This window comes from Anolis sagrei, chromosome 10, assembly GCF_037176765.1.
Source record: "Anolis sagrei isolate rAnoSag1 chromosome 10, rAnoSag1.mat, whole genome shotgun sequence".
Taxonomy (NCBI): domain Eukaryota; kingdom Metazoa; phylum Chordata; class Lepidosauria; order Squamata; family Dactyloidae; genus Anolis; species Anolis sagrei.
Window position 1 is genome coordinate 21,435,792 of NC_090030.1, and position 121,896 is coordinate 21,557,687.

Sequence of the window (121,896 nt, forward strand, 5' to 3'; positions counted from 1 at the left end):
ATCTCATGCAGGGACATGGGAAAAGCCTCCCACAAGATGGTAAAACATCTGGGCAGTACTGGCTTGTTCAGTAGACTCTCCTCTACAGTTCCATTTTGACGGGAAGCCTTAGCATTGAATAGTTGTGTTAAAGTGCGAAGTATGGAACCCTGAGCAGACGGTCGGTCAATGCGACTTAAGCAACGTGCAGTCATTGAATTCTTGACAGCAGGTGTCACCTCAACATCTTTAAACTTACTTGCCCAACAACACACAGTACTCACATCAACACAATCACCATAAACAGCTTGCATTCTCTGAGGAATCTCCTTTGGGGTGACATCTTCTGTTGTCAAGAATTCAATGACTGCACGTTGCTTAAGTCACATTGACCGATCGTCTGTGCAGGGTTCCATACTTCGCATTTTAACAACACAACCATTCAATGCTAAGGCTTCCCACCAAAATGGAACTGTAGAGGAGAGTCTACTGAACAAGCCAGTACCTGCTGCATACCAGTACTGTCATCTGTTGAGAAGTTATGAAGGTGGAGGCATTACTTTTCATGCAACCCTCGTAATTACTATGGAAGGATGTACCTGCTGTCTCCTTCACATCGGGAATGGAGAGCTCACCTTCTTGGAGGTACCTTTGATGCATCCAGGTGAGCTTTACCTGCATCCCATTCTCTCCTGGATGCTAAACAGAGAGGTAATTCTCCCTGCAGGGGAGCAGGGACAATTGAAGGAAATTTGCAACCAGACAATGCTGAATCTGAACCTTTGTGTGCCATTGTGTCCCCATCCCGTTCCTTATCAAACACTCTCTTATTTCTCATCAGAGCAATTCATAGCAGTCTGTATGATCTGCCGCTGGTGCCGATAGTCAAAGAGAGCCTTCCGGAGCCTCCTTTGTGGCCCCATCAGAAGAGAGATTGTATAATATGAGCGACATTTTATATATGCAATAAAAAGATCTTGAAAAGCTATTTCAGGTCAGAGCAGCAGAGGCCAAAAGATGCACAAAGAAGCCACCTTTTGAAAAGTAAGCAAAGGTCTAAGTGGGGATATTTCAAGGGGAAGTCGGGTTGGGTTCTAACACAGCTTTCTTTCATTTAGATCCCCAAATGTGGTGTGGTACAACTCCCATAATCCTGTTATCTGTCACCCCAAAGGAGACTCATCAGGGATTGCAAGCTGTTTATGGTGATTGTGTTGATGTGAGTACTGTGCGTCGTTGGGCAAGTGTTTAAAGATGCTGAGGTGACACTTGTGCTGTCAAGAATTCAATGACGGCACGTTGCTTAAGTCGCATTGACTGACCGTCTGCGCAAGGTTCCATACTTTGCACTTGTTCAACTGTTCAATGCTAAGGCTTCCTGCTAAAATGGAACTGTAGAGGAGAGTCTACTGAATAAGCCAGTACCTGCTGCATACCAGTACTGCCGTCTGTTGAGGATTTACGAAGGTGGAGGCATTACTTTTCATTCAACCCTCGTATTTTAAACGGTAAAGGTTGTCCTCTAACATTAAGTCCAGTCGTGTCTGACTCTGGGGGGTGGTGCTCATCTCCATTTCTAAGCCGAAGAGCTGGGGTTGTCTGTAGACACCTCCAAGGTCATGTGGCCAGCATGACTGCATGGAGCATCGTTACCTTCCCACCAGGTAACCTATTGATCTATTCACATTTGCATGTTTTCGAACTGCTAGGTTGGGAGAAGTCTGTAGACACCTCCAAGGTCATGTGGCCAGCATGACTGCATGGAGTGCCGTTGCCTTCCCACCAGGTAACCTATTGATCTATTATTTATTTATTTATTTATTTACATCACTTATATCCCGCCCATATCAGCCCGCAGGCGACTCAGGGCGGTCTACATATCGGCACAATTCGATGCCATCAATACAATACAAAAGTAAAAACAATTAAGTGCATTTAGACAAAAAAGACAGTGCAATAACAATTTAAAAAGAGCTATATCCTCTCAATCCAATCCTCATCCGTTTCATCGTCTTGGCCATTCCTGGGTCATTCTCCATCTCAAGCTTGACTATTCCGGGGTTCTGAATGCCTGCTCGAAGAGCCAGGTTTTCACTGTCTTACGAAAGGTCAGGAGGGAGGGGGCTGATCTAATATCCCTAGGCAGGGAATTCCACAGCCGAGGGGCCACCACAGAGAAGGCCCTGTCTCTCGTCCCTGCCAAGCGTGTTTGCGAAGCAGATGGGATCGAGAGCAGGGCCTCCTCAGATGATCGTAACTTCCTGGAGGGTTCATAGGAAGAGATGCGTTCGGATAGGTAGGCTGATCTATTCACATTTGCATGTTTTCGAACTGCTAGGTTGGCAGAAGCTGGGGCTGACAGCAGAAGCTTACGCTGCTCCCTGGTTTCAAACCTGCGACTTTTCAGTCAATAAGCTTAGCAGCTCAGTGGTTTAACCCACTGTGCCAGGCATCCTCAAAAATCCTGGAAAATCACACTAGGGCTTATTTTTGGGGTATGTATTATTTTCAGAGAAACATTTGCCTGGGTATCTTCTTCAAGGCCCTTTTGCCCTTCTGACAAACCATGTCCCATGTCCCATTTACCCACAGGAATGGCCTTGAGTTCATGAATCGATGGCCACAGACGTTCTTCCCAAAATAGTCTGTTGGAGCCCATGAGTCAAGATTTGGACAGGGATCAAACCATCTCCATGAGCCAGTTCAGCCCGGCAGAAATCCCCCGGAAATATCTGCCCAATCGCTGGAAAGCCAGAGAGGTTTCAAAAGGGATGGGATTGTGTTTGTGCAAAAGAGATGAAACTGCGAGATGAATGTTGAACATACAGTCAGGACTGAAATGCCAGGCATTACAAAGAAAAGACAGTATCCGAGATAAGGAGAGGTAACTTACCTGTAACTGTTTCTTCGAGTGGTCATCTGTGAATTCACACTACGGAGTATCTGCACCGGCGCAGAGTCTCTTTGGAACCTTCTAAAATGACCAGGCAGAAGCTTTTTGGACTCTCAAGGCTATAAAGAAGCCTGTTGCCGCCAAATCCCTCACTTCCACAGCTGCAACTGCAGCTCGCATGATCAAGGTTGGTATGATAGTGTGGGCAAGATGGGCAGGGTTGTGTGAATTCACAGATGACCCCTCAAAGAAACAAAGTTACACATAAGCAACCTGTCCTTCTTCTGATTTCTGGTCTCTGTGAATCATACAATTGGGTGGCTAGCAAGAATTCATGGCCAAGTGGAGCCGTTGACCTCTTGGAGGGTAGTGCCTAAGACTTTTTTTGACTTCAAAATGTTCCTCTGCCGGCTGTTCTGTTGCAATCTGTGCAGATGAAATCGATGGTGGGAGGTGGGGGGGGGGGGGGAGAGAGAGTTTTGGCTCCAAGTGGGAGCCTGGTATCAAGTCTGTACTTATTTACTTACTTAGGCGATCCCTTGTTGTCCGAATAGGATTGTCTTCCAAGATTGGTGTACTCAGAGGCGGCCCTAGGTAATTTTCAATGGTAAGCAAACAGTATTTTGGCACCCCCCCCCCCCAACCAATCACTGATATATATTTTCTGTTCGTCGTGGGAGTTCTGTGTGCCATATTTGGTTCAATTCCATCATTGGTGGAGTTCAGAATGCTCTTTAATTGTAGGTGAACTATACATCCCAGTAACTACAACTCACATATGTCAAGGTCTATTTCCCCCCAAGAGCGCCTCAAGAGCGCCCCTGGGCAAAATCAACTATAGTTCAAATGCTTACTTTGCGTAATGGGTTGAGCCGCCCCTGTATACAAATCCCAACTCAGGGACACTGACCTCCATGCAAAAGAGCCATTCCTGCTTGTTGACCCAATCTGTGCTGATCCCCATAAAAAACCAGAAGAAGCAGCATCTGGAGGCAGCTGTTAGTTGGCCTGGATTACTAGCATGGACTAGTTAGCCTAGATTAGCTCCAGCGGGTTGGTTAAATCCCGATTATTCCATCCACGTTGATCAAATCCAGGGATTAGAGCCAAGGGGTTAGTTAGCTTTTGATTAAAGTTTGTGTAAATGCTCCTCCGGCCCAGAGAGAAAGGGGCCAAAAGGGCGCAGGGAGGAAGAGGATTCTAGATTCTGGGTAGCATAAAAGATTGTATGGATGGAAGGATGGAGAGATAGATATAGAAAGATAGAGATGAGGTAGGCAGGTAGATAGACAGGTAGACACACAGATATAGATTAGATAGATATAGATTAGGGAGGGAGGGAGATCAAAATACAAATTAGGTAGGCAGATATATAAAGATAAAGATTAGATAGGTAGGTATATAGATTAGGTAGGTAGATAAGATTAGGTAGGTAGGCAGATAAAGATATAGATTAGGTGGGTAAAGAAAGATATAGATTAGGTAGGTAGATAAGATTAGGTAGGTAGGTAGGCAGATAAAAGATATAGATTAGGTAGGTAAAGAAAGATATAGATTAGGTAGGTAGATAAATATTAGGTAGGTAGATGCAGATATAAATTAGATATGTAGGCAGAGATATAGATTAGTTAGGTAGGTAGATTGGGTAGGTATGCAGATATATAGATGTAAGGTGGGTAGGTAGGTAGGTATAGATAAGATAGGTAGGTAGGTAGATAAAGATATGTATTAGGTAGGTAGATAAATATTATGTAGATAGGTAGATAAAATTTATAAATTAGGTAGTTAGATATATAGATTCGTTAGGTAGGCAAATAAATACATAGATTAGTAGGTAGATAAAGAAAGATATAGATTTGGTAGGTAGATAAAGATACAGATTAGGTAGGTAGGTAGAGATATAGTTTAGTTAGTTAGGTAGTTTAGTTAGGTAGCTTAGGTAGTATAGTTTAGTTAGGTAGGTAGGTAGATAAAGATATATATTAGAGATATATATAAAGGTAGGTAGGTAAGTAGAGATATAGTTCGGTTAGGTAGGTTGATATTTATTTATTTCCCGCATTTCTATCCCGTCATTTCTCAACCCCCGAAGGGGGACTCAGGACGGCTCACAAAGAGTCGGAAACGACTGAATGAATGAACAACAACAAAGGTGGGTTGGTAGGTAGGTATAGATTAGATAGGTAGGTAAGTAGGTAGGTAAAGATAGATAGATGAAGATATAGATTAGGTAGGTAGGTAAATAGACATACAGAAAGACAGATGATAGATATGTTTAGAGAGATTGTCCAAAAAGTAATCCACATCTTTGGAAACAACTCTGCTTTAGAGAAATCCCATTCATTTGCTTAGTCGTGTTGCAAAAGGTATCCCTGTCTCAAATACGTTTCCTCAAAGCCTGTTGGATTGGGGCTGCTTTGAGGTGGACACACAATGCGATGGCCTGCCAAAGAAGATCGGAGGGTGGTGCATCTCCCTAAGAAATCACTCCCTTTTCTGATGGGACTTCCTTTTTCCAGGAGCGGCTGAAAAGGGATTCCATGGCCAGCAGGAGAGGCACCGGTCTGGGCTCTTCCCTCCTTCCTTGGGCCTGGAAACTGATTCAACAGGACAGGTGAGAAGCCTACGCAGCCGAGCGCCCAAGCGCTGTCCCCTCTCATCAGCCGAGGAGCCTGTCTTCCTCACGTGCGAAAGGCAGAGAACAGCCCCGAAACCAGAAACAGTGGGATATTGTGTGGTTTGGAGGACGGGCGGAACCCTCCTGGAAATGTCTCAGTTGAGAGAAGCTCCCATTTCTGTCTCCGAGATGCACGCGAGGCATAGACGTACCCATGCGGCACCAAAAGAGTACTGTGCTCGGTTCCAGGGATCACAACTTCATGACAAACTGGATGAGATGTTTCTTGAGGAAACCCTTTTTAAAAGGCTTCGGAAACCCAGTGCAATGAAGCCGTTGATATGCGTAGCCCGAAGGTGAGATTTGAAAGGCGATAGGATACAGAACTGGGTCTCTATTCAAAAGCTCAGGCTAAAATAGAAACCAGTTAGTCTTAAATGGAAATGCCAGTTTGGCATAATAGTTTGAGTGTTGCGACTAGGATTCGAATCGTCACTTGGCCACGAAACCCACTCTTCGACTGTGGACAAGTTGCTCAGTCTCAGGCTCAAAGGACGGCAAGGACACACTTTGCAAAGTAAACCCTGTGATAGTCGGAAATAACTTGAAAGCACACAACAATAAAGTCCTCAAAGGGTTTCTTCTTTTTCTCCCTATCTTCCCTTTTAAGCCGCTTCTTAGATATATAAAGGGCTGTCAGGAGAAAGATGGACCCATATCCCAAGAGAGGAGATTTTGAGTGAACTTGCCAATCAGTAGTGGTTGTAGTTCAGCCTTTGATTGCGCCTGCACCTGATCTCTCTGGGGATTCTGGGCCTCTTAGTTGTTCTGATGACACTGGGGATTCTGGGTCTGCAAGTCAGCAGAGGAGCCAGCAAGAGATTTTAAGCCCTGAAAGTGAGCAGTCTGTGTCGGAAGGCCACATTCCTGAAAGGCAGTTCGATCAAAGTCAGCAGCAGATCTGAGCTCAGAAGAGGAAAACAAAAGTCCAGATGGACAGTCTAATGAGCAGTTAGATAGGAGGTTTACGTCCTGTTAGCATAGGACTTCTCAAGAGAGAGTACGAAGGTCAAGATGCTTATTAGACAAGTAATCTTTATCAGTTTCCGAGGGGAAATGGTATGATTTTCTTTTTATATTAGCTAGCCCAACAGATGGGCTCATTTGTACAGGCAACGTTGGGTTTAGTAAAGATCTATGGTCAATGTTTTCTTTTGTTCATGTTTCATGATTCTGCATCTGAAGGCCACATTCTTGAAAGGGAGTTCCCTACATAAACAAAGCCAGGAGCAGATCTGAGCTCAGAAGATGAAAAAAAAAGTCCAGATGGACAATCTAATGAGCAGTTAGATAGGAGACTTATGTTCTGTCAGCATAGGACTTCTCAAGAGAGAGAACAAAGCACTGGGATTGTGGCGCAGCTGGCTGAGTGTCAGCTGCATTAAGATCACTCTGACCAAAAAGTCATGAGTTTGAAGCCAGCCTGGGTTGGAGTGGGTTTCCAACCAATTGTGTAGCCTGTTGTCGACCTTTGCAACCTGAAAGACAGTTGAATCTGTCAAGTAGGAAAATTAGGTACCACCTTAAAGTGTGGGGAGGCTAAATTAACTAATTTATGAGGCCATAAAAAAGACTCCAGCAAGCACTCCAGCAAAAAGCATGCGGGAAATGCGGAAGTACTTCATCAGCGTCGCAGATGGACGATGAAAGCGACAGTTCCCCTGGCGGCCAGAGAAAGTTATATAGCCTCTGTGTATGTCTGTATATGTTGTGTGTCAAAATTGGCATTGAATGTTTGCCATATATGTGTACACTGTAATCCGCCCTGAGTCCCCTGCGGGGTGAGAAGGGCCGAATATAAAAGCTGTAAATAAACAAAGGTCAAGATGCTTATTAAACAAGAAAATTGTATCAGTTTCCCAGGGGAAACGGCATGATTTCCTCTTTATATTAGCTAGCCCAGCAGATGGGCTCATTAGTCCAGGCAACGTTAGGTTTAGTAAGGATCTATGGTCAAGTCAAGGGATTTCTAGTTCCATGTTTCCTTTTATGTTTCATGATTTCTAGTTTTGGAAGCCTGTTCCTAAATCTCATGTTTCGGATTTATTCTGCTTTCGTATTTCTGGTTTTTGATGCTCCTCCTGGACTTTGATATCAGGATTATTCTTGATATTTGGACTTTGGTTTTGCTTTGTTTTTTACTATTTTGCTGAATTGCTTTTCATATATATTCTTCAATAAACTGCTTTGTTATTTTACCTTGGACTGGTGTGTGTTAAGTTCAGAGGTGATTCCCAGCCTTGGTGTACAACAGTAGTCTTGGTTGGAGGTCTATAAGCAACCTCCAAGGGATGATTTAGCCTCAAATGGGAAGAAAGGGACTCTTGACTCTCAGGTCCTATCCCTTTCTACCTCTCCATGGTTTAAGGGGCAATTTGCCCACCACCAGTAACTGGTCTGAAATTGTCAGTGACATAGAACAATAGAGTTGGAAGAGATCTCATGAGCCATCCAGTCCAACCCCCTGCCAAGAAGCAGAAAAATTGCATTCAAAGCACCCCTGACAGATGGCCATCCAGCTTCTGTTTAAAAATTTCCAAAGAAAGAGCCTCCACCACACTCCGGGGCAGAGAGTTCCACTGCTGAACGGCTCTTGCAGTCAGGAAGTTCTTCCTAATGTTCAGATGGAATCTCCTTTCTTGTAGTTTGAAGCCATTGTTCCACTTGCTCCCTCCTCCCTATGACTTCTTCTCACATATTTATACATGGCTATCATGTGTCCTCTCAGCCTTCTCTTCTTCAGACTAAACATGCCCAGCTCTTTAAGCTGCTCTTCATAGGGCTTGTTCTCCAGACTCTCATAGCTGGCTACTTTTTCATGGGGAGACTTCAGGGAGAAGCTCCCTCCTTTGAATCCAAGTCGGGAGTCTCTGGGAGGCAGCATCAAGCAAACGAACCAATAAGTGAAAAATGAAAAGCTCTTTCACGCTTCGCATGGGTAACACACCCACTTGGTTGTTCATTCCCACGTCTCCTCTCGACACCCTCCAGCCCATTTGTGAGCCTGGAAGTGGGTCAGAGGAATCCAAACGGAAAGTGAATTAAGACCACCCCGCTGCCATTCTTCACTTCACTAGCTACTCATCCAGAGGAGCCATGTGAGATCCATGTGCCGTGCCGCTTCCTCTGAGCTTTGAGGTCGGCAGAACATGGTTGAAAGGATGGCAGCATACATACTGTTTGAAAGGAAAGAAGTGGCAAAACTTCTATACAGAGCAAATAGGGGCAAGGGGAACCCAGTAGGACAGGCCTGAAGCCTTGTTTTCACCTATTTCCTAGATCTATATTGCTCCCTGTCTTCTTACCAAAATAGTGCTTCATGACCCTGTTAGAGAAGGGAAAACCATGAGCCCTCTCCTATACAGACCTCAGAGTCAATATTAGGACTCTTCTACTAAAGTTAGGCAACTTTCCTTTTGTTTATGTACTCTTTTACCCGAGATGTATGAGCTGCGACACAAGAGCTTTTGTCTTTTCATAGAATCAGAGCTGGAAGAGACCTCATGGGCCATCCAGTCCAGCCCCCTACCAAAAAGCAGGAAAATCTTATGGCAGCGTAGAAATGGCACCACTTAACCAATTTTGTATTCTGCACAATCAACAAGGGGAAGCCCCATGCATCCCCTATTGCAGTAGTCTAGCTTCATAGAACCATAGAATCATTGAGCTCCTCATGCAGGGACTTGAGAGAAGCCTCCCACAAGGCTGATAAAAACATCAAATCATCTGGGCGTCCCCTGGGCAACATCCTTGCAGACGGCCAATTCTCTCACACCAGAAGCGACTTGCAGTTTCTCAAGTTGCTCCTGACACGACAATAATAATAATAATAATAATAATAATAATAATGAGTTGGAATTACAGAATCTTATAGTTGGAAGAGACCTCATGGACCATCCAGCCCAACCCCCTACCAAGAAGCGGGAAAATCTTATGGCAGCGTAGAAATGGCCCCACTTAACCAATTTTGTATTCTGCACAGTCAACAAGGGGAAGCCCCATGCATCCCCTATTGCAGTAGTCTAGTTTCATAGAATCATAGAGTTGAAAGAGACTTCATGGACCATCCAGTCCAACCCCCTGCTGAGAAAAAGGAAAACTGCATTCAAAGCACCCTGACAGATGGCCATCCAGCCTCTGTTTAAAAGCCTCCAAACCAGGAGTCTCCACTACAGTCTGGGGCAGAGAGTTCCACTGCTGAAAATCTATTTCTCAGTCAGGAAATTTTTCCTAATAATATTCAGGTGGAATCCCCTTTCCTGTAGTTTGAAGCCATTGTTCTGCATCCTAGTCTCCAGGGCAGCAGAAAACAAGCTTGATCCCTCCTTCCTGAACCTAAACCTTCCCAGAGCACCAACATAAGTATTTTCTCTCTTGTTTCCTTCCATAGAGTCAAGTATAGCCACGATTGCACTCTACTATAGATACCTAATATTCCAAAATGGGGAACCTTTGGGCTCCAGATATTTTTGACAGTTGAACTCTGAAGTCCCAGGCATCAGGGGATTATAGAGGCTGTAATCCAAGGCTCCGAAAGAGCCCCCCATTCCTAAAGAGTGAGCCATTAATAGGCATAAAAGCAGGGCAGATCCAGCACTGACCCATTCCAGGAAGTCTTTCATTGAATCATCTAGTCCACCCCTTCTGCCACAAATCAAATCCCTCCCGACAGATGGTCATCCAGACTCTGTTTAAAAGCTATAGAGGCTTAAAAGTCTCCAAGGGAGGAGATTCCATCAGATTCCGAGGCAGAGTGTACCACTACTGAGCAGCTCTTCTTATGATTAGGAGGTTCTTCCTAATAATGTTCAGGTGGAATCTCCTTTCCTGTCATTTGAGCCCATGGCTCCATTCAGTCCCAGTCTCCAGGGCAGTAGAAACAAAGCATGGTCCTTTTCCAATCTGGGGGTCGTGACCCTGGGGTTGCCAAAGACCATCAGAAAACACAGTATTTTCTGTTGGTCATGGGGTTCTGTGTGAAGTCTGGTCCAATTCTATCATTGGTGGGGTTCAGAATGCTCTTTGATTGTACGTGAACTATAAATCCCAGCAACTACAACTCCTAAATGTCAAGGTCTATTTTCCCCAAGCTCCACCAGTGTTCACAATTGGGCATATTGAGTATTCATGCCAAGTTTGGTTCACATCCATCACTGTTTGAGTCCGCAGTGCTCTCTGGATGTAGTTGAACTACAACTCCCAAACTCAAAGTCAATGCTCACCAAACCCTTCCAGTATTTTCTGTTGGTCATGGGAGAACTGTGTGCCAAGTTTGGTTCAATTCCATTGTTGGTGGAGTTCAGAATGGTCTTTGATTGTAGGTGAACTATAAACCCCAGCAACTACAACTCCCAAATGACAAAATCAGCCCTGAGTCTGAGTGAGAGAGGATCTACCCTAGCAAACCTTTTGTATCGTTAGCCCAGTACCCCCATGCATATGGAATATATTGAGCATAAACATATACCAAGTCTAAATTACATATTCTGCCTTTGGAGGCAGCATATTAGTAGCATAACTAACTTCATTTTAATATAGAACTGTTTAATAATAGTAATAATAATAATAATAATAATAATAATAATAAAAACAGGTCATTGAACCAAGCCAACACTGGATCTGGACCAATGTGCCCAACAGTGCATACAGGCAGGGATTGGGGAATGATTGCCCTTTTCAAATGGTAGTTGTTGTTTACCTGGATCCAGAAAGCACTGAAGGCAGCCAAGATCATATCTGGACCAAACATGGCCAACTGTGCATACAGGACAGGCAGGGGTTGGAGGTGATTGACTTTGGATCTAGGAGTTGCAATGCGCCCTTATCCAGAGGGAATTGAACCAAGCCAATGTTGGATCTGGACTAAACTTGGCACATAGAGCCAATGTGCCCAACTGTGCATAGAGGCAGGGATTGGAGAATGATTGCCCTTTTTCAAACACGAGTTGTTGTTTACCTGGATCCAGAGAATCCCAGAAGGGAGCTGACGGGCTCGACGCACTCCACTCCCAACCACGAGTGTGGCGAGACTTCTATGCACAGGCGCGAAGGCCTTCCGAGTGCGAAGGGCTATTGCGGCCTCCGAATGGTCTGTGCTGCAGTGGCACCTCTTTGGCGCCTGGGCTGTCAGCGCACTCCCCTTCATTTCCTGGTACCGAAGGCTGAAACCAGGGGCACCGAAAAGGAAAGAGTGCGCCAAGGGACCAGGCGACAAGGACGCCACCGTGCCACATACCAGTAAGGCCTTCTCACGGACCACCCTGAGAATTTGGGGGGGGGGGGGGGATGAAGCCTCTCAAGCCCCCCCCCCCCCCCCCCCAGCATATCAGATATTTACATGACGATTCATAACAGCAGTAAAATTCCAGTCTTCTATCCTTCCCTCCAATGAGCGGTCAGGCTTTATTTCCTGAAGTATGGACTAGTTGGATCTTCTTACAGTCTAAAACACTCTCAGAACTTGCCTTCAACACCACAATTCCATCGCTCAGTCTTCCCTATGGTCCAGCTCTCACATCCGTAGGTGACTATGGGGAATACCATTGCTTTTACTATGTGGATCTTCATTGCCAGTGTGATGTCTCTACTCTTCACTATTTTATTGAGATTGGACATTGCCTTGCTCCCAAGAAGTAAGCGTCTCCTGATTTCCTGGCTGCAGTAATCTTTGCACCTAGGAATACAAAGTCTGTCACGGCCTCCACGTTTTCTCCCTCTTTTTTCCCAGTTGTCAATCATTCTCGTTGCCATGATCTTTGTTTTTTATGTTTAGCTGCAACAAGCTTTTGCGCTTTCTTCTTTCACCTTGATTAGAAGGCTCCTCAGCTTCTCCTCGCTTTTGGCCATCAAAGTGGTATCATCTACATATCTAACATTGTTAATGTTTCTTCCAGCAATTTTCACCTCAGCCTTGCATTCGTCAAGCCCCACATATCGAATGATACAAGTTGAATAGGTTGGGTGAGAATATACAGCCCTGCCATACACCTTTCCCAATCTTGAACCAGTCTTTAGTTGCCCTCTTTCCAATCGCCCCCCTTTGCCCAGCTGCTGTTCATCCACAGAGATGGCAACAAGCGAACGCAAAGCATGTCTCCCTAAGAGTAACATCAGCACTCACCAGGACTCAGCTTCTGGAAAGTATGCTCTCTGTATTTTCTTTCAGGACATCTGTGATACAGGGTTTCTTCCGGTATAAATAAAGTATAAAATCTTACAATTTGTTTTCTTTTGTCATTATTCTTAACAAAAATACTAAAAACTCATTAAAACCTGAAATCAAAGCGGGAAAGGGTTGGGGGAGACTCTATTGATCACACAGGATTTTGGAAACACTGGTAGAAAGTGGAGATTAAAAACACTCGCTCGGCGGCGCGAGCAGACCCTCCCCGTCCCAAACGCGGCGGAGTGGGGTCCGAGGGGGGGACGGGGACAGGCTTTTGGAGGAGAGCACCCAAGGTCCGAGCCCCATTCTCCAGCCGTAGCCACAGGGAGAGGCCTCCTCAAGCCCACTGTCATGGCCGCCGGTCCTCCCTTGCTGGGCATCAATACCGTCCAAAAGGGTTGCTGTTCTGCTGGGGCTGCGTATCTGCAGGGAGAAAAAAGCAGTCAGAATCAGGCAAGAGGATTACACTCTGTATTGTCGAAGGCTTTCATGGCTGGAATCGCTGGGTTGTTTACCAGGCTGTATGGCTATGTTCCAGAAGCATTCTCTCCTGACATTTAGCCTGCATCTATGGGAGGCATCCTTCGAGATTGTGAGGTCTGTTGGCAACTTGGAAAATTGGGTTTATATATCTGTGGAATGTCCAGGATGGGAGAAAGAACTCTTGTCTGTTTGAGGTAGGTGTGAATGTTTCAACTGGCTACCTTGATTAGCATGTAAAGGCATAGCAGTTTCAAGGTTTAGCTTCTTACTGCCTGGGTACCAACATTAGGCTACTAGTATTTAAAAAAATCTAAAATCATAACATTAAATAAAGAACAACACTCAAAAACAGGGGAATTCCAGACATGAAAAACCTGGGCCAGCTAATCACCTCCCAACAATTCCTCCAGACCTTGAAACTGCTAGGTCATTAAATGCTAATTAAGATGGCCACTCTGGATATTCCTGGAAGGGTTTTGATGGCATCCTTCCTGACAGAAGCCGGTTGGACTGCATGGCCCTTTGGGTCTTGTTGGGTGAGTGGACTTATTAACAAAAGAGTAGACTTATTAACACGTGCACCAGCTGCGCCCATACCTTGGGAAGTCTGATCTGGCTATGGTGGTCCACACTCTGGTTACATCCTGAATAGATTACTGCAACGCACTCTACGTGGGGCTGCCTTTGAAGACGGTTCGGAAACTTCAGTTAGTTCAATGAGTGGCTGCCTGATTACTAACTGGGGTGGCATACAAGGAGCATACCACCCCCCTGTTATGCCAACTCCACTGGCTGCCGGTCCATCTCTGAGCCCAATTCAAAGTGTTGGTTTTGACCTATAAAGCTCTATACGGTTCGGGCCCAGCTTACTTGTCCGAACATATCTGCCCCTACATCCCACCTCGCAATTTAAGATCATCCGGGAAGGCCCTGCTCTCACTCTCGTCAACAGCGCAAATGCGACTGGTGGGGACGAGGAGCAGGGGCTTCTCAGCTGTGCCCCCCCCCCCCCCTTATGGAACACACTCCCAAAGGAGGTAAGATCTGCTCCCTCGCTCCTGACCTGTAGAAAAAAAATTAAAATCATGGTTCTTGGACCAGGCCTTCGGACAATATATGTATGCAGCTTTTAGTAGGACAAGGACTGGAATGGCGACTTGACTGATGAGATTGTTCTATGGTTTTAATCACTGTTTTGATATTTGATGATGTACTGCTTCTAATATGATTTATGTTTAAAGTGTGTTTTTTGCTATTGTAGTTGTAAGGCATTGAATTTTTGCCATTTTTGGTCGTGCGACCTGAGAAACTGCAAGTCACTTCTTGTGTGAGAGAATTGGCCGTCTGCAAGGACATTGCCCAGGGGACGCCCGGATGATTTGATGTTTTATCATCCTTGTGGGAGGCTTCTCTCATGTCCCCGCATGAGGAGCTGGAGCTGATAGAGGGAGCTCATCCGCCTCTCCCCGGATTCAAACCTTCAGTCCTGCCGGCACAGGGGTTTAACCCAGTGCGCCACCAGGGGCTCCATAATTTTTGCCATTATCTATGTGAAAACCGCTTTGAGTCCCCTCGGGGTGAGAAAAAGCGGTATATAAATACTGTAAATAAACAAACAAACAAACAAACAAATAAATAAACAAAAGACCCTCCTCATAAATATACAGTAGAGTAACTTATCAGCAGCAGCGTGACCCAGCACCAATAGTCCAAAGGGATAAAAAGAACAAAAACATATAGACCAATGCTATCTCTTCCATAGAAGGCTTTTCTTTGTAGTAAAATAGTAGTTACACTGTTTACAAGGTTTCCATAACGCAAATAAACAAATACATAGTAGCTTTACACACAGCAGCTTTCTCACACGAGGCTTCTCTCACACAGAGGTTTACCTCACACTCCTTTGGACGACGCTAGCTTTGGCCCACTAACTCACACGAGGCTTCTCTCACACAGAGGTTTACCTCACACCCCTTTGGACGACGCTAGCTTTGGCCCACTAACTCACACGAGGCTTCTCTCACACAGAGGTTTACCTCACACCCCTTTGGACGACGCTAGCTTTGGCCCTCTAACTCACACGAGGCTTCTCTCACATAGAGGTTTACCTCACACTCCTTTGGACGACGCTAGCTTTGGCCCACTAACTCACACGAGGCTTCTTTCACATAGAGGTTTACCTCACACTCCTTTGGACAATGCTAGCTTTGGCCCACTAACTCTCACGAGGCTTCTCTCACATAGAGGTTTACCTCACACTCCTTTGGACGACGCTAGCTTTGGCCCACTAACTCACACGAGGCTTCTCTCACATAGAGGTTTACCTCACACTCCTTTGGACGATGCTAGCTTTGGCCCACTAACTCTAACAGGCTTCGGACTACTCACGCTCCACCGAACAATACTAGCTTTGGTCCAGTGACTCTAACAAGCTTCGGCCTACTGACGCTTTCATTGCTTGACTCACATTTTCGTAATCAAAAATACCCAGTTAATTTTAAATTTCTGACAGGTTTTTCCCAACTCTAGGATGCCATGATCCTATGGGAGCCTTACTTGAAAGCTGCTGCTGGAGCTGCCGGACCAGGGCTGCCGTTTGCTGCTGCTGCTGCGTCTGCTGGAGGCCTTGCCGCTGGAACTGCAACACAAAGTGGGGGGGGGGGGGGAAACATTAAACCTGGGGGCGCAATCCAATACAGTCCTCCTTGCGCCAGCCCGCCGTTAGGTGCTTCCCGATCATTTATTCCGAATATTTCTGTATTTGCTTTTCTGCCTCCAAAGCAATAGACCAAAAACAGATTTTAAAAATCAACACAAGTAATTTATTCAACATTTCTGAGCCAAATATTATTGCAGTCTGAGCATGAGACTTCACACTTTTGAACAGAAGCCTAAGATGGGTAACAACACAGAAACAAACAATTTTAACTGCCATGACTCAACTGTAGTTTGACAAAGAGTATTGAGTCTTCAGTGGGAAAAAAAGTGCTGGGGTCTCACCAAACAACAACTCCCAGGATGGGGCCAGGGGGCAGTTAAAGGAGAAAGCCACACTGCAGCAATCCCGCAGTGCAAGTGCAGCCATGATCCTGTGGTTAGATGCTTTATGAGCTCATTATATTATTTCAAGGCAGTCCCCAAGTTACGAACAAGGTTTGTTCTTAAGATGAATTGGTATGTAAGTCAGAACAGGTACATTTTCTAAGTGTAACTCCAGCCACACACACACACACACAAACTGTCCCCTGCCACGCGTTGCTGTGGCCCAGTCTGTTGATCTGGAAAATAAAGGTATGAGAAAGTGTTTGTTTCTAATATATCTAATTTCTTTATGCTTGTATTGATGTAGAGACTGTCTGATTGGCCTACTATGGAGCATGCAACATAGAATTGTCCTTGTTTAGGGGTCCCTTTCAAATCTATGATACTATATCTGTGTGTGTGTGAGTCATATATCTCTCTCTATATCTATGGCTGGATGGCTCTTTGTCAGGAGGGCTTTGATTACATTTTCTTGCCCTGATGAAGGGAGTTGGACTGGATGGCCTTAAGTATTTTCTGTTGGTCATGGGGGTTCTGTGTAGAAGGTTTGTCCCAATTCTGTCGTTAGTGGGGTTCAGAACGCTCTTTGATTGTAGGTGAACTATAAATCCCAGTAACTACAACTCCCAAATGTCAAGGTCTATTTCCCCCAAACTCCATCTGTGTTAATATTTGGGAATATTGAGTATTCGTGCCAAGTTTGGTCCGGATCCATCATTGTTTGAGTCCACAGTGCTCTCTTGAATTCCAAAATTCAAGGTCAATGCCCACCAAACCCTTTCTGTATTTTCTAGTGGTCATGGGAGTCCTGTGTACCAAGTTTGGTTCAATTCCATCATTGGTGGAGTTCAGAATGCTTTTGATTATAGGTGAACTATAAATCCCAGCAACTACAACTCCCAAATGACAAAATCTTTTGAGTGATGGTCACTCCTTGTGTTGTGAGACGTTTTGTTGCCAAATTTGGTGTGATTTCGTTCATTGGTTCTTTTGTTTTTAAGGTACTCATTATGCACTGAGCATATATACACACACACACACACACACACCGTATATATTCAAGTATAAGCCGGCCCAAATATAAGCCGAGGCACCTAATTCTACCACACAAAAACTGGGAAACGTATTGACTCCAGTATAAGCCGAGAGTGGGAAATGCAGCAGCTACTGGTTAAATTCCAAAATAAAAATAGCTACCAATAACATTACATGAATTGCGGCATCAGGAGGTTAAATGTTTTTGAATATTTACATAAAATTGTAATTTAAGATAACACTGCCCAACTCTGATTAAACCATTATTCTGACCTTCTTCAATGTATATGTGCTTATGTATCCTTCCAATAATAATAAATAGAGTAAAATAATAATAATAACAACAACAGGAAATTAATAAATAACTTTGACTCGAGGATAAGCTGAGGGTGGCTTTTTCAGCCTAAAAAAACTTGAAAACCTCTGGAAGGGTGAACACCCTGTGGGGTTTTCATTGCTGTTTGTGCCCCTCTCAGAACATTTCACCTCTCTTCCCCTTGATAATAACTCTAGAGGTAGATTTTTCCTACTTCTGGTTGTCTCAGCCCTGTTCTTAACTATGAGCCGTTTGTAGGTCAGATATTTGTAACTCGAGGACTGCCTGTATTATTATTATTGTTGTTGTTATTAAAATTATTCTCATCATCACCTTTGGCCGGAGAGAGGGCACACTTACCATGGGCTGCTGGGGAGCCAGGGCTTGCATGCCGAGTCCCGGGGGCTGGCCCTGCGCTTGTGGTTGGGGGACGCTGGGGACCTGGGGCTGCGGCTGGGGTTGTTGTGGAGGGGGCTGCGGCTGCGGAGGGGGCTGCTGCTGCTGTTGCTGTTGCTAGAAAACCAGAACATAAAAGAGAAAGAGTCAATCATATTGAGGAAGGAGTAGGGACGCCAAAGTCTTTCCTAGGAGGGAAAGGAGGGGTTAAACAGGGCTGCGGGGAGGCAGTAGCCTTGCAGGAAGAAACATGTAGACACCTTCTTTTCCAACCAGCAATTTGGGACATTTCCTCCTAAGGAAAAAAATACCTTTGGAAACGATATGGTGTTCGGAAGCTATATGCAATCTGTTAGCCATTTCACATCACATATGCAAAGGAAATATTTTCTGGATAGAAATCGTTTTGGGCCCCAAAAGTTCAGTTCCAGCTATTTCCTCCCACTGCAATAAAATAAAATAAAATAAAATAATCCCTGAAAACTATGCAAATTATTTGAAATTTGGGAGTCATTTTGCACTTAGTTCTTCTCCAAAGAAAACAATTTTCCAGGCAGAAAATGTTTGCTGCACAGAAAGTAATAGTTCAGCACAGGATTATCATTTCTGTGCAAAATATCCAACTGAGAAATTGGGCAGAAACAAGTCTCATCAATCCAGATTCCTTCTTGCCAGGGTTTCTCAAGCTGGAAAAATGTGCTCTGTGTAAAAGGTAAAGGTAAAAATTTCCCCTGACATTAAGTCTAGTCGTGTCTAACTCTGGGGTCGTAGTGCTCATCTCCATTTCTAAGCCAAAGTGCGGGTGTTGTCCGTAGACACCTCCTAGGTCGTGTGGCAAGCATGCCTGCATGGAGCACCGTTACCTTGCAGCAGAAGCGGTATTTATTGATCTACTCACACTTGCATATTTTGGAACTGTTTGTTTGGCAGAAGCTGGGGCTAACAGTGGGAGCTCACCCCACTCCCTGAATTCAAACCGCCAACTTTTTGGTCACCAAGTTCAGCAGCTCAGCAGTTAAACCTGCTGCACCACCAGATTAATTTACTAGATGATGCCAATTGTGCCTGATATGAAGTGTTGGGGATAGATCAATTGGTGGGGACAAGGGAAAGGGCTTTCTCTATGATGGCCCCTCGACTCTGGAACTCACTCCCCAAGGATATCAGGCAAGCCTCCACATCGGCAGTCTTTAGGAGGAGCCTAAAACGTGGCTGTTCCAGTGTGCCTTCCCTGAATAAAGGAAACAATTCCCTGCAAAATATTCCGAGAAGCACTTTAATTACCCATTGGGTTGCTCTCTACTTTTTGTTTAAAGCCCTCCTTCCAGATACTTCCTACCTCTGTTCATGTCCAGCGTTTTGACTATTACATCTGGCCCAGCCATAGGTTTTTAAATCCTTGTGTGTTATTGTCTACTAGCCGTCCCCTGCCACGCATTGCTGCAGCCCACAATTTGGCCCAATTTTATCATTGGTGGGGTTCAGAATGCTCTTTGATTGTAGGTGAACTATAAATCCCTGCAACTACAACTCCCAAATGTCAAGATTCTATTTTCCCCAAACTCCACCAGTGTTCACATTTGGGCATTTTGAGGATTTGTGCCAAGTTTGGTCCAGATCCATCATTGTTTGAGTCCACAGTGATCTCTGGATGTAGGTGAACTACAACTCCAAAACCAAAGGACACTGCCCACCAAACCCTTCCAGTATTTTCTGTTGGTCATGGGAGAACCGTGTGCCAAGTTTGGTTCAATTCCATCGTTGGTGGGGTTCAGAATGCTCCTTAATTTTAGGTGAACTATAAATCCCAGCAACTACAACTCCCAAATGACAAAATCAATTTTTTGAGTGAAGGGCATACATTGGGTTGTTAGGTGTCTTGTGTCCAAATTTGGTGTCAATTCATCCAGTGGTTTTTGAGTTCTGTTAATCCCACAAACGAACATTACATTTTTATTTATATAGATGTGTGAGTTATATTAATTGTGTTGTTTATTTTGCTTATTGCTTGTTGTTTTTATTGATGTGTTGTTGGGCTTGGCCTCATGTAAGCCGCTCCGAGTCCCTTGGGGAGATTTTATTATTTATTCATTTACTGTATTTATACCCTGCTCTTCTCACCCCGAAGGGGACTCAGAGATGGTGGCGGGGTATAAATAAAGTTTTATTATTATTATTATTATTATTATTATTAATTTAATTTTCTGCCTGGAGCTTTGCTCCTCCCAAATCCACTGAATCCCCCTCTTCCTGCGCTGGAGGAATGCAACACAGCTCTCTCTCTGGGGCCGACTTCTCTATTCTTGACATATCTCTTTCCTTTTCTGTTTTGGAACGAGAAGGAGGCTGCGGAAGTCTCGACGAGCCTCTGAAGTCTGGCTTCAAAAAACGACTTAAGCGGGCTGAGAGGAGGAACGCTTTGGGGCAACAATGGAAGAGACCAGACGCGGGCGACCTGGCACTCGATGCTGATTGCGGAGAAGTTCCGCTGCGCCTCTCTAGCTCCGGGGGATGAAAAGCGAGCAAGAGAGAAAGCGAAGACCCGGCTTAGAGGCAAGCATTGCATTGTGGAGCTCTTGAGAGGCGCTCTTGGGAGGAGATGTGGGGAACATGAAGCCCATCAGCAGTAGAAGGAGCCCTTTTCTTCCATTGCTTCTCCTTTGATGGCCCTTAGGGAGCATGAGAGCACTTCTATTATGTTTTGGGCCCTCTCTCGGCCACTATAATCAAAGGGAAAGCCTTTTCCCCGCCTAACAAACCATAGTCTCAGGAGAAAACCAACTAAGACACAGGAGAAGGCCACCTTGGGGTTGGATCCAGGAGGCCTTTTAACCTGGAGGTGTTGTATTACAAACTACAAGAAAGGAGATTCCACCTGAACATGAGGAAGAACTTCCTGACTGTGAGAGCCGTTCAGCAGTAGAACTCTCTGCCCCGGAGTGTGGTGGAAGCTTTCCAACAGAGGCTGGATGGCCATCTGTCAGGGGTGCTTTGAATGCAATATTCCTGCTTCTTGGCAGGGGGTAGGACTGGATGGCCCATGAGGTCTCTTCCAACTCTATGATTCTATGACTCTATATAACACAATTTTTGTCCCTGGGTTATAATTGTCATTTCCTAATTGGTTCTTCCATAAAAACATGAGAAAGGTTAGGTTCTTGTGGGTTTTTTCGGGCTATATGGCCATGTTCTAGAGGCATTTTCTCCTGACGTTTCGCCTGCATCTATGGCAAGCATCCTCAGAGGTAGTGAGGTCTATTAAATTGCCAAAACTTTGTTCTTGCGGGAGGGACATCCTGCAGCACATTTCGTTCTAGTTTTTCAATGAGTATCTCATAGCATCTCAACCAATTCAACATGGTTTGTGGCAGCGACAAAAACAAAGTTTCTGGAGGAGAACAACTCCTTTAAAAGTAAAGAGAGGATGCTTGCCATAGATGCAGGCGAAACGTCAGGAGAAAATGCCTCTAGAACATGGCCATATAGCCCGAAAAAATCTACAACAACCCAGTGGTTCAATTCCATTACTGGTGGAGTTCAGAATGCTCTTTGATTGTAGGTGAACTATAAATCCCAGCAACTCTCAAATGACAAAATCAATACTCCCCCCAACCCCACCAGTACTCAAATTTGGGTATATTGGGTATTTGTGCCAAAATTGGTCCAGTGAATGAAAATGCATCCTGCATATCAGACATTTACATTACAATTCATAACAGTAGCAAAATTATAGTTATGAAGTAGCAACAAAAATAATTTTATGGTTGGGGGTCACCAGAACACAAGGAACTGTATTAAAGTGTCACAGCATTGGGAAGAGGGGAGAACCACTGTTTTAAGTCATATCGGGGGATACCATAGACATAAATTAATCAAGTAAGTCAGTCAATAAAAGAGAGGAGAGGCTTTTGCAAGAGAAATTAGGTCTTAAATGCTCCAGAGAGGGCCAAAAACATGGCAAATTGTTCCATGGGAGCATCATGGGGATGAAAAGTTCCTTGTTTACACTCCCAAGTTTAACAGTTTGAATCTGAACCTAATCTAACAGCTAAATAACTTTGCAGGAATTCAATTGGGAGCTCTGCTGATCTTCAGGGGGTTCCTTTTGCTATCAAGTCCCTCGCTGACTGTGCGCCAAGATTTCTGACTGTCTCTGAGCAGCCAAAGAAAAACCCACAAGTGAACATAAATGCCGAGAGGTAAAGCATATGCCGAGAGGTAAAGTTCTCTCGGCATATGCCTGCAAACAGGAAAGACAGAAGAGATGCACAAAAGGAAGAGATTCCACCTGAACATGAGGAAGAACTTCCTGACTGTAAGAAGAGCTGTTCAACAGTAGAACTCATTGCCTTGGAATCTGGTGCGAACTCCAGAGGCTGGATGGTCATCTGTCAGGGGGGATTACATTGTGCTTTTCCTGATAAAAGGAGGAACTGGATGACACTTGTGGTCAATTCCAATTCTATGATTCTGTGGAAAGGAAATCCATGTTATCCTGGATTTGATCCAAGACAAGAAGTGCCTCTGTGTTAGTTTGCCTCAGTGGGAGAAAGGCCTCAGTCTGTGAAAAGGCCTCACAGTGTGAGGTTGGTCTAGGTCTGTGAGAGAAACCTCTGTGTGAGGTAAGCAAAAGCTGCAGTTCTATATAAGCAGGTGTGTCTGGAGCTTAGCAGGCCTCTGTGTTAGTTTGCCTCTGTGGAAGAAAGGCCTCAGTCTGTGAAAAGGCCTCACAGTGTGAGGTTGGTCTAGGTGTGTGAGGTAAGCCTCTGTGTGAGGTAAGCCTCTGTGTGAGGTAAGCAAAAGCTGCAGTATATAAGTAGGTATGCCTGTAGCTTAGTAGGCCTCTGTGATAGTTTGCCTCAGTGGGAGAAAGGACTCGGTCTGTGAAAAGGCCTCACAGTGTGAGGTTGGTCTAGGTCTGTGAGAGAAACCTCTGTGTGAGGTAAGCAAAAGCTGCAGTTCTATATAAGTAGGTATGCCTGTAGCTTAGCAGGTCTCTGTGATAGTTTGCCTCAGTGGGAGAAAGCCCTCAGTCTGTGAAAAGGCCTCATAGTGTGAGGTTGGTCTAGGTCTGTGAGAGAAACCTCTGTGTGAGGTAAGCCTCCTTGTGAGGTAAGCAAAAGCTGCAGTTCTATATAAGTAAGTATGCCTGTAGCTTAGTAGGCCTCTGTGTTAGTTTGCCTCAGTGGGAGAAAGGCCTCAGTCTGTGAAAAGGCCTCACAGTGTGAGGTAGGTCTTGGTCTGTGAGAGAAACCTCCGCGTGAGGTAAGCCTCTGTGTGAGGTAAGCAAAAGCTGCAATTCTATATAAGTAGGTATGCCTGTAGCTTAGCAGGCCTCTTTGATAGTTTGCCTCAGTGGGAGAAAGGCCTCAGTCTGTGAAAAGGCCTTGCAGTGTGAGGTAGGTCTTGGTCTGTGAGAGAAATATCTGTGTGAGATAAGCCTCGGTATGAGAAGGCCTCATGTGTGAAGCTCCAGTGTGAAGGGTGAACTTTGTCATGGAAACCTTGCTCTTGCAAATAGTGCAACAATATTGTTTTGCTTATAAAGAAGAGATAAGTATGGTCTGCATGTTTTTGTTCATTTTATCACTTCGCACTACTGGTGCTGGGTCACGCTACTGCTGATAAGTTACTCTGCTGCGCATTTATGGAGAGGGCCTTTTGTTAGTAAGTCCACTAGTGCAACAAAGAGGATGTCCTTTGGGACTCCCGTTCCGGAAATGAGGCTTTGAAGAAGGGGAGAAGTTTGCTCACAGCCTTCCATGGGTCAGAAAGGCCCAAAGATCAGCAGTCTTGCTGCAACTTGAGAAAGATGCTCTAACTTTAGTCCCATTGCTGCTGCCAGCTTTTTCTTCTTCCCACACCTCAAATCCATGGAGAGAAAGGAAAGGAACATGATGCATTGTTCCAAAATAAAAAGAGCAAAAAAAAAAAAAACCCACCCCACGGGATGAAATTTCAAAAAGTTGGCTCAGAGTTGCCATTCAGTTCAGAGGTAGAACTTGGCTCATCCAGGCCACATCAACTCCCAGGGACTTTAGGAGGTAAGAAAAGGGCAGCGGAGAAGAAAAGGGAAGAGGACGGCGAGCGGGTTGCTTCCAAAATGTTGAAGAAAGCCTGGCTATGGTACAAAAGGGGTCAGCCGAGGGTCAGGGCCGCTTTGCCCCTCGAGGGACGCTCCTGACCCACTTCTAGCATTGGAGAGTTTTGTGTGTGCCGTGTTTCAAGCCAACCGACAGGCATTTTTTTTCAGGTACAGCAAAATGCAAAGGAAGTCAAGCGAGCGGAAAAGACATCAAGGTAAGCCAAAAAAAACAGAGAGAGAGAAAGGCAACGAGAGAGAGAGAGAGGCCCAAACGCATGTCTACGCACTGGACCCTGTTCAAAACCATCGCAATTTGATTCAGAAGGAGGGGTTCTACAGAGCAACAATAATTTTAGTCAAATTGTTATCATTGTAACAAGAATTGCATTTCTATAGAGGACACAAGCAAGCCTAGAAATTGATTGAGAGGAAAATACTTCTCATCTTTGCAGGGCCCTTTTCTACTGATAGGCTGAGAAAGGTGGTATACAAGTATAGTAAATAAATAAATAGTAAATAAATAATTGAAACACGCTATCTGTATTCCGCCTTTTTCTACCCTGAAGGCGACTCAAGGAGGCTTTACATATGGCAACTATTCAATGCATTTAAACAACAAACAGTTAAAATATATTAAGTCAGAGATTTAAAATTAAAATTAAATGCACATTATAAACATATAAAACATTAAAATCACTATTAAAAATCATGCCATCCACAATCATAATCCGGCGCCATTCCAAAAGTCATTGAACATAATTCCGGAGATATTATTGCACTATAGTTAATCTCCAAAGTCAGCTGGGTGTGGTTTCTGCCACCAAACAAACGGACACCTTTCTTAATTGCAAGCCCAGAAGCACACCTTTGCCCTTCCACCCTCTTTGGGGTTCCTGCCCCATTTTGTGGACTCCCAATATGCTTACCCTGAGCATCTGCTGCTGCTGTTGCTGCTGCCTCAGGTATTGCTGCTGCTGCTGGTCCGAGAGGAGCTGGCTGGGCCGGATGCCCGCCGGGACCCCCTGGGCGCCCATGTGGTTCACCCCACTCATCATGGGGGCCGGCTGCATCGACTGATGGGAAAACCTGTCAGAAATATTCAAAATTAAATAGGTATTTTTAGTTACAAAAATGTGAGTCATGCACAGAAAGGGTAAAATTATAGAACCATAGAGTTGGAAGAGACCTCATGGGTCATCCAGTCCAACCCCTGCCAAGAAGCAGGAATATTGCATTCAAAGCACCCCTGACAGATGGCCATCCAGCCTCTGTTTAAAATCTTCCAAAGAAGGAGCCTCCACCACATTCTGGGGCAGAGAGTTCCATTGCTGAATGGCTCCCACAGTCAGAAAGTTCTTCCTAATGTTCAGGTGGAATCTCCTTTCTTGTAGTTTGAAGACATTGTTCCGCGTCCTAGTGTCCAGGGAAGCAGAAAACAAGCTTGCTCCCTCCTCCCTATGACTTCCTCTCACATATTTACACACGGCTATCATGTCTCCTCTCAGCCTTCTTTTCTTCAGGCTAAACATGCCCAGCTATTTAAGCCGCTCCTCATAGGGCTTGCTCTCCAAACCTTTGATCCTTTTAGTCGCCCTCCTCTGGACACATTCCAGCTTGTCAATATCTCTCTCAGCAAAATGACTCAGCAAAAGCCAAAGTTCTCTATAAGTAGATGTGCCTGTAGCTTAGCAGGCCTCTGTGTTAGTTTGCCTCAGTGGGAGAAAGGTCTCAGTCTGTGAAAAAGCCTCACAGTGTGAGGTTGGTCTAGGTCTGTGAGAGAAACCTCTGTGTGAGGTAAGCCTTAGTCTGTGAGAAGCTTTGGTGAGAGGAAGCCCCAGTGTGAAGGCTGTTGTGTGTAAAGCTACTGTGTGAACCTCCTGTGTAACTGATGGGGAAACAGGAGATCATCCACTGCAGCAACCGAGTTGCAGGACAATGCCCCCCAATAGCTCCTGAGAACAGTTCTGCTCAAGAAATTTGTCAGATCGGCTCAACGGTCGGCAGGAGGGAAGGAGGCATTAGCACAACCACGCTGCCCACACCCCCGCTCCCAGGTACCTCTGTGCGGCGCTCAAGCTGTGGACGTAGCCCGGGGCTTGCTGATGGACGTAGCCGCTGGGCCGCTGCATGGGCCTGGTGGGGTCCACGAAGGTCGGGTTGGAGCCAGGGTGCGCGTTTTGGTAGGTCTGGCTGGAGTAGGAGGGGGGCACCATGGCGCCAGACTGGGAGGGGTGTTGCTGGAGACCGATGTGGGAGACGTAGGGGGTGTAGCCCTGAGGAGGGAACAGAATCATAGAATCATAGTCGGAAGAGACTGCGTGGGCCATCTAGTCCAACCCCCTGCCATGCAGGAAAAGCACGTTCAAAGTGTTAGGGAAAACTCCCCTAAAATATATAGCAGAGAATCCAAAAACAAACAGGGTACAAAAAGTTGAGCATCAGCTCACTAGCAAGCAAAGTGTGAAATGTCGTGTGACGTGACTCTAAAGAATTCAGAGCTTAATAAACCTTTATTTATATCCCACTTTTCTCTCTTATTTATGATATTTATATGCCGCTCTTCTCACCTTGAAGGGGACTCAGAGCGGCTTTCAAGGTATATATTACATACAATATATTATATTATTAGCATAGTACAATATCAGCATTAAATATTGCTATATTGTACCATACTGCTATATCGTGATATTATTAATAATATTACATGTAATTTATTTATTTATTTAGAGCTTTTTTATTCCGCCCTTCTCACCCCGCAGGGGACTTAGGGCGGATTACAGTGTACACATATATGGCAAACATTCAATGCCAATTTTAACATGCAACATATACAGACATACACAGAGGCTATTTAACTTTTTCTGGCCGCCAGGGGAGCTGTCGCTTTCATCGTCCATCTGCGACACTGATTAAGTACTTCCGCATTCCCCGCATGCTTTTCTGCTGGAGTGCTTTGCTGGAATGTTTTTTATGGCCTCATAAATTAGTTAATTTAGCCTCCCCACACTTTAAGGTGGTACCTAATTTTCCTACTTGACAGATGCAACTGTCTTTCGGGTTGCAAAGGTCGACAACAGGCTACACAATTGGTTGGAAACCCACTCCAACCCAGGCTGGCTTTGAACTCATGACCTTTTGGTCAGAGTGATCTTAATGCAGCTGACACTCAGCCAGCTGCGCCACAATCCCGGTGCTTATTATTATTATATTACATTACATTACAGTATTATAAATATTATATGTATGTACAATATATTATATTATATTATTAGAATAGCACAGGAGACAAGGTGGAACTGTCCCCTGGCCCCCTCCCTCTTCACTCTGGCCCAGAACGGCAGCTGATGCTGGGGGGAAGGGTCTCCCGCTGATGACTTATGGGACTCAAAGTGGCCTACAACATATTAAAATCATTTAAACAACAATCCATATATATTGATAAAAAGTATAAAACACAACAAAATAAGCAGTTTAAAACAACAATAATATATATTCTCATTCTTATGCAAATGGGATTGGTGGGGATGAGGGACAGGGCCTTCTCAGCAGTGGCCCCCCATCTATGGAATTCCCTCCCCAGGGGCATCGGACTGGCCACCTCCCTCCTGTCTTTTAGAAGAAAACTCAAGACTTGGCTATAGGACCAAGCATTCGACCACTGAATAGCAGCAATGTGGGAAGAAGATTTAAGCAACTTGTGATAATGAATTGACCCGGACCAGGATTTGGATTTTAATTGGCATGTATTAATCAATTGTTTAATTGACTGTTTTTAATTAATTGTTTAATGTTTTTAATTGTATTGTTGAATGTTTATAATTGTGACAGCACTGGATGGTACTTGCTGTGAGGCTGCCCTGAGTCCCCCCTCGGGGGTGAGAAGGGTGAGTTACAAATGCAGGAAACAAAATAAATAAATACATGTTTGCTTAGGAGGCAAACATGCAGAGGCCAATCTTAAAAATCACAAAAGGTTTATTTACAACTAGCTTGGGGACACGGCGGTGCCAGGGTTATTTGAGAAAGGCATTGTGTGTCAAAGTTGGTCTTTATCAGTTATTTATGTGGCTCGCTGTGGTCTCAGGAAGTTAGTGAAGGTACGGCGAGTCCCATCGTCCATGGTTCATCCTCCAAACAGTACCAGGATGTCGGGTGGCTAATGGGGGCTCTGTGTGCCACTTTTGGTCTTGATCAGTCATTGGATGAGGGTCACAATGGTCTCAGGAAGTGAGAGGAGGTACTTCAAGTCCCATCATTTCCAACTGGGAGGCAGCTGGGCAGAGTGAAGCCCTCCAACATGGTGCCCCTTCCCAGCTCACCTGTGATGGCTGCACAGCTGCATAAGACGGGGCGGGAGCCATCTGCCGCAAGGGTTGCGCCACCATCCCCTGGCCCTGCTGGGAAAGTGACAGAGAGACACAGCAAGTGATTACAGAGCCCAGAATCCCACAGGTAGCAGCCAAGTGGCGTAACAGCACTGTAACCTTGCTGTGTGACCACCTCACAAGAAGGAGAGAGGGACGGTGAGGCTCTTACCAGCTTGGCCTGGAGCTGCTGTCGCAGGAGCTGCCCTTGCGGCACGGGCGGCTGCTGCTGCCGGTAGATGGAAGACTTGTAGGCTGGGTCGATTCCCATCATGCTGCTCATGCTGGTGGGCAGAACCCCCGTGTAAGGAGGCCGGCTTGGCACCAGCTTGCCAATCTGTGGCATGCGCACCGGCCGGTAGGAGGTGTCCAGCCGAGGGCCGCCTGCAAGCAAAGGGGGAGGCAAGAGGGATCTGTTAGAATGAATACGGACACGGGGGGGGGGGGGGGACACTAAAAAGTTTTGGGGTGCTCCAGGCAGCGAGATGGGGATATATTTTTAAATGATTACATCTTTTTATTACCCTGTTCACTTGAATCTAATGCTCCGCAGCAGTGTTTCTCAACCTGGGGATTGGGGCCCCGGGAAGAGGTCGCAAGGGGGTGTCAGAGGGGTAGCCAAATACCATCAGAAAACACAGTATTTTCTGTTGGTCATGGGGATTCTGTGTGGAAAGTTTGCCCCAATTCTATCTTTGGTGGGGTTCAGAATGCTCTCTGATTGTAGGTGAACTATAAATCCCAGCAACCACAACTCCCTAATGTCAAGTTCTATTCTCCCCAAATTCTACCAGTTTTCACATTTGGGCATATTTAGTATTCGTGCCAAGTTTGGTCCGGATCTATCATTGTTTGAGTCCACAGTGCTCTACTTGGAGGTACATAAACTGCAACTCCAAAACTCAAGGTCAATGCCCAGTATTTTCTGTTGGTGGGAAGTTTGGCCCAATTCTATCGTTGGTGAGGTTCAGAATATTCTTTGATTGTAGGTGAACTATAAATCCTTGCAACTACAACTCCCAAATCCCAAACTCCACTAGTGTTCACATTTGGGCATATTGAGTATTTGTGCCAAGTTTGGTCCAGATCCATTATTGAGTCCACAGTGCTCTCTGGAGGTAGGTGAACTACAACTCCAAAACTCAAGGTCGTTGCCCAGTAAACTCTTCAAGTATTTTTTGTTAGTTGTGGGAGATCTGTGTGCCAAGTTTGGTTCAATTCCATCATTGGGGGAGTTCAGAATGCTTTTTGATTGTGGGTGAACTATACATCCCAGCAACTACAACTCCCAAATGACAAAATCAATCCCCCCAACCCCACCAGTATTCAAATTTGAGTGTATTGGGTATTTGTTTCAAATTTGGTCCAGTGAATGAAAATGGATCCTGTTGGACATGGGAGTTCTGTGTGCCAGGTTTGGCCCAATTCTATCATTGGTGGAGTTCAGAGTGCTCTTTGATTGCAGGTGAACTGTGAACCCCAGCAACTATAACTCCCAAAGGCCAAAATCAATTCTCCCCAACCCCACCAGTATTCAAATTTGGGCGTATTGGGTATTTGTGCCAAATTTGGTCCAGTGAACGAAAATGCATCTTGCATATGAGATATTTACATTACAATTCCCAACAGTAGCAAAATTAGAATTATGAAGTAGCAACGAAAATAAAGTTATGGTTGGGGGTCACCACAACATCAGGAACTGTATTAAAGGGTCATGGCATTAGGAAGGTTGAGAACCACTGCTCTACAGCACAGATGCACCCCAAGGTTTTGTTTTCCATTGCTCGAAGCTTTGCAATGAGTGCATTTTATACCACTGCGCATTACATTGGGCAGCAAAGACTTTTTTTTTTTTTAGTTTCAGCATTTTGGAAATCGAGGTGTGCATTACATTCAATGGCGCAAGAGATTCAAGTCAAAACTTAATTATGCAATAAACACCCCAAACACTATCCATATGAACTCATCAAACCCACTAAACAACTCTACGGCATAATTTTCAAACTCCTACAGCGTACTCTTTGCACTTCCCATCCTCTTCCTTGTCTATTCATAATTTTCTTAACTACAGTTACATAAATTGGTTATGACACAAACTAAGATGTTTACTCAAAGAGAACAACATATATTCTGTGGTATTTTCATCTTATACTCCACAAAATTCATTTAACTGCTTCCTGTCCCCGGTTAGAGCTTTTGGCTGTTTCTAGGAAAGCTTTTATTGCTGCTTCTGAAAGGTGCATTCCCACAATCCTATGTGGCGAACATGTCTGGCCAATAAGGATGGAGATCTGTGGGCACCAGGAAGACAGAGCCCCCTCTCCACCCTTAATAATAATAATAATAATAATAATAATAATAATAATAACAACATCATAATAATAATAGTCCTTGGGTTGTTGTAGGTTTTTTCAGGCTATATGGCCATGGTCTAGAGGCATTCTCTCCTGACGTTTCGCCTGCATCTATGGCAAGCATCCTCAGAGGTAGTGAGGTCTGTTGGAACCATATCTGTGGAATGACCAGGGTGAGACAAAGGACTATTGTCTGCTGGAGCTAGGTGTGAATGTTTCAACTGACCACCTTGATTAGCATACAATGGCCTGACTGTGCCTGGGGCAAACTTTTGTTGAGAGGCAATTAGATGTCCCTTCCTGCTTCCTTGTGTTGTTGTGCTGTTGCAATTTTACAGTTTTTTAGTTTTTTTATATATAGTTTAATTAATTAATTAATTAATTAATATAGTTTATATTTTGTTTTTTTATAAATAATAGTCTTTATTTATACCCTGCCACCATCTCCCCAATGGAGACTCAGAGCGGCATATATGAGGCCAAGCCCAAACACAAACTACAGCAGCATGAAAACGAAAACGCAACCCGAAAACGCAGACAGTAAACAATAGCATCATAATTACATAAAACATGTGAAAGCATAACGGTATAAAATTACAATAAACACAATCACAGTGACAATGGGAGGGCTACATGTAAAATTTAAAAGAAAAACTGATTAAAACTGATTAAAACTCGAGTGAGATAAAGAAGAAGCAGGACCCTTCCAACACATGGGTCTGCGGGCCCGACTCACCTGCTGGCAAGGGCTGGTTCTGAGTGTAGAGCCCCACCGGCGACTGCCCATAGGCCAACCGCGACATGGAGTTTGCCGTCTGATGGTGGAGGAGGTCCGCCGGCATGCCGCCCCCGTAAGGGACCCCACGTCCCGCAGCCATCATGTAGTCCTGTAGGGGAGGCCATTGGGGGAAAATGAACGGCACTGTTGTAATTCAGCCTTTGATTGTGCCTGCACCTGATCTCTCTGGGAATTCTGGGCTTGTTGTTCATTCTGACGACACTGGGGATTCTGGGTCTGCATGTTATCTTGTATTTTTAATTGTTTTTATTGAAAGTAAAGGAACCTCCCGGTGGCACAGTGGGTTAAACCCCTGTGCCGGCAGGACTGAAGACTGACAGATCGCAGGTTCGAATCCGGGGAGAGGTGGATGAGCTCCCTCTATCAGCTCCAGCTCCTCAAGCGGGGACATGAGAGAAGCCTCCCACAAGGATGATAAAAACATCAAATCATCCAGGCGTCCCCTGGGTGCAGGGGGATGGCCAATTGCAGACGGCCGATTCTCTCACACCAGAAGCGACTTGCAGTTTCTCAAGTCGCTCCTGACACGACAAAAAAAAAAAAAAAGTAAAATTAACTCCGATAGACTGGAGTGTGAGCAAAGTTTAAAAAGAGTTTACAATGAAAGTGTGGGAACAAATTATTTAAGGACAATAGGGTTGGAGGAAGGAGAAATAGGGGAAAAAACCCAAAAAAGAATAAAGAAAGTAAAAGAAAAAAGAAGGAAGATAAAATGGCTTCTAGGTTTTCCCCGGTTGTGTTATCTATTCTTTTCTTCCTTTTTCTATTTCTTTGCCTTCTAGTTTCTTTATATTTTTGGTCTTTGAGATTTCTTATGTCTTTTGAAAATAAATTTCTGGGTTGTCTTTTCTAATAAAATCCGTGAATTTTCCCCAGTTTGTTTTTTGGCTCACTGTACTATTATCGTTAGTCTTTGTGTAAGTAGATCCATTTTCATTATATCCCATACCTTCAATAGCCAGTTTTCAAGAGTTGGCATTGTATTTGTTTTCCATACAACAATCAATGGGGAGGTGGTTACACTATGTAACACAATTTTCGTTCCTGGGTTATCAATGTCATTTCCTAATTGATTCTACCAAAGAAACATGAGAAAAGTATATTAAGCTGCCAAAACGTTGTTTTTGTGGGAGGGGCATCCTGCAGCACATTTTGCTCTATAAGTATCTCATCGAGTCTCAACCAATTCAACCTAGTTTGTGGCAGACACAAAATTTTATTTGGGTTGTTGTAGGTTTTTTGGGCTGTATGGCCATGTTCTAGAAGCATTTTCTCCTGACGTTTTGCCTGCATTTGTGGCAAGCATCCTCAGAGGTTGTGAGGATCCTCACAACCTCTGAGGATGCTTGCCACAAATGCAGGCGAAACGTCAGGAGAGAATGCTTCTAGAACATGGCCATACAGCCTGTAAAACCTACAACAATCCGGTGATTCCGGCCATGAAAGCCTTCGACAATACATCAAAAACCAACTGCCACTCAGAGCCAGAATGAAGAGAGAGGGGGCCGGGACCAGTTCCATCTTGTCTCCTGAATATGTCATCAGTTGGGGACCCTTCACCCCAGCACCAACAGCTGCTCTGGGCCAAAGTGAGGAGAGAGGGGTGCAGAATACAGCTCCATTTTGTCTCCTGCGCCATTATAATAATAATATAATATAATATAATATAATATAATATAATATAATATATTGTATATACCTATAATATTTATAATATTATAATGTAATACAATATAATACCAATAATATGATATTATAATTATATATTTTATATTACATGTAATATTACTAATAATATTACAATATAATGTTATAGTGCAATATAGTAATATAAAATGCTGATATTATACTATGCTAATCATTGAATATATTGTATGTATATATATCTTGTAAGCTGCTCTGAGTCCCCTTCCAGGTGAGAAGGGTGGCATATAAATGTAAATAAATAAATTTGGGACCCGCCTACCTGCGTGACTGCATCTCCATATATGAACCCACACGCTCCCTTCGATCATTTGGAGAGGCCCTGCTCACGATCCCACCTGCGTCACAAGCGCGTTTGGTGGGGACGAGGGACAGGGCCTTCTCTGTGGTGGCTCCCCGACACTGGAACTCTCTCCCCAAGGACATCAGACAAGCCCCAACGTTGGCAATCTTTAGGAAGAGCCTGAAGACCTGGCTGTTCCAGTGTGCCTTTCCAGAATAGGAAACTCCTGGCATCATGTCCCAAATGCACCTTGTTAGTTTTAGGATTGTCTGCACATTGCACCTACCTCCAAAAAACCTCTACATATCACCTGTCAAGTCCAGCACTTTTTAAATTTTGTCCATTACATTTGGCCCAGCCTTTAGGTTTTAAATGCGTCATGGTGTCATTGTTTTTAGTGTTTTATTGTTTTGCTTGATGTTTTATTATTTGCTTATGTGTTTTATTGTTGTATTTGTATATTGTTGTTTGTTGGTGGCCTTGGCCTTTGTAAGCCGCATCGAGTCCTTTGGGAGATTTTGCGGGTATAAATAAAGTTAATAATAATAATAATTATTATTATTATTATTATTATTATTATTTACGGTATTTCTATTCCGCTTTTCTCAGCCCAAAGGCGACTCAAGGAGGCTTACAAATTGGCAGCAATCGGATGCCACAACAGTCATAAAATTAATTTTTTAATTAGTTAAAAAAAAATAAGAAAAATATGGAATGCTTCCTGAATTTGCGTGTCATCCTTGCGCACAGCCATGCAAGAAGCAAGTTTCTGAAGTAGAACAACTACTTTCAAAGTAAGGTTCGCACAATTAAATTGAAAGTTAACACTTTCAAACCAGGAATAATTTTTTTCAAATTTTGTTACATAGTGTTATTTGTCAAATGAGGTTTTTCTCTGAACATTAAAAGCCCAGGGCATCCGTTCTCCATTTGGGGAGCTGCCCTCTTGATAGGGCCCTCTGCACTCACCTCATTCTTGTTGGTGGGCTGAGCCCGCTTCTTGTTCTTGCTGGCCTTCTTCTTGGGCTCCGCGGCAGAGCTGGCGGTGTTGGCGCTGGCCTTCTCCACCTTGGCCGGCTCAGCTACCTTCTTCTCAGGCTCCATGGCCACCGGAGTGGGGGGCTCCTCCTCCTCGGGGGGCAGTGGCAACGGCTCCAGGTAGTAGCTGCGGGGCTTGGGCTTCAGGTGCGTGTGGTACAAGAGTAGCCGCTGCTGCTCCTCGAAGCGGGACACCTTCCGGTCCACTCGCACCGTCCCAAACCAGCCCCAGGAGAGTGGGGCAGAATGCTTCAGACCTTCAAAGAGGTCCCAGGGGGAGATCTTCTGCTTGGTGGACACCTGCAAGCCCTGGGAAGACATTTGGAGGAAAGAAGGATTGGAAGAGAGCTGGGACCAACCATGGATACCAGGCATATAGCAGAACTAAAAATAGGTAACCTCATCCCTGCAGTCGGCAATTACTTACCAAAAAAGCCCATAACTACCGCATATACTTGAGTATAAGCCAACCCGAATATAAGCCAAGGCACCTAATTTTACCACCAAAAACTGAAAAAACATAGTGACTCAAGTATAAGCAGAGGGTGGGAAATCCAGCAGCTACTGGTACATTTCAAAATAAAAATAGATACCAATAAAACGACATTAATTGAAGCACCCATAAGTTAAATGTTTTGAACATTTACATAAGACTGTGATTTAAGATAAGATTGTCCAACTCTGTTTAAACCATTATTCTAACCTTCTTCAATGTAAATGTGCTTATCTAGCCTTCCAATAATAATAGAGAGTAAAATAATAAATATAATAAAATAACAGAGTAAAATAATGGAAATGTAATAATAAAAGCAACAATAGAGTAAAATAATAAATGTAATAATAATAATAAAGTAAAAGCAATAATAGAGTAAAATAATAAATGTAATAATAATAATAATAATAAATGTGCTGTTTTCTGGCATTGTATATATCTGCCGCTTCCGTGAATGTTTATTTGTATTTTGATTCTGTAGCCTACTTGTTGATGGATGTCCAGAATCAGCAGCATCCACCGCGGTCCTTTTTATCCTGGGCGTCGACCGAGCCAGTATAGACATTGTTTTGGTTTGCTTCTCCATAGTACTAATGGGTTAGGTGCTCTTAGTTCCACTCCTCAGCTACCTCTCTGACTTGGTTGAACCTGCTGGTAGTTACACTACCACCATTACAGCTCTCAGCATCCTTGGAGCAGTTAAGCCCCCCACCACGACAAGGTGGCACCCATCACACAGTCCTAGACGCTTGGGAAGTGTTCGACTTGTGATTTTTTGATATGAAATCCTGCATATAGATCTCGTTTGCTGTGACATACTGTGCTTTTGTGTCAGTAAAGTAATAATAATAACAGAGTAAAATTATTATTATTATTATTATTAAACTTTATTTGTACCCCGCTAGCATCTCCCAAGGGACTCGATGCGGCTTACAAAGAGTAAAATAATAAATAACTTTGACTCGAGTATAAGCAGAGGGGGACTTTTTCAGCCTAAAAAAGGTCTGAAAACTCGGTTTATACTCGAGTATATACGGCAATTATATAATCTATTAAAAATGAACTATCAAACATTTAAACAGAAAGTTTATTCTTCGTTTCAAGTGAAGCATTTGCTGTATGTCTGCTTTACATAAGTCAGAAAAATTCATTCAATAAGCATGGAGGATCTAACCCAGACTGCAGTGGGTCTCCAGAATCAATACCATGGTTTACCGCATTGCTCTCGCTTTATGCATTTTGATACATGATTGTTCTTGGTTGGGATTTTGAGCACAACAAAACTGTAATTGCTGTGCCAACCCATATGACTTCACTAGTTACTGTTCTGGCAACGTGGATACAACCAAGTACAACATTTGAGATCTGCCAATATACGTTCATCCCGGTTGTGCATATTGACAATACTTGGAATTACTAAGTGGAACGTTATCATATGACAGTAACATGGATCTACTGGTCATAAATGTCAATAAATTGCCCTGTCAGAAGCATTATATGTACCTCCCTTTTGAAGATCTGTTTATATTTATTTGAGGCTTTATGATCCCCTACAATGCATTTTATTTGTTTGTTTATTTTCGAACACTTTTGCCCCGCCCTTCTCAACTCCTGGGGGGACTCAGGGCGGCTTCCAATTGGCAACAATAAAATGCAAAATACCAATAATTACAATAGTTAAAAGCATAAAAACATTAAAACAATATACTGACAGTCTGGTGGCCATTATCTAGCCGTATGCTATATTGATTACTCCATTAAACTTATCCATAATCCATTTCCAAGCCATTGTCAACACTGTCAATTGTAATTTCCGCCTAATTACCCAAAGCATTTCTAGACTGATAGGTTGCACAGGTCTGACCCAAGGGTTTTGGACCTCAGGAATTCCATGTTGGTTGGGGCTTCTGGGAATTGAAGTCCGAAACATGGGGGGAAACCAGTTTGAGAACCACCAGCTCACAATTTTGGGGGCAGCAAGGAAAGAGAAGAAAAAAGTCCTGAATCAACATCTTCTCACAGAATTTTAAGACATCACCTTGCCCTCGGCCTCAGATATGGGTCCACAGTAGGAGCCACATGCAAAGGCAGAGAGTCCACTGCTGCTGTGAGAAAAGGCAAAACACAGGACAAGGGAAAGAACTTGCCTCCTTTTTGAAGATGGAATCAAACCCGGCGATCTTGTTGCCTTTGGTGTCGATCAGGGAGCCCTGAGGCTCGCAGGTGATGACGTCCCGGGTCTGTTTGGGCAGTGGGAGCAGCTGCCGCACCTTCTCCAGGCTCTCCGACTGCCGGTCGCCCAGCTCCTTCTGCAGAGGATGGAGAAATGAGAACACCATCAGGAAGGAAGGCCTCAGCCTGAGCTGAACTCCGCCTGATCCACTCTCCACCGTTCCTTACTTACACATTTTATATTCCTAACTCACCCAGGGTTTTTTTTAATCATATTATCATTTTGTCTTGTCCGTCTGGCCTGCCCTTCCAGTTTGACTTTTATATTGTGTTAATTTGCTTTTTTTTTTTTTTTGCGTTGCTAGTTTAATTATTTTCTGATGTAAGTTTTGTTTTTGCATTCTGTATTGTATTGTATTGTGTTGTACTGTGCTGGGAGAAGTGATGGGCCGGGGCCTCAGTTCCTTTCTCACTTACCCGGAGCTTCTTGACCAGGTTCATGTAGGCCCTCTTGTTCTCCTCCATGCTGCCTTGGGAGATGCTGGACATGTCCGCCGCCAACGTCCCATTGATGAGGACACTCAGCATATCCAAGACGGTGGTGAAGAGCTCGCTGGAGGATCAGAGGGAAGGAAAAAGGCAAGGCGTCACAGCATCCCCGGGAAGGGAAGGGAGGAGAGAAGGGAGGGAGGGAGGGAGGAGAGAAGGAAGGAGAGAAGGAAGGAAGGAAGGAAGGAGAGAAGGAAGGAAGGAAGGAAGGAGAGAAGGAAGGAAGGAAGGAAGGAAGGAGGGAGGGAGGGAAGGAAGGAGAGAAGGAAGGAAGAAGAGAAGGAAAGAAGGGAGGAGAGAAGGAAGGAGAGAAGGAAGTGAAGGAAGGAACAAAGGAGAGAAGGAACAAAGGAAGGAAGGAGAGAACGAACGAAGGAAGGGAGGAGAGAAAGAAGGAAGGAAGGAAGGAAGGAAGGAAGGAAGGAAGGAAGGAGAGAAGGAAGTGAAGGAAGGAAGGAAGGAACAATGGAGAGAAGGAACGAAGGAAGGGAGGAGAGAAAGAAGGAAGGAAGGAAGGAAGGAAGGAAGGAAGGAAGGAAGGAAGGAAGAAGAGAAGGAAGGCAGGAGTGAAGGAAGACTCACTTGTTGGACTGCATGTCCACGGTGCCACTACTGATTATGTCCAGGAGGAGAACGGCCCACTCAGTGGTCTGCTGGGTGCTGCGCTGGACAGTGTCAAACATGCCGCCCACCTTTCAGGAGGAAGAAGAGGAGGCAGTTGGCCCCAAAGGAAATCCATTGGCTCCAGGATCACATGGTCCTGGCCAGAAACCCAAAAGGGAGGCTGGATTCCTCTAGGTGCAAAAGCCAAGTGGCTTGGCCCCATTGGGACAGTGCAACCCACATAAAAATAATAATAAACTTTATGTATATCCTGCCACCATCTCCCCAAGGGGACTCAGAGCAGCTTATAAAGGCACCCCAAGGTGCAGCATATAACATAAACGGTACATGAGTATAAAACAATATCACATAGAAATTATAAAAATGACCACTATCAACCCATATAATATAAAATAAAATAGTACAATTTAAAAAATTCAGACCATCTGTAGATAAAACTAGCTGCCATCAATTCACAACGAAAGTGCCAGAGTGTCAACCTCATATGGGACCATTTGAGGTCAAAAGCCTGCTTTAAAATCCATGTTTTTAGGCTGGATCGGAAAGATACAAGGATGGGGGCTAACCTAATCTCTTTTGGGAGGGTATTTGAGAACTGGGGCGCCACCACAGAGAAGGCCCTCTCTCTCGTTCCCACCAACCATGCTCTAGATGGTGGTGGGACTGAGAGAAGGACCTCCCCTGCCAATCCCAAAGCCCGTGCCAGTTCATAGAAAGGGAGAGGACTAGAACTGTCTGTCCTGTTTTATGCAAAGCTGAGGCTTGTGGCAAGTTGCTGCAGGGGGCCATATCCATACAGTGCCACACCACTTCCCCATGAAATGGTAGTTTCTCAGCTTCTGAACCAAATGTTTCTTCCTCCAGCTTACAGCAAAACAATTCTAAACCGGTGAAACTTGTCTACCCCAAAGTTTTCAGCCAAAACAGACTAGTACTTTTGATCTTCACCGTTTCTGCTTCCCTCCCTGCCCATGACAGGAATGTGCCCCCTTTTTCTGCAAGAGATTTTCCAAAGCTGATTAAGGTCCTTGGGCCAAAGAGGTCCCAGAAGAACAGGGAAGCCCCATGGACTCTCTTTTGCAAGTGGAAGAAATATCTCCCCTCAGCCATATAATAACAATAACAATAATAATAATAATAATAATAATAATAACTTTATTTATACCCCGCCACCATCTCCCCAAGGGACTCAGAGCGGCTTACATGAGGCCAAGCCCGACAACACATCAATAAAACAAAAAGCAATAAGCAAAAACAATACAATTAATAGAAATCACATATAAACAATAACACAAAAGGATTTTAAAAACTTATGGCCTGGCCAAATCTAATAATTTAAAATTTAAAAAATAAATAAACGCTGGGCATGAACAGAGGTAGGATGTATCTGGTAGGAGGGTTTTAAAAGAAATGTAGGGAGAGCAACCCAACAAGTAGTTAAAGTGCTTCTGAGGACATTTTGCTGGGACTTATTTCCTTATTCAGGGAAGGCACACTGGAACAGCTACGTTTTCAGGCTCCTCCTAAAGACTGCCAATGTGGGGGCTTGTCTGATATCATTGGGGAGTGAGTTACAGAGCCGGGGAGCCACCATAGAGAAGGCCCTCTCCCTCGTCCCCATCAATCGATCTACCCCCAACACTTCATATCAGGCACAATTGGCATCATCTAGTAAATTAATCTGGTGGTGCAGCAGGTTTAACTGCTCAGCTGCTGAACTTGCTGACCAAAAAATTGGCGGTTTGAATCCAGGGAGTGGGGTGTGCTCCCACTGTTAGCCCCAGCTTCTGCCAAACGAACAGTTCCAAAACATGCAAGTGTGAGTAGATCAATAAATACCGCTTCTGCTGGAAGGCAACGGTGCTCCATGCAGTCATGCTGGCCACATGACCTAAGAGGCGTCTACGGACAACACCGGCTCTTTGGCTTAGAAATGGAGATGAGCACCACCACCCCAGAGTTAGACATGACTAGATTTAATGTCAGGGGAAACCTTTACCTTTACCTTTTACACAGAGCACATTTTTCCAGCTTGAGAAACTCTGGCAAGAATCCCATGATCTCCCTGGCTGCTTACCAGATTGAGTCGCAGCTTGAGTGCCTCATGCATCAACTGCTTGGCTTTGCAGTCGTCCTGGTACTGGTCTTCTCGCCAGTTGGTCACAATCTAGATGGGAGAAAAAAGGGGATACTGAATCCATGGATAATGAGGAAATACATTCACAAAAGCCAGAGTCATATGAATGGGATTCTTCATAAGGGGATGCAAGACTGGCTTACCTGCTGGACCTGGCTGTAGAGGGAGGTGAGGAGGCCCTCGCGCTGCTCGTCTTGACCCTTCAGGCAGGTCAACACCAGAGACAGGAAAGGCTGCTGGCTCAGGAGGGACATACTGCAAGTGAATGGGAGAAATAGGGGCTTAGTTTGTTATAGGGGCTTTCAGACCTCCCCCCTCTCTTCATTCCCGTCATTCCGGGACCCTCCTCACCTCTTTTGCTTCTGGCGGTCCCGCTCTTTGCGGGATGAGGACCCCAAGTGCTGCCCTTTCTCCAGCTCATCCCCAGCCGCCTTCAGGACATAGCCCTGGACCGAGGTTGGAAGCTTGGCGATGAGTGGGGCGACCAGCCACACGCCTGACCTTTCCAGGGAACTGAGAGACAGAGACAAGAGAGTTGGGCCAGACTATTCTTTCAGATCCTGTTGATGCCCATCAGCAGCCCTTTCCCCTTGTTCGTCCAGGCCCTGACCTGAGGATGGGTTTGGCCTTGGTGTTGGCCGGGCCAAGGCTGGTGGAGCCGCCCAGGTTGACGATGCCGTTGCTGGCAGAGTTGGTCTCAGCAGACTGTTGGAAGACTTCGATAGTGGCCTTGGCAATGTTCTCCAGCAAGGAGTTCATTTCTTGCTGCAGAAGGAGGGAGAAGGAGTTTGAGGAGACCCCAAAAAGAGACCCCATTCCACCCTTTTCCTGCCGGAAATGCAGCCAGTACCCAAGGATAGCAAAGCGTGGCCTTTAACGTGACCCCAAGAGACACTTACATTGCTTGCTGTCTGCTTGATCATCAGCTGCAGCTCAAGCAGAGACTGCCGCATCGTCCATTGGTCCAGGTTCTGCAATGAGGGCAAACACTTGTCACCTCCTGGGTTGCTTTGGCGTAATATACCTGTCTGAACGTATTCTCCCCCATGAACCATGAAGGACATTAAGATCTTCCGGAGAGGCCCGGCTCTCGGTTTCACCACCAAGCGCGTTTAATATGGGCCTTCACTCAGGGCCTTCTCTGTGGTGGCCCCTCGGCTATGGAACTCTCTCCCGAGTAAGATTAGATCTGCCTCCTCCCTCTTGTCCTTCAGGAGGCTAGTGAAATCCTGGTTATGGAACAAAGCATTCCCAGAATAATGGCTGAGACTGGTTACAGACCAAAGGGAGTGACCACATATGCGGACTGAGTTGAACATGATTTTACCTTGGCGATTTGGTATATATGTATTTTAGCTATATGTATTTTAATCTTGTATTGTTGTATGGTGTTTTAACTTGTATTAGTAGCATTGAATCCTTGCTGTAAGCCGGCCTGAGTCCCTCTACGGAGGTGAGAAGATCGGGATATAAAAGTTTTAAATAGTAATAAATAATATCCACTCACAACTCAACCATTTTCCCTGCCCTCTTGGTGGCTCTGGCAATAATTTAGGGACCCCATTCCATCTCTTTTGTGTGCCCCACCACTCCCATAAGTCCCACCCTGCTGGACTGAGCCTGAGAGAGAGATAGGGAGAGGCGGTGCCCTTCACTAATAATAATAATAATAATAATAATAATAATAATCTATATATATAAAAATGCTCTGTGCTTAATGAGTACCTTAAGAACAAAAAAAACTACTGGGCCAAATGACCCCAAATTTGGCAACAAAACTCCTCACAATCCAAGGCATGACCATCACTGGAAAAAAAAACCCCCACAAAAATACGTTTAAATTCAAAATATTACTATATTAAATAGACTCATAAATTAGAGTTTGAAGCGACTCTACCCTAGTATTGCGGGAGAACAGACAGGAAGGAAGGAGAGAAGAAAGGGAGGGAGGGAAAAGGGAAAGAATGTAGGAGGGGAAGGGGGAAGGAAGGAAAGAGGGAAGGAAGGAAGGAAGGAAGGAAGGAAAGAAAGAAAGAGGTACCAAAGGAAGGAAGAAGAGAAAGTAGAAAGGAAAGAAAAAGGGGAGGAAAGGCAGGAAAGAGGTAAAGAAGGAAGGAAAGAAAAAAGGAAATAAAAAATGAAAGAAGGAAGGAAACAGGGAGGGAAGAAAGGAGACAAAGGAAGAAGTAGCGAAAGGGAGAGGGAAGGAAGGAAAGAGAGAGAGAAGGAAGGATGAAACCAAAGAGCAAACGAAGGAATGAAAAAAAGAGGTAGAGAAGGAAGAAAGGAGAGAAAGGGGAAGGGGAAGAAAAAGGGGGGAAGGAATAGGTAGGTACCGCTCTTTCATAATAGTTCAGATAGCTACCTCTACTTCAAAAATTCTTACTATAGACCACAGCAACGCGTGGCAGGGCACAGCTAGTAATAATAATACTTATTTATACACCGCCTCCATCTCCCCAAGGGACTCGGAGCGGCTTACATGAGGCCAAGTCCAACAACACATCAATAAACAAGAAAGCAATAAACAAAACAAAAAATAACAACAGTACAGTTAAATAAATCACATATAAACATTAACATGCAAGGATTTAAAAACCTATGGCCGGGATCTCAGGGGTTCCGACCTGTAGGATGCGCTTGATCCTTTGCCGTTGGGGGTTCTCGCCTTCCTCATTGTCCAGCAGCCGGTGCGGATAGCAGATGAGCTGCATCAGCCGCTGGGCCTGGGTGCTGCTCAAGACCGGGTCCTGCAGGTCGTTGCTGTCTTCGCACAGGGACTTCAGGCAGCGCTCGCCCACCCACTCCTGGCCAAGAAGAGGGAACAGACGGCGATGATTATTGTTGTTATACAAGTTCCAAAGTGGGTGTAAATAAATATATAACAACACTATGTAAAAGGAGTTTTGTTCCTTCGTTTTAAATGTCATTTCCTAATTAGTTCATGGAAAAAGTTTATTAAACTGTAAAAACTTTGGTTCTGTGGGAGGGATATCCTGCAGCACATTTTGCTCTGGTTTTTCAATGAATGTCTCATTGAGTCTCAACCAATTCAACCCAGTTTACAGCAGCCACAAAAATGAAGTTTCTGGAGTAGAACAACTCCTTTCAAAGTAAGTACTGCACAATTAAACAAGAAAAAACACTTTAAAAAATAAACAGATTTTTTTTTCAAATTTTGTTACATAGTGTAATATCATAGCATGAGCTCAAACCAGGATGTTCTGGCCATACAAACCCAAACTGGGGAAATCAGGAGACCTTGGCACTCATTACTCATTTATTTATTTATTTATTTATTTCGGGCATTTCTATCCCGCCCTTCTAACCCCCTAGGGGGGACTCAGGGCGGCTTACATCCGGAACAATTCGATGCTAACAATTACAATAAAATGCAATAACAATAACAATTAAAAACATACGATTAATACAAAATCAACTAAAACCGCTCTATAGCCCGCGTTCGTCGAGTTCTAAAATCCGTCAATCCACTTAGCATTACCATAGTCCTTTTCAACTCTAGTCATCATTACCTTTTTGATCTGCCAAATTACCCAAATGCCTGATCCCATATCCATGTCTTCAGCTTCCTTCTAAAGGAGAGGAGGGATGTTGACGACCTGATTTCCCTGGGGAGTGAATTCCACAGGCGAGGGGCCACCACTGAGAAGGCCCTGTCCCTCGTCCCCACCAGTCTCACTTGTGATAAAGGTGGGGCCGAGAGCAAGGCCTCCCCAGAAGATCTAAACTCCGTGGTGGGACATAGAAGGAGATACGTTTGGACAGGTACGCTTCATATCATTACTTTAGATATGAATTTGTGGAGGGTAGAATGCACTAACATTCCTCACAACAGGAGGAATCTGTCCGAATGCATTTGGGTAATCTGGCAGATAAATAAAGGACAACGACAACTGATAGGAACGGACAAGGTAGAACGAATTTATGGACTCTGAGTTGGTGAACGTTGAGCATGAGATTGATTTTTTTTATTGATTGTGAGTATAATTGATTGTTTTGAACTGTTATAATTGTTTTAATTGCTGTTTATATATGTGTATCTGTATTATTGTGTAGGCATCGAATTGTGCCTTTTGTAAGCCGCCCTGAGTCCCCCCTCGGGGGTTGAGAAGGGCGGGGTAGAAATATGTGAAATAAATAAATAAATAAATAAATAAATAATAAAGTTGAAAAAATCTTAGTGTTCTGGACTACAAATCCCAAAAACTTGGAATTGTAGTTCAAAACACCACATTTCTCCAGTGCTGGCTGAAGGATTCTAGGACAGTTGAGTCCAAGCCTTCAAAGTTTTTCCCATTCCTTCTCAAGCAATAGAAAGAAACCAAAGGGTCGACATGCAGGACAGAAGAAGGGGATAGCCATCTTGTGCATGATGTTGCAAGGATATCCCTAAGTTCTTGCAGGCATGTGAGTCTCCTCCTTCCCACAGTCAGAGTAATCCTAGATGAAACTCCTCCAGCACTGAGTAGGCAGACTATAGAGAACCGAGGGCCGAGGGCCTGCCCCGCTGACCTGCTGGCAGATGCTCCTCAGGACGTATTTGGCGTAAACCTCCAGGCTGGCTGTCTCAATAGAGACCATGCGGCCGGCTGGCTTCTTGTCGTCTTCCATGAGATCGTCAACCCCTCCCGGATGGGAAAATCCAGAGCCCTTCAGTTCAGCATCACCTACAATTGGGAAAAAGGATTCGATCAGAAGTTCCACCACTTGCTCCAAGTTCCTGGACTAAACAAGGCTGTGCCAGTTGTCCCTCCTGACCCAACACATCAGACCCTGTTCTGTGGTTCCCTGGCCTTTCCAAAATACACACCGAGAACGAAGACTGCCTTCAGGACAGCAAAGACGGCTCCGTCCACAATCCGATTCTGAGATGCGGCCAACAAGTGCCGGTCGCATGAGGAGCGGATGCCCACCAACGGCTTGCCTGTGGAGAAACCGGAAAGAAAGCCAGGATGATGCTCTTGGCCCCAAAAGGGCAGATAGCGTGGCCCAAGCAGTGATTCTCCAAGGGACACACATGGGTGGATGCCTAGTTTTGAATGGTACATAAGGACTAAAGGAGGAAAGATCGACTGCCAGCTCAGATTACAGCTTTTGGCAACTCGTTTTGGATAAACTGTAGATTCTGGGATTTGGCACCCACTTGTGCACTAAAAGAATTAGTGTAAGTTTGGGATCAACCTCCCTCCTCCCCATGGTGAATACTTTGTAGTACTAATATAATTTTTATTCTTCAATAAAAGGACAAAATAGAACACACTAATGATATATATAACTATCAGAACATGCTTAGTATCTACTACTATTACATTACAATTTTCTTCAGACCTTCAAATATTTTTTCCTCCATAGAATGTTATTTTCTAACAATGGTGATTGTAAACCTTATAATAATAATAATAATAATAATAATAATAATAATAAACTATAGATTATATTTTGGAGAAAAATCCCTGACTCTACCCCAATGTCAGATTCTGGAAGATAAAATCAAGCTCACAACAACAAAACGTTGGAGACATGTGGTTTATTCCTTCTTTCCACAATCCTAAAAAGACAGTTCTAAAGTTTTCCAGCTCAAACTTTCTGAATATATCAGCTCCAACTCCCATCTGCCCCCAGTGGCCAAACACGGTGCCCACAGTTGTTGAACTGCAGTTTCAATTTCCCTCCCAAAACAGATGTCTTATCTACACTACCTTTCCTAACTCTACCCAGACCTCCCCCCCCCCCCTCCGTGCCCCTGTACCTCCCTTCTTGATGCCCAGGCTGATACGGTGATCCTGACACCCAGTCTAGTAACATACATGTTATATTATCAACACTTTTAACCAACGGTGTATCATAAGAAAGCAGACAAAAAAATTACTTACGTTAAAAATATAATAATTTTCTTGTCTAACATTTTTGTCTAATATTGTTCTTCTTTCCATCAATGATTTTTAGTCACTAAGCAATGTGTCTAGTAACATACAACATGTTATATTATCAACACTCTTAACAAACGGTGTATCATAAGAAAGCAGACAAAAAAATTACTTATGTTAAAAAAATAATTTTCTTGTCTAACATTTTTTGTCTAATATTGATCTTCTTTCTATTAATGATTTTTAGTCACTAAACAATGTTATTGGCCAATCTTTAAATACCCTACTCATCTATTCCTCACACAGATCCCAATTTTTAAAAAGGCATTAACTTTAGGAGCACTAACAAGGTGCTGGGGGAAGGCTGGCAAAGAACAACCGCTTGATCGTCACTTGCGTATGAGGAACAGGGTCTAAACAGCCACCTCCAAGAGACAGAGAGAGCGACTAATGAGGAAGGGGCTGCTTACTGCTGTCTTGCTGGCAGGGGTTCAGCTGAGGGGTCTTGAAAAGGTGCAGCAAGATCCGGCAAGTCAGGCGGGCGCCGGGCTCAGAGTCCTGCTCACTGCAAGCTGCAGGAAAAAAAAAAGGAACTCCATTGAGATCACATTCCATCTTTTGGGTACATAAAGGTGTTGCAAATAGGCTTGGGCAATCCATGGTTCTAAATGGTTCTAAAGTACTTACAAAACTAAAGTTCTGGTGGCGAAAATTTCAGAACTCTAACAAAACTCTCAAAATTTCATAATAAATGGCAGTTCCTAATTGGTTCTGTCATTAAAATCACCAATAATGAAATAATAATTAAATTTTGAAAGTTTTGTTAGAACCATTTAGAACCATGGATTGCCCAAGCCTAGTTGCAAATAGTTGCAAAGCAGCTATGAAGATAAAGACTGGTCCCGACTCAAAGCAGCAATACTTTGGCTCCCGGCTTCCAGAACCCAGCTGGCCTTGCTGTGGTTTTGGGGTCCAATAAGCAACTACAGGCAGCCCTGACTTACAGACATCCGACTCATAGTTAAGAACAGGCTGAAACAACAGGAAGTGAGAGGAATCTACCCCTCGGAAGGAAAATCCACTCATGAAAGAGTTATTATCATGGGGGAAAAGGCTCTCCACTGAACCTTTTTCTCCAATCCTTTTTTCCACAACAAGTAATTTTTTTCTAAATCCAATTGTCACAGGGACAAAAAGAGAGATGAAATCTTCTGAACTGGGACACATACAGCAACGCAATCATTAGTTACTGGGTATTGACCCTTTCCTGCACTATCCAAAGCTATCTCTCTCTCTCGCTCTCTCTCTCGCTCTCTACACATATACACACACATAAATACATACATACATACATATAGGTTGTTGTAGGTTTTTTCGGGCTACATGGCCATGTTCTAGAGGCATTCTCTCCTGACATTTTGCCTGCATGTATGGCAAGCATCCTCAAAGGTAGAGCTTGCCATAGATGCAGGCGAAACATCAGGAGAGAATGCCTCTAGAACATGGCCATATAGCCTGAAAAAACCTACATCAAGCCAGTGATTCCGGCCATGAGAACCTTAAACAATACATTGTACATACATATATTTGAATGGAGTTACACTTTAAGAATGAGGCTATTCCAACTTACAAACACATTCAATTTGAGAACAAACCTACAGATCCTCTCTTGTCCATAACCCAGGGATTGCCTGTATTCCAAAGTTTGGTTTCTACTCTGCAATAATCCTAGTTAGCCTCCTGTCCCTTTTTATCCACACAAATAACCCTGTCAGGCATGAAGGGACTCACCGGCGTTGAGCAGGGAGGGGATGGCAGCACAGCGGATGAGGTCTTCGAGGAGGAGACACTGGCGGGCAATGAGGATGGCCACAAACGTGGCAAGGGAGTCATGGAAGGACAAGTCACTCACCTGAGGGAGAGGAGAAATTTGTTGGGCTCATTAACAAAAGACCCTCCTCATAAACGTATAGAAGAGTAACTTAATTACAGTGCCTCGAGGCCGTTACTGGATGGCTGCATGCCAGCAGGTTGAGGGTGAATCCAGCAAAGACAGAGATCCTATGGCTGGGTCAACCGGGCAGTGGGGATATCCAGCTGCCTACCCTGGATGGCGAGGCACTATGCCCGTCATCATTGGTAAAGAGTCTGTGAGTCCTTTTGGACCCTCTGCTGACAATGGAGGCCCAGGTCTCCGCTGTTAGCAGAACTGCCTTTTTTTATCTGCGGCAGGCTAGACTGCTGCCCCCCTACCTGTCCAGGTACGACCTAGCTACGGTGATCCAGGCTACGGTCATCTCAAGACTGGACTACTGTAACGCCCTCTACATTGGTCTTCCTCTGTCGGTGATCTGGAAGCTCAAGTTGGTACAAAATGCAGCTGCTCGGCTTCTTGCAGGAATTCCAATGAGATGCCACATGACACCAATCTTACTGCAGCTGCATTGGTTACCAATTGAGCACCGGATCACTTTCAAAGGGATGGTACTCACCTTTAAGGCCTTGCATGGTCTGGGGCCGATGTACCTGAGGGACTGCCTCACCCCCTACCAACCCAAGAGATCCCTCCGTTCTGAGGACCAAGATCTATTGGAAATTCCCAGTGTCAAGACCTTGCGTCTAACAGCAACCAGACGCAGAGCCTTTACAGCAGTGGCACCATCACTCTGGAATACTCTGCCACCTGAAGTCCGTGCCTTGCGGGACTTATCAGCTTTCCGCAGGGCTTGTAAGACATATCTGTTTCGACAGGCCTTTGATCTTTGATATTGTGAGCATAAGATTCGAGTAAAATATAGGTTGCTTACCTGTAACCGTAGTTTCCCGAGTGGTCACCTGTGAATTCGCACATATGGTAATTTCTGCGGCTGCGCACACAGCTTTGGAACCTTCTAGAGATCTTATCAAACATTTTTGGCGGATAGCCCCACCCACTCTCCCCTTATTAGTATATATAGCCAGTGGGAGGGGCTACTGCCTCCAGTTCTCTTAATCCACTGCTTTAGCAGCAGTTCTTGAACCTTCGTTCCTGACTAGCTTTTATTGGACTGCCTTCTTTTGTACCTGACTGCGGACTGCCTGAGTATCTAATGTATTGTCGAAGGCTTTCATGGCCGGAATCACTGGGTTGTTGTAGGTTTTTCGGGCTATATGGCCATGGTCTAGAGGCATTCTCTCCTGACGTTTTGCCTGCATCTATGGCAAGCATCCTCAGAGGTAGTGAGGTCTGTTGGAACTAGGAAAAGGGGTTTATATATCTGTGGAATGACCAGGGTGAGACAAAGGACTCTTGTCTGCTGGAGCTAGGTGTGAATGTTTCAACTGACCACCTTGAGTAGCATACAATGGCCTGGCAGTGCCTGGGGCAAACTTTTGTTGAGAGGTAATTAGATGTTCCTGCCTGCTTCCTCTCTGTTGTGCTGTTGCAATTTTAGAGTTTTTTTTAATACTGGTAGCCAGATTTTGTTCATTTTCATGGTTTCTTCCTTTCTGTTGAAATTGCCCACATGCCTGTGTATTTCAATGGCTTCTCTGTGTAGTGTGACACGGTGGTTGTGAGAGTGGTCCAGCATTTCTGCGTTATCAAATAAAATGTTGTGTCCAGGTTGGTTCATCAGGTGCTCTGCTATGGCTGATTTCTCTGGTTGAAGTAGTTCCTTGATTCTTATTATTTATTTTTTATGTCTTGGAGAGGGGCATCTAACGCAGTCTTGTTCTGTGTGTAAGGCGTTTACTCTTCTAAGGAGGCAGAATTGCGAGTCTAGGCTCGAAGCCATGCTCTACCAAAGAGCCCTTTTGCCGTCAGGCCCCTTGAAGCGCTAGCCGGCATCTTCTTTTCCCTATGGGGACAATAACTTAACTTTTGTGCCTTCCGAGAGTTAAGCGGCAGCGCCGCAAAAGGAAAACCCTAAAAGGCCAAGGTGAAAAACGGCCAGAATGGCTGTGAAAAGGCCAAGGCGAAAGGCCGCTAAAATGGCCACAAAAAGGCCAAGGCGCAGAAATTACCATATGTGCGATTCACAGGGACCACAATGAGAAATAGAGCATATTTTGTTTCTAAAGCCATCCTCACTGCACAGTGATTGAAATTCAGGGTGGGAAAACAAAGCCAAAGCAGAGATCCTTTTCCCAAGGTTCTTGTGGGTTTTTTCGGGCTATAGAGCCATGTTCTAGAGGCATTTCTCCTGACGTTTCGCCTGCATCTATGCTTGCCATAGATGCAGGCGAAACGTCAGGAGAAATGCCTCTAGAACATGGCTCTATAGCTCGAAAAAACCCACAAGAACCTAGTGATTCCAGCCATGAAAGCCTTCGACAATACATCCTTTTCCCAATTTGGCCAGCTGCAATCTTTATCAGCATCCGTCATGTGAGTCCTTCCAAACAGGCGCATCGATCACCCTAAAGCTGGGGCCTGCACTGCATGACTGACAGGGAAGAGAAGGACCTGTGGCCAGTGCAGGCGTTCTCTAAATCCAAACCCAGAGAGGCAAAGGCAGGAAATCAAGGCAAAAGGGTGCCAGGAAATCCTTGGACGAGGCTCAACCTTTCTCAGGGAAGAGAACATTCTTCATGCATAAAGAACTGAGTATGTTTAGCCTCCAGAACAGAAGGTCGAGAGGAGCCATGATTAAATATCTGAAAGGCTGTCATAAGAAGGAGGGAGCAGGCTTCCTTTCTGCTGCCTTGGAGACTAGGGCTCAATGGAGCCATGGGTACAAATGGCAGGAAAGGAGATCCCACCTGAAAATTAGGAAGAAGAACCTCCTAACCATAAAAAGAGCTGTTCAACAGGGGAACTGTCTGCCTCAAAGTTCAATGGAGGCTCCTTATTTATTTATTTACAGTATTTATATTCCGCTCTTCTCACCTCGCAGGGGACTCAGGGCGGATTACAATGCACACATATATGGCAAACATTCAATGCCCTAGACATACAACATATAGACAGGCACAGAGGCAATTTAAATTGAAGTCGTGGTTCTGGGACCAGGTTTTTGGACAACAGACATAGATAGCACTTTGGACATGGAATTGGATATGTAATTGACTGGAATGATGTTACAGCTATTAATACTGTTTTTACTGTTTTACTGATTGTTTTAATTGTTATTATATTGCTGTGTTATATGTAATTTATTTAATTTATTTATTATTCAAACTTATATGGCACCACTCCCCTGGGGCTCGGAGCGGCTTACAAGAACAGGCTAAAATCTAACACAATTTAAAACAATTTAAAAACAGCAATATCAAAAATCAAAGGCCTGTCGAAACAGATATGCCTTACATGCCCTGTACATTTGGCATCGAATTGCTGCCAAATGTAAGCCGTCCTTCGGGGGTTGAGAAGGAAATAAATAAACAAACATTCCAGCTTTTCCAGCTTCATGAGGGTATACCCAATTCCAGCCACAGGGGAGCTGTCACTTCACAGTCCACTTGTGACACCGAGTCCTTTGATGGAATACTTCCTCATTCTTACGTAAGCTTCCAGAAGGTTTTATGGTGTCGTAAATTAGTTAAATTAGCCTCTCTGCATAAAGCGGTACCTAAATTTCCTACTTGACAGATGCAACTGTCTTTCAGGCTGCATAGGTCAACAGCAAGCTAGACTGGGCTGGCTTCAAATTCATGACCTCTCAATCAGTAGTGATTTAATGCAGCTGGCTACTAACTAGCTGCACCACAGCCCGGTCCATGGACGGATCCCTGGGCAGACATGGGCCTTTAGAGGCTTTTAAGCAGAGGCTGGATAGCTATCTGTTAGAAGTGCTTTGACTGTGCTTTTCCTGCCTGGCAGAATGAATGGAGTTGGACTAGATGGTCCCTGGGGTCCCGTTCAGCTCTAAGATTCTGTGATTCTAAGCAAACGTATCACGCTGCAAATGTCTGTTATTAGAATTTTTATGAATTATTATAGGGGGCCCTGGTGGCGCAGTGGGTTGAAGCACTGAGCTGCTGAGCTTGTTGACCAAAAGGTCGCAGGTTCGATTCCAGGAAGCAGCGTGAGATTCCGCTGTCAGCCCTAGCTTCTGCCAACCTAGCAGTTCGAAAACATGCAAATGTGAGTAAATCAATAGGTACCACTCTGATGGAAAGGTAACGGCGCTCCATGCGGTCATGCTGGCCACATGACCTTGGAGGTGTCTATGGACAACGCTGGCTCTTCAGCTTAGAAATGGAGATGAGCACCACACCCCAGAGTCAGACATGACTGGACTTAATGTCAGGGGACAACCTTTACCTTTATGAATTATAATTATAATTATAATTATTACCCTGCTTTTCTCTCCACAAGGAGACTAATCTAGCCATGTGCCACCTGGCAAGTCTCCTTGTGTTGTAGTTCTGCCCATGGTGGTCTCTGATATTGCTGTTAATGGGGATTCTGGGATTTTAAGTCCTGAAACTGAGCAGTCTGTGTCCACAACTAGTCAAGGCCTCATTCCAGAGCATCTGCTAAACTGCAGCTGCTGTTTCTGGTTAACTTTTCAAACGCTTTCTCCTTTTTCGAAGTTTCCCAACACAACCCTGGTCTGCCCTTCTGATGACACTCTGCTTCCTTCTTTCTCTTTCTCTCAGACTACTTGACATGCGCATTTCTTTCCCTCTGAGTCCACACAAAATGCTGATCCCACCCTCCCTCCTTTGAGTCAGTGCCCTCGAATGTCCATCCCGGCCCTGTCCTTACGTCCACATTGCAGAGGAGGTCGTTGAAGCCGCATGTCCCATTGTTGGAGGAGCAGCATAGGGCTTTCAGGACGCCCAGCCACTCTGCGCTCAGCAACTTGCAGTAACCAGTGAGTTCAGCACAAAGGATCGCAATGTCGTTGACCCTGAGAAAGAAATAGCACATAGAGAGAGAAAGAAAGGTAAGTCATTGGTTGGAACACCTCAAAATATCGACTGTTACACAAGGACACTTCAAATAACCATCAGCTGCGACGCTTCTTTCCCTAAATAAGACCTCACCGGAAAATAAGCCCTAGCACGATTTTTTTCAGGAGGCTCATGTTGTATTCCAGGACAGGAAACACCTCTGAACTTAACCACCACACTCCAGTCCAAGTTACATCAACAAAGCAGTTTATTGAAGATATATAAGATATATATAAAAAGCGGTTCAGCAAAAATAGTACAGGGTGAAGCAGCATAACTTTTTTTAAAATGTGCGCAATTCAGTCAGTTGAAGACATAGCGGAGCGCTAGTGGTCTCGTTCAAGAGGCGGGAGTATAAAGTTTTCATAGAATCATAGAGTTGGAAGAGACCTCATGGGCCATCCAGTCCAACCCCCTGCCAAGAAGCAGGAACATTGCACTCAAATCACCCCTGACAGATGGCCATTCAGCCCCTGTTTAAAAGCTTCCAAAGAAGGAGCCTCCACCACACTCCAGGGCAGAGAGTTCCACTGCTGAACGGCTCTCAAAGTCAGGAAGTTCTTCCTCATGTTCAGATGGAATCTCCTCTCTTGTAGTTTTGTCCTGACACAGTTCAGTTGCCATCATGCGTTGGAAGAGTGAGGAGCGTGCTTTTGCCATTGAGGCCTACTTTTCGAGCGGATTTGGAGTGGCCGGCCTGCTCTCCAGATTTGGCCCCTTGTGATTTTTTTTTCTATGGGGTTTTTTGAAATCCCGTGTTTATGTGAACCGTCCAAGGACCCTAAGACTTTAAGTAATGGAATGTTATAACAGATTATAATAAAAAAAATTCTGATTCATACAATGGGTTTTATTAAGTTTTGAAAAAAGGAAGTTATGCTGCCTCACCCTGTAAAAATGTCAAATTCAAAAGGTATGAAATATTCCACAAGATTCAAGGTACAAGAGTAGCATCAAAAACCAGGAATACAAAGGAACCAGGATACACAAGGTAGCATAAATCCAATACACGAGATACAGGAACAATCCTTTAAACCTTGAAGCATGGAACAAGAGCAAAAGGAAACATGGAATTAGAAATCCCTTAGTAGGCTTGACTTGAGAGATGTATCCTCAATCACCAACGTTGACCAACGTTGATCCCTCTAGTTTGTCTAACAAAGTCATGAAAGCATTCTGTCTTCCATGACTATCTGATAACTTTTTTCTCTCTAACAAGCGCTGTGACCTTCGCCAAGTCAGTGAAGCAGCTCGGAGTTTGCGAAAACTAAGCCTCCTATCTCTCAGCTCATTAACCTCTCCACCTGGTATTTCATCTTCTGAACTAGCTTCCCTAGAGAAAGACTTCTCTGGGCCCCTCTCTGGAATATGGCCTTCGCTTTCACTAATGGCAGAGAAACAGAGCGCTCAATTTCAGGATTTAAAATCTCATGCAAGCTCAGTAGGCCCAGAAATCCCATGATCCACTTCCTCATTGACATTAGAAGCAGGCACAATCATGGGCTGAAATACAACAGCACACAGTACAAGTCCTACCCCAAAAAATGAGTCCTCGTTATAATCGTCAGTCAGACGGATGCATTTAGGATGTCCATTGCAAGACACAATGGACCCATTGAATGATAAAATATCAATATATAATCAAATATAAATAACTATATTGTTGACATCAATACTTTAAAAATTATCTGTATTTACTTGAGTCTAATGCACCATTGAATGTAATGCACACCACAATTTTCAAAAGCCTGAAACCAAAAAAAAAAAAAGGATTTGCTGCCAAATGTAATTTGGTCACAAAAGGTGTGCCTTATTGTTGCTACCTGTCCAGATACATTATATTGCTCTCTCACCCAGTGTTTTTAAACTTTTAATCCTTACAACCGGCCCTGCCCATTATGATCAATTCTCTGTGTGCAAATATTGTGATTTTATATTTATAATGTTTCTTGTATTTTATTTTATTTTATTGTATTCTTATGTTGTACATCTGCATTGTTGTATTGCTGGGCTTGGCCTCATGTAAGCCTCCCCGAGTCCCCTTGGGGAGATGGTGGCAAGGTATAAATAAAGTATTATTATTATTATTATTATTATTATTATTATTAGACTTGTTTTTAAAGAAGGAATGCTAAGCAGGCAGCAACTGTAATGCGGACCTTTTGGGGCTAAATTATGAAGAGTGCTCTTTTTGCCGCTGCGCATGACACTTGGCAGCAAATCCTTTTTTTGGTTTCAGGGTTTTGCAAACCGAGGTGTGAATTAGATTAGAGTCAATGCAGTAAATCTTGTTTAATCTGCTCTTTATGGTTACAGCTGGGCATCCCCACAGGCACAGCCCCTGCCCATATCCATCCTGTGCTCACCGGTCTGGGTCGTGGTGCCCCACGCAGACGTGCATCAGGGCATTACACACGAAGCTGTAGCGGTTGGCTGGGTTGTCGGTGAGGCTCTTGCCCAGGTTGGTGTAGGTGAAGTTGTGGGCTGAGGGGTTCTCAATGGTGTCGATCATGAAGAGGGGCTCCCAGAGCATGTTGGAGTCGGAGGGCTCCACGTTGCAGTAGATGGTATTCTTCACCTTGGAGCAGAAGTCGCTGGTGGGGCAGGAAGGCATTGGCCAACGGGGCAGGAGGCCTCCTAAAACACTCTTCCTGGACCGGGGCCCCTTCCACCCAACAACAGGGAGACCCCAAGACAGTGTCTAGTGTGGATATCCCTTACAGACCCTGCTGCTCTCACTGGGGCCTCTTCCTTGGAAGCAAAGCGTCATCTACATCATCATCACAGATGAGGAACCTCAAGCCACAGTCTGGCTCCTTCAGCTCCTCCCCAGCTGCCACTACCCTTTTCTTATGTTTGAGTCCTACGTATAGTAGGAATATTAAGATGAATTATTTATAAGCCATTCTGGGAGTCCTTTTAGCCAAAAGGCTGTCGCATTAATTCTTAAATAAATAGAAACCGTCACATTTGCTGCGGTTAAGGTGACCTCCACGTCCTCCAATAGAACTCTATGGACAACTGACCACACGATCATGATGGAGGACCTACAAATGCCTAGAAAAGCATTTGTGTAGGTCCTACAGCACAACTATATGTGGGAAGTTGACCATAAAGTCATGTCAAAGGTCCTACAGATTCCTAAAGAGGACATATTATCCATATTAAACCCGACTATACTGCTCATGGTGGTGCAGTGGATTAAACCGCTGAGGTTCTGAATTTGCTGACCAAAAGGTAAGTGGTTTGAATTCGGAGAGCGGGGAGAGGTCCCGTTCTTAGCCCCAGCTTCTGCCAATCTAGCAGTTCAAAAACATGCATATAGGTACCGCTCTGGCTGGAAGGTAATGGTGCTCCATGCAGTCATGCTGGCCACATGACCTTGGAGGTGTCTACGAACAATGCTGGTTCTTTGTCTTAGAAATAGAGGTGAGCACCACCCCCAGAGTCGAATACGACTAGACTTAATGTCAAGGGGAGATGGTGGCAGGGTATAAATGAAGTTTTTTTTAATTATTATTATTGGGTTGTTGTAGGTTTTCTGGGCTATATGGCCATGTTCTAGAGGCATTTTCTCCTGACGTTTTGCCTGCATCTACGGCAAGCATCCTCAGAGGTAGTGAGGTGATGGCTTGTCTGAGCTGGCCTGGCTTGACCATAAGCACATCTGAGTCTTTTGCTATACTATAGAAGGCAGAAGAGCTTCTGATGATGTTTGCCTCTGAGGATGCTTGCCATAGATGCAGGCAAAACGTCAGGAGAAAATGCCTCTAGAACATGGCCATATAGCTCGGAAAACCTACAACAACCCAGTGATTCCAGCCATGAAAGCCTTCGACAATACATCATCATCATTATTATTATTATTATTATTATTATTATTATTTACCTTTTTTACACTGGCTTTAAAAGCTAAGGTAGCTCAGTATTTCTGACCCAACCCTTTTATGTTTGACCTGATGCACCCCTAGAAGGCAGCCCTCAAGCAATTATTTTGAAACTGAATTCAGCCTTTGAGCCAAAAGAGGTTTACTGCTCTGCACTCGCATGCCAGAAGAGGCCCGCAAGGCCCCCACCCAGAAGGCACCTTACCTGAAGAGCTCTCCGAATTTGCTCTTGAGGTGGCTGCAGGATGTGTACAGGTCGTAGAGGTAGGCCAGGATGCAGCGTTCAGCGGAAGAGCCATCGGAGCGATTCATGCCATGCTTCACCACCCCACACAACCTGGAAGGAAAGGCAGGGGAGGAGAAGGGGCAATGGGGAGGGGAGCATGACCAAAGTATCTGGTGGGCAGGTCTGACCACAGAAGCTTCGATGGTAAAATCCCCAGAGCGCTGTGTCTCCAAGGGACACAGAAAATGAATGCTGTCCCCTCAGGTTCAGGGAGCTTCTAGATCAAGGGTCTTCAAACTTTTTAAAGAGAGGGCCACGTCACAGTCCCTCAAACTGTTGGAGGACCAGATTATAATTTGAAAAAAAATGAATGAATTCCTATTCACATTGCTCATATCTTATTTGTTTAAAATAACACAATAATTAAAATGAGGAATAATTTCAACAAATATAAACTTATCAGTATTTTAATGGGAAGTGTGGGCCTGCTTTTGGCTGATGAGATACGATTATTGTTGTTGTTGTTGTGTGCTTTCAAATAGTTTCAGACAGGTTGACCCTGAGCGAGCGCTGGGTAAATGACCTTGGAGGGCCGTATCCGTCCCTCGGGTCTTAGTTTGAGGACCCCTGTTCTAGATACAGGTTATTTGGTGGATTAGGGACCTAACAAGGATTCTGTCTGAGTAGCTGCAAAGATCCAACTCCCGACCATCCCAATGAGAGATATTAAGAGAAATATTGACTCTAAGCTGGAAGGTATCCAAAGGAGGGAGACTAAAATCATCAAAGGCTTGGAGACCATTAATTCCTCTGAGGAGCAGCTTAAAGAGCTTGGTCTGTTCAGCTGCCAGAAGAGAAGAACAAGCAGAGATAAGAGAGCCATGTATACATATGTGAAAGGATGCTATAAGAAAGAGGGAGCAGGTGTTTATTTTCTGCTGCCCTGGAGACTAGGACTCAATGGAGACAGGTTCAAGTGACAGGGAAGGAGATTTCACCTGAAAACGAGGAACTTCCTGACCATTAAGATGATCTGTTCAACAGTGGAACTCTCTACCTCGGAATCTGGTGGAAGCCCCTTCTTTGGAGGCTTTTCAACAGAGGCTGTATATGTCAGAGATATTAAAAATTAACTAGGTATTTTTAATTACAAAAATGTGAGTCAAGCAATGACTCAGCAAAAGCTGCAGTTCGATATAAGCAGGTGTGTCTGTAGCTTAGTAGCTCTCAGTCTGAGAGAGGTCTCTGTGGGAGAAGAGCCTCAGTGTGTTAGTAGGCCTCAGCGTTAGTTCGCCTCAGCGTATGAGAGTTGTCAGTCTGAGAGAGGCCTCAGTTGGGGAAAGGCCTCACTGTTATTATTATTATTATTATTATTATTATTATTATCTTTATTTGTACCCCGCTAGCATCTCTTGAAGGACTCGATGCGGCTTACAAAGGCCAAGGCCTCGATAAAACAACAATACAACAATACACATAAACCATAAAGCAAATCAAAACATTAAGCAATAACAATAAACAGTAAAAACAATACACCGTAGCACAATAAAACTAAGTTCAACTCAGTGTATGAAAGGCCTCAGTCTGAGAGAGGCCTCAGTGGGGAAAGGTCTCAGTGTTAGTTAGCCTCAGTGTATGAAAGGCCTCAGTGTGAGATGGCCTCAGTGTAAGATAGACATCAGTGTGAGGTAGGCGGTGTGTGAGAAGCTTCAGTGAGAGAAACCCCAGGTTGAAGGCCATCGTGTGTAAAGGCTGCTGTGTGTAAAAAGCTACTGTGTGAAGCTCCTGTATAAGTTCGCCTAAGTGTGAGAGAGCCCTCAGTGTGAGAATCCTTGGTCTGAGGTAGGTGTGAGTCTGAGAGAGCCCTCAGCGTGAGAAGGCCTCAGTGTTAGTAGACCTCAGTATGAGAAGGTCTCGGTACGAGTAGACCTGGTGTCAGAAGCTTTGGTGAGAGAAGCCCCAGGTGAAAGGCCATCATGTGTGAAGGATGCTGTGTATATAAAGCCCCTGTGTGAAGCTCCTGTGTAAGTTTAGTGTGAGAAGAGGCTCTGTGAGAGCGAAGCTGTTTATCCGCATGAGAAAGAAGCCCAGCGTGGAAGCAAAGAAGGAAGTATAAAGAACTTTATTTGTGTTGTGGAAACCTTGTTTTTGTAAATAGTGCACCCATATTATTTTGCTATAAAGAAAAGCCTCCAATGGAAAATATAACATTGGTCTGTGTGTTTTTGTTGTTTTTATCACTTTGGGCTACTGGTGCTGGGTCACACTGCTGCTAATAAGTTACTCTGCTGTACATTTATCAGGAGAGTCTTTTGTTAATAAGCCCACTCACCCAACAGGATGGCAATCTGTTGAGGGTGCTTTAATTGTGCTTTTCCTGCATGGCAGAGGTTTATACTAAATGGCCCATGTGGTCTCTCATAGAGTCTATAACTCTTTGATTCTACGGTGGGAAATACCAATGGTGCTATCTTCCCTTAGTCCAAGCCAAAGAGGGCCTAGGCCTTACCCTTCGAAGACTTGGGCCATCTGGTCCTGGTTGAGGATAAGGCAGGAATGATAGTGCCGCAGGACGGCCACGATGCAGAGGCACAGGCTGGTGGTGTAGCTGCCCACCAGATCGGAGGACTTCAGCAGCAGCTCGGCTTCTACCACGCTCAGCTCATTCAGCAACTGATTCCAGCATCAGATAAAATAAATGTGAGTTGAGAGGGAGTCGTGACACATAGATAACATCACACATATAGACACACCAAGCTCAGAGTTCTTGGGGATGCTGCTGCAATAGTTTTACAAGACAAAATTAATGAAAGGCAATCGGGACTGTGGCTCAGCTGTATTAAGATCACTACTGACCGAAAGGTCATGAGTTCGAAGCCAGCCCAGGTCAGAGTGAGCTTCCGACCAAATTGTGTAGTTTGTTGTCGACCTTAGCAGCCCAAAGAAAGTTGCATCTGTCAAGTACGAAATTTAGGTACCACTTATGTGGGGAGGCTAATTTAACTAATTTACGCAGTCATAGAATTCTCCAGCAAGCATGCAAAGAATGAGGAAGTACTTCATCAGTGTCACAAATGAACGGTGAAGTGACAGCTCCCCTGGTGGCCGGAATATCGTCAGAAAATTCGTCATATCGTCAGGTTATGCCTGGAAGCCCTTTATGGGCACCCAACCCCAAACCAGACATAGATTAGGCCTGGAAACTCTTTATGGCCACCCAATCCCAAAGCAAGCAGAGATTAGGCCTGGAAGCCCTTTATGGTTACCCAACCCCAAAGCAAGTACAGATTTGGCCTGGAAGCCCTTTATGGTTACCCAACCCCAAACCAGGGACAAATTAGGCCTGGAAGCCCTTTAAGACCACCGAATAACCAAACCAGGCACAGATTAGGCCTGGAAACCCTTTATGGCCACCCAACCTCAAACCAGGCACAGATTATGCCTGTTCCTGGAAATCCTTTATGGCCACCCAACCCCAAACCAGACACAAGTTAGGCCTGGATACCATTTATGGCCACCCAACCCCAAACCATGCACCGATTATGCCTGGAAGCCCTTTGTGGCCACCCACCCACAAACCAAGCACAGATTAGGCCTGTGCCTGGAAATCCTTTATGGCCACCCAACCCCAAACCAGACACAAGTTAGGCCTGGATACCATTTATGGCCACCCAACCCCAAACCATGCACCGATTATGCCTGGAAGCCCTTTGTGGCCACCCACCCACAAACCAAGCACAGATTAGGCCTGTGCCTGGAAACCCTTTATGGCCACCCAACCCCAAACCAAACACAAGTGAGGCCTGGAAACCCTTTATGGCCATCCAACCCCAAACCAGGCATAGATTATGCCTAGAAAACCTTTTATGGCCACCCAACCCAAAACCAAGCACAGTCCGGAGACCCTCAGGGGATCACCTGGATGGCGAAGTCGATGAGCCCGCTGATGTTGAGCGAATATTCCATCAGGTCAAAGATGAACTGGACGTGCTGCACCAGAGGCAGGTGGTAGGACATCCCTAAGGCAAAGCTGGTGATCTGCTCCAAAACGTTGCGCGATACCTGGGAAGAACAGAGCCATAAATAAGAAGCTTTCCTTGCGCAATCACCCCAGTTTGGCCCACACTGATGGAAGTCACACTCTCTCGGCAAACTGCCAAGGGGTCCACTCATAAAGAAGGCCTCCAAGTTGCCTCCACCTTCGAAGTGCTCACCTGAGAGGTAACAAGGTGCTGGTCGAAATGAGAAAGGTGCTGGAACTTGGCAAAGATGTCCTCGGCTGTCGGGAAGGCCTCCGGCTTGTTCCTTTTCCTCTTCTGCCCTTCCTCCCCTCCTGAAAAAGAAGGCCAGGCACAGCACAGCCTGTGACTCAATAGGCCTCGTTTGAAAAGCCCTCCAGGTGCGCTCTTCCCAGATCTCTGCTCCCTCCCTGGAAGCACTGTGCGGGGCAGGGAATGGGTGCCTCTGACCATTTTCAGCTCTGGCCTCCTCTAGAACTCCCCCACGGCCCTCCCAGTCAGCCCAGTAGGCACTCCTTTGGGGTCAGGACTCCCACAGACCTGTTTCGGCTGTGCTCTTCCTGTTCAACACCTTCAGGATGTCTTTGGTGATCCTCTTGATGGCATGCCGGGCATCGTCCCGCTGCTTCCCAACTCCAAAGAGGACTACCAGCCTCTGGTTGCATTCGTGGCTACTGGACTCCTCCTGAAAATCCAGGAATTGGAAAAGGGAGAGCTGAGAGGCTTCTCCGTGTACAAATGGCTGTCTTGCTTTTCGGATTAAATATGTGCCCCTAGACTTTCCCCAGTTGTCCAGCATAAAGCATTCAGTAAAATGTGTTGTCGAAGGCTTTCATGGCCTGAATCACTGGATTGCTGTGAGTTTTCTGGGCTGTGTGGCAATGTTCCAGAAGCATTCTCTCCTGACGTTTCACCCACATCTATGGCAGGCATCCTCAGTGGTTGTGAAGTCTGTTGGAAACTAGGCAAGTGGGATTTACCATATATACTCGAATATAAGCTGACTCAAAGCACCTAATTTTACCACAAAAAAACTGGGGAAATGGATTGACTCAAATATAAGCCGAGGGTGGGAAATGCAGCAGCTCCTGGTAAATTTCAAAATAAAAATAGATACCAATAAAATTATATTAATTGAGGCATCAGTAGATTAAACGCTTTTGAATATTTATATAAAACTGCAATTCAAGATAACACTGTCCAACTCTGTTTAAACCATTATTCTCACCTTCTTCAATGTAAATATGTTTACATGTCCTCCAATAATAATAAATAGAGTAACGTAATAATAACAGTAATAACAACAATACAGTAAAATAATAAATGTAACAATAACAATAATAGAGTAAAATAATAAATGTAATAATAATAATAATAATAATAATAACAACAACAAAGTAAAATAATATATAACATTGACTCAAGTATAAGCCTGGGGAGACTTTTTCAGCCTAAAAAAAGGACTGAAAAACTAGGCTTATACTTGAGTATATACAGTATATATCTGTAGAATGTCCAGAGTGGGAGAAAGAACTCTTGTCTGTTTGAGGCAGGTGTGAACATTTCAACTAGCCACTTTGATTAGTACTGAACAGCCTTTCAGCTTCAATGTCTGGCTTCTTACTGCCTATTTTACTATTCAGTAAAATAATTTGTGGTGCAACATGTACCTCAACAAGAATGCAAGAAAACAAGAGGCATGGATTGGATCCCTCCAGAAATCGAATTTTAAAAAGGATATATGCAGCCACTTCTGAGTGTAACTTTGGACTTATCGTTGGGAACATGAATTCCCAAAGAAGGAGCATTGCCCGAGGCATGTGATTCCACTCTCAAACAAGGCTGTGTCTTCTCCTACCTGAGGGATGGGCAAGTGCGTCGAGTATTGGATGTGCCGAGGCTGGTCGTAGAGCGAGGCCAACAAGCCATCCGCGGCCCTGTCCTTCAGCAACAGCAGCTTGCTCTCCTTCTCCGGGTCCAGCTTCTCAGGGGAAGGGCTGGCCTTGGATTCACAGTGCATGGGAGGGGAGAACATCTGCGGGGAAAGAAGGGACACAGAGACAAAATAAGACCCCATGAGGTGGCTGCATGCCTCAGGGAGGAGAAGGAAGAGCAGCCCAGGAAGGAGACAAAAGCGGGGTTGGCCTGGAGTCTCCTGGCTGAGACACCAAAGAGCGGCAGGCCTTTCACGCACAGCACACCTTTCGCTGAGCACCAGGGAGCAAGGGGAAGCCTGGGGGAAGCAAGCCAACTATGTCAAGGGGCACCAGCTTCTGTCTCTCCCGCTGTCCATGCTGCCAGGGGTGTTCCCACTTTGGAGAGTGACCATTTGCCTGAGTTCTGTTTGTTCCATCTACAGTGTTATCCCTATGATACACTTTACCCCGTTCTAAACTGAAAGTCTAACCCCACTGTTCATCCTTTTTGGGGTCCTCTTAATTACACTTTTTCTATTCCTATCTCCATCAGGGTTTTATCATTTTACCTCATCCATTTGGCCTGCACATTGTGTTTGAATTTATATATGTCAATCTCCTTTGTTTATTTTATTTTGCTACTTTATGTATTTTATTCTGATGAATTTTGTTGCCGGCATTTTGTGTTTTATTTTGCTGTATTGTATGTTTTGGGCTTGGCCTCATGTAAGCTGTCCCGAGTTCCCTTCGGGGAGATGGTGGTGGGGTATAAATAATAATAATAATAATAATAATAATAATAATAATAATAATAATAATAATTAGGCTACTGGAAGGGAGAATCTGACAAGTCAAGGTTCATCCCGATTTGAGAAATGCAGTCCTTATGGCTTAACGATTTGGTCTTATATAATTATATGACAGTACTTTAATGTGTTTATATTAGTGTATTATTGGATGTGGTGTTTTTAAACTATTGTGTATGAAATCCTTTGTTGTAAAACGGCCTGAGTCCCTTGCTGGAGGTGAGAAGACCGGTATATAAAAGTTCTAAACAAGCAAACAAATAAATAAATAGGATGGGAAAATCATTTTACTGTGTCAGGTTCAATTCTGGAAACCACGTTTTGGAGGCGCTTTCAGGCAAAAAAAAAAACCCAGCATGCTTTACAGCTGAAAGCCTGAAATGTAGTCCCCTTCCACACAGCTAAATAAAATCACATAGTATCTGCTTTGAACTTGAATAATAATAATAATAATAATAATAATCAACAAACAACTTTATTTATACCCGCCACCATCTTCCCAATGGGGACTTGGAGCGGCTTACATGAGGCCAAGCCCAAACAACAAATTACAATAAAATAAAACTGAAAACGCAAACAATAAACAACAGCATAATTACATAAAACATGTGAAATATATTCCCTATATATATATATATATATATAGGGAATATATGGCAGTGTGGACTCAGATAACTCACTACAAAGCCGATATTGTGGGTTATTCTGCCTTGATATTCTGGGTTATATGTCTGTTAGGAAGGGCCTCCAGCCTTAGAATGAAGGCATTTTTCAGGCCTTTTAGAATGGGGGAGAAACAGTACTGAAAAGTGGAGAAACCACATAATGATGGCCTCATGCAGAAAGGGGAACGTCCACCTATGAAAACCTATCTCAGGGGATTTCTTCCACTGCCATTTAGAGCATAGTTGGTAAAAGGAACCAAAGGCAGAGTCTTGATGAGATGCCTCCATAGCTGATGCGTGAACAGAAAAATTTGGTAAAACCAGATAGAATTCATATGGCCGTCCAGATATCTACTGAACTACATCTCCCATCAATCCTAGCCAATACTGAGGTATGTTAGGAGCTACAGTCCCAAAATGCTGAGATGGCATCAGGATATGGGGTTTCAGAAGACCCTGGCCAGATTTTTCCTACCGAGAAATCTGTCTTCTCCATGTCGTCAAAAATGGCGCTGGAGTTGTGGTCAATGTCCATCTGGCACTCTGATAGGCCCGTGTCCTGGGAGAGACAGGAGACAAGGTGCGGCCATTCAGGATGCTAGAAGCCCCACCAGCAAGCCCCTAAAAGCACACGCAGGCACGCACACACACGGACCCTCCCCTTGGCCCAGCTTCCCGGCGCGAGCGGTCACGCAGACCTCCAGCTTGATGCCACTGTTGCCCTCCCCTTCCTTCCGGTCGTGGTCCTCGGCGGCATCATCGAAGGGCGAAGGGGGCCGGGGGCCGTGGTCGATGGCCAGGTCACCGCGGGAGATGAGCGTGCACATGTACATATTATGCGAGAAGACGTCGTGGCGGACCAGTTCGCAGAAGAGCAGCACCAAGTTGAAAAACTCCACCTTCTCATTCTCGTTGGTTTGGTCGGCTGCCAAGGGAAGAACAGGGAGGTCAGGAAGCGGCCTTCTTCCCCTACCATCTGGCCCATTCTGGGCATGCTCCACAGAAGACACGAAGCCGGGACAAAAAGCCATACTTAGCATGGGCGCCTGGGTATCCAGAAACTGCATCAGGACGTCCTGGAAGACGGGAGCGTTGACCGCCGAGAGAGAACCCGAGGAAATGGAGCCCTTTTCATCCACCACTTCCGAATCTCCGCAGCGCTGGGCAGAAAAAATGAAGGCAAGGACAGAGTGAGGGCTACCTCTTCTACTCTGTTTCCCTACCTTCTCTCAAGGAAGATGCATTTGGGAGACAACATTCTCAGGTGAATTTGAGCAGGAACAAAGTCCCACACCAAATAGTTCCTTCCATTTTCAGCTCATGTACAGGTTACACCAAAACACATACATTTAGGCCCATAAATATCTACTCTCGGGCTCTGTATAGACTTATACACAAGCTACAACCCGTGGCCATAAAATTCAATGTTGAGAATTTTAAAAAGAGTATTTTTATGAATTGGGGGGGGGGATGAATTTTTTAATAAATGCAATTGTTTCATTTGCTTCTATTTGCTCCGTGTTCAGGGACCCTTGTGGCCTGGAAGGCAATATATAACCTTAAACACTACTTGTGGAAGCATCAATACATTCAGCACAGTGGCACTGATCCCCAGATGCACAGCAGACTACATAACACTATGTAACAAAATTTGAAAAAAATCTGCTCCTGGTTTGAAAGGGCTATTTTCTGTTTAATAGTGCAGCACTTACTCTGAAAGTAGTTGTTCTACTCCAGAAACAATGTTGAACTGTTTGAAAATCTATGAAATATTCACTGAAAAAGTATAGCAAAATGTGCTGCAGGATGTCCTTCCCACAAAGATTACGTTTTTGTGGTTCAATAAACTTTTTCCATATTTTTATGATAGAACCAATTAGGAAATGACATTTATAACCCAGGAACAAAAATCGTGTTAAATAGTGTTATGAGTCCAATGAGAGGTATTTGAGATTGTGGAATGACTGGACCCACTAGAGAGCGCACTCTGAGAAATAACACTTCATCATTTTTTGTGCCAACATAACATAACATAATATTGATATTATAATGTAACACAATATAATAATATGGTATTATAATGATATACTGTATTTCATATTACATGTAAAATTACTAATAACATTACAGTATAACGGTATAGTACAATATAGTAATACATAATACTAATATTGTGCTATGGTAGTAATATAATATATTGTATTTACATATTACTTGTAAGCCGCTCTGAGTCCCCTTCAGGGTGAGAAGGGCAGCATATAAATGTCGCAAATAAATAATAAACATTGTGTGCTCAGAGACTTCCAACTTTAGCCTTATGGCTTGCCTCAGGCTTTGCACTGGATTCTAAACCTCAACCCAAGGGCTGGTAACTGATGGAGTTGCTGTAGTTCTACCTGGTTTCTGCTCCTTTTTACTATTGGTTCATCCCCGTCAACTTCTTCCATGGAGCTCACCTCTGCCTCGATCTCCGAGTGCCGCTTCTCCAGCAGCTTGGCCACGACCATTGCCCGGTGGCGGCCGGAGCGCTTGTGGCTGACAGCCCACTCGCACAAAAGAGCCACGACAGCATCATCGTCAGGGGAGATCTGTCAGGAAACAAGGCTGGCGTCATACTACAAGGCTGGCAAGGGAAGCAGAGGGTGGGCTGAGAATCCGGTCAGCTTATGTGAATGTTTTTCTCTGTCTTAAGAGCTGGGCATGTTTAGCCCGCAGAAAAGAAGGTTGAAAAGAGGCAATGATAGCTATGTTTACATATTGGAAAGGGTGTCATAAAGAAGAGGGAACAGGCTTCCTTTCTGCCTCCCTGAAGATTAGGAGTCAATGGAGCCATGGGTTCAAATAACAGGACAGAAAGGAGATTCCACCTGAACATTGGGAAGAACTGTGGGCATGTGGGCTTATTAACAAAAAAACCTCCTCATAAATGTACAGCAGAGTAAATTATTAGCAGCATTGTGACTCAGCACCAGTAGATAAAAGTGATAAAAAGAACAGAAACACACAGACCAATGTTATATCTTCCATAGGAGACTTTTTATAGCAAAATAATATGGTTGCACTGTTTACAAGAACAAGGTTTCTATAACACAAACAAAGTCCTTTATACATTCTTTGCTTCCACTCTGGGCTTCTTTCTCATGCAGATAAACAGCTTCGCTATCACTGAGCTTCCTCTCACACCGAATTTGCACAGGAGCTTCACACAATAACTTTTCACTCACAGCAGCCTTCACATTGGAGCTTCAACCTCGGGCTTCTCTGACTGAAGCTTCTCACACCAGGCCTTTCACACACTGAGACCTACCTCACACTGAGGCCTACTAAAACTGAGGTTTATTTATTATTATTTATTTACAGTATATATATTCCGCCCTTCTCGCCCCACAGGGGACTCAGGGCGGATTACAATGTACACATATATGGCAAACATCCGATGCCAAAGACACACAACAGATATAGACAGACAGTCAGAGGCTATTTAACTTTTCTGGCCACCAGAGGAGCTGTTGCTTTCATTGTCCATCTGCAACACTGATGAAATACTTCCGCATTCCCCGCATGCTTTGCTGGAGTCTTTTTTATGGCCTCGTAAATTAGTTAAATTAGCCTCCTCACACATAGGTGGTACCTAATTTTCCTACTTGACAGATGCAACTGTCTTTCGGGTTGCAAAGGTCAACAACAAGTTACACAATTGGTCGGAAGCTCACTATGACCAGGGCTGGCTTCGAACTCATGACCTTTTGGTCAGAAGTGATCTTAATGCAACTGACACTCAGCTAGCTGAGCCACAATCCTGGCGCTTTACCTCACACTGAGGCCTCTCTCACACAGAAGCCTTTTCATACTGAGGGCAACTAACACTAAGGCGTGCTAAGCTACAGGCACACCTGCTTATATTGAACTGCAGCTTTTGCTGAGACATTGCATCCTTTCAGTGCTTGACCCATATTTTCGTAAATTAAAATATCTAATTTTTAATATTTCTAATTAGAACGTTATCACTGTAAGAAGAGCTGTTCAACAGTGGAACGGAGGCTGCTTCTTTGGATGCTTTACAAGAACAAGGCTTTAAACAGAGGCAGGGTGGCCATCTGTCAGGGGTGATTTAGTTGAGTCGCCTGAGGGCTGAGAAGGGTGGTATACAAATACAGTAAATAAATAAATAATAAATTTTCCTGCGTCGTATCGCTGGACTACATGGCCCATGCGGTCTCATCCAACTCCATGATTCTATCCCAGGGCTATGTTGTTGGACAAAATCCTCTGATACCTATTTCCCATTAACCAATTTTCCCAAAGAGCTAAGCCCAAAGCAACTTTTACCTCGTGGCTATCTTTGCTTGGTCCTGCCCCAAATATCCGGTTGTACAGGGAGTCCAAAGAGTTGCTGAAGTCCGACCTTTCGAAACTATGGCTGTCCAGGACCTCCAACGTGTGCAGCACCCGGCCAATCGTGAACCCTGGGACAGAGGAGGGAAGGAAAAGGAAGTCAGGCATCACGAGGCTGAGAGAAGAACACAGGCAGGATAATTCAGCCACTAAGCAGAGAGAGGAAAGTAAAAGGCCAGGAGAGCAAACCTGAGAGGGAACAAAACTATGCAGAAAACTGTAGCAGAGTTCAGGTGCAAACTCACCTGCAGTGGCTTCCTGGCATTTGTCGAAAGACCAGCGCACCTCCACCGCCTGGCCCCTCTCCTTGATCTGCTGCTCAATCTCCCGGAGCTTCGCTCGGACCTGGCAGGGAAGGGCCGTTAGAGGGAAGGGTATGTGAATGGGGGTGCCCTGAAGCCTCACTGGCTTTCGCAAAGATGCTCAAGAGGTTGGCCAGGCCAGAAGTGCAGAGGGGCCAGCTTCTCACCTGCTGCATGAAGCCTGTGTTGACCCCAGGCATGGGCAAGTTAGAGGGAGCGATGGGCAAGTGGTCCAGCGGGGAGCCGGTCTTTATCCTGCTGTCAGTGAGGGAATAGTGCCAGACAAGCGCACTGGGGCAACACAGAACAATGCTCTGCAGGCGGAAGAGAGAGAAGGGCTGATCTCCTGAGAAACACAGAACTCTCACTTTGTAACCAAACACAGTTCTGCCCTGCCCCTTATTTATTTTCTGTTAAAGTACAACAAGTCACCATCTATATAAATAAAAATGTTCGTTTGTGGGATTAACATAACTCAAGAACCACTGGACGAATTGACACCAAATTTGGACACGATTCACCTATCAGGGCAACAAGTGACCATCACTCATAAAAACACTGAAAAACACTGCAGAAGAAACTTAAAAAGCCCAAAAATAAAAAATACATTACAATGTATATGCAAACACACATCTATATATATAAATTTGTTAGGGGCATCCAACGAGGAAAGAAAACTCAAAAACCCCCCAACGAAACTTAACCAAAATTCCCATGCCCATAACACAACCCACAAGGTACAAACATATCTACTCAAAATGAAAAACAACACAACAACATACTCACAAAACGGCAAAACAACAAAACTCAAAAATCCCCCAACGAAACGTAACCAAAATTCCCATGCTCATAACACAACCCACAAGGTACAAACATATCTACTCAAAATGAAAAACAACTCACTCCAAGCCCCGTCGCGCCGCTTCCCGCACACACACACCCCCTGCCGCACACACACACAACCCCACACTCCATCACTCCCCCCGCCGCCGCACGCACACACGCAACCCCACTCCCCCCGCCGCCGCACACACACACGCAACCCCACGTTCCATCACTCCCCCCGCCGCCGCACGCACACACGCAACCCCACTCCCCCCGCCGCCGCACACACACACGCAACCCCACGCTCCATCACTCCCCCACCCCAATCTTACCTCCTTTTACTTCACGCCCCCTCCAAACCCCACCCCGCCCCTTCCCGCCCTGTCAAAATCTAGGAAAGACAGGAAGGAAGGAAAGAAGGAAGAAAGAGAAAGGGAGGCAAAGAAAAGGGGGGAAGGAAGGAAAGTTAGAGAAAGAAGGAAGAAGAAAAGGAAAGAAAAGGAAAGATGGAAGGAAAGAAAAGAGAGACAGCAGAAAAGAAAGAAAAAGGGGGAAGGAAGGAAAGAGATAGAGAAAGAAGAGGAGAAGGAAAGATGGGAGGGAAGGAAGGAAGGAAGGAAGGAAGGAAGGAAGGAAGGAAGGAGGGAAAGAAGGAGAGAAAGAGGGAAGATTGGCCACAGCAGCACGTGGCGGGTAAAGGTTGTTATTTCTATTATTATGATGATGATGCTATTGTTCCTATGAGACCCTTTTAGGGGGAATGGGAGAGGTGTCAGGTCCCAGAGGCAATGCATTGCATTATTGTTATTGTTATGATGGTGGTAAAATAAAAGGAAATAAAAAGTGAAAGAAGGAAGCAAACAGGGAGGGAAGAAAGGCAAAGGAAGAAAGGGGGAGGGAAGGAAGGAAAGAGAGAAGGATGAAACCAAGTAGTGAAAGAAAGAAAGAGGTAGAGAAGGAAGAAAGGAGAGAAAGGGGGAGGAAAAGGGGGAAGGAATAGGTAGGGACCTTTCCTTCGTAATAGTCCAGATATCTACCTCAACTTTGATAAGTTTTACTATAGGCCACAGCAACGCGTGGCAGGGCACAGCTAGTACTGTATATACCTGAGCATAAGCCTAGTTTTTCAGCCCCTTTTTTAGGCTGAAAAATCTCCCCTCGGCTTATACTAGAGTCAATGTTATTTACTATGTTACTCTGTTATTAGTATTATTTTTATTGCATTTATTATTTTACTTTATTTATTATTATTATAACATTTATTATTTTACTCTTTATTGTTATTATAATTTATTATTTTACTCTATTATTGTTATTATTACATTTATTATTTTACTCTCTTATTACTGTTATTACATTTCTATTACTCTATTATTATTTTTATTACATTTATTATTTTACTCCCTTTACTATTATTGGAAGGATATGTAAGCACATTTACATTGAAGCAGGTTAGAATAATGGTTTAATCAGAGTTGGACAGCTTTATCTTAAATTACAATTTTATGTAAATATTTTTGAATATTTACTCTACTGATGCCTCAATTAATGTAATTTTATTGGCATCTATTTCTATTTTGGAACTTACCAGCACCTGCTGCATTTCTCGCTCTCGGCTTATACTCGAGTCAATACATTTTCCCAAATTTTTGTTGTAAAATTAGGTGCCTTATATTCGGGTCAGTTTATACTTGCGTATATACACATATACACAAATATATACACACATATACACACACAAAGCACATATACACAGACTGGGCCACAGCAACGCATGGCAGGGGATGGCTATTTTAACTATGTAAGTAATGCTTATTTACTCCTAAACACTGGGAATACAGGACTTGTTAACAGAGATTGGAACTAGAACCTCACCAGTGTTGGAAATAGCAGCCTTCCAAGCCTTTACTATTTGTTTGTTAATGTATATATTTGCTAACCTGTATTGTATCGTATTGTGTGTGTGTGTGTGTGTGTGTATATATATATAGAGAGAGAGAGAGAGAGAGAGCTTTGTCAGCTTGACTGACATCTTTGGTGTGGGAGGGGCTGCAAACATGTGATTGCACTGAGCATGTTCAGACTCAAGACTCCATTTTGTTATCGGTATGTTTTGGACTTCAATGTGCATAAAGTATGCTTTTGGACTTCAATGGAAGCAGATTGCATTTGGACATATGCAGGAACAGTTTACTATACGTTTGCTTTGAGAAGCAGTGAGTACATTGTTTTTATTGTATTGAAATTGTATTTTATGGTCTTGGCACCAACTGTAAACCGCACCAAGCCGCCTGCGGGCTGAGAGGGACAGTATGTAAATATAGTAAATAAATAAATAAATAAATACAGTTATACAGTTTGGACTTTCATATGATGTATACTTAAAGACTTTGTACTATGGACTATTGATTAAGAATGATGCCTTATGTCCTCAACAGAGAGAAACTACATCCTATCTATAAATGTGCCTGTATGCTGAATTAATACAAGATATTTGTGAGTAAACAAGAAGAATTTTTAAAGAAGACTTTGTTTTTGTCTCAGAGTGCATATTTTAAACTAAGAGGTTTCAAGGGAGAGTATATGTTTTGGGCAACTGCAATTTCAACTTCAACTAAACATTTTCAAAATTATTATTATTATTATTAACTTTATTTATACCCCGCTAACATCTCCCAAAGGACTGGGTGCGGCTTACAAAAGGCCAAGGCCCTCAATAAAACAACAGCATAACAAATACAACAATAAAACTCAAAAAGCAAAACAATAAACATTAAAGCAATAACAATAAACATTAGAACAATAACACCTGCTAGCAAAGTATATGTTTTTTGTGGAGTGGCATGTCTTTATCCCTGTAAGTTCAAAGACATGGTTTATCAGTTTAACAGCTGAGTGACCTGTGTGCCATTACATGAAGGCTTATGAACATCACTTTTTCAAAGGCTTGCCTTCTAACAAGGCAATGTCTTTCTTTGACTAGTGGCTTTCAAAAGGTGGTCCCCAGAAGTTCATAGAGATTCACATTTGCCATCATTTTTCTTTTTCATGGTATCGAATTGAGATGATGGGGAAAATGGGATTTGTAGGGCTACAGGCCTTTTTGTGGTAGGTGTTATTGATAATATTTCATCACTCTACAGAAGACAGACCCCCCTACCCCTAAAGTCTTACAGGTATAAGGGTGCAGTATAAGTCCACAAGCTTATACCTCCATCAGAGCAAGGCCTTGGTATCAGTTGGCGTTTGGTTCCAGGACCCTCTGTGGATAGTCAAGTTTACTTTCCCACCTTTTAAGGAGGAGATCATTTGGCCCAAGGGCTCCAAGTGACCTGCAAGGCTGTATCATCCCCAAGGCAAAAACCATTCTCCTCTTTCCCTAAACCCAGTGACCATTCCATTATTTCTTTTTAAATGTGTGGGAAACAGTCCCTGAATCTCCAGAATTTGCTCCTCTCTCCTTAGGCACTCTCTACTAGACTTCTGATCCTGGTAGCTTTGGTCCTACTGCTCTGACTTGCCTGAAGGATGCAGCTGAGGCCAAAGACCACTGGCCGGTGCTGAGGACACAGCAGCAGGTCGCTGAAGGGACTGGGGGGCGGGTTGCCTGCCGCAGGTTGGGGGGTCGGCGTGGAGGGGAGTGGGGGGGGCGCTTGTGCTGCCAGGTGGTGTGCCTGGTGCCCGCCGGTGCTGTCCAGCAGCATGGCAAGCCTGCGGGTGCAAAAGTAGGCCAGGCGCCTGGACAAGTAGGCTGACTGCACGAATTCCCCGGAATACTGTTGCAGGAAAAGAGAAAGAGAGAGAAAAGGTGGTCAGTTGAAACATTCACACCTAGCTCCAACAGACAAGAGTTCTTTGTCCCACCCTGGTAATTCCACAAATATATAAACCCATTTTCCTAATTGCAACAGACCCCACTACTTCTGAGGATGCTTGCCATAGATGCAGATGAAACGTCAGGAGAAAATGCCTCTAGAACATGGCCATATAGCCCGAAAAAACCTGCAACAACCCAGTGATTCTGGCCATGAAAATCTTCGACAATACAAAGCCAGTTTAGTTCTAGGGAATAATAATTCACACAATAATATTTTCCCCTTGTCAGGAGCGACTTGAGAAACTGCAAGTCGCTTCTGGTGTGAGAAGCAAATAATAATAATAATAATAATAATAATAATAATCCTGAAAAAGTTAAAATGAATACGTCAAATTACTCTGGGACTTCTGAATTCAGACTGACAAGAGTTTTGGAGCACAATACTTCTGACCTCACAATTGTGGGGGAAAAACAAAGGATGGATCATCAATGTTGCAATCCCAGGTGACAGCAGAATTGACAAGAAGCAACTGGAAAAGCTTACACGATATAAGACAGAACTGCAAAGACTCTGGCACAAGCCAGTCAAGGTGGTCCCAGTGGTGATCAGCACACTGAGTGCAGTGCCTAAAGACCTTGGTCTGCACTTAAAAACAATCAGCGCTGACAAAATTACTATCTGTCAGCTGCAAAAGGCCATCCTACTCAGATCTCCATGCATTATTCGCCGATACATCACACAGTTCTAGACACTTGGGAAGTGTCCAACGTGTGATCCAATACAGCAGCCAGCAGAGTGATCTTGTTTGCTGTGTACTTATCTTGTGTGTCAAATAATAATACTTTATTTAAATTCCACCCTTCTCCTTGAGGGGACTCAGAGCAGATTACAGCATATAAACAGACACAGGCAAACATTCAATGCCTTGTTACAATGAAATTCAACGACACACAAGAATTTAGCCTTCAGCTACAGGAACACTGCTCTCACTTTCTGGACTTAAAATCTCGCAAGTTCATCATCTCCATTGACATCAGGTACAACATTAGGTCCATCACCCCCACTGACATTAGGTATAACATGAGAGAGGGGGCCAGGGGACAGTTCCATCTTGTCTCCTGCATATGTCATCAGTTGGGGACCCTTCCCCCCAGCATCAACTGCTGCTCTGGGCCAGAGTGAAGAGAGAGGGGGCCAGGGAACAGTTCCACCTTGTCTCCTGTGCTTTGCTAATAATATAATATAATGTAATGTAATATAATATATTGTATATACATATAATATTTATAATATTATAATGTAATGCAATATAATACTACTACTACTAATAATAATATGTTATAATTATATATTTATATTACATGTAATATTACTAATATTACAATATAATGGTATAATACAATATGGTAATATTTAATACTGATATTGTATTATACTAATAATATAATATATTGTATGTATATGTATCTTGTAAGCAGCTCTGAGTCTCCTTCAGGATGAGAAGGGCAGCATATAAATATCATAAATAAATAAATAAACATCAGATACCAGTGGCTGACTAGGTACAACATTAGGTATTACTGGCTGCAACATAACACTAGGTTGGCAGGAGCTATGGCTAACAGCGGGAGCTCACATTGTCTTGTGGATGTGAATTATTGACCTTCAGGTGCTCAACTCCGGCCCTGGGGGAGATTGCTCAGTCGTATTTCCAATACCACTGCAGTGTCAGTCAATGGGGAAACATACCTGCATGGTAACGTATCCCAAGGACCAAAAAAGTCTATTGGTCCTTTTTATAAACAGCCATGCAAAGTCTGAGTGAGAAAATGGTATCTACAATAGGTCAGCCCAGGCATGGGCAAATTTCGGTCCCCCAGGAACTCTAGATCTGCTCTTGCAAAGGGCTTTTCCCCAAAGGAGGCAATGAAAAGTAACTGCAAAGTACATAACAAGCAACAAGAGTGAACGTGCAAAGTGGTGTGAGCACTGGACCAAGAGATCAGAGTTAAAATTCCTATACAGCCCTGGAAACGCACTGGTCGGCAAGTCACACTCTTCAGTCGCAAAACAAGGCAAAGGCAAACCACCTCTAGATATATCTTGCTAAGAAAATATTTTTGATAGCACCTTTAAAAGGGAGCAGGGAGCAAATGGTGGCCCTTTGGATGTTTTGGCTTGTGAGCCCTGTCTTCCCTCAATGAACACTAACTGAAAGGTTCCCAACAACATCTACACAGCAACTAGAAAGGAAGAGACAACCTGCAGAAGCAGAGGCAAGAGAAGCTTCAGGAGCTCGTCTTCGCCCGGCCGAATCTTCTCAAAGCACTCCAGCACCCAGGTCAAGAACTCGTGGCGGTCCAACATCCCATCCTAGAAGCAAAGGGGGAGAGCTGAGTTGGCAGCAGACCACCAAGGCAACGAGGCCTTTTGCTGATGGGCCACCATCATTCAGAAGTGGGCCTCAGCATCCACCTCCCTCCTCTCACCTGGAACATGAACATGGCCAGCTTCTCATTGTAGTCCCATTGCTTCAGCGAATGCTCCACTTCCTGGGGCATGAGGTTGGAGGGAGAGCCGCAGCTGCTTTGCGCCATCAGCTGCCGGTGGTAGTCAGCGATCTTCTGCAGCTGCTCCCAGAGGAACTTGGTGATGATCTGCGTCCATTCTGGAAAGGAGAAGAGATGTTGCCAGAGGAGGAAGGAATGGGTCTGGGAGCCTTGCTCACATGTGAGCTGTCAGAAGAACTTCTCAAGACATTCCTGACCAAATCAGGAGTTTTCTGAACTGTGAGAAAAGTCATCCTTACCACTGAAGGGGTCGACGACATGTCGCTTCTTCACCTTGGTCTCTGTAATGGCTGCATAATAGGCGCAGGTCATCTTGATCAGCCAGGCCGCTCTCATTACAGGCACAGTATACTTTGCGAGGTAGCCAAAGACCTCTTCCTTCTTGCTGAAAATGGGCACCTGCCAAGGGACAGAATCAAAGAAGTGGGAACCAAAAAGAGCAAAGCTCTAGGTCCATTTATTTATTTACTATATTTGTATCCTGCCTTTCTCAACCCAGAGGGACTCAGGGCAGTCTTACAACAGGCAGCAATTCAATGCCAACATACATGTATCAAGATTAAAATTACAGTTAAAACCAAACAGTTAAAACATAAGGTATTAAAAACGTCAATTAAAATCACATCATCCAAAATGTAATCCAGAGCCATTCCATTTATCAACACATTAATTTGTAGTCACTAAACTGTACGGCTCCACTTATTTGTCAAAAGTTTGGTCCCAAATCCATGACTTAAGTTTTTTCCTGAAGGTCAGGAGAGAAGGGGCTGATCGAATTTCATTGGGGAGGGAGTTCCACAGATGAGGGGCTGCCACTGAGATGGCCCTGTCTCTCATCCCCACCAGTCGCAACTGCAAAGGATGTTGGACTGAGAGCAGGGCCTCTCCAGATGATCTTAACCTCCAAGATAGTTCATAGAGGGAGATACGTTAGGACAGGTAAGCTGGGCCGGAACCATTTAGGGCTTTATAGGATAAAGCCAGCACTTTGAATTTTGCTCAGGAGCAGACTGGCAGCCAGTGGAACTGGCATAACAGGGGGGTTGTGAGTGGTGCAGCCATTTTGAAAGGTCTACGGTAGAGGTCCTCAAAAGTTTTTAAACAGAGGGCCAGGTCACAGTCTCTCAAACTGTTGGAGGGCCAAATTATAATTTGAAAAAAACATGAATGAATCCTATGCACACTGCACATATCTTATTTGTAGTGCAAAAACACTTAAAAACAATACAATAATTAAAATGAAGAACAATTTTAACAAATATAAACTTATTAGTATTTCAATGGGAAGTGTGGACCTGCTTTTGGCTGATGACATAGGATTGCTGTTGTTCTTGTGTGCTTTCAAGTCATTTCAGACTTAGGTTGACCCTGAGCGAGGGCCGGGTAAATGACCCTGGAGGGTCACATCCGGCCCTCAGGCCTTAGATTGAGGAACCCTGGTCTACAGTGAGTGGTCTGCCCATTTTGAAAATGCAATCTCGTGGTCACAAGATTTTCACTAGCCCCGTCTCTTATCTATTATTGATTCCACTTCCCATAGTGGCCAAGTTGCTGCTTTTGTGTCATTCTGACTTCTTCACGTTAAGCCTGCTTCACAGCTCTTGAATGTACTTTCCCTTCCCTTCTCAGTTTCCTTTAAGGATGGCTTGGAAATATCAGATCCCAGGACCTGGAATCCTTCACGGACGTCCTCAGGTAGAGAACCACACTTTGGTGGTTTCCTAGCTTTTGTACAGAGCTCTCAAAAAGGCTGAAATAGCTGACTGAGTTAGTTACTGGCAGCAAATGCAGGGACTTTGGCCTATACCTTCTTAGCCAGGTGAGTGAGGGGCTTGGTCCCAGCGAGATCGTTGAACCAGTTGTTGATGGCGCTCTGGGAGCGGGCCGTCACCAGCCAGAAGTTATCCTTCTGATTCACCTGCGGTTTTCGGCGGCCAGTGTCCGGCAGGGTGTTGCAACGCAGCTTCTCTGCAATGATGCTACTGAAGTTGGAACTTATCTGGAACAGAGATCAAGGGACTTAAGAGATCTAGAGTTCTCCAGTATACATTTCTCCATGACAAATAGAAACACAAGTGCCCCTGCATTATGCATCAACTGAAGGCCATCTCCTATTGAATTTTTAAAGCAAAAAAGTGCAGCCAGGAAAAAACTCTGCTAACTTTTTTTTTTTGGGGGGGGGGGGGGTAATGTTTCACATGAAAACTGTCCCAAATGATCCCAAACCAGCCACAAACGTGCATTTGTTCATCCCTCCAGAGATTTTATTTATGTTCTCCAAACTGGCAAGTCAAATTTCCCCAATTCTGTTTCAGATTCTTACAGAGAGGATATAAAGTACAAAAAGGACAACGGAGTGCAATGTTTGTATTTACAGATGCATATTTTTTAGTACACTGTACAATTAGAAGACCAAGATACCAAGGGCAAAACTATTTTCCATGCTCTCTGGAAGCCCAGATTTAGGACTATCTCCAGGACAACCTAGATTATCCCACCTTGGCTGGGTTGAAGTTGACATTTTTGGCACTTCCATGTTCATCTCCGGAGACGGCTGGCTGGTTGTTGAAACCCTGCTTCACGTTGAGAGCTGTGAGTTCGTCCTGATCGAGAAAGGAGAAGGCACACAGCGGGACAAACGTTACGCCAAGACAAACAGGGAAAGGGCCACCCTGAGAGTAATCTGACTAAGCCATATGTGAGGCCCGTTATTTGCCAAGGCGCGAGAGATGTATTATTTTGTCAGCAGCAAAACCAGAGTTGCAAATACAGCAATGCTAAGTGTGGTGAACCTACATAGGAAACTGGAGTACACACAATATTTTTCACCCAAAATACACTTCCAGGTGATCAGTTAGACTGCTTTGGAGACAACTGGTCCAACATTTCCAGGATAAATCCTCCGTTCATGTCCCAGCATATTTCCAATTTTAACTTTACATTTGGCCTCCCCTCTGTTTTTAATTGTGTGTTGTTTTTATTGATAATGTTGTTTATCTTATTGTTTATGTTTTTAATTGCTTGTATTGTGGTTTTATTGCTTGTATTGTTGTGTTCGGGCTTGGCCTCATGTAAGCCGCACCGAGTCCCTTGGGGAGATGGTAGCGGGGTACAAATAAAGTTAATAATAATAATAATAATAATAATAATAATAATGAATGGAAAGATCATGCAGCTCCATGAAGACAAAGAAAGTGTCCAATAACATGGCCTCTGCCAGTGTGTAGGGAAAAAGCTACTCCTTGGGACTACAGCATCCAGAATCCCCAACTAACTAAGGTAAAAAAAGTAATACTACCAATGTCTGCCTCTGATCTATGAGTGTCCCTCAGAAATGCCAAGCTGATATCCATAGAACTTCTATGGTTTAGAAGAGCATATTTCCAAACTAACAGATTGAGAGGAAGGTAACAGCTGTCATTTCCGGGGGAGAAGATGCAGCGGCAAGAATCAGAACCAAGAAATCAATTCTGGTCTCCATATCCATATGGACACTCAACAGGAACAAAGTCTCCAGATCAAGGGAAATCATAATCCTCCAAGTCTTCCAATTTGGCAGGATCTGTCCAAATGAATCCTCTCTTGCACCATTTTTTCAGCTGCTTTTAAAACACCACCCACTTTCACCTTTTGACCACAATGGACTCCAAAAGATGTTAACTTTCCATGAACCCAACAAAGTGGAGCCTTGCCCTTCCCTGGAGCACAAGTGTCCTGTTGCAGCTTCTCCTATTAACAACAACAACAATAATAATGACACTGGCACAAGCCAGTAAAGACAGTCCCAGTGGTGATCGGCACACTGAGTGCAGTGCCTAATGACCTTGGCTTGCACTTAAAAACAATAGGTGCTGACAAAATTACTATCTTTTAGTTGCAAAAGGCCACCCTACTCAGATCTGTACACATTATTCACCAATACATCACACAGTCCCAGACACTTGTGAAGTTTCTGACATGTAATCAGATACAAAAGTGATCTTGTTTGCTATGTGCTAATCTTATAATGTATATAATAATAATAATAATAATAATAATAATAATAATAATAGCCTTTGAAGACTGCTCGGAAGCTTCAAATAGTCCGACGAGAGGCAGCCAGGTTAATAACTGGGGCGGCATATGGGGAGCACACAACTTCTGTTACGTCAGCTCCACTGGCTACATGTTTGCTACCGGGCACAATTCAAAGTGCTGGCTCTGGCCATTAAAGCCCTAAACAGCCCCGGCCCAAATTACCTGTCCGAATGCATCTCCCCCTATGAACCATCGCGGAGATTAAGATCCTACGGGGAGGCCCTGCTTTCCGCCCCGCCATTGTCACAGGCTCGATTGGTGGGGACGAGAGACAGGGCCTTCTCGGTGATTGCTCCCCAGCTATGGAACTCCCTTCCTGGTGAGATCAGGCTGACCCCCTCTCTCCTGTCCTTTAGAAGGATAGTAAAAACTTGGCTGTGGGACCAAGCTTTCGGGACAGGGCAATAAAGCAGCAATAGGAAAGATGACCAGGCCAATTAGATTTGACGTGGATGACTAGGACAGTTTTAAATAGTGTATTTTAATATTTTGATAAATGTTTTTAATGTTTACGTATGTATATAAGAATTTGTGTCCCGGCATTGAACGCTTGCCGTATATATGCTGTGCTCCGGAATATAAATGTTTTAAATAATAAATAAATAATGCTATTTCCTGCCTCTCCCTGTGGCTCAAAGATGGATACAACATCACTAAAACAGGAGTTAAAATACTGTTTAAACACAATCAACATTTCTAGCTGAAATGTTCTTCCTCATTCATAACTATGGGCCTGGCTCAACAGATCCAGCTCCTCAGAGGGATTCATAGTCTCCAGGCCTTGGACCATTGCAGTTGCCTTTCTCTGGACACATTCCCTCTTGTCCGTCTCCTTGAATGGCTTTGCCCAGAACTGGACACAGGGTTATTACTCCAGGGAAAATCCTTCCAAGTCCTTTGGGTTCACCAGATTTAATGCAAAAATACAAAATCATAGAACCCTAGATTCGGAAGAGACCCCTCCAAGGGTCATCCAGTCTAACCCAGGCAGGAAGGCACCATCCGATTCCTCCATACAGATGGCCATCCAGCTTCTGATTCAAAGCCTCCAGAGAAGGAGACTCTACCAGATTCCCAGGCAGCGAATTCCATTGCTGAACAACTTTTATCACCAGGTAGTTCTTCCTAATGTTTAGGTGTAGACTCCTTTCCTTGAGTCCTGGTATCTGGAGCAGGACACAATGTGACCTCCTTTCCAATATTTCAACAGGCCTCTCTTGGTCCTTCTCAGCCTTCTCTTCTTCATGCTAAACAGCCACAGCTCTTTAAGCTGCTCATCCCCCTCCTTAGAGGGATTCATAGTTTCCAGAGCTTTGACCATTTTGGTCATCATCCTTCTCTGGACACCGTCCACCTTACCCATATCCTTCTTGAATAGCTTTGACTAGAACTGGACACAGGGTTATGATTCCAGGTGAAGAGTTCTAACTATGGCTTCTCTTGATCTCAATACTATTGTCTTAGATCAGTCTGGTGTTTGATGAAACTCCAGACCGTCTCCATGACATGACTGTGGCCAGAGAAAAGAATGTAAACATCCAGGAAATCCCTATTGGATGCCCCCCGCCTCATGAACAAACCAAGGGTGGGCAACTTGGAAGTTCCTGAACAGACTCAGAAGCAGAGTGAGCAGATCAAAAGACAACCTGGCAAAATGGCCTTATCTAGAAGAATCCTCCACCTTGTGCAACTGTGGAACAGAACAAACAACTCAGCACCTGTAAGCTTGCCCACCGTGCCCTGCTAAATGGACAGAAGAACAGTTTAAAGCTACAGACAATGCAGTCGCTGTTGCCCTTTTTTGGTCTAACATTATTTAGTTGCTTATGCTCCCCTTATTTTATCAGTTGTATACTTGTTTATGCAATGCTTTTGACACAAAATAAAATCTGGCAGTGCGAACTCATGTAATCCATTTCAAAGCAGAAAACCTGGATCAAATCCTGAGATACAGGACCTATCTGGAAGGGCCCCAAGGCCCCTTCCAAACAGCTGTATAAAATCCACATTGAACTGGATTATTTGGCAGTGTGGACTCAGATAATCCAGTTCAGAGCAGCTATTGTGGATTATCTGCCTTGATATTCTGGGTTACATGGCTTGTGGAAGAGCCCTGTTTTTTTGTTTTTTTTGTTTTTTTTTGTCGTGTCAGAAGCAACTTGAGAAACTCCAAGTCGCTTCTGGTGTGAGAGAATTGACCGTCTGCAAGGACGTTGCCCAGGGGACGCCCGGATGTTTTGATGTTTATACCATCCTTGTGAGAGGCTTCTCTCATGTCCCCGCATGAGGAGCTGGAGCTGATAGAGGGAGCTCATCAACGTTCTCCCTGGATTCGAACCTGCGACCTGTAAGTCCAGTCCTGCCGGCACAAGGGTTTAACCCACTGTGCCACCGGGGGCTCCTTAGAGCCCTGATATTGTGAACCTGTTCAAATTGACTTAGGGCCCTTCCAGGTAGGACCTATATCCCAGCATCCGATCCCAGGTTTTCTGCTTATCCCAGATTATCTGGCAGTGTGGACTCATATAATCCGCTTTAAAGCAGAAAACCTGGGATCAAATCCTGAGATGCAGGGCCTATTTGGAAGGGCCCCGAGGCCCCTTCCAAACAGCTGTATAAAATCCACATTGAACTGGATTATTTGGCAGTGGGGACTCAGATAATACAGTTCAGAGCAGCTATTGTGGATTATCTGCTTGATATTTTGGGTTACATGGCTATGTGAAAGAGCCCTGATATAGTGAACCTGTTCAAATTGACTTAGGGCCCTTCCAGGCAGGACCTGTATCCCAGCATCCGATCCCAGGTTTTCTGTTTATCCCAGATTATGTGGCAGTGCGAACTCACTGCCAGATAATCTCACTCCGTAAGATTATAAACGGAGTGAGTTCAGAGTGATAATCTCACTTTGAACTCACTCTATTCAGACGACCAGAATTTACTTGAAGTTCTCAATTTTAGGCGTAGAGCATTTACGGTGGTGGCTCCTTACCTGTGGAATGCCTTTTATTTATTTCGCGCATTTCTACCCCGCACTTCTCAAACCCCGAGGGGGACTCAGGGCGGCTTACAAAAGGCACAATTCGATGCCAACATAAACATAACAATGGATAAAACATGTAAACAGCAATTATAACAATTAAGACAGTCAGTCCATACATTAAAATCAATAAAACAATCTAATGCTCAGCGTTCGCCATCTCATAGTCTGTAAATTCATTCCACATTGTCAAGTACTCTCGATTCTGGTCATCATTGTCCTTATCTAACCACCAGATTGCCCGAAAGCCTAGTCCCATAACCATGTTTTTAATTTCCTTCTGAAAGAGAGGAGGGATGTCGATTACCTAATTTCCCCGAGGAGTGAATTCCACAGGTGAGGGGCCACCACCGAGAAGGCCCTGCTCCTTGTCCCCACCAATCTCACTTGTGATAGAGGTGGGATCGAGAGCAGGGCCTCCTCAGAAGATCTCAAACTCCGAGGTGTGACGTAGAGGGAGATGCGTTCGGACAGGTATGTTGGGCCAGACCGAATAGGGTTTTGTAGGTCAAAACCAGCACTTTGAATTGTGCTTGGAACTGGATCGGCAGCCAGTGGAGCTGACATAACAGAGGGGTGGTATGCTCCCTGTATGACGCTCCAATGACTAATCTGGCTGCTGCCCGCTGGACTAATTGAAGTTTCCGAACAGTCTTCAAAGGCAACCCCACGTAGAGTGCATTGCAGTAATCTATGCGGGATATAACAAGAGCGTGGACCATTGTGGCCAGATCTGACTTCCCAAGGAATGGGCGCAACTGGTACACAAGTTTTAACTATGCAAAAGCTCTCCCGGCCACCGCTGAGACCTGGGGTTCCAAGCTCAGCGATGAATCCAGGATCTCTCCCAAGCTGCGAACCTGTGTCTTCAGGGGGAGTGTAACCCCGTCTAACACAGGCTGTAACCCTATGCCCTGTTCGGCCTTACGACTGACCAGTAGGACCTCTGTCTTGTCTGGATTCAGTTTCAATTTGTTAGCTCTCATCCAGTCTGACACAGCAGCCAAGCACCGGTTCAAGGTCTGGACAGTCTCCTTGGTGACAGGTGGGAAGGAGTGACAGATATGGACATCATCTGCATAGAGATAACACCTCATTCCGAAACTCCAAATGATCTCCCCCAGCAGCTTCATGTAGATGTTAAACAACATCGGGGACAGAATTGAACCCTTGCCAGTGGGGACACGAGCTCTCTGAGATTTACTATCCTTTCATAGAACTTGTAAAACTTATTTATTTAGGCTGGCATTTGAACCTTACTGATCGAATTTTTCTTTCATTTTAATGTTATGTATTGCATGTGTATATTGTGAACCGCTCCGAGCCTTCGGGGAGTGGCGGTATATAAAACGGATAAATGAATAAATAAATATAATCCGCTTTAAAGAAGAAAACCTGGGATCAGATGCTGGGATAGAGGGCTTATCTGAAAGGGCCCTGAGGCTCCTTCTACACTGCCACATAATCCAGATTATCAAAGCAGATATTGCACATTGTCTGCTTTGAAGTGGATTATACGAGTCTACACTGCTACATGATCCAGTTCAAAGCAGAAAATCTGAGCTTTATGTGACAGTGCAGAAGGGGCCAAAGTGGCCAGGGATTAAAAGTGAATTCCAAGGCATCCTTCTGAGGTTCTGCAACCCATCACAGCGATACTCCTCTGTGTGCAACCGAGGATGGGCTTGGCCTGTGCGGGGAGAGGCCCTCTCCTTCCTTCCGCCCGCTGCCCCGCGCCCTCCTCCGCCTCACCTCCTTCTGCTTGGGGTCCTGCGGGTACACATCCGGCGGTCCCAGCCGCGGCCGCTTGAGAGGCCGGTGTTCGTAGCTGAGGACCCCGAAGGCCGCCATGGCGAGGACGGAGCAGCCCTGGCCGCCGCCGCCGCCCAGCCACAACAAGGGCCGGCGGGACCAGCCGAGCCACTTCCGGCGGCGGCCGGAAAAAGCCCGGCCCGGAGGGGTTTGGAGGTTGCTCCGCGGGGCGCCCAAAGCGGACGGAGGAACTACGTGAAGCCGGAACCAAACTCTCGGGGCGGAGGAGCGGGCGGAAAAGGAAAAAGGGAGCACCGTTGTGACGTTCGCGGCGGAAAGTGCCGAACGAGAACGAAGTTCCGAAGACTGTTGTCGTCCTCTTCGCTCTCATTGGACAGGCGGAAGAAGCCACGCCTTCTCCACTCGGAGATGGCCGGATGGGGACGGAAAAGGCCGAGACCTGTCGCCCCCTGGCGTTCGGCCTCGGTAGCTGCAGCAGAAAGGCGCAAGCTCTGCAAACACGAAGGTTTTCATGGCTGGCGGAAAAGGCCGAAATTGTCGCCCCCTGGCGTTCGGCCTCGGTAGCTGCAGCAGAAAGGCGCAAGCTCTGCAAACACGAAGGCTTTCATGGCTGGCGGAAAAGGCCGAAATTGTCGCCCTCTGGCGTTCGGCCTCGGTAGCTGCAGCCAAAAAGGCGCAAGCTCTGCAAACACGAAGGCTTTCATGGCTGGAATCACTGTGTTGTTAGGAGCCCCCGGTGGCGCAGTGGGTTAAACCCCTGTGCCGGCAGGACTGAAGACCAACAGGTCGCAGGTTCGAATCCGGGGAAAGGCAGATGAGCTCCCTCTATCAGCTCCAGCTCCTCATGTGGGGGCGTGAGAGAAGCCTCCCACAAGGATGATAAAACACATCAAATCATCCGGGCGTCCCCTGGGCAACGTTGGCCAATTCTCTCACACCAGAAGCGACTTGCAGTTTCTCAAGTCGCTCTTGACACGACAAAAAAAAAACCTGTGTTGTAAGTTTTTCGGGCTGTCTGGCCATGTTCCCAGAAGCACTCTCTCCTGACATTTCTCCTCCATCTATGGCAGGCATCCTTCTCTCATGTCTCCTCTCAGCCTAGAGCTTCAGAGAGCTTCTGTTCAACCATCTCAAAGCTCCCTTCTTGAGCTGTGATGGCACGATCATCAGCATAGATGAAACTCTCTGTCCCTTCTGGCAGTGGCTGGTCATTTGTGTAGATGTTGAACATGGGTGGAGCAAGCACGCTCCCCTGAGGCAGGCCGTTCTTCTGTTTCCGCCATCTGCTTCTCTGGCCCTGGAACTCAACAAAGAAGCTCCTGTTGATATCGAGCTGCTTTTAGTAGGGTCTCCTCAGCGGAGGGGATCCCCAAGGACCGCGTAAAAAAGGGCCCCGAAACCATGGTGAGGCCAGTGAAGCCAATTTCAGCAATTTAAAATATTAAAAATAATAATGCCCACCAAAGTGGAAGAAGTTTCTTTTAAGCGACCGAGGTGTTTATTTAGCGATTCAGCTGATATCGGATGCATTGCAGGAATCATTCCACTGCAAGCATGCCAGTACAAAGAATACAGACATATTTATAGTAAAAATACAAAGGAAAACTTTCAAAATTCCCGCACGCCCCTTGCCGGCCGGCTTCACGCTGATTGGCTGAGGCTGGAACAGCTGGGAGGAGGCTGGGTGGCCCGCCCCTGCTCTGGACCAATCAGCGCGTTTCTTCGCCTCTAGAGGGCCAATGAGCGCCCTCCGCTCGCCTCGCAAGATGGACAAATCAGGTGAGAGGAGGCGGTACGGCCATGAACAATGGAGGGGGGAAATGATGGGATTAGGAGTTGCCAGCAAGCCTTTGTCTCAGGCCGGCAAGGTGTGATCTTTGTAAACAAAAGTCTTCCTGTTTGAAATGGCTTTGGGGAAAAGACAATATTGGGTCAGACAGTGGACCTCAAAAGGGATCAACGCTGCCTTTGTAATTTCAATCATTTTTCCTTGTTCTCATGAATTCCTTTATCTCATCAGACAGGCTCAGAAAATGAGATAAGGAAGACATGGCTACTGTCTCATGCAGATGAGTGGATCAATGGATGAGACAGGGATTTCCCCCCAAGCATTGCAACAGTTCCTGGTCACTTTTTGTAAGGGAAAGGTCAAGAGGGAAAAAAAGGGGAAGGGGGAAAACAAGTTACATTTCATACAGTAATACCTTTATACAGAGTTCATAAGGGAAGCCCCATCCCCAGCCCATACCCCAATAAGTTTTATTTCAATATTTGATCTTTATTATAACACAAACTAGAAATCCCATGCTCTTGGGAAAGGCGCGCGGAAACTGAGGTTGCTAGCAGTTCAAATCAAGCATTGATAGAAAGTTCGTGGCCAGGGTTGTGGCAAACAGTCCAAATCACGCAGCAGAGAGTCATTCTTCAGGCAGAAGCCAGCAGATGGGCGCTGAGTTGATCAATAACAGAATCCATCGCTCAGCCCTTGGGGAACTACAACTCTCACAAAAGGGCAGAAGCCCCAAGATCCAGCCATTTCCCAAAAAGCCTCGTGGGGTCCTTGTTGTTGTCAGTGCCTTGGCAATGTGGCCAAGACTTAACCCTTGTTGTGTAGTCTGGTGCCCTTGCCCTTTGCAGAACTATAAGTCCTTATCCCTTAATTATGGGGGGGGGGGTGCCTGACATCACTGTTTTGTAGCAGGTTTCCTATGAGGCGGGTGAGGTGGTCGTCCTTTGTGGTTCACAGTATCATAGGCTGCTGACAGGTCTATGAAGACAGCTCCTGTGATCTGCTGCCTTTCAAAGCCATCTTCTATGTGCTGAGTCAGGTTCAGCACTTGCGATGTGCAGCTTTTGCCTTTCCTGAAGCCAGCTTGCTGTGGGATCAGACATGAGTTGTTGTAGGTTTTATGGGCCACAAAGGCCAAAAAACCTACAACAACCCAACCTAAGAATTATTCATTGTTGGTTTCTGGATTTTAAGAACAGACCTATTAGAAAACGCATTAAGAATGTGGGTCAACTACAACTCCCAACATTATCATATTTCATTGTTCCAAAACCACACCAGAACTGAAAGTTGGCCATGGTGGGACTTTATGCCCCATTTGTTGTTGTTGTTGTTTAAAACTCACTGTCCCCTCCCAACTCCCTCCAGATCCATCTTCGATGGGTCAGAGTGCTGTCTGAATGTGGATGAACTATAACTCCCAAAATCCAAGGCCAATTCCCTCCAGTACTCAAAGTTGGGTACTCCCCCCACCCCCAATAAAAATAAGCTTATCTTAAAGGCATTTTAGAGAGTTTCCACAGGAAGCCACAGCCAGCGGAAACAGCGCAGTATCGAAGCATCAGCTCCGAAACGCACAACCCTTCTGCTTTTGGGTCTTGCAGCAACGAAAGGACTTTCATTTGCTTTGCCCAGGAAAAGGCAAGGAGGAGGATGAATGGCTTCAGGGAGCCAGGGCTGTGGCTGCTGGCCCTTCTCCTGCTGCTCCTGGTCCACTGCAAGCAAACCTCCGGCAGCTCCGAACCCCAAGGTGAGCGCTTTATGGGGGATGGACATCACTCTGCCCCTCCAGATTGGCAGAAATGCCCCTCGAACCCTTTCCCCATACGGGCAAATGTGTACACTTTGCATCATTTATATGATGTCGACAGCCCGGAAACCACACAGCACCCTAACTTCATTTATATCCCACCTTTCTCCCCATTGAATCATGTAATTTATTTATTTATTTATTTATTTATTTATTTACTGCATTTGTTGACCGCCGTTCTCAGCCCTAGGGCAACTCACGGCGGTGTACAACATATAAAAAGACAATTTACAATGAAAGCAATATCATAAACAACAATAACAACATCACTATTAATAATACCATTACACTAAATCATTCGCGACGTCTCATCATAGAATCACAATCCAATCTCGTTATCCATATTCCGTTCCACTCATCATTGCCAATTTGTTGTAGCACTTAGTCAAACGCCTTCTCAAACAACCACGTCTTTAGGCTCTTGCGGAATGTCATAAGGGAGGGCGCCTGTCTGATGTCTACAGGGAGGGTGTTCCACAGCCGGGGGGCCACCACCGAGAAGGCCCTATCCCTCGTCCCCACCAGGCGTGCCTGTGAGGCAGGCGGGATCGAGAGAAGGGCCTCCCCAGACGATCTCAAGGTCCTCGTGGGCTCATAGGCCGAGATGCGGTCAGATAGGTATTTTGGGCCGGAACCGTTTAGGGCTTTGTAGGCCAACACCAGCACCTTGAATTGGGCCTGGTAGCAGATCAGCAGCCAGTGGAGCTGGGACAACAAGGGCGTTGTGTGCTCCCTGCGTCCCGCTCCTGTTAGTAACATGGCTGCCGCGCGCTGGACTAGCTGGAGCTTCCGGGCCGTCTTCAAGGGCAGCCCCACGTAGAGAGCGTTGCAGTAGTCAAGGCGGGATGTGACCAGAGCATGTACTACCGTGGCCAAGTCAGACTTCATAATTTATTCAATTATTTTATTTTATTTTCAATTGTTTTATTTCATCAATGTAATTGTAATTCTTTAATTAATTAATTTAATCATTTGATTTAATTTGAATTATTTTATTAGAATTATTTGATTTAATTTCAATTATTTTATTGCTTTCTCATTTCTGTATTTGTTTTGTTTGGCTCACAAGCGCACATGGTTTGAAAACTCATTTCAAGCAAAACGAAAAATACAGAAACGAGCAGACAATTGAATGAAATTAAATAATTGAAATAAAATAAAATAATTGAAATGGCTTCAAACTACAAGAAAAGAGATTCCATCTGAACATGAGGAAGAACTTCCTGACTGTGAGAGCCGTTCAGCAGTGGAACTCTCTGCCCTGGAGTGTGGTGGAGGCTCCTTCTTTGGAAGCTTTTAAACAGAGGCTGGATGGCCATCTGTCAGGGGTGATTTGAATTCAATATTCCTGCTTCTTGGCAGGGGGTTGGTCTGGATGGCCCATGAGGTCTCTTCCAACTCTATGATTCTATGAAATTAAAATTAATGAGAAAATAAAGAATTAAAAAATTGGATGATTAAAATATAATCAAATAATTGGAATAAAATAATAAACATTTAATCATACAAATTAAATTATATAATACAAATAAAATAAAATAAACAATTGAAATTAAATAATTCAAATTAAATTAAATGAATTACAATAAATAAATTAAATTAAATTCTTTAAATTCAATTTAAAGAATTGAAATAAAATTAAATAGATCAAATGAAATTAAATAATTTAAAATAAATTAAATAATTGAAATAAAATTAAATCAATTAAATTAAAGAATTTAAATTGAATTAAAGAACTGAAATAAAATTTAAAAATTTAAAATAAATTAAAGAAATTAAATTAAAGATATTAAATTAAATAGTTCAAATGAAATTAAATAATTTAAAATAAATTAAATAATTCAAATAAAATAAATAATTAAATTAAATTAAATAATTCAAATTAAATACTCAAAATTAAATTAAACAATTATATAATTAAATTACGTTACATAGATAAAATAGCTTCCATTCATGACTAGGACATTCACGACTCTGGAAGCTTCCATTCACGACTAGGACATGTATAGTGGGAGGGAGCCAAAATGAAGACACGAGAAGGAATACGAATTAAATTCAGTTGCCTAACAACACAAGCAAACACTTTCCAATTGAATGGGGTCCCAAATAATGCAAAACTGCCCTTCCTTTGCAATAATTTCAGAGTTTAGCCTGTTGGGACACAGTCAAAAAGGCAAAGGGTGCATCTGCTCTGCAGAATTTATGGGGTTTGACACCACTTTAACATGCCAATGGGAGCCTCCAAATCTACCCATTGAGTGCTTTTCTCTTCCTTGGCTTTGCTTGGTAGCAAAGCAAACAAATGGTAATTGTCTATTCAAGGGATTAAAAATATATTTTTGTGGTTTTTTTCTTCTCAACACAGCCAGTTTCCCCGGTACTTTCCAACAGCAATGACGTATCGACAATAAGGCAAGGAAAGAAAGACTTAATCATTCTCATTAATCTCTTCTGAGCCCTGAACTGAACGCAGAAGAGAGCTTTGCATCTCTTCCAGGAAATCGGATGCCTATCTACTTCTTCTTACTCCACCAGGATCTATACTGCCATGTAATCAAGATCAGGCATTTGCAAACTTGGGCCCTCCAGGTGTTTTGGACTGCAACTCCCACCATTCCTAACAGCTTCAGGCCCCTTCCTTTCCCCCCTCAGCCGCTTAAGCGGCTGAGGGGGGAAAGGAAGGGGCCTGAAGCTGTTAGGAATGGTGGGAGTTGCAGTCCAAAACACCTGGAGGGCCCAAGTTTGCAAATGCCTGGTCTACACTATCATATAACCCAGGTCAAAGAAGGTAATCTGAATTTTGTATGGCAGTGTATGAGGGGTCCCACGCAACTAATTTTGTATTCTGCACAGTCAACAAGGGAAGCCCCATGCACACCCGAAGGCAGCGGTCTAGCTTCATCATTTTGAAAGCGAGTGCCCCAATGGGCATTGTTAGGCGGTTGTAATCAAGTAGGAAAAGTGTCCTTATTGAAACACGTATGATCCAATCTCCAAATATTTGTTGCCAGTGCATATGCTGTGGGTCCAGGGAATAGATCTACAACTGTGGGTCGGGACCTGTGGAGGGTGGTGAAGGGGGGTCAGAGGGGGTCACCAAAGACCATCAGAATACACAGTATTTTCTGTTAGTCATGGGAATTCTGTGTGGGAAGTTTGGCCCAATTCTCTCGTTGGTGGGGTTCAGAATGTTCTTTGATTGTAGGTGAACTATAAATCCTAGCAACTACAACTCCCAAATGTCAAGGTCTATTTCCCCCAAACTCCACCAGTGTTCACATTTAGGCATATTGAGTATTTCTGCCAAGTTTAGTACAGATCCATCATTTTTTGAGTCCACAGTGCTCTCTGGATGTAGGTGAACTACAACTCCAAAATTCAAGGTCAGTTCCCACCAAGCCCTTCCAGTATTTTCTGTTAGTCATAGGGGTTCTGTGTGGGAAGTTTGGCCCAATTATGTCATTGGTAGGGTTCAGAATGCTCTTTGTTTGTAGGTGTACTATAAATCCCAGCAACTACAATTCCCAAATGTCAAGCTCTATATTCCCCAAACTACACCAGTGTTCACATTTGGGCATATTGAGTATTCATGCCAAATTTGGTCCAGATCCATCATTGTTTGAGTCCACAGTGCTCTCTGTATATAGATGAACTACAACTCCAAAACTCAAGGTCAATTCCCACCAAGCTCTTCCAGTATTTTCTGTTGGCCATGGGGGTTTATATGCCAAGATTGGTTCAATTTCATTTCTGGTAGAGTTCAGAATGCTCTTTGATTGTAGGTGAACTATACATCCCAGCAACTAAAACTCCCAAACAATAAAATCAACCCTCCTCCAACCCCACCAGTATTCAAATTTGGACGTATCGGAAATTCGTGCCAAATTTGGTCCAGTGAATGAAAATACATCCTGCATATCAAATATTGACATTACGATTCATAACAGTAGCAAAATTACCGTTACGAAGTAGCAACGAAAATAATGTTATGTTTAGGGGTCAACACAACATGAAGAACTGTATTAAGGGGTCGCAGCATTAGGAAGGTTGAGAAACACTGCTGTAAAGGATTTCATGCTTTTAAAACTAGTGATCTTTTTAGGACAATAGCATCTTTAATTGTGTTTCACCCAAGTTTTTAGGTCTTATCTAGTAGTCTTGGCCTTGTTATCAGCCATCTGGTGCTCCACGCAAGAGAAATATGGTACACTAGATGTCCCCTGCCATGTGTTGCTGTGGCCCAGTCTGTGTTTATGTGTTTTGTGTGTGTATATATTTGTGTTTGCATATATATGTGTGTGTGTGTGTGTGTGTGTATTGTGTACATATTTGTGTATTTGTATGTTTATATGTGTACATGCATTTTGTGTATGTGTGTGTGCTTGTCTATATGCATATTTGTGTGTATATATATTGTGTACATATCTGTGTATTTGTATGTTTATATGTGTACATGCATTTTGTGTATATGTGTGTGCTTGTCTATATGCATAATTGTGTGTATGTATGTGGATATGTATATGTGTGTGCATGTGTATATGTATATATGTATGTGCATGTATACGTATGTGTGTATATGTGTATATTTGTGTGTGTGCACATATATACGTGTGTATGAATGTGTGCATGAGCATATGTGTATGAGTGTATGTGTATATGTATATATGGTGTATTTTGGCATATTTAAATCTGTTCCACTGGGGTTGTGTGTGTGTGTGTGTGTGTTTATGGGTGATGGACACTCATTGGACTGTTAGGTGTCTTGTGTCCAAATTTTGTGTCAATTCATCCAGTGGTTTTTGTGTTATGTTAATTCCACAAACGATCATTACATTTTTATTTATATAGACTAGCCGTACCCTGCCACGCGTTGCTGTGGCCCACATGGGGGTTCTGTGTGGAAGGTTTGGCCCAGTTCCATGGTTGGTGGGGTTCAGAATGCTCTGTGATTGTAGGTGTACTATAAATCCCAGCAACTACAACTCCCAAATGTCAAGCTCTATATTCCCCAAACTACACCAGTGTTCACTTTGGGCATATTGAGTATCCATGTCAAGTTTGGTCCAGATCCATCATTGTTTGAGTCCACAGTGCTCTCTGGATGTGGGTGAACTACAACTCCCAAACCCAAGGTCAATTCCCACCAAGCCCTTCCAGTATTTTCTGTTGGTCATGGGAGAACTGTGTGCCAAGTTTGGTTCAATTCCATCATTGGTGGGGTTCAGAATGCTCTTTGATTGTAGGTGTACTATAAATCCCAGCAACTACAACTCCCAACTGTCTTCACTTTTTTGAGTGAAGGACATACATTGGCCTGATAGGTGTCTTGTGTCCAAATTTGGTGTCAATTCGTCCAGTGGTTTTTGAGTTCTGTTAATCCCACAAACGAACATGACATTTTTATTTATATAGATGAGTCACGTATAAACAGAGTCCCCTATGGTGCCCAATTTGTTTCAGCCTCTGACCTTACCGTGGACTGCATTGTCTTCAATGAGGAAAGTCTGACCTGCAACTGGACCAGCAAGGAAAAACTGACTGCCAACTACACGCTGTATTACTGGTATGTATCCCCTTCTCTGCATTATTTTCTGCCCTCCTTTGCTGCAATTTGCCCTTTTATTCCAGTTTCAGAGAGTCTCCAAGGAGAACTCAGGAAGTCAGTGGTTTTGCTCCCTAGTTGAGAACAAAACTTGTCTGGGAGTCCGATGGAGTCTCTTTCTCTGGAGTTTTTTAAGCAGAGGCTAAATGGCCATCTGTCTGGAGGGATCAGATTGTGTCTTTCTGCCTAGTAAACGGGGATTGGATTGGATGGCCTTTTGGGGTCCTTAAATAATATATGCGTTTATTATAACCATAGATTATAGTGTGTGTATATCTATCACATCTATAGCTGGATGGCCATCTGTCAGGATGTTTCTCCAGCGTTGCTCAACTGAAATTGCTCCTTTTCCCTTAGGATCCAAAAGGGTAGCCTCTCTGGAGAGTGTCCGCATTACTTCCGAAGGGACGATGGCCTCAACACGGGGTGCCAATTCAACCTCTCCATGAAGGATCTCCTCTTTTCTAAATTCCATGTTTATATCAACGCGAGTCACGGTGGAGCCGTTTCCAAGGATTACAGGACCCTGACGGAGCGAGGTGGGGATTCGGGGCATGCCGTTCGCATGGGGCTCAGAACCACCCCTGCATTTGGGGAGCCTGGCCATTACATAAGAGGGCATTTGCAACTTGACAACACTTGAACTTTCCTGGTCCCATGCTGTGGAGCTACCATTTGTGCTCTCAAGACCTTGGAAAACTACGCCTCCCGATTTCACTCCCATTTCTCTCTTTTCTAGTGAAACCCGGAGCCCCTTTCAACCTCTCCATCCAAACCCAGGACAACAACCAGTTACTACTGAGCTGGGATTCGCCCTACAGCCATCCAAAGTACTTGGAACACAAGGTCAAGTACAAGAGCAACAAGGACACAAGCTGGACGGTAGGAGCAGGAGCCCAAACGCTGGGCAGTGACTCTTTCTAGTGATGGTTGGAAATGCAAGGGAAAGGTGGGCACCTTCTATCCCAGGCAAGGGCAAACTCTCTAACTTGGGGGCTGCATGGTAGGCCAGAGTGGGGTTAGGGGCTTCTCCCCCACTTCCCCTCCCTGCCCTTCCTTTTCTCTTTCGGAGGCAGAAAGTGAAGGAAAGACAGGAAACATTTGGATCCCAGAAAAAGTGCATCCATGAGACCCCGTATTGCCTACTCCTGATATAGAATCCTAAAGTTGGAAGAGACCCCCAAGGGCCATCTAGTCCAACCCCCTGCCATGTAAGAAGGCACAATCAAAGCACTCTCAATAGACAACTTCTGAGGAAATGTCTGTCAATGGCATCGGCAGCACAGCAAGGCAGGAACAGATCAATCACAGCCACTTTAGGCTATAAACTACTTTATTTTACAACTATATGCATTAGAGCAGTGTTTCTCAATCTTTCTAATGCTGCGACCCCTTAGTACAGTTCCTCATGTTGTGGTGACCCCCAACCATAACATTATTTTCATTGGTACTTCATAACTGTAATTTTGCTAATGTTATGAATCATCGTGTAAATATCTGATATGCAGGATTTATTTTCAAATCCCAAATACCCAATATGCCCAAATTTGAATACTGGTGGGGTTGGGAGGGGATTGGTTTTGTAATTTGGGAGCTGTAGTGACTGGGATTTATAGTTCACCTACAATCAAAGAGCATTCCGATCTCCACCAATGAGGGAATTGAACCAAACTTGGCACACAGAACTCCCATGACCAACAGAAAATACTGGAAGGGCTTGGTGGGCATTGACCTTGGGTTTGGGAGTTGTAGTTCACCTACATCCAGAGAGCACTGTGCACTCAAGCAATGATGGATCTGGACCAAACTTGGCACAGATACTCAATGTGCCCAAATGTGAACACTGGTGGAGTTTGGGGGGAAACAGATCTTGACATTTGGGAGTTGTAGTTGCTGGGATTTATAGTTCACCTACAATCAAAGAGCACTCTGAACCCCACCAACGATAGAATTGGGTCAAACTTCCCACATGGAACCCTCATGACCAACAGAAAATACTGTGTCTTCTGATGGTCTTTGGTGACCCCAAGGACATCTCCTCGTGACCCCACCCCAAGGGTTCTGACCCCCAGGTTGAGAAATGCTGGGTTAGGGGCTTCTCCCCCAGTTTTCCTTCCTAGCCTTCCTTTTCTCTTTTGGAGGCAGAAAGTGAAGGAAAGACAGGAAACATTTGGATCCCAAAAAGAGTTGGCCTTGCTAAGGATGAGAGAAAAAGTGCATCCCCAATTGCAGAGACTCCCTATTTCTCAACCTGGGGGTCGGGATGGGGTCGCCAAAGTCCATCAGAAAACATGGTATTTTCTGTTGGTCATGGGGATTCTGTGTGGGAAGTCTGGCCCAATTCTATTGTTGTTGGCTTTCAGAATGCTCTTTGATTGTAGGTGAACTATAAATCCCAGCAACTACAACTCCCAAATGTCAATGTCTGTTTTCCCCAAACTCCACCAGTGTTCACATTTTGGCACATTGAGGATTCGTGCCAAGTTTGGTCCAGATCCATCATTGTTTGAGTCCACAGTGATCTCAGGATGTAGGTGAACTACAACTCCCTTCCAATATTTTCTGTTGGTCATGGGAGATCTGTGTGCCAAGTATGGTTCAATTCCATCGTTAGTGGAGTTCAGAATACTCCTTTATTGTAGATAAACTCTAAAGAGAGAAGGAAGAAAAGAATAGGGAGGGAAGGAGGGAGGAAATAAAGAGGGAAGGACAAAAGGGTGGAAGGGAATGGGGAGAAGGAGAAGGGGGAGGATATGGAGGGAAGAAAGAGAGAAGGAAGAAAAGAAAAGGGAAGGAAGGAGAAAGAGAGAGGGGGGAAGGAGGGAGGAAAGGGCGAAGGAAGGAAAGACAAAAGGATGGAAGGGAAGGAAGGAGAAAGGAAGAGAAGGAAAAGAGCGGGAAAGATAGAAGGAAGGAAGGAAAGAATAAGGAAGGAAGGAGTAAGAGGGAGAGAGGGAAGGAGGGAGGAAAGAGGGAAGGATGAAAGGACAAAAGGGTGGAAGGAAATGGGGAGAGGGAGAAGGGGGGAAGAAATGGAGGGAGGGAGGAAAGAGAGAAGGAAGCAAAGAAAAGGGAAGGCATGAGAAAGAGGGAGAAAAGGAAGAAGGGAGGAAAGGTGAAAGGAATGAAGGATAAAAGGGTGGAAGGGAAGGAAGGATGGAAGGAGAAAGGAAGGGAAAGAAAAGAGGGGGAAAGAGAGAAGGAAGGAAGGAAAGAATAGGGAAGGAAGGAGAAAGAGGGAGAGAGGGAAGGAGGGAGGAAAGGGAAGGACAAAACGGTGGAAGGGAATGGGGAGAAGGAGGGAGGATATGGAGGGAGGGAGGAAAGAGAGAAGGAAGAAAAGAAAAGGGAAGGAAGGAGAAAGAGAGAGAGAGTGAAGGAGGGAGGTAAGGCAAAGGAAAAAAGGACAAAAGGGTGGAAGGGAAGGAAGGATGGATGGATGGATGGAAGGAAGGAAGGAAGGAAGGAAGGAAGGAAGGATGGATGGATGGAAGGAAGGAGAAAGGAAGGGAAGGGAGAGGGGGAAGAGAGAAGGAAAGAAAGAAAGAATAGGGAAGGAAGGAGAGAGAGGGGAGGAAGGAAGAAGGAAAGAGGAAAGGACAAAAGGGTGGAAGCGATTGGGGAGGGGGAGAAGGAGGGAGGAAATGGAGGGAGGGAGGAAAAAGAGAAGGAAGGAAAGAAAAGGGAAGGAAGGAGAAAGCGAGAGAAAGGGAAGGAGGGAGGAAAGGGGAATGAAGAAAGGAAGGGAAGGAAGGATGGAAGGAGAAAGAGGGAGGGAAGGAAGGGAGGGAGGAAAGAGAGAAGGAAGGAAAGAATAGGGAGGGAAGGAGAAAGAGGGAGAGAGGGAAGGAGAGAGGAAAGAGGAAACGATTGAAGGAAATGCAGAGAGGAGAAAGAGGGAATGAGGAAAGAGAAAAGGAAGGATGAAAGGGTGGAAGGGAAGGAAGGATGGAAGAGAAAGGTTTGGAAGGGAGGGAGAGAAGGGGGAAGGGACGCAAGAAGGAAGGAAGGATAGGATGGTGAGAGAGAGGAGAGCCTAAGAAAAGAGCGCAAGGGGCCACATCCGGCCCCTGGGCCTGGGTTTGCGCATTTCCTGTTCTATCCTGTGTGATAGCCATGTAAAAGGGCCCAGAAACACACATGACGTTAGAAGAAATTGCACAAGTTACATTTGAAATGAGACCTGAACTCTTATCTGCTTGAGATGTTAGATTATTAGATTATCAACTCGATAGGAAATGCATAGAATTATTATTCATGACAACGGCAACAAGAATGATCTCTGCTCAAAAATAGAAAGATGATTTCGACACAGGACAATTTGCTTCTCAGCATACTTACGAAAATGGATTAACTTCCTATGTGGCTTAAGGAGAGATCTCTAACTCACTTTAAGAAAGATTGGGGCCCATCTCCCTAACCCTGCTTTCCCCTATGGCAGTGTTTCTCAACCTGGGGGTCGGGACCCCTGTGGGGGTCGCGAGGGGGTGTCAGAGGGGTCACCAAAGACCATCAGAAAACATAGTATTTTCTGTTGGTAATGGGGGTTCTGTGTGGAAAATTTGGTCCAATTCTATCGTTGGTGGGGTTCAGAACGCTATTTCATTGTGGGTGAACTATAAATCCCAACAACTACAACTCCCAAATGGCAAGGTCTATTTTCTCCAAACTCTACCAGTGTTATTTGGGCATATTTAATATTTGTGCCAAGTTTGATCCAGATCCATCATTGCTTGAGTCCATGGTACTCTCTGGATGTAGGTGAACTACAACTCCAAAAACTCAAGGTCAATGTTCACCAGACCTTCCCAGTATTTTCTCTTGGTCATGGGAATTCTGTATGCCAAGTTTGATTCAATTCCATCATTGGTGGAGTTCAGAAGGCTCTTTGATTTTAGGTGAACTATAAATCCCAGCAACTCCAGCATTATGAAATGAAAAAATCAATCACCCCCAACCCCACCAATATTCAAATTTGGGGGTATTGGGTATTTGTGCCAAATTTGGTCCAGTGACTGAAAATACATCCTGCATATCAGATATTTAGATTATGATTCATAACAGGAGCAAAATTACAGTTATGAAGTAGCAACAAAAAATAACGCTATGGTTGGGGGTCACCACAACATGAGGACCTGTACTAAGGGGTCGCGTCATTAGGAAGGTTGAGAACCACTGTCCTATGGCTTCCCAGGAGCAAACTGTCGACGGGATGCGGTTCAGCCTGCCCAGCGTGGATCCGGAGAAGTTCTACACCTTCTACGTCTCTAGTAAGGTCAAGGACACCTATGGGCAGACGGACTTGTGGAGTGACGTGGCCGGCCCCATCCACTGGGGGAAAGGTCAGTGAGGTCCACTGCCAGGGTACCACAGTTGAAGGGGATTGCCATGTGTAAATACCAGAAAGGAGGCCATAAGGAAGAGGGAGCAGGGCTAGGATTCAATGGACTCAATGCACTTTATCTCTTCTTTCAGTGAAGAAACCCCATTGTTTATCCTACCTGAGTCTCCCACTAGATACACCATTCTATTTCTCTATCTCACCCAGGGGTTTGATAATTTTATAATTTCACCCTTTGCATTTGGCCAGCTCACCTTGTTTAATTATCATAGATTATCTCTGGATCCTCCCTATGCGTTCCAGGCACATTCAGGGTCACAACTTCACAGTTCATTAGATGCTTGACTGATTAACCCTTTCAGAGTCAATACACTCTCTGCTAAGGCAATCAGGTTACATTTACAGGCATTACACAAAATTACATTTAAACATTCACATTAGTGTAATGTGAATGTTTAAATGTAATTTTGTGTAATGCCTGTAAATGTAACCTGATTGCCTTAGCAGAGAGTGTATTGACTCTGAAAGGGTTAATCTGATTGATCTGTCAATCTTACATTGACAGATCCAGCCTAGGTTCCTAAGAAGGTGGGGAAGCTTGCGTTTGGCTTGCTGAGCTTCTGCAAAAGGCCTGGGGCCCACTAAGGGCCAACCCTAGGCCAATCCTTGCCCGTTTGGTATATTCTCAGCTGCCTCTCTCTCCTATAGAAGCAGATGAGCCCTCCATAGAGCCGTGGGTCCAGATTGCCATTGGAGTTGGCTCCGTCTGCCTCCTGCTTCTGATGGTGGTGAGCCTCATGTCCATGGAGAGGTGAGATGGGGTTTTTGGGGAGGCTTTGGGTGGGGTTCTCCTTTAAGGCTTTGCAGGGATACGCAGTTGGGGATTAGGTAGGGTAAAGGTAGTCCCCTGACATTAAGTCCAGTCATGTCTGACTCTGGGGTGTGGTGCTCATCTCCATTTCTAAGCCGAAGAGCCAGCGTTGTCTGTAGACACCTCCAAGGTCATGTGGCTGGCATGACTGCATGGAGCGCTGTTACCTTCCCGCCGGAGCGGTACCTATTGATCTACTCACATTTGCATGTTTTCGAACTGCTAGGTTGGCAGAAGCTAGGGCTGACAGCGGAAGCTCACGCCGCTCCCCGGAATCAAACCTGCGACCTTTCGATCAACAAGCTCAGCAGCTCAGTGCTTTAACCCACTGCACCACCGGGGGCCCTTAGCAACCCCCTAAAAGCCAGGCATATTGGTAGCAGACAAGGAAAGCACAGGTGGGGTCAAGAGAACCAAACAGACCAATGTAGAACCCACTACCATAAAAATCTAGGAATCAAAGTATTTTTTCTTCTATTTTAGTGTCTCGCTTATCCGACCTTTGCTTATCGGACCTTCGCTTATCCGGCATTCTGTCTTATCCAATGGCCCGCTTTTCCTCCAGCATTTCCCCTTCAACATCTTTATTAATGACTTAGATGAAGGGTTAGAAGTCACAATCATCAAGTTTGCAAATGACACCAAATTGGGAGGGATAGCCAATAGGCCAGAGGACAGGAGCAGGATTCAAAACGATCTTGACAGATTAGAGAGATGATGGGCCAAAACTAACAAGATGAAGTTCAACAGGGACAAATGCAAGATACTCCACTTAGGCAGAAAAAATGAAATGCAAAGATACAGAATGGGGGACAAGGCCTGGCTCGAGAGCAGTATGTGTGAAAAAGATCTTGGAGTCCTCGTGGACAACAAGTTAAACATGAGCCAGAAATGTGATGTGGTGGCAAAAAAGGCCAATGGGATTTTGGCCTGCATCCATAGGAGCATAGTGCCTAGATCTAGGGAAGTCATGCTCCCTGTGCTCTATTCCGCCTTGGTTAGACCACACCTGGAATATTGTGTCCACTTCTGGGCACCACAATTCAAGAGAGATATTGACAAGCTGGAATGTGTCCAGAGGAGGGCGACTCAAATGATCAAGGGTCTGGAGAACAAGCCCTATGAGGAGCGGCTTAAAGAGCTGGGCATGTTTAGCCTGAAGAAGAGAAGGCTGAGACGAGATATGATAGCCATGTATAAATACGTGAGAGGGACGTGATAGGGAGGAGGGAGCAAGCTTGTTTTCTGCTGCCCTGGAGACTAGGATGTGGGACAATGGCTTCAAACAACAAGAAAGGAGATTCCATCTGAACATGAGGAAGAACTTCCTGACTGTAAAAGCCGTTCAGCAGCAAAACGAGGAGGAGGGAGGAAAGGAGGAAAAGAGGCAGGACTGGAGGCGGAAGTGTCCTCCCTCCTTCCCACTGTGACTTACATGCTCCTCTTCTGCATTTGAACACTTCCTGCTGGGCTGCTCTAACCCCGAAGCATTGCCTTGCCTAAACCTTGTTAGTATTCTAGGTGTCAAGCGCCGCGTCGGATGGGTAACAGTAGGAGACTCCGTATTATCCGACATTTTCGTTTATCCGACATTCTGCCAGCCTGTTTATGTCAGATACGGAGATTCTCCTGTATATAAAGCTAAACTATGACAGTGAACACACCCCTATCTACAGCATATAACCTATAAATTGCTGGGGCTCAGCAAGAGGCTGGAGATTTCTCAGAGGACAAGGTGGATGATGGGTTTCCAACTGAGAAGTCTGTGTGTGATCAGGGTGAATTGCAGACCTTGGATCAGAGAGAAATGCAGGAAGTTGAAGATGAGACAGAAGGTGTTTTGGATTTATTTATTTATTTACTATATTTGTATACCGCCCCTCTCAACCTGGCGGCGACTCGAGGTGGTTTACAGTCGGCAGTCAATGCACCCAGCAACATAAAATACAGTTTAAAACATTACATATAATATAAACCATATAAAAACAATAAAACAATACAAACCATAAAGCACAAGTCCTCAGTGTCTCATTAATAAAATCATTTTTCGTCCCATCGTGCAATCTTTCCGTGGATCTCAATTAGTCTGTTACACTGCATCTGCAAATGCCTGCTCAAACAACCAGGTTTTAACTCTCTTTCGAAATGCAAGGAGGGAGGGGCCTCATTTGATATCCCTAGGGAGGGTATGCCATAGCCGAGGGGTCACCGCTTAGAAGGCCCTGTCTCTCATTCCCTCCAATCACATCTGCGAAGGGGACAGGACCGAGAGCAGGACCTCTCCAGATGATCTTAAGCCCCTAGATGGTTCATACGGAGAGATGCGTTCAGACAGGTAAAATGGCCGGAACCGTTTAGGGCCTTAAAAGCTAAAGCCAGCACTTTGAATTGTGCCCACTAGCAAACTGGCAACCAGTGGAGCTGGCACAACAGTGGAGTTGTGTGCTCCCTGAGCGCTGCACCTGTTAACATCCTGGCTGCTGCCCATTTGAAGCTTCCGAACAGTCTCCAAAGGCAGCCCTACGTACAGCGTGTTGCAGTATTCTATACGGGATGTAACCAGAGCATGGACTACCGTGGCCAAGTCAGAATTCCCAAGACACAGATTCCCATGTTCATTCCTTAGTAACAGCAGAAAAGACAATTTCTCTTGGGAATCGACCTTCATCTGATGGGGAGTTTCCCTATGTTATCAGATTAGATCTCCTCTGCATGGAGGGAGTGAAGGACAGTTTAATTAGGCATTCAGAAAGACTCGGTGAGAAGTCCTCAAAACCCAGGTGTGTGAGGCATGATCTCATGGCTTCTTGGATGGGCTTGGGCTTAAATTAAGAGACATTTACCTGGTGTCTCTCAGAGCAGACAACGTTGCCAAGAGATTCAGGTCCCTGTTTCAGTTCGCAAGTTCACGATTCAAGTTTCCTGTGTTTGCCTATGTTCCTGGAAGAGTTTTGCCTTGGGAAAAGTTCCTGCTTTCATGCTTATGGATTTTTGCCTGTGATCGTGATTTTCTTGATTTCATGTACCTTGCTAATTTTGGACTAGTGTTCTTTTATATATGGACTGTTGCTGTTTTAAAGCTCTTTTCTACTGCTTTTTTGGAATATGCCCCTTTTCCTTTTTGTATATGCTGATTGTATGCTGATGACAATGTCGTCTGTGCGCATTCAGAAGAAGATCTACAAGCCACTCTAAACACCTTTGCAGAAGCATACGAGAAGCTCGGCCTGTCACTGAACATTGAGAAAACCAAAGTGCTGTTCCAGCAGTCACCAGCCAGTCCCTCCCCAATGCCAGTAATACAGCTTAATGGTGTAACATTAGAAAATGTGGACCATTTCTGCTACCTTGGCAGCCACCTCTCCACCAAAGTCAACATCGATGCTGAAATACAACACCGCCTGAGCTCTGCAAGTGCAGCATTTTCCACTTGTCTTTCCTTGAGTCTCCTCTCCAATATCTTTCTTGAGTCTTCGTTCCATCAGCATCTTTACTTGTCCTTCCTTGAGTCTCCTCTCCAAGATCTTTCTTAAGTCTCTGTTCCAACAGCATCTCTACTTGTCTTTCCTTGAGTCTCCTCTCCAATATCTTTCTTGAGTCTTCGTTCCATCAGCATCTCTACTTGTCCTTCCTTGAGTGTTTGAGTACCGGGACATCCGTAGGGAGACCAAGGTGCTTGTCTATAAAGCTATTGTCCTCCCAACCCTGCTCTATGCCTGTGAGACGTGGACTGTCTACAGATGTCACATGCAACTCCTGGAATGATTCTATCAGTGCTGCCTCTGTAAAATCCTGCAAATCTCCTGGGAAGACAAGTGGACAAACGTCAGCGTGCTGGAAGAAGCAAAGACCACCAGCATTGAAGCGATGGTCCTCCGCCACCAACTCCGCTGGACCGGCCATGTTGTCCGGATGCCCGACCACCGTCTCCCAAAGCAGTTGCTCTACTCCGAACTTAAGAACGGAAAGTGGAATGTTGGAGGACAGGAAAAGAGATTTAAAGATGGGCTCAAAGCCAACCTTAAAAACTCTGGCATAGACACTGAGAACTGGGAAGCCCTGGCCCTTGAGCGCTCCAGCTGGAGGACAGCTGTGACCAGCAGTGCTGCAGAATTTGAGGAGGCACGAGTGGAGGGTGAAAGAGAGAAACGTGCCAGGAGGAAGGCACGTCAAGCCAACCCCGACCGGGACCGCCTTCCACCTGGAAACCAATGCCCTCACTGCGGAAGAAGATGCAGAGCAAGAATAGGGCTCCACAGCCACATACGGACCCACAAGGAAATCCATAATGGAAGACCATCTTACTCGTCCAACGAGGGATCGCCTAAGTAAGTAATGCTTTTCTTAATAAATTGCTGTAGTGAATACTCTGGTGTCTCAAGACTAGAGTGCAACATACACATTATAAACAGGTATCTACTAAAATGACTCCCACTCGTTGCCTGCTGGTTTGAACTACGTCTTTGTTGCTCCATTTTGGTATCACTTTTTTCTGCCCTTCTATATCACTTTTCTAAACCAAAAAGCTGACAAAATTTGGGGGAAAATATGTTCCTGGTTTGAAAGTGTTATCACATTGAGTCTCCACCAATTCAACATAGTTTGTGGTCACAAAAACAAAGTTTCTGGACTAGAACAACTACTTTTGAATTAAGGACCACACAATTAAACAAGAAATAACACTTTCAAACCAGAAACAGAAAATGTTTCAAATGTTGTTACATAGTGTTATTTCTGCAGGATATGTGCATCTTGGGGGAGCCTGGGAGCTGTCCAGAACATTGCAAAAAGTTGTCCCAGCAGACAGAAAAAGGCCTTTCTCCACAAACAGAATTTTAATATCAATGTCACTGGTATTTAATTTCCCATAGGGTCCGGCTGGTTCTGCTGCCTGCCATCCCCAACCCTGGCAAGAAATTCGAAGATCTCTTTACAGCATACCATGGCAATTTCTCCGTAAGTATCTTGGAAGGGAACCCACCAGGGGCTTCCTTTTAGTGGAGAGAAGGCAAAACTACCTCATGATTTCAAAAGTCAAGAGAGTCAAAGCCCAGGGCTTTGTGATGTGCAGGAATTATAACATCCATGTTCTCCTCTATCCATTCCCTTGTACTGGAATGCTGGGAGTTGTAGTCCAAATGAAAGCCTAGTCCAAACCAGCCGTCCTCTAAACAGAGGTTATTTTGGCAAAGAGGGCAGTGAAGAGTAGAGAAAGAAATCCACCTAAGGGGAGATGGGATGGGCAGAGTTGGAAGTCTTTCCTTGTGTCTCCTCTCTAATGGGATCTCTCTTGGTTGTCCCTTGTGTCTCCTATTTAAAAGGATTACTCTTTATCCTTCCTTGAGTCTCTTCTCCAACAGCATCTCTACTTGACTTTCCTTGAGTCTCCTCTCCAATATCTTTCTTGAGTGTTTGTTCCAACAGCATCTCTACTTGTTCTTCCTTAAGTCTCCTCTCCAATATCTTCCTTGAGTGTCGGTTCCAACAGCATCTCTATTTGATCTTCCTTGATTCTCCTCTCCAGTATCTTTCTTGTGTGTTCGTTCCATCGGCATCTCTACTTGTCCTTCCTTGAGTCTCCTCTCCAATATCTTACTTGAGTCTCCATTCCAACAGCGTGTCTACTTGTCCTTCCTTGAGTCTCCTCTCCAATATCTTTCTTGAGTCTCTGTACCAACAGCATCTCTACTTGTCTTTCCTTGAGTCTTCTCTCCAATATCTTTCTTGAGTCTTCGTTCCATCAGCATCTTTACTTGTCCTTCCTTGAGTCTCCTCTCCAAGATCTTTCTTAAGTCTCTGTTCCATCAGCATCTCTACTGTCCTACCTTGAGTCTCCTCTCCAAAATCTTTTTTGAGTGTTTGTTCCATCAGCATCTCTACTTGTCCTTCCTTGAGTCTCCTCTCCAATATCTTTCTTGAGTCTTGGTTCCAACAGCATCTAAACTTGCCCTTCCTTGAGTCTCCTCTCCAATACCTTTCTTGAGCGTTCTCTCAGCATCTCTACTTGTCCTTCCTTGAGTCTCCTCTCCAAAATCTTTCTTGAGTGTTCGTTCCATCAACATCTCTATTTGTCCTTCCTTGAGTCTCCTCTTCAATATCTTTCTTGAGTGTTCGTTCCATCAGCATCTCTACTTGTCCTTCCTTGAGTCTCCTCTTCAATATCTTTCTTGAGTGTTCGTTCCATCAGCATCTATACTTGTCCTTCCTTGAGTCTCCTCTTCAATATCTTTCTTGAGTGTTCGTTCCATCAGCATCTATACTTGTCCTTCCTTGAGTCTCCTCTTCAATATCTTTCTTGAGTGTTCGTTCCATCAGCATCTCTACTTGTCCTTCCTTGAGTCTCCTCTCCAAGATCTTTCTTAAGTCTCTGTTCCAACAGCATCTCTACTTGTCTTTCCTTGAGTCTCCTCTCCAATATCTTTCTTGAGTCTTCGTTCCATCAGCATCTCTACTTGTCCTTCCTTGAGTCTCCTCTCCAATATATTTCTTGAGTGTTTGTTTCATCAGCATCTCTACTTGTCCTTCCTTGAGTCTCCTCTCCAATATCTTTCTTGAGTGTTTGTTCCATCAGCATCTCTACTGTCCTACCTTGAGTCTCCTCTCCAAAATCTTTTTTGAGTGTTTGTTCCATCAGCATCTCTACTTGTCCTTCCTTGAGTCTCCTCTCCAATATCTTTCTTGAGTCTCGGTTCCAACAGCATCTAAACTTGCCCTTCCTTGAGTCTCCTCTCCAATACCTTTCTTGAGCGTTCTCTCAGCATCTCTACTTGTCCTTCCTTGAGTCTCCTCTCCAAAATCTTTCTTGAGTGTTCGTTCCATCAACATCTCTATTTGTCCTTCCTTGAGTCTCCTCTTCAATCTTGAGTGTTCGTTCCATCAGCATCTCTACTTGTCCTTCCTTGAGTCTCCTCTTCAATATCTTTCTTGAGTGTTCGTTCCATCAGCATCTATACTTGTCCTTCCTTGAGTCTCCTCTTCAATATCTTTCTTGAGTGTTCGTTCCACCAGCATCTATACTTGTCCTTCCTTGAGTCTCCTCTTCAATATCTTTCTTGAGTGTTCGTTCCATCAGCATCTCTACTTGTCCTTCCTTGAGTCTCCTCTTCAATATCTTTCTTGAGTGTTTGTTCCATCAGCATCTCTACTTGTCCTTCCTTGGGTCTCCTCTCCAATATCATTCTTTAGTTTTCATTCCATCAGCATGTCTACATGTCCTTCCCTGAGTCTCCCCTCCAATATCTTTCTTGAGTCTCCGTTCCAACCGCATTTCTTCATGCCCTTTTTTGAGTCTCCTCTCCAATATCTTTCTTGAGTGTTCGTTCCATCAGCATCTCTACTTGTCCTTCCTTGGGTCTCCTCTCCAAATTCTTTCTTGAATGTTCGTTCCATCAGCATGTCTACATGTCCTTCCCTGAGTCTCCTCTCCAATATCTTTCTTGTGTCTCTGTTCCAACGGCATCTCTACTTTCCCTTCCAATATCTTCCTTAGTGTCCGTTCCAATGGCATCTCTCTTTGTCCTTCTTTGTCCTTTTAATATATTTCTTGAATCTCCATTCCAACGGCATGTCTACTTTTCTCTCCTTGAGTCTCCTCTCCAACAGGATCTCTCTTTCCCTGTTTCTACAGGAGTGGGCCGGGGTCCCGAAGGATGCTGTGGAAGCCTTCAAGCCCAGCTATTGCGAGAGCATCTGTCGCGTCAGTGAGCTCTTCCCCGGCGGGGGGTATCTGCCTGTCTGCAGCGATGCCATGGGCAAGGCCTGCCCCGTTCCCAAAGGAAATGCCCCATAGAGGGACCCCACTCCTCACCTCCAGTCCCAGTTGGCTACCAGAGCTGGAAATGTCGCTAACATATAAAAAAGTTGTGTCTCCCGCGGTCACCCACTCATGGGTGCCTTGGGGATTCTGAATGTTGTAGTCCAACGCAGCCATGCTTCCAAGCCCTAAAGGCTACCTATCTAGTCCAACCACTGCCATGTTGCCATAGCCTTCCCAAGAGAATAACATCTGCATACAAAATGGGGGTTAATGCTTTGGAAGAGAGCTTTTTCCACTGTCAAAGGTTTATTTTCCTGGTCCCTTCCAATGCTTAGGTAGAATCTTTTATTTTTCTACTTCAGTCCTTCTCACTGCCATATAAACCAGATTATCAAAGCAGATAATCCACATTATTTGCTTTGAACTGGATTATAGGAGTCTACACTGCCATACTATCCAGTTTAAAGCAGGTAATCTGGATTTTAAATGGCAGTGTAGCCCCTTCACTGATGTAAGGATCTCTTTTCATGCTATGTTCTATCAATTCAATGCACAATTATATAGAGAGAGAGAGATAGAGAGAGAGATATACCTTCCTTTAAACCACAAGATGGCTCAATATGCCTCTCAGAAAGTGGGCTGGGTGTCTAGAGAACTCCATGGTGCATTGAGTCTCTAAAAGGTACTGCAGGATGTTTTGCTATTGCACATAAATACTTTATTTTAAAGTTGAGTTTGACTCCACATTTGTGTCTCTGGTGGTATCTTTCTGCTCCTGGATTCGCTTCCGTTTAGTTAGCCTTAAGATGTTTGGGGCAAGATATGGGGAAGGGTCTCTAGTTCCAATTTCCAGCACTCTAATCCTAGGATTCGAACCTAAAAACAACAACAACGTTTCAAAGTGCCTATAATCACAAGCTTCCTTTTGAGTTTTACCTTAGGTCCTTTCTACACTGCCATATAATTCAGATTATCAAAGCAGGTTTTTTTGTGTGTGTCAGGAGCAACTTGAGAAACTGCAAGTTGCTTCTGGTGTGAGAGAATTGGCTGTCAGCAAGGACATTGCCCAGGGGATGCCTGGATGTTTTGATGTTTTACCATCCTTGTGGGAGGCTTCTCTCATGTCCCCGCATGAGAAGCTAGAGCTGACAGAGGGAGCTCATCCACACTCTCCCCGTTTGAACCTCTGACCTGTCCTGCTGGCACAAGGGTTTAACTCATTGCTCCACCGGGGGCTCCTATCAAAGCAATGCACACTATCTGCTTTGAACTAGATTATATGAGTCTACACTGCCATATAATTTTATTTATTATTTATTTATTTAGAGTTTTTATAACCCGGTCTTCTCGACCTCTGAGGAGGAACTCAGGCCAGCTAATAACATAATATTCAATACAATAAGAAAAACATTATAAATCATCAGTATAAAATACATTAAAATACTATTCATACAAGTTACAGCAAAAATCAGTTCGTCAAAAAGAATCATAATTCATCGCCATCCGCAGTTATTGACTCAGTCATCATTCTGCAAATGCAATATCCCAAAGCCATGTTTTTATTTATTTATTTATTTATTTGCTATACTTGTATACCGCCGTTTCTCAGCCTAGCCGGCGACTCAACGCGGTTTACAACAACTTATAACAAACAACAGTATACAGTTTAAAAGCATAAAAACACGATCCACAATACATATATCAATAAACAATCCAATTCATCTCTTGACTAAAATCGCGATCCAGTTTCGTCGTCCAAATTGCCAGTCCTTCAATCATTACACTTATTGCACTGAGTTAACCAAACGCCTGCTCGAACATCCAGGTTTTTAGTCTTTTCCGGAATACCATCAATGAGGGAGCAGATCTTATCTCCATGGGAAGGGCGTTCCATAGCCGTGGGGCCACCACAGAAAAGGCCCTGTCTCTCGTCCCCGCCAGCCGCACCTGTGAAGCCGGTGGGATAGAGAGCAGGGCCCCCCCAGAAGATCTTAGGGTCCTGGTGGGCTGATATGCCGAGATACGTTCGGATAGGTAAGTTGGGCCAGAACCGTTTAGGGCTTTAAAGGCCAGCGCCAGCACTTTGAATTGAGCCCGGTAGCAGATCGGCAGCCAGTGGAGCTGGCGCAGCAGAGGAGTGGTGTGCTCCCTGCGCTCCGCTCCAGTTAGTATCATGGCTGCCGAGCGTTGGACTAATTGGAGCTTCCGGGCCATCTTCAAAGGCAACCCCACGTAGAGAGCGTTGCAGTAGTCTAAACGGGATGTAACCAGAGCGTGGACTACCGTGGCCAAGTCAGACTTCCCAAGGTACGGGCGCAGTTGGCGCACGAGTTCTGTGCGCCAACTGTGCGAATGCTCCCCTGGTCACCGCTGAAACCTGGGGTTCCAGGCTCAACGATGAGTCCAGGATCACACCCAAACTGCGAACCTGTGTCTTCAGGGGGAGTGCGACCCCATCCAACACAGGCTGTAACCCTTTCTAAACGTCAGGAGGGAAGAGGCAGATCTAATCTCCATTGGGAGGGAGTTCCAAAGCCGAGGGGCCACCACCGAAAAGGCCCTGTCCCTTGTCCCCACCAAACACGATTGCGAAGGCAGTGGGACCGAGTGCAAAGCAGATAATTTGGATTTTATATGGCAGTGTTGAAGCTTTAGACCGGTGGGAATTGTGGCTCCAGACTCCAAGATATTTGACCCTTTTGCTCCCAAATGATACCCTTTTGACACATTTTAGGTACTTCTGGCTCATAGGCCCAGGAGAGGGGATTTTACAGCAAAGTAAATGACCCAGGACCCAAAACAACCTTGAGTGGGCCAAACCCATGACAAAATTGGGGCTGGGGGGCAACAAGAGGGACATTGTAGCTACCCAAGGTCCATTGGAAGACAATAGAGCCCCTTGAACCCCAAAGTCTGCCCATTATCCACCCTTATCTTGGAGAATGGGGTCAATGGTGGGCATTGTAGCTGCGGTTCTCCGTAGAGTGTTCATCTGTGAGGTTCTGAGATGTCACAATGGCTCCTGGCCTGGTGCAGAAGTTGCTGTCTGCATGGCTAGGCATCCAGGGACATGTTTATCTGCGTTAAATATGGAGGTAAGAGAAAAGGCCAAGGCCCCGCAGAGATGGAGGACCCCTGTTGGAAGGGGAAATGGGAAAAACAATGGGGCAGGTGGGCTCCCATCCGTTCCTGGCCTTGGGGCTGGCAGTCCTCTATCTTGGCCGCCTCTCTTGCAGACAACCGGCAGTTCCTGGCCAACATCAACTGCTCCGTTTTGCTCCTCTCGCATTACCTGCGCGACAAAGTGGGGTTGCAGAGGACAGGTGAGGCAGACGTTGGACATGGATCCACTAAGAAAGTAGAGTTGATGCTATTGCATGGGATGGATGCCCAAAGGATGGGACATGGATGAGGGTCAGAAGGGATGCTTAGATGAGCTTAGGACTAAAACTATGGGACTTTTCCAAGGTTGGGGATACGATTCAGCACCTTGGAGAGCTACTTTACCTGCATTTCGCTGTGCAAGAGTTGCCACCACATAAAAGTCACACCCCATTTTTGGGGTGCCAAAATTGATATTTTTGTGTTCTTCACAACACTTAGATAGCTTCCTTTTGGGGGACCATAGTCTCCAAAATCCCTCAACCAACACCAACAGCAACCTACCATATTTCATCACATAATAGTCGCACCCCCTTTTTAAAAAAGGGGGGTGCGACTATTATGAGAGGAAAAAATCTGTCTTTGATTCTCCAGTTTTCAGGGTTTTAAAATTTTAAATAAAATGCCTTGCCTCCAAAAGGGGAGGAGGCTGATCCAGTCTCAAACAACTCTGTTTCTGTTTGTTTTAAACGTTGGCCATTTGGTGCTCTTCCTTCCTTCTATCCATCCATCCTTATTTATTATTTATTTATTTACAGTATTTATATTCCGCCCTTACACCTTCTCACTGAAGGCCAATCACAGAACACATAAATGGCAAACATTCAATGCCAATTATTTATTTATTTATATACTGCCCTTCTCAGCCCAGAGGCCATTATACAATGACAACACAGACAATAGATAGAGGCATATAGTATATAGGCTTTCTCATCTTTTGGCATATTTGGAGGCTGTGCCTGGTTCTGGCCACAGGGGGTGCTGTCGCTCAATTTCCTTGCCGAAGAACATTATTTGTTCGTAAACTTTCCTCCTTTTTCTGATTGAAATGGCAGTGCCTAACATACCTCCCTGCTTAATGCGGTTCCTATTCATCTACTCACATTGCTGTTTTTGATCTGCTAGGTGGGTTGGGAGCTAGGTTGAAAGTCAGGAGCTCACCCTGACCTAGCTTTGAGCTGTCAACCATTTGGTTGGCAAGATTTGCTGTAGCTACAGCGGGTGATTAACCTGCTGTGCTAAAGCCGGTCCTTCTACAAAAGCGAGGTCTCTAGAGCTCCACTCTTCTCTCCTCCCTCCTTCTTCCAAAGCCTTACAGAATCAAAGAGTTGGAAGAGACCTCATGGGCCATCCAGTCCAACCCCCTGCCAAGAAGCAGGAATATTGCATTCAAATCACCCCCGATGGCCATCCAGCCTCTGTTTAAAAGCTTCCAAAGAAGGAGGCTCCACCACACTCCGGGGCAGAAGGAAGGAGGAAAGATCTGAATTCAAGAGACCTCTATTTCAGGTTTTTTTAAGTGCCTTAAGGCCTCAGAGGAAGGAGGGAGGAGAGAAGAGTGGAGCTTCAGAGACCTCTATTTTATAGTTTGTAACCTAGATCAACCCCAAATAACTCTGCAGTTTAAAACAAACAGAAATTGAGCTGTTTGTTTGATACTGGATCAGGCAACAAACCAACAGAACCAGAAACTGGAGAACCAAAGGCATGTTTAGTCCCTCTCACATAATAGTTGTACCTCTTTTTTAAAAAGATAGGGAAGTGAGACCATTATGCGATGAAAAATGGCAGGTTGCTGTTTGTGCCAGTTGGATTCTGGAGAATGTGTCCCCTAAAAAAGAGCTATCTCAAGCTGGCTTGTCACTGTAGGACAAAAAAGGGGAGGTATGTCATGCCAGTTGTGTTGGCCTCTATGGGACCCTTTAGTCTCCAAAGAGGAGTCCAGTCAAACTGGTTTTGCTAATTGGGAGATTCTGGTTGTTGTAGTCAGGGAAAGAGAACATAGAGCTTAGCAAGGTCCTCTTTCTTTGACTGCAACAACCACAATTTTTTGGGTTGAAGAACACGAAGGAGGGCGGAAAGGGATGTCCCGTTCCATCTTTCTATTCTATTGCTCCCTTCCCTCCAGACCCCATTGACTTATGTGAAGAAAACGGGACCCTCAAGCTCCTTTTCCTAGTCAAGAACCCAGAAGACAATGCCAGCAAGTTCCTAACTCCTAGGGCAACCTACTACATCTGCAAGTTGGAAAAGGGGCTCCCTGGTAGGTGCCAAGGGGCCCTCCCTACAGCATTGCCTTGGACCCAAGAGGAATCCTTCTCTGCCTCGGTGGCCATGGACTCCATATTGACAGAAGGCTGGCAAAAGCAGACAACCTTTAAGATATTATGCTTCTTTGGCTGCCACAAAATGTATGGCCCTTTCACATCAAACACCATCAGCCCGCTTCAGTTGCCCTGGCTGCATCCTATGTCTGTAGTTTTAAGATACACATCGCCTCTCTGGGAGTGAACCCTAAATAGTCTCTAGAATGCCTCAACCAGCATCAAAAGCAACTTACCATATTTCATCACGTAATAGTCGCATGTAATAGTGGGAAAGCGATCAGGGAGAGGTCTTAGATTTGGAGAAAGATGTCTGTAGTTTTAAGATGCACACCACCTCTCTGTCAGTGAACCCTAAATAGTCTCTAGAATGCCTCAACCAGCATCAACAGCAACTTACCATATTTCATCACGTAATAGTCGCACGTAATAGTGGGAAAGTGATCCGGGAGAGGTCTTAGATTTGGAGAAAGATGTCTGTAGTTTTAAGATGCACACCGCCTCTCTGGCAGTGAGCCCTAAATAGTCTCTAGAATGCCTCAACCAGCATTAACAGCAACTTACCATATTTAATCACATAATAGTCACGTGTAATAGTGGGAAAGGGATCAGGGAGAGGTCTTAGATTTGGAGAAAGATGTCTGTAGTTTTAAGATGCACACCGCCTCTCTGGCAGTGAACCCTAAATAGTCTCTAGAATGCCTCAACCAGCATCAACAGCAACTTACCATATTTCATCACGTAATAGTCGCACATAATAGTGCGAAAGCGATCAGGGAGAGGCCTTAGATTTGGAGAAAGATGTCTGTAGTTTTAAGATGCACATCGCCTCTCTGGCAGTAAACCCTAAATTGTCTCTAGAATGCTTCAACCAGCATAACAACAACTTACCATATTTCATCACATAATAGTCGCATGTAATAGTGGGAAAGCGATCAGGGAGAGGTCTTAGATTTGGAGAAAGATGTCTGTAGTTTTAAGATGCACACCACCTCTGTAGCAGTGAACCCTAAACAGTCTCTAGAATGCCTCAACCAGCATAACAACAACTTACCATATTTTATCACATAATAGTCGCACCCCCTTTTTAAAAGGGGAGTGCGACTACTATAAGAGGAAGAAAAATCTGCCTTTGATTCTCCAGATTTTGGGTTTGTTTGTTTAATTTAGATATCCCTAAATGTGCATCTACGCTGAAGACTTAACACAGTTTAACTTCACTTTAACTTCAATGGAATCCTGGGAATTGTAGCTAGGCCTCTTTGGCAGAGAAGGCTGCAAACCTTGTAAAAATACAACTCCCATTATTCATTGAGCCATAGTAGTTAAAGTGGCATGAAACTGCATTAATTCTACCGTGTAGATACACTCAAGGCTCTGAAGACCAGAGTTTGACCCTGTGACGAAATGAAAATCATGTGTAGTTCATATCTGATCAGCCCACACACTGCCTTGCCATGAAAGAAAATATGCCATACAGATGAACAGTAAAGAACAAGTAGTTCAGAACAACGTGTTTACTATCATGTGATCTGTGGCATCAGTTCACATAATGTCCTTTTATGAGAGATTTAAAATGGTCTTTGTCCATGTGGAGAAGCTCCCTCCAACAGCTCATGAAGCAAAAGCACATTCCAAACTGTGTCTTTTTTCTTCTCTCTGAGCACTTGCATAGCCTGAAAAATGTAACAGTATCCAAAAGTCTCAGGCTGAGCTGTCTCCCCAGGCATGGCCCAATCAATCAGCTTCCTGCCTCTTATTTTACAGTTGACACACACTCATTAACTGATTTTTTACATGCTCCAACAGACCCCTCCTTATAGCCTTCTTGCTTTTCAACTTATCTGAAAAATGTAACAGTATCCAAAATTCCCAGGCTCAGCTATCTCCCCAGGAATGGCCCAATCAATCAGGGTCATGCCTCTTATTTTACAGTTGACACACACTCATTAACTGATTTCATACATGCTCCAACAGACCCTCCTTATAGCCTTCTTGCTTTTCGACTTATCTGAAAAATGTAACAGTATCCAAAAGTTCCAGGCTCAGCTATCTCCCCAGGCATGGCCCAATCAATCAGCTTCATGCCTCTAATTTTACAGTTGACACATACTCATTAACTGATTTCTTACATGCTCCAGCAGACCCCTCCTTATAGCCTTTTTGCTTTTTGACTTGTCTGTCTGTCTGTCTATATCTTTAAAGCAGCTTTTGTGTTGCATTCATTGATTTGAACTGTTTTTCTGATCCGATGACTGTTCCATGGCCAAAGCCGATTCATTATGCTCTAAACTGCTTTCATTGATTGCTTTTTCTCCCTTTCCAGCCAATACCATTAGTTGCCTTTGAGGCTTCTTGCAAGGAAAGGTGGAATGCAAATGCTTCAATACATAATAACAGAAGCAATCGTGCATTACAAGCCAAGAGCTGATTTGCCAAGTTCCTTTCCACCCAATCAAGGTCGGATGCTCCCTGAATTTTTTAGATTTGCGCTGTTTGCTTTCATACCAAGTGAGTGGGAGAGCGATCAGGGAGAAGTCTTAGATTTGGAGAAAGATGTCTGTAGTTTTAAGATGCACACCACCTCTCTGGCAGTGAAACCTAAATAGTCTCTAGAATGCCTCAACCAGCATCAACAGCAATTTACCATATTTCATCACGTAATAGTCGCACATAATAGTGGGAAAGCGATCAGGGAAAGGTCTTAGATTGGGAGAAAGATGTCTGTAGTTTTAAGATGCACACCACAACTTACCATATTTCATCACGTAATAGTCGCACATAATAGTGGGAAAGCAGTCAGGGAGAGGTCTTAGATTTGGAGAAAGACGTCTGTAGATTTAAGATGCACATCGCCTCTCTGGCAGTGAAACCTAAATAGTCTCTAGAATGCCTCAAACAGCATCAACAGAAACTTACCCTATTTCATCACGTAATAGTCGTGCGTAATAGTGGGAAAGGGATCAGGGAGAGGTCTTACATTTGGAGAAAGATGTCTCTAGTTTTAAGATGCACACCACCTCTCTGGCAGTCTCTAGAATGCCTCAACCAGCATCAACAGCGATTTACCATATTTCATCACGTAATAGTCGCACGTAATAATGGGAAAGAGATCAGGAAGAGTCTTAGATTGGGAGAAAGATGTCTGTAGTTTTAATATGCACATCGCCTCTCTGGCAGTGAACTCTAAATAGTCTCTAGAATGCCTCAACCAGCATCAACAGCAACTTACCATATTTCATCACGTAATAGTTGCACGTAATAGTGGGGAAGCGATCAGGAAGAAGTCTTAGATTTGGAGAAAGATGTCTGTAGTTTTAATATGCACATCGCCTCTCTGGCAGTGAACTCTAAATAGTCTCTAGAATGCCTCAACCAGCATCAACAGCAACTTACCATATTTCATCACGTAATAGTTGCACGTAATAGTGGGGAAGCAATCAGGGAGAGGTCTTAGATTGGGAGAAAGATGTCTGTAGTTTTAAGATGCACACCACCTCTCTGGCACTGAACCCTTAATAGTCTCTAGAATGCCTCAACCAGCATCAACAGCAACTTACCATATTTCATCACGTAATAGTCGCATGTAATAATGGGACAGCGATAAGGGAGAGGTCTTAGATTTGGAGAAAGATGTCTGTAGTTTTAAGATGCACACCACCTCTCTGGCAGTGAACCCTAAATAGTCTCTAGAATGCCTCAATCAGTGTCAACAGCAACTTATCATATTTCATCACGTAATAGTTGCACATAATACTAAATTGGTGAAATGTAAATAAATTAAAATAATTAATCAATGACAGTTTCTCTTCTTTCTTCAGGGACCAAGCATGAAAACGGCTACCGGGCCTTTCTGCCTGTATTCAGACACCCACCCCTGGAGCTGATGGGTAGGAAGACTTAAAGTGATAGGCCCTTTATGCTGGAGAAGTTCCTTTTTTTGGTGATGCAATCCTCAAACTCCTCCGGCTAATTCAGGTGCCCCAAAAAGGAACTTTTCCCAAACCTCTTCCAATTGGAATTACTTGCAAACCAAGGATGATGATGATGATGGGAGGTCTACCTTGCAAGGCTATTGTGAATGCAATCACCATCCTGAATGTTTGAGGGAAGTCTATGGGTGCATCTACACCAGGCATGGGCCAACTTGGGCCCTCCAGGTGTTTTGCACTCCAACTCCCACAATTCCTAATAGCCTCAGGCTCTTTCCTTTTCCTCCTCGCCCCCTTTGATCCTCTCATTTGCCCTACAGAGTCCTTGCGCAACCAGTGCGACTTCCTGGAGAAGACCCGCCTCCGGATGCTCAAGAGCCAAGACGGCAGGAAGCCCACCATGGAGTCGCTCCTCATTTCCATGCAAAACCACCTGATGGTGAGGCACCTGCCCCCAGCTTTCATGAATGCGCCAGGTGGCCATCTGTCGGGAGGGATCAAATGGTGTCTTCCTGCCTGGCAGAAAGGGTTGGACTGGATGGTCTCTTGAGGTCCCTTCCAATTCTAGGATTTTATGATATATCGATCATATGTGTGTGTGTCTTTGTGTGTGTATTTGTGTGTGTGTGCATGTGTATATGTATACATATATTGTATATAATATCTAACCTACCTATCTATTGCTGAATGCCCACCTGTTGGGAGGAGTAGAATGATGTCTTCCTGTTCTTAACTAGGAGTGTTTGCAAGTTGGGTGTTTGTAACTTGGGGATAGCCTTTGTGTGTGTGTGTGTGTGTGTGTGTATAGAAAGAGAAAGAGAGAGAAATGAGAGAGCTATAGTATCATATTTGAAAGGGACCCCCAAAGGCCATCCAGTCCAGCTCTGTTCTTAACTAGGAGTCATTTGCAAGTCAGGTGTTTGTAACTTGAGACGGCCTATGTGTTTGTGTGTGTGTGTGTGTGTGTGTGTGTACATATATATATATAGTTAGGTAGATGAGATAGACATAGTATCATAGATTTGGAAGGGACCCCCATAGGTTATCTAGTCCAGTCTTAACTAGGAGCCATTTGCAAGTTAGGTGTTTGTAACTCAGGGATCACTATCTGTCTATATCTATCTATATCTATATCTATATATATAACAAAAGTGAATGTTTGTATGTATGTATGCGGAAGACGGAAGGGCGAAAGTGTATGTGGCAGCTTTCTGATTGGCTGCCACTGTGGTACAATTTGCATAAGGTCTCTGATTGGCCACCCTCAACATTCTAACATTCTGATTGGTTGCCACTGTGGTATAATTTGCATAAGGTCTCTGATTGGCCAGCCTCAACATTCTAACATTCTGATTGGTTGCCACTGTGGTATAATTTGCATAAGGTCTCTGATTGGCCAGCCTCAACATTCTAACATTCTGATTGGTTGCCACTGTGGTATAATTTGCATATGGTTTCTGATAAGCCAGCCTCAACATTCTAACATTCCGGGCCCACAAGCTAGTATCTATATATATATAAATGCTCTGTGCATAATGAGTACCTTAAAAACAAAAGAACCAATGAACGAAATCACACCAAATTTGGCAAGAAAACATCTCACAATACAAGGAGTAATCATCACTCAAAAAATTGATTTTGTTATTTGGGAGTTGTTGTTGCTGGGATTTATAGTTCACCTACAATCAAAGAGCATTCTGAACTCCACCAACGATGGAATTGAACCAAACTTGCCACACAGGATTCCCATGACCAACAGAAAACACTAGAAGGGTTTGGTGGGTATTGACCTTGAGTTTGGGAGTTGTAGTTCACCTACACCGCTGTGAGTCGCCCCTGGGCTGAGAACAGCGGTATATAAGCAAATAAATAAATAAATAAATACATCTAGAGAGCATTGTGGACTCAAACAATGATGGATTTGAACCAAACTTGGCACAAGCACTCAATACGCCCAAATAAGAACACAGATGGAGTTTGAGGGAAATAGACCTTGATATTTGGGAGTTGTAGTCACTGGGATTCACAGTTCACCTATAATCAAAGAGCATTCTGAACCCCATGAACGACAGAATTGGGGCAAACTTCTCATACAGAACCCCCATGATCAACAGAAAATACTTAAGGCCATCCAATCCAACTCCCTTCATCAGGGAAAGAACACGTAATCAAAGCCCTCCTGACAAAGAGCCATCCAGACGTAGATATAGATAGATAGAGATATTATTCACACACACACAGATATAGTATCATAGATTTGAAAGGGACCCTTAAAGAAGGACATTGTATGTTGCATGTTCCAGGGTGGGCAAACCAGACACTCTCCACATCAACACTGACAAAGAAACAGCAAGAAATACTGTTTACCCACAAGCAGAAAGAAATTACATATATTAGAAACCAACACTTTCTCATTACTTTATTTTCCAAATCAACAGACTGGCCCACAGCAATGCGTGGCAGGGGACAGCTAGTTATATATATATGAGATAGATATCGTATTATAGATATGAAAGGCACCCCCAAAGGCCATCCAGTCCAGCCCTGTTCTTTACGAGGAGGCCTTTGCAAGTCATATGTTTGTAACTTGGGGGCAGCCTGTACTGGTTTGGCAGGTCCTTAAGGCTCCACGTGACTGTTCCTCCTGCAGGGCAAAAGTGCTGGGAAGACTGGCTCGACTGCCACCTCCAACCTGGACGAGGAGGGCACTCCCCGCAAAGCCACCACAAGCGCCAAGACCAGGATGGAGTCCGGCCGGAAAGAGAAGCACCGATGAAGAGGACGGCGAAGAAGACGGTTCTGACGGGGCCTCCTCCTCCCTAAAAGCTGGATAAAGCTGCTTTCTGGCTCTGAGGAGCCATTCGTTGCCCAAGAGGCAGAGGCCTTCCTTGTCTTTCTGTTTGTGGGCTCCTTCTGCCTTTTCACTAGGCTGACGCCACCAGGGAGCTGTCCGATTGGCGGAGCTGTAGCAAAGAAGCGGGCTCTGCGACAAAGATAGAGATAAGGAGAAACAGGTTGCAGCAATGGGAGAAATCCCAGTTGCAGCAGTGGGAGAAATGGGAAAGAGGCTGTGGGACAGCTCAGGGTATTTATAGTCAAAGATATTAAGCATGGCTTACTGTTATGGGATCCTGGGAATTGTAGTTTTGCAGGGTCATGAGCCTTCTCTTGACCGGGTTGTGGCACAGTTGGTTGGGAGTCAGGTGCAATAAAATCACTGAGTTCGAAGCCAGCCCGGGTTGGAGTAAGCTCCTGACCATTTGTCTAGCTTGCTGTCGACATATGCAGCCCGAAAGACAGTTGTATCTGTCAAGTAGGAAATTCAGGTACTGCTTTATGTTAATTTAACTAATTTACGACACCATAAAAATCTCCAGCAGCGTGCAAAAGAACAAGGCAGCACTCCATCAGTGTGACAAGTGGATGGTGAAGCGACAGCTCCCCCGGTGGCCGGAATTCGAAGCATACCCTCACGAAGCTGGAAAGTTAAATAGCCTCTGTGTGTCTGTCTATATATGTTTTGTGCTATGCTAATAATATAATATAATGTAATATAATATAATACATTGTATATACATATAATATTTATAATATTACAATGTAATACAATATAATACTGATAATAATATGAT

At 44.5% G+C, this 121,896-nt stretch overlaps 3 protein-coding genes across 6 annotated transcripts; 2 read left to right on the forward strand and 1 right to left on the reverse strand.

Annotated features, from left to right (window-relative positions):
• Positions 1 to 12,999: 12,999 nt before the first annotated feature.
• MED12 (mediator complex subunit 12) lies at positions 13,000 to 85,830 on the reverse strand. Of its 4 annotated transcripts, none has more exons than XM_067471616.1 (44): positions 85,657 to 85,830; positions 79,286 to 79,390; positions 78,595 to 78,786; positions 77,027 to 77,186; positions 76,707 to 76,885; positions 76,480 to 76,590; positions 73,921 to 74,175; positions 69,742 to 69,888; positions 69,518 to 69,617; positions 69,207 to 69,343; positions 67,334 to 67,465; positions 65,911 to 66,037; positions 65,576 to 65,802; positions 65,353 to 65,436; positions 63,349 to 63,525; positions 62,031 to 62,175; positions 61,686 to 61,804; positions 61,390 to 61,533; positions 59,981 to 60,144; positions 57,451 to 57,582; positions 55,725 to 55,952; positions 53,171 to 53,315; positions 48,268 to 48,388; positions 46,947 to 47,048; positions 45,420 to 45,533; positions 45,122 to 45,276; positions 43,216 to 43,395; positions 41,488 to 41,559; positions 41,199 to 41,353; positions 40,940 to 41,101; positions 40,732 to 40,843; positions 40,529 to 40,618; positions 38,410 to 38,519; positions 37,756 to 37,891; positions 37,254 to 37,415; positions 34,545 to 34,922; positions 31,526 to 31,676; positions 28,608 to 28,819; positions 28,391 to 28,468; positions 26,130 to 26,344; positions 24,998 to 25,157; positions 17,951 to 18,103; positions 15,754 to 15,835; positions 13,000 to 13,137 (listed from the first exon to the last, which is right to left on the reverse strand). In XM_067471616.1, exons 1-44 carry the CDS (start codon positions 85,753 to 85,755, stop codon positions 13,094 to 13,096), a joined length of 6,453 nt encoding a protein of 2,150 aa, XP_067327717.1. In that variant the 5' UTR covers positions 85,756 to 85,830; the 3' UTR covers positions 13,000 to 13,093. The 4 variants fall into 4 exon arrangements, with proteins under 4 accessions (XP_067327717.1, XP_067327716.1, XP_067327715.1 ...); XM_067471615.1 differs by having other exon boundaries at positions 17,951 to 18,097; positions 67,274 to 67,465; XM_067471614.1 differs by having other exon boundaries at positions 67,274 to 67,465.
• A 3,107-nt stretch (positions 85,831 to 88,937) lies between these two features.
• On the forward strand, positions 88,938 to 109,579 carry IL2RG (interleukin 2 receptor subunit gamma). Its single transcript, XM_067471618.1, has 8 exons — positions 88,938 to 89,216; positions 94,737 to 94,839; positions 95,236 to 95,417; positions 95,618 to 95,760; positions 100,073 to 100,220; positions 100,928 to 101,030; positions 105,962 to 106,046; positions 108,718 to 109,579. Exons 1-8 carry the CDS (start codon positions 89,120 to 89,122, stop codon positions 108,877 to 108,879), a joined length of 1,023 nt encoding a protein of 340 aa, XP_067327719.1. The 5' UTR covers positions 88,938 to 89,119; the 3' UTR covers positions 108,880 to 109,579.
• A 2,209-nt stretch (positions 109,580 to 111,788) lies between these two features.
• C10HXorf65 (chromosome 10 CXorf65 homolog) lies at positions 111,789 to 121,450 on the forward strand. The gene is given in 7 exon segments (XM_060756523.2): positions 111,789 to 111,900; positions 111,903 to 111,941; positions 112,083 to 112,169; positions 114,137 to 114,271; positions 118,154 to 118,222; positions 118,585 to 118,703; positions 120,915 to 121,450. Coding segments are annotated over 7 exon segments (687 nt in total). The 3' UTR covers positions 121,041 to 121,450.
• The last annotated feature ends 446 nt before the right edge of the window (positions 121,451 to 121,896 follow it).

What these genes read in the sequence shown, in the direction of transcription:
- MED12 (XM_067471614.1), bottom strand. Translation starts at nt 85,755, where the DNA reads ATGGCGGCCTTCGGGGTCCTCAGCTACGAACACCGGCCTCTCAAGCGG. An exon ending in TGGAGAAGACAGATTTCTCG is followed by an intron (nt 63,526 to 65,352) that starts GTAGGAAAAATC and finishes CTTTCCCCGCAG; the next exon opens with ATGTTCTCCCCTCCCATGCA. An exon ending in CAGCTGTGCAGCCATCACAG is followed by an intron (nt 26,345 to 28,390) that starts GTGAGCTGGGAA and finishes TTCCCTCCTCAG; the next exon opens with GGCTACACCCCCTACGTCTC.
- IL2RG (XM_067471618.1), top strand. Translation starts at nt 89,120, where the DNA reads ATGAATGGCTTCAGGGAGCCAGGGCTGTGGCTGCTGGCCCTTCTCCTG. An exon ending in CGGCAGCTCCGAACCCCAAG is followed by an intron (nt 89,217 to 94,736) that starts GTGAGCGCTTTA and finishes AATTTGTTTCAG; the next exon opens with CCTCTGACCTTACCGTGGAC. An exon ending in AGCCTCATGTCCATGGAGAG is followed by an intron (nt 101,031 to 105,961) that starts GTGAGATGGGGT and finishes AATTTCCCATAG; the next exon opens with GGTCCGGCTGGTTCTGCTGC.